The sequence below is a fragment of the Podarcis vaucheri genome (genome assembly GCF_965113315.1).
Source record: "Podarcis vaucheri genome assembly, chromosome: 2".
Classification (NCBI taxonomy): Eukaryota; Metazoa; Chordata; class Lepidosauria; order Squamata; family Lacertidae; genus Podarcis; species Podarcis vaucheri.
Window position 1 is genome coordinate 97521909 of NC_138760.1, and position 144179 is coordinate 97666087.

Genomic DNA, 144179 nt, shown 5'->3' on the forward strand with positions numbered 1-144179 from the left:
AAGGCTGTTAGGGAGAAACCCTTTAGGGGCTCCCTGAATGACTCTTCTTCCTCACTGTCAGGTAAAGAAGATAAACGTGGAAAGTACAGTACAAGCAAGTCTAAGAGCCTTGATACTAGCCTTGCTAGACCTCCGGGTTATTCTAGTATTAGATAAAGTTCACGACAAAGGCGTAGATAACTAATTTTGTCTGGGAATTTTAAACACAACCTATAGATCTATGGGTCTGTGTACTCCTAATGCACTGTTCTAGAGCTGACGTTCTGTGTCCTGATGTCTCATTTTTGCTATCATTGCACAGATATGCTATAAAAACTGCCAGTTATGCTTTTCGCTTTTTAATTTATTTGCCTTATGTGAAATGTTAACATTTCTCTTGGGCTGATGTTGAATATTATCTTGTTATCAGCCCTTCATGCAAGACTAAATAAATAAATAAAGTGCTTGCCTGCCTTCTCCCCCACTCCCATAGCAGCTCTGATGGATTTGTTTCTTTGTTTAGTGATGAATGTGGTACATTATGTCAGACTGCTGAAGGTGATCTACAAGATATAGTATTTGATTTCCAAATTCTTTAGCTGATTAGACCCAACTGAAGAAAGTGAAGTACTGTAAGTTATGGATAGATAGTGCCTTATAGCTCCATGCTAATTTTGGCAAAACTGTAATACATATTTTTAATAGTACGGTTTAACAAAATTAGCAAGTTACAAGTTAAGCTATTAGGAAGTAGTAGCTTGTAAAAGACATCCGCCAAAGGGATGTTTTTGGAATGTTGGAAATGCAATGAAACTGAAGGTACATTCTTTCACCTTTGGTGGACATGCCCAAAGACTAAGGCATTCTGGGAGATGATCTATAATGAAATGAAAAAGGTATTTAAATATACCTTTTTGAAGAAACCAGAGGCCTTTCTCCTGGGCATGGTCGGCCAATTGGTGCCAAAGAAGGATAGAACTTTTTTCAGCAAGAACATCAGCAAGAATACTTATCACAAAGCACTGGAAGACACAAGATCTACCCACCAGGGAAGAATGGCAGATGAAGCTGAAGGACTACATGGAACTGGCGGAAATGACTGGTAGAATCCGAGACCAGGGAGAAGAGTCGGTGGAAGAAGATTGGAAAAAAATTAAAGTATATTTACAAAAATATAGTAAAATTAATGAATGTTAGAAGGATGCAGGAATGAAGCTACATGGTTTTAGCAGAAATGTTATAAAGAATTAAGTAAAAATGGAGTGTTAATGGGCCAAAGTGTAAAATTTAAGGTCAGACTGGTTAAGGTAAATTATAGAACAAAAATTGAGTAAGATGGAAAGGATTTGCTGAAATAGCTAAATTGAATTAGAATACAAAAAAGGGAGGTGTGAGGAGGTCAATGAAACAAGTAAATGAAAGACAAAGAAATGGAAATACTGGATGTGTTTTTAAATGTTTTTGTTTTTAAATGTTTTTGGTTTTTTTCTATTGTTGTGCTGTATTGTTTTTTCTTCTGCTTTTTATTTTTTTATGTATTGTAACTTTTTATTGTCTCTTTGTTTTCTCTTTTTTTGTAATTGTTAAACTTTTAATAAATATTATTAAAAAAAAGTTTTTGGAATGAAACCAGATGTTATGCTTGGCAGCGTAGTTTGCTTGTATACTGTACTATATGTTTAATACTATCACAGAAAAGGAAAAGCTTATTAAAACACATTCATTTTAACAGATTTTAATATTGCATTTTTAAATTATTACAACCTACCATGGGATCTCACAATGAAGGGTAGGTAAGAAATCTAATAATAATACCAGTAGTGAATGTTGGATGGGGTAGTGGCATCCAGCTGGCCTCCCCACAGCGTAGTCGCTGCTACTTATGGGGAGGGAGGGTGGGAGGAGCAACAGGGAGAACAGTGCTGTGCAAACACACTGGCAGGAGTGCCAGGAAGTCATAGAACCATAGAATTGTAGAGCTGGAGGAGTTTCCGGAGGGTCATCTAGTCCAATCCCCTGCAATGCAGGAATCTCAACTAAACCATCCATGACAGATGGCCATCCAACTTCCGCTTAAAAACCTCCAAGGAAAGAGAGTGCACTACCTTCCGAGGGAGTTTGTTCCACTGTCAAACAGCTTTTACCATCATTACTTTTCCCATGACATTTGATTGGAATTTCCATTCTTATAACTTGAAGCCATTGCTTTGGGTCCTCCCCCTCTCCCCGCAAGAGCATCTGTTACATCTTCTATGTAACAGCTCTTAATATATTTGAAGATAGCTATTGTATCTTCTCTCAGTCTCCTCTTTTCCAGGCCAAGCTCCTTCAACTGTTCCTTGCAAGGTTTGGTTTCCAGATCCTTTATCATCTTACCCTCCTTTGCACAAGTTCCAGCTTGTCAATATACGTCTTAAATTGTGGCTCCCAGTACTCCAGGTGGGGTCTGACCAAAGCAGAATAGAATGGGACTGTGACTTTCGAATCCCCGCGGCGGGGTGCGCTCCCGCTGCTCGGTCCCAGCGCCTGCCCACCTAGCAGTTCGAAAGCACCCCCGGGGGCAAGTAGATAAATAGGTACCGCTTACCAGCGGGAAGGTAAACGGCGTTTCCGTGTGCGGCTCTGGCTCGCCAGAGCAGCGTTGTCACGCTGGCCACGTGACCCGGAAGTGTCTCCGGACAGCGCTGGCCCCTGGCCAATAGATGTGAGATGGGCGCACAAACCCCAGAGTCTGTCAAGACTGGCCCGTTTGGGCAGGGGTACCTTTACCTTTACCTTTATTGTATCTTCTCTCAGTCTCCTCTTTTCCAGGCCAAGCTCCTTCAACTGTTCCTTGCAAGGTTTGGTTTCCAGATCCTTTATCATCTTACCCTCCTTTGCACAAGTTCCAGCTTGTCAATATACGTCTTAAATTGTGGCTCCCAGTACTCCAGGTGGGGTCTGACCAAAGCAGAATAGAATGGGACTGTGACTTTCCTTGATCTGAATACTAGACTTCTATTGATGCAGCCTGGAATAGCATTCACTTTTTTTGCTGCTGCATCACACTGTTGGCTCATGTTAAATTTGTGGTTAATAATAATAATAATAATTTATTTATACCCTGCCCATCTGGCTGAGTCTCCCCAGCCACTCTGGGCGGCTCCCAATCAAGTGTTAAAAACAATACAGCATTAAATATTAAAAACTTCCCTAAACAGGGCTGCCTTCAGATGTCTTTTAAAGATAGGATAGCTGTTAATTTCCTTCACATCTGATGGGAGGGTGTTCCACAGGGTGGGCACCACTACTGAGAAGGCCCTCTGTCTGGTTCCCTGTAACCTCACTTCTCGCAATGAGGGATCCGCCAAAAGGCCCTTGGCGTTGGATCTCAGTGTCTGGGCTGAACGATGGGGGTGGAAATGCTCCTTCAGGTATACAGGACCGAGGCTGTTTAGGGCTTTAAAGGGCAGCACTAAGACCTCTGGATCCTTTTCACAAGTATAACTCTGTCCCTCATCTTATATTTGTGCACCAGGTTCTTCCTGCTTAAGTACAGAACCTTACATTTGTCCATTTGAAAGTCATGTTGTTAGTTTTTGCCCCGTTCTCCCATCTGTGAAGGTAATCTTGAATCCCAGTTCTGTCTTCTGCGGCATTAGCTACCCCTCCCAGTTTAGTGTCATCTGCAAATTTGATGAGCATTCTCTCAATTTCCTCATCCAAGTCATTTATAATGGCTTGAACAAGAATGGGCCAAGGACAGAACCCCGTGGCACCCCACTTGTCACTGTTTACCAGGACAATGAGGAACCATTAGTGACCACTCTAAGGTGAAGTAAACATTGCTACTCCACTGTCACCTAGTAGAAAATGGATAATTTGCAACTCATTAAAATTCTGGTTACAATAGCAAGCTTTTCAGCTTCACAAACTGATTTAGGGCATTGCTACAGTATACAATTCACGAACACTCTCTTTTTAAAACCTTTTAAGAGTGAAATTGATAAGCTAGTGATTGTCTATCTGATCATTTTCAGCACTCTACTGAGGGTATAGGATCAGGACTGCGGAACCGTAAGGTTTCTTTATGTTTTGTTCCCTCCCCCCAAAAAAGGGAAGTATACCGTTCCTTGCACCTGTTACACCAATACAGTGGTAAATGTACCATTGCTGGACACGTCTGCTGCTAATATGGTGGTAGCTTGTTAAAAATATTTTGTTGCTTGTTAAAAATATTTGTTCGTACACAGCTTCCGCTTTCTGTAATCACATTCATCTCTATGTTTGTCATCAGCTTTTGTAGGTAATGGCCATTTTAATCATCTCCTTTATCCATCCCTATAGTTCTCATTTTTACATCTGTGCAAAGCAGAAGTTCAATTTCTTCCAGTCCAAAGGCCTCTAGCACTGCAGTATCAGCAAAACAAAAAGAAACCATAATAAACCTCCCAACCTCTCTTGCTGTCTAAACACTTGACCAAGAGATGGCAGTAAAACCATGTTCGTTACAAGAAACTGATTAACTTCCTGGATGGTTCACAACCACCTTCTTTGACTGCTTCATTCTTGGCATGGCTCTTCCAAGATCAAGTTAGTTATGTTTTGCCAACATTCTTTTGCACTATTTTGCCTGTTGTCACAAAATTATGGCTTCTTTTCTTTTCCCACACCTTACCATTTCTTAGCTCATTTGCCTCCTCTTCCTTATTATTTGTTTCTCTTTTGTTCTACTAATGAAAATCTGAAATACCCTGCTGTTTCATTTGATCCAAGGCGTATCAGAACACCACAGAACATACACGCAGATAAATAAATACAATAAATTGTTTAATGACTTTTTCTGTCTATGAGTTGGAATGCTTTGTTCTTTTAATTTAGAGAAAAGGGTGTTTTGGATAATGAAAAGTTAAATTGATTTTGGACTGGAAGTGGGAAGGAAAACTGCACGCAACAGGAAGCGAAGTGTTCCTCACATTTTTAAAGTTTTTGTGTTTCGATTTTGGCAATGGATGTGTAGGTATAATCAGTGCATGAATTCAAAAACTTCTCATGTGGCATGGCTTAATTTCTAATTAAGAGGCATGCAGCCAATCTTGTCTGCAAATCATACTTGGACCTCTTTTCCCCTGCCTATAGATGTGAAGAAAATAATTGATATTTTTAATGAGGAGACAATGGCACACTGCATGTGCTGTTGTTGCTGTTGTTGTCATTTATTAACTTAATTTTTTTCAGATTAACAACTTTACTTAAAAAATGCAAACTTAAAAAACGAGACACAAAATACCAGGTTTTTTGGGAAAATAATTGATATTTTTAATGAGGAGACAATGGCACACTGCATGTGCTGTTGTTGCTGTTGTTGTCATTTATTAACTTAATTTTTTTCAGATTAACAACTTTACTTAAAAAATGCAAACTTAAAAAACGAGACACAAAATACCAGGTTTTTTGGGGGTTTTTTTGTTTGTTTACCAGGCATATTATTAATTTTTATCCTGCCTTTTTCTAGACTGGGACTCAATGTGTCTTACAACAAATTGTAACAAAGATAAAATGCAAAATGCAAAAACATAAAATATTAAAGAAAAAGTAATTAAACTGAAAAAGAATTAAAATATAAAAAGATCTATTAAAGTACAGATAATAAAAACAGCACAGCACTATAAAAGTGTACACAAAGATAAAAATGATGAAAATTGACTGTGTTGTTAAGCAGATAATGAGTTAATCTGTTTTAGATTAATACTTCTTCATTTTCCTGTCCTGGAGAACGAGACATTGCTCACCAGGTGTTCTGGTCTTAAAATTCCTCAGTCACATCATTTTAATTAACTGATGAATCCAGTTCTTGTTCAACATACAAAATTATGAACGAGGGAAGAAGAAAGGCTGGAAATCAACAGGATGGAAAAAATAAGGACGAGAAATAAGTAAAGAGGTAGAAAGCTAACAAAAGAACCACAAGAGTGATCAAGAAGTGCAGAAGATTTTTCCTGCAGGGAAGACAACCCACACCAAGCTGACTAGAGGCAGGGTGGATCTGGAGGGCTGAGGGCAGGATGGGTCCTCCTCCTTGCTTGTGTGCCACAAAAGCAGCCCCTTACCCCCACAGAGCTCTCTTCACAAAAGAGGTGGCGAACAGAGCTTGGACAGGGACAGAGCTATGAAACAAAAATAGACATAGGCAGAAGGAAAAGGCTGGAATGGATCTGCTGCATTTGCCTGTCTCTGGAAGAGACCTGGAAGCTGATCTGAAATATGATCTGCCTTTAAGCTACTTTGAAACATGAGTTGCTATGTTTTTCTAAGGTTTCCTTACACATAAATAGTCAATTAGTTACTTCTGTGTTTTATTTTCTTTTGAAAACAATGTTCCATTTCTGAATCTCTGTTCTGATTATCAAATAAATGTACTTAATCGGACTCTTGAGACTCTGGAGAGTCCCATGGACTGCAAGAAGATCAAACCTATCCATTCTTAAGAAATCAGCCCTGAGTGCTCACTGGAAGGACGGATCCTGAAGCTGAGGCTCCAATACTTTGGCCACCTCATGAGAAGAGAAGACTCCCTGGAAAAGACCCTGATGTTGGGAAAGATGGAGGGCACAAGGAGAAGGGGACGACAGAGGACGAGATGGTTGGACAGCGTTCTCGAAGCTACAAACATGAGTCTGACCAAACTGCGGGAGGCAGTGGAAGACAGGAGTGCCTGGCGTGCTCTGGTCCATGGGGTCATGAAGAGTCAGACACGACTAAACAACAATCGGACTCTGGAGGTGTCCCAGTTGTTTGTCTAGGCTGAATTGGCTCCCCACCACTACCTCTTGGTGCTCCTACCAGCGTGGTTTCACAGATTTTTGAAGCAAGCCCTGAAAAAAAAGAAAAAAAGAGCCTTGTTCTCCTTTAAAAGTGTAAGCTGTCAGCCTGAACTGTCTGCGCATTTGGGCAGAGAGTTAAAATCACAGATGGTGACTACTTTACCTCAAGGGTGGAGGCTGCTTGGACCTATTTGTCCTATATGGATTTAAAAACTCTTCACTGAGGTTTGCGTATGCATGAATCACTACTCTTACTGTGCCTCCTTTCAATTGAAGATATTACCTCTTTCTACAAAAAATGGGGGAAAAATATTCAAAGGCTCCCTTAACAGCTAGACAGCTTCTTGACACTCACTTTGTGGTGACCTTCAATATAGACTTTAAAATTAACCATTACCCTTGCACTGTCTTCCCTCTGTTCCTCTAAAAATGGGCCTTGGGACCTGGCCTAGGGAACTTTGAGGCAAAGTATAGTCATAACAAATGGATCTGTCAAGCAGCAGTTTGCATTTATGAATACACTCACAAATGCAAACTTAAAAGAAGACATCATGAAATGCCACAGACAACTCAATAAGTATGTTTTTAGGTTATTGTCAAATTTATTTTATTTTCTGAATATTTTAAATAGTTATTTTTAATTGTTTATACTGATAATTTTCTTGTTTTATTCTCTTTGTAAATCACAATCAAGTGGTGTATAAGTTTTATGCAGTTTTTAAAAAACCCACAAATTTATTTTGGGGTCAAATGAACCACATTGGGCTTTCAGGAAAGTATCTGATGTCCCTACGATGATTGTTGAGAACATTTTCTACAACACATTTGATAATATGCAGGAGGTTTGAATGTGTTAATTACAGCTAGTTGGATTTCTGAGTTGGGGCCCATACTAGGCAATATGGTATTATAGTATTTAACATGCTCACTGCTCTTAAAACCTGGAGCTGGAGTTTGTGGCCTCCAAAACAATGTTTGCAGTTTCCTGCAGTCTCCAAAACAAACTGTGCCTCATTATGCCTTGCCTTCCTGAACATGCTCCTTTGATGTTCATCATTATAGGTCTGCCCCAATGTCAGTGACATCAACAAACATATTTGCAGCTTCTCTCATTTCATGAATGCATTTATTAGCAACTTTTATTAATAGCCACACATACATTATCATATTTTCTCTCCCTTCCATTTTTTATCTTTTTCTTTTTTGAAGTCATTTCTTATGTTTCCATCCTGGTGTTCCTCCAGGGACCTTGCAGTGGCACAGCTAAGTTTATTTCACTTTATCTTTGTAACTAAGCACACTAAGGGATGGCAATCCATCCCATACGTGCACACGGCTTTCGGATTGCTTAGTGTGGCAGATAAATAGGAGGGCATGGACATTACTGTGTGGCTTGGGGACTTGATGTGTGAAGCCAGACAGACATGGCTCTGATTCAGTAGCTGCCCATGTTCCCCTCCGGACACCAACATCACTGCAGCTTACTCGGACAGGGCAAGGCAGTGGTGATGTTCAGGCTGCACCACACACTGGTGGAGATAATCTGGCTGGGCATCCTCAACCATGCCTCTGCTCTATCCTGCCATAGCCCCATCCCAGTAAGTGGCAGCCCCAGCACTGTCAGAAGGCCAGCTCTGTAGCCCTGCCATAGAGCTGCTTCTGGCCTGATTCATGGAATTTCTTGCATCCCAAGAAACGGGGGGAGGGATTGAATTTTTTTCACCCTTTTGTACACCCCCTTGGAATTTTCTGACAAACGGCAGCTATTCTTTTAAATAAATGAAAAATAGAGAAGTGGGCTGCTCCAGCTACGAAGCTCTTGTCTAGCATATCACATATTCATGACTGAGGGAAGGTACATCCACCTTCTCCTCTTTCAGGTAAGGAGAATTGATGAATGTGTGGACCAGCCAATTGACTTGCCCAATGTCACTCAGGCTGCAATCCTATATACACCTACCCAGCAGTAAATCCCATTGAACTCAGGGATTGCTTTTGAGTAGAAACGAGGAAGATTACAGTGTTAAGTGAACTTCATGAGTCACTGGGAGTTAGGACATGTCATCTATCTATCTCTATCTATCTATCTATCTATCTATCATCTATCTATCTATCTATCTATCTATCATCTATCTATCATCTATCTATCTATCTATCATCTATCTATCTATCTATCTATCTATCTATCTATCTATCTATCTATCATCTATCTATCTATCTATCTATCTATCTATCTATATCTATCTATCTATCTCTATCTATCTATCTATCTATCTATCTATCTATCTATCATCTATCTATCTATCTATCATCTATCTATCTATCATCTATCTATCATCTATCTATCTATCTATCTATCTATCTATCTATCATCTATCTATCTATCTATCTATCATCTATCTATCTATCTATCTATCTATCTATCTATCTATCTATCATCTATCTATCTATCTCTATCTCCAAACAGAACATTAGCCTCTGCACTGCACTGGCTTCCTGACAGAGCAGAAATTTGTAAATATGCCAAAAGGTCTCTCCTCAGCCGAATGCTATTACCTTGACATGTGTCAACAACAAGGTCAGGATGTACTTAGTTTATAAGATATAATGCTAAAAAAATAACACATGATCATGAAAAAGAATTGAACAAGCATTTCTAGGCTAAGGAAGCTATGTCTGCTGTAGAGAATTTCCAGATTTTTATTGGCCAGGTAAGCATCAAATAGGGATGCGGGTGGCACTGTGGTCTAAATCACTGAGCCTCTTGGGCTTGCCGATCAGAAGGTCGGTGGTTCGAATCCCCACAACGGGGTGAGCTCCCGTTGCTCGGTCCCAGTTCCTGCCAACCTAGCAGTTCAAAAGCACGCCAAAAAAAGTGCAAGTAGATAAATAGGTACTACTTCGGCGGGAAGGTAAACAGCGTTTCCATGTGCTGCTCTGGTTTTGACAGAAGCGGCTTAGCCATGCTGGCCACATGACCTGGAAAAAACTGTGTGTGGACAAATGTCGGCTCCCTCGACCAGTAAAGTGAGATGAACACTGAAACCCCAGAGTCGTTTGCGACTGGACTTAACTGTCAGGGTCCCTTTACCTTTAAGCATCAAATAGGACTAAGCATCAGATTAAAATGGACCTCTTATTTAGATTGATTAGCAGCTGCTTACTGGTGGTGTTTTGGCAGTTATTGCTGTTGCTTGAAGACTTTCATATTCACTTTTACATTTAGATTCAGCATGTTTCTTTGTTACAATATTTATCAAGCAATAGGTCTGCCTTCTTCACAAAACGTAATTGGTGCTTGTTGCACTCACACCGTGAGATCTGCTTCGTTTTCAAGGTTCTGGAAAATATGGATGCTTATTCCTTCTGGAAAACTAATAAACATCATTATACATAACTAGAAGCCATTGCATCCTATTAAATTCAACTCAAACATAATATAAACCAATTTTCCAGCCTAGTGGGTCAGAGTGGAGTCACTCTCCTTTGGGTACACAGATATTCATAAGGTAATTGCCACAAAACACAGCTATACATGGAGTGAGTATTCCAGGATACTAGGAATTGTGGTCAGACCACAAATCTGTGGCTAGCATTTTATCCAGTTTTCTCCTCCCGCTGCTTTGTGTACCATTTACTGGTTATGTTCCTTATTTTCTCACTAGTTACAAGATGATCAGCTGCTGCAAATGGGTGTGGAAATGTAGGACAGGGACAAGTGCAGAGTAGCTGGTTTTATTTTCTTGAGCACAAATCCTAGAAAATGCTCCTGTTTTCCTCAAGTCTTGGACTTGAGTTTTCTGGCCAGGCAGTGAGTTCATTGTCACAGTCAAACCTTTGTTTCTATGGTCACATCCGCATCATACTGTAGTTTGTTGAGAGTGCTGGGAACTGTAACACTATGAGGTAAACTAAAGTTTCCAGGAGGCTTTGGGTGAAGCCATGACTGTTAAAGTGGTATAAACATGCTAACGGTGCGAGCAAAGTCCCTTTTTATGGATGACAATTATTGCCCTGCTTGATCATGACAGTTTCTGTTTCCTTCTTAGCCTATGGATTGTCATTATTATTTGTCATTGTTGCAGTTTATTTTTAATAGTGCTGTTGTGACATTCTGGGCAGTGTGTGCTGCAGAACCAGCCAAAATGTGTGAGTAGCTTCGCTTGAGTTGAGGGCCAATTGGCTGCTGGATAATTTTTGATTTAGAGGCATGGAATGTGCAACTGTAGATGACCTCTGTTTCCACAGAATGATTTGTTTGACTACACAAAAAAAAATTGAAGTAGAGTCCATTGGCTGCAATTATCACACCAAGGGAATACTTCACAAACTTGTTCTCAGAAAGCTCTATCAGTATAACAGGCCCTTAATATAATATTGGTATTTCCCACTGCAAAAGCCTATGATGCCTTTAATAACCATGAAGAGGGAAAAGAGCATGAACACAGGACAGATAAAAGATAATGACATCTCCATCTCTGTTACAAAGGTGAGGCCAGGACATTTGGATTGAATTGGGGACTTTGACGCAGAGCAGTAAGCCAAACAAGGATAGCAGTGTGCTCATAAACCACCCCCACCCTTTCATCTTTTTGTTAGAATAGAGACTGGTCTTTTATTCTGTAAGGATAGTACCACGTCTAGGTGTCTATGTGCCTGATGTGACTGCAATACTAGAGAATATTGTTAATCCCTAATCTCCACCAAGCAGTAGCAAAATTCAAGGGGGTTCCATAGTTGTGTTTCCATTGGGAAAATCAAGGCACAGGGGAGGCTAGCGTAGTTAAGACATATGGTTTATTGTACACATATTTACACCTGGAGTCTTCAATGGAGGGGGTGCAGCAAATCATATCCCTCAACCAATTTGACTGGGACATCCCAGAACTGCACAAGCCATCCCAGCTTTTGCTGGGATCCTGGAATGTCCCAGTTTTTGGTCCTGCGCTCTTGCATGAGTCAGCTGGCTCCCATGAGAGTGTGGGACCCAAAGACACTCATGTGCATGAGTGTGTGGGTGTGTTGTGGGTGGAGGGGGCTGGCGAGAGACTGTTGGGGTGGAGAAGTGAAGTGGTGAAGTGGTGGCAGCAGTGCACAAAGGCGGGGCCCATCAGTGGGATGGGGGGGGAGTGGTGAGCGCTGAGGGAAGGAGGGGGCTTGGGTGAGGGGAGGCGGAGCCTCTGTTGAGGTGTCCTGTGTGAAGGGGGGGCATCACTGAGGGGGGGATGTATCTGTGGAAGGAGCAGGGAGGCATTGGGAGAAGGCATGATTTCAAGTGTGTTGAATTCAGGGTAAGGTCCTGAATTTCATCAGCAAGATGTTGGAGGGTATGGAACATTATACCCAAAAGTGTCTCTTACTAGAGACAAACAGGTCCAGTTGGGGTGTGTGTGTGTGTGTGTGTGCTGGGCACCTTTTAAAGTTAAATAAAGGAGAGACTTTAAAGTGATTTGCTTCCCTCCTTATGCTTTGTGGACAACAGTTTCCCTGTGAAAATGGGATGTGCAGTGTAGGTGCCCCTAGGAAAGTAACCTATCCAATTTCAGAAGAACAGGGCAGGAGCTAGGGAGATGTGGTGATTTTTTTTTTAACATCTTCAGGCCACAAATGGCATCATAAAGTGAGTGCCAAGCTTATTTGACAAAAGTGGATGTGTGGTCATGTGACAAAGGCAGAAGGCTTTGAATGCCTAGCATTTTCCAAACAAGCACTGCTAACAGAACCAGGAAAGAGCACGGAACAAACAAGAACAAGAGGACATGAACTCAGCACCCCCTTTTCCCAAAGCACTGGTAAAATCATCTCCTTTGTTTAGAAGCTGGATCTATCAGTCACAAAACAGGTCTCCCTCCCTGGAATGTTGTACTCATATGTTGAGTTGTGGAGAAATGTTTTCCCTGCCTGCCTGCAAACAACAACATCTGAAGAAGTTCAGAGGTCTCCACTTTGTTTGGGGGAGGTTCAGATAGATCTCACTTGGACAGCCTTGACTGTGTCAGAAGTGGCTCAGCTTTCATTCTTCATCCAGGATTCATCTGCATCTTATTCACGCCCCTAATAGTGAATGCATGTTGAGCTTCGAATGGCCACTTGGGTAATGGACCATAATGGATGTGCACAGAGAAAAAGGGCAACACTTCCAAGGGCAGGGGAAGTAAATTTCAATTCTGATTGTAGCTAACATAAAGAGGAAGTGCAATGATTGCAGAGTGCTAGGAGTCACCCCTATTGAAGCATCTTTTATTTCTGTAGACAGTAAATTGTGTGGCTGACTTTCATTGTTTGGCTTTGAACTGAGATGAAACCAATTTATTGTCTCTGTGTAGGTGTCTCCTTGTTATCTCAGAGTGTTTTGCTGTTGTGCTCTCTCTCTCTCTCTCTCTCTCTCTCTCTCTCTCTCTCTCTCAGCTCCTCCTTCTTTCTCTCTGAATGTTCATTGTTCATTCTCTGGTCTTTACCATTTGCTTTCTCTCTGAGTGTGTGTTTCACCATTGCACTCTCTCACCTCTCATTGGTAGCTTGGTGTATTCTAGAGTTTTCTCTTTCCCCACACTTCCATCTTTCCCCAGTACTACTCTGTATGGTATGGACTTTACCAGTCTTGGCAATTTGATATCCGCTTTATTGTGGTGGTCTGGAACCAAGCCCGCAATATCTCCAAGGTATGCCTGTAGTATAAACGGGGTTTTCTCTCTGAGTGATGAAGAATTTGGGATAGGGTAGGCGGGCGATCTGGGTAGACTGCTGAACTTACGCCAAGTGCTCAGTTTCTCTCTAAAAAAGGCTAGAATGACAAACCACCCACTCCTAAGCATTTTTGCTCTTCAGTGAGTCCACTGAGTCCAGCAGGGCTTACTCCAAACTAAGAATGCATAGCATTGCAGTAGTGAAGCTTGCAGAATATGCAGTTTTACTCAGAAGTAGGCAGTAGGAAAAAATAGTATTGAAAAGTTTATTAAAGATTTACATGTTATTGCCCCTTCTCCACTTCAGTGTTGCTCTTGACCTGCAATAGAATATGACAGGGCTTGAAAAATGAATAGGGACTGAGTTGTAAGTGGCAAGCACAATATGTGCCTGCATAATGTGTTACTGCTCTTTACACGGCAGGGGAGTTAATCTTAACTTAACAAATTCCCTGCTTTTTTTGGTACGTGAATTAATCTGTGCCTTAACTCTTCTCTTAAACTGATTCTTTTAAGAAAACAAACTTCAGAATTGCACTGGCATTTGAACAGCACAGCATTTTTCAGCAGTATCAAGCCAGAGGTTTATCTGTTCATGTGAGTAGGCTGGTTATATGGCTATTACAGAGCTGCTATGAGGCTTCTTTTATCTTTGTCAGTCTTTTGCTATATATCTTGCATCCAAATTGTAAAAGAAATGAAAATAAATCCTCAGAGGGGTTCTGAAGTACAACTAACACCATGCAGAGAAGGTGAAAGGCAGCATTTCGATGGTTAAATATTCCATTGTCCTGTTTTATAGTTTAATGAGTTGAAAAACCCAAATACCTTATTGGTGTTTTTCCCTCTTGGACAAATACTTTGATTACTCATTTGCTTTGTCTTTCCAACTGCTTACCTTATCATTGTATTTCACAAAATCCTGCTTATGGAGCTTGCAATTAGTGATTCTTTTTATCTATTTCGCCAGAGTCTTCTGAGAAAGGGCTACAAATTTGTTGTTTCAGCCATAGTCATCAAACTTTATTTTCTAGATGAGAAATGTAGTCCCGTGGTCCTCTATGCTAAAGTAGCTTTTAAGGATTTTTGACAAGCTCTGCAAGATGATAATAGTTCCCAGTTAAATTCTTCTTCAGCAACATCTGGAGGGTCAACCGTTCCCCACACCTGGCCTAGACCATCATCTAATGCTGTGTTTCCCAAACTTGGGTCTCCAGTTGTTTTTGGACTACAACTCCCATCATCCTTAGCTAGTAGGACCAGTGGTCAGGGATGATGGGAATTGTAGTTCAAAAACAGCTGGCGACCCAAGTTTGGGAAACAGTGACCTAATACCTGCTTCAGCAGTTGATGCAAGTTCTTAGAGTGGTTGAGAAGCAACAGCTACACTAGTGTTACAAAACAATGCCAGTGCAAATTTTTAGTACTGGGACATAAGCTATAGGTTTTGTTTACTCTGATACTTATGCTAAGAATATAATAAAAGGCCCTAATATTTGATTATCAGAAGCAACCCAACTCATACAGACTGCAAAGGGAAAGAAAACAACTGACTCTGGAGTCAATTTATTTTCCTTGAAGGCTGATTTGTTTACCTTAAACTTTCTTTAGTCACAAGTTAATTTTTGGCTGTTACATTTATGGTAGATATCCACACAGATCCTGTTCTTAGGAATGGCTCTTTAAACCCTAGCTGCTCTGCAAGCTTACATTTGGCAGACTCTAGCTTTGAGGTCATCCTATGCTCACGTAGGAGTGCTTAAATTAGGTCTGGTTTGTGTTTTTAAAATGGCTTGTTTCTTAGGCTAGGCTACAGAAAATCCATCCCAAAGTCTTTGGCAGTTAAGATGTTGCTTAGCCCAACTAATACACACTGATGGGTGAATTCATTCATACCCTAACATTTTTCCAAAGCCGATAAAAGGTACCACAATACACATGAAAGTTGAAGGACTGATAGCAGCTGGTAAGACAGACACATTCCTGTCCACCATTTTGTTATTTTCCATGCCTGGTTTCTAAGCAACAGTCCCTGTGCTCCCTCCACAAGGAAAATTAACAGAAGGGCCCATATGCTATTGTGGTTGTGATGTGAACAAACAAGAGACAAATTTGTGATGATGAAGCATGTTGTCAATTCTATCTGGCAAAGATAGGTAGTACCAAAATGAAGCCCAGATCAGAGACAGTAGCCAAACTAAAGAGAGAGAGAGAGAAAAGAATTTTCCAAATCCTACACTTGATGGCTGTCCTTGTAGAAGCTGTGGAACGCTATGATGACACTCATTTTACATACCCATGAAAAAGAGGACATGTCCTGGAAAAGGAGGCAACTCTATAGATGAGACCTGCCATTGAAATGTATTAACTTTTGTGCACCAAGTTAAGTGGTGAAATGCCAAATGCAAACTCATGACTTGCATTGTTCCTGCGCTTTTCACTTCTATACATTAGCAAGTGAAACTCTTCATGGCATGGAAATAAGCACAATCACCTGCTCATTTGTGAAGCTCTAGCTGCTGCCTAAGGAGGAGAAGCTGCAGAATCCTCTAATGTGATATATAGCAATGCTCTTCTCCTGTTTTTATACGCTAAACTGAATTATAAATTATGCAGCTAATATGATATGGTTGCACTTTATCCAATGCACATGGCCCCAGATCATGCAGCTAATTTTTTCTAGATAAAATCCAGCTGCATTATCTGGGCCTATATGCACTGGATTTCACATGCTTATGTTCCAGCATGAATGTATATTTATAGCAGAGGTGGGCTATAAAATATACACTCTGCTTCCCAGTCTTCACCATGTTTAGGGGGACGATCAATTTGTCCAGTAGAGCTAGCTTGTATACAGAAGATGCTGAGATATTACTACTAGCCCTTTAAATCTTTATTCCTGAAGTTCTTAGGGATATGGATTTACATGGGAACAGGTTTGACTATGAGCAGGGGCAGCCCACCTGAGGCAAAACAGAAAGGAGCTTCCCTTACTTGGGTTGTGCGGTGCTGTGAAGCGGCAGTGGCAGGTTCCGGCAAGATCTCTTTGAGGATCACCAGAGCATCTTCCCAAAGGCGTGCTGGTGATTTCCTCCAGGGACATGCAGAGTGAAGCATCTTCGCCCCGCATGTCCCTTGTACAAGGTAAGGTGGCTGGTGGTGGCTGGGGGATGGACTGGGGGGGGGCTGCCTGGACTGTGGGTGGGGAGCATTGTGTGTGTGATGTCATACATGTGCAACGGGGGCCCTCAATGCCGGGCACAACTCGGCACGCCTGATGTCTGATGATTTCCTATCACTGGCAGCTTAATGCTCTTTTCCACTCTAAATAAATCTATGTAGTCTTTATTCCCTAAACAAGTAATTTTACTAGATTTGAAATAAGTCATTTTTTAAATGAACCGCTAAGAGTAATCACACACAATATGAAAATCAAGTCATAATTCAAGTTCATGATCGTTGCTACACCCAACAGGAAAATATTGCAATGCTGCCTATATTTTAAAGTCACATTATACATGCAATGCAGTTTTTGTAAGGTTCTTCAGGACTTATGAATACATTATTTGGCATGTTCCATGGCTTTATCACATAAATGCTGACCTCTGAGTGTCATGTTAGGCAGTGTAATCCTCAAAGCGTTTGAGCTGGCAAAAATCCTACTGAAGTTCCTGGGAACTTTTTTTCAATATAAGATGCTTTGAAGGTGACTCATTTCAGCGGGTTCCTAGGCACTCATCATCTTTTGAAAGTCTGTTTAAGCCAATCTCCAAGTACATCAGAGGCTTACTTAGAAAAGTAATTCATCTCCATATTCAAAACCATATTGTGCATGGTTGAAAACAGCATTTTAGAAGGAATTCTCCAAAATTGTTTCAAGTGAAACTTCACAAGAGCTCATTTCACTTTGAGAAAAATGCATAAGGAACCAGCAAATCAAGCTTGCGTTGAACAGAATGTTTTAGATAAGGAGAACCCCCTTTAAAATTGCCTGAATGTGGGAAAATGTGCCACAGGAATCAATCAGTTTCTCTTCATCTGAATTATTTTCTGCAATTTTGAAGACCATAGATTAACAAAGACTTGAATGGTTTTGGTTTGTGTGTGTGTGCTAAAAACAGAGAAAGGAAAGCAAGCAGGCATCTGGTTCATTGGGGGAGGGGGCACATTTTATTGCAGTAATTTCCTGTGGTGATTTTCATATGATTTTCATGTGAATTATTGAACCATTATGTGCCATGAAAAACTATAATTTGAGATTACAAAAAGATTTGGCACTGATTTTTCTAAATGTGGAGGAATTTTGCTTAAAACGTTTTTAAGAATTTCAAGGATATTTGATGAGGCGGTTCCTTTGCTGCTGTTGTTTGTATATCTCTAGTTTTAACCAAAAGGTAATGGAAATATTGAGATTTAAGATGCCTTTTCTGTAACAACCAGTCTATTAGGCATTTTAGTATGCAAGCTGGCTCTCTGCTCATAGAGCAAGATTATTCCAAGTATACTCTCTTTCAAATGTGCCATCTCCCATTGACATGATTGAACATAATGACATCCCCTGTGATATAATCGGTAGACCAAGACTCCTTGATGCAACGATAAGGATGCTATTATGATTTAGCATTTCATTGACCCTCAGAATGAGGATTCCTCTAACATTTATGCCTATTATTGCCCATTGAATCAATGCTCTCCAGATGGGATGCAGAGAGACCCTGCCAGGCACTATTAACATTCCCTTTGAATTTATTTTTCTCATTCAACTGATGCACACATTTCCTTTATGGAAAGTTGCTCGAACAACTGATGAGATGTGGATTTTGCAAGTGCATGTTTAAATTGTGTTGACATCATTTTAAAATAATTATACTGGTGGCTTTTTAAAGGCCATTAAGGATGCTCACATCGTCTCTGAATTATCCTTAAGGACTAGGACAACAAAACAACACACTGTGTCCTAGCTAACCTATACCTTTAATATCCTTAATTCAAATAATAATTATTGTAGTCTTCATACACGTATTATAGATTTTTCAATAATGTCCGCATACTTTTTTTTTTTTTTTGCAGAGTGACCTGGCACCACACATACTGATGAGGCCATACCTTTCCAATTGGTTTCTGGAATGAAATGTGCCCTTTCATTTATAATATTCTACAGATATAACTAGGAAGGACAAAATGGACCATGGCTGATCTAACGACGCACTAGACAGTGGATTTGAAACTGTGCATCCAGCATACATCTATCCACTGAAGTCTGCATGTAACAGAGACTCCTTCCCCCAATCCCTGCCTGTCCCTACTCTTCGTTACTGCTGGTGGTAGATGCTGTAGCACCTGTCCAACCCATAAAGACAGTGGCTCTGACTTGAGAGTAAAGAAGAAATCTTTATTGTGGCAGGGAAGAGATATAGGCTCAGCAGCAAGTAATGAGTCACAGAAACTGCTATGGTCAAGCTAGATGACAGGAAAGACAAGACTAGCCACTCTAGAAGCAGTGGCCCAAGTTTAAGGAGTCAAGGAGGTCAGACCTGCATGGAAGTAAAGGAGTCGTCCCAATGAGGTAGCATCCCCTCCCACCATCTTTTTAAACGAGTGCAAGGAGCACTCACTTGTGAGACTCTTGTACCTTGTGAGGACATTCACTGCATTGGAGAGAATGCATCTGCTCCTAATGATAGGAGTGCCACAGGCTACTGGACCACCCCTTCTGTGCCTCCCCTTCTGAATCCCCTTTCTTCCCATGGTGGGCTGCTCCCCATTCTGTTGCTATGCTCCTGTCCCTGGGCAGGAAGAAGGGAGATGAGAGCCCTCCTTCCCTGGCCAGGGCAGCCTGATTCAAGAAGGGCGAAGCACCTGTTTGCTTCAGTCTCTATTCCTCAGTATCATCCCACCCCACAAACCTCCTGCTCCTCTCCTTGTCAGTCTCAGCCTGCCTGCCACTTATCTCCTTAATCCAATGGTACCTCAGAACTCAGGATAGTAGCAAGCACAGAACAAGTATCAGTCATGTAATTCACATAGTAGGAATCATGGTATGTCAGTACACACATTTTTGGGTGGCTATTTGCCCATGCTTCCAGTTTATGGTGCATCTACAATGAGTTGAGCATTTGTGAAGCTGCCATTCTTATCTGCTTCTAGGCTGAATAAGAGGAGAATGATCTCACTGAAATGATAAACCTGTGTCTGGGGTATAGACAGTCCTATCATTAGGCTACATGAGACAGCTGCCTCAGGGAGCATATGCTGGGGGACAAGGAGTGGGCTGAGCTGTGTGTGCCACAAGGCCTGCCCTGCATCCACTAAGCTAGCCTGCTGCCTTCAGGTGCAGCAGATGACAATGGTCTGTCACCAGTGCTGAGCTGCTGGTCAGACTCTTTGGTGGCCAGTGGCAATCTGTCAAGCTCTGCACATTTATGTGCATAGGACGGTCCTTACAAGGCCTCAAAGAATCTCTCTCTCTCTCTCTCTCTCTCTCTCATCTATCTATCATCATTATCTATCATCATCTATCATCATCTGTCATCCTATCTATCTATCTATCATCTATCTATCTATCTATCATCTATCTATCTATCATCTATCTATCTATCATCTATCTATCTATCATCTATCTATCATCTATCATCTATCATCTATCATCTATCTATCTATCTATCTATCTATCTATCTATCATCTATCATCTATCTATCTCTATCATCTGTCTCTCTCTCTCTCTCTCTCTCTCTCTCTCTCTCTCTCTCTGTGTGTGTGTGTGTGTGTGTATATGACAGAAAGATCTGAGAAATAAGTTGTAAGACTTCAGCCTGTAAAAGCTCCTTCTCTACCAGCAGACTCATTAGTTGAACCCTGCCCTGTATCTTCAGTTCACACAAAGGATCTCAGGATAACCAGTGATGTGAAAGACCTTTGCCTGGAGAGCTACTGCCAGTCACAGCAGACAGTACTGAGTTGGATGGACAAATAGTCTGACCTGGTACAAAGCAGCTTCTTATTTCATACATTCTTTTATTACATTTATATCCTGCCATTCTGCCAGGAGCAGCATCCATGGTGTGTACCTCACCATTTCATCCTTGAAACGACTCTCTGAGGTAGGCTGAGACAAAAGGTCACCCAGTAAGTTGCATGGCTGAATGGGAATTTGAATTTGGCTCCCCGAAGTCCTAGTTCAGCACTCTAACCACTAGTCCTCAAATTCTTACTGCCATAATAAGTCTGTTACTTACTGTGCAATCCTGTGCACTTGGGTGCAAGTGGTTGGCCCAAGGCTTCATAGCTTGGTGGGAATTTGATCCTGAACTGCTAACCACTATACCCCCTTGTGTTTCAATAGAAAGAGAGTATTGCTGTTTTGTGCATGATCTCCTGAAACTTGAGTTACTACATGTGGAAAATCCTCCTTTAAATATGCGCATGCATGGAAGAACTTCTTCTACTGATAATGCTTTGCAGCATACATTTTAGTTCCTAGAGAGCTGAAATAGCCAGCAGCTCAGCACGACAAATTTAAGTTCTGCCGCATAGCAAGGGGGTGAAGAGAATTGTGCTAAGCTAGCACTGTTCTCTCCCTGCTTCTCTGTGACAGCCGACAGCTGCTTGTGCCTCTGCGAATTTGCACACCATCGTCTTGAGTGCTTTCCTCCGCACCGATGCTTGTGGAAGAAGGTGACAGAAGAACGAAGTGACAGATGTTATTAAAAGCAGTGGCAGAGCATGACTGTGAGAGGACAGTGAAAACCCACACTGACACTAGCACTGAATGGCGAGATTACACAGAAGAGAAAGGAATATGCTGTGTACCTGTGAAAAGAGATTTCTAAGCTCAAAAGGGATATACTTTTGTCCAGAGAGTCACTGGAAGGGAAACTCTTCCATTGCTTGCCACACAGAGCATCTCCTGTGCTACAAATCTGAAGGTAGTTTGTGTTCTAGATGATAACGTCACCCAAGCCTGATAAGGGAGAAATAGGAAGGATGCAGAAGAATTTGGCAACCTGAAGAAATCTCCAGGAGCACAATCTGTTGTGTTTTCCCTTGGAGAGGCTGTGCATTTTTAATGGGTGTTATGTACTGAGTTGAATAGGATCCAAAATGCAGCAGTCTGATTGGTCCTAGAACAATAGGATCAAAAATGCAGCAGTCTGATTGGTCCTAGAACAATAGGATTCAGAATTCAGCAGTCAGATTGGTCCTAGAACAATGCAGCAGTATGATTGGTCTGCAGGAGCCACCCAATCCAGCTCCAGATGGAAGTGAATCCACAACCTGATTGGCCTACAGGAGTATTCTGGATTTAGCCAATCACGTGCAGCCCATTGTGTAAATAATGTATATAAAGCAGATACTTCGGGGGAACTTTCATTCCTCCTCCCACTATGAGCTGAAGAAAGAGCATGAAATCCACTGTCGAATCCGAGTATATTTCAATGGGCAAAAGGAATTATTTTCTTTTCCTAAACACACCAGAACCACCCTTCTGATCTTTTATTGGGTACAACTGCACAAGGATTTGGGAGGATAATGCATTAATCAGAGGTCTTTTAGAGCACATCCTGTCTCTCTCTCTCTCTCTCTCTCTCTCTCTCTCTCTCTCTCTCTCTCACTGAATCTTGGAAACATTTCAGTTCTTTAGACTTAACATGCGGTCAGTACATATTCTGCCCTCTATTTCCAGTTGCTAAGCTGTGACTGCCATTGTTAATGTAGCCAATAGGTCATTGCACACACATGAGAGGGGAGGTATCAACAGACCTGAGGAAACTTAAGAGAGGGGGAGAAGATGCCAAGAACAATTCAGTAAGGACTGATTGAACTCAATGGCCATGGAATATTGGCCGACTGCGAGGAACAAAATGGGAGGGGAGGGGAGCATCCTAAGCAGTAGCTTTCCACACTGCAACATTTTCTGGTAGCTCTATAGTGCTCCTGTGAAGCAGTGGTTCTCAAACGTTTTTCTTGGGGCCACACTTTCAGAATAAAAAATATTGCTTGTGCCACATTGAATTTTTTATTGATAAGAAATACATTGGAAAACAGAAAGAAACAACTCCTAGCAGTGTTTGATTTATATCATAGAACACTATAGTATGATTATGGGACAGCCAGAAAGCACAAAACAATGCAGCTACATAAGAGCCAGAATCATTTCCCCCACACTTGATGCTCTTGCTCTCATATTGAAAATATCCATATTCTGCCCCCCAAGAAAATAAAAAAATGAAACCATACTATACTATACCATACCATACTACACTGAAATGTTTAAATGCTTCTTTGATTGTCCTCAAATCTTCCTGCCATGCTTGCCACCCTCTCCTGCCACACCCTTTGAGAACCACTGCTTTCAAAGTCATATTGGGTTTTTCTGATTGGCACAGAGCGATTTGCTTTAGGTAAGTCAAAGGAGGCATAGTTCTAAGTCGCCATTTCTCTCTTCACATTACTCTTATCCCCCTACTCTTCAACTTGGCTTTCACACCAATCATTGCCACTTAAAAAGACAACTTTTAAAATGTTGGTGTTCAAAGGCCCTGTGCTGGGACAAGTACAGATGAAAGGTAAAGAAGTTTTAGAGGCAAAAGTTTTATGGATGATCCATGTGCATATTTATTTAACAAACAGTTACAGAAGCACTTTGGGGCACACTCCAAACATTCAAAAGCAAGCAGCAGGACAGAACACAGCTTGACGTCCAATGCTAACATCTTGTTGCCTGATTTAGTCCTCTTAGTAGTCATACCGATGATATGGACCTCTTTGCTGGTCATCATTGAGGAGGACACTAGTTCCAGGTGAACTTTTCCAAAGTTCCAATTTCTGAAATACAGTCCACGCATGTCTTTGGACCCAACAGCACAAGAAAGCAATGGAAAACATATACATAGGCAATTAACCCTTCAGCAATTAAGGACATATTTGACTGTGCCCTGGTTTGCATGCAATGCTAAACCAAATCTTGGTTTGGCACGAATGAGGGAACACTCAGGTTCCTGGAGCAAAGATTGCAGTGGTGGCACTCCTTCAGTCCTGCTGCCGTGGCACTACCCAAGGCTAAGCCATGCTTTGATTTGTATTACATGCAAACTGTGTCCTGCATGTGCCAACTCAGAGGCAAAAATATAGTCATCTCCAAACTCTGCCCCCCCCCGCTGCTAACTTTATCTGAACTGAGCCAAGCTGTTCAATGCATACAATAATTTTCCCACAGGAAAATCATTTGGTCTGCAACATTACCACCAGTGCTTGCTCAGTCTAGAGTCTTGTCTATACTGGTGGCTCTTGAAGGGATCAAAATTGATGTGTCCCACCTATGAGAAGAGTGGAACAGGGAATCTGAACATCCCACATGACACAGGAGGTGGTCCTTGATACTTCCAGCCATTAAGCTATTTATGTAAAGATGCATCTATCCAGCAAAAAGGAGAAGGCTTCACAACAAATTGTTACTGTCACGGGAAATGGGGTTGCTTGTGTGTAAACCTCCAGCTGTTCCAAACTGCTTAGAAGTTGGTGGTGTCTCCCTGACTGAGCAGCCTAGGTGGTGCTGCTGCTCAGTCGCTGGACGAATCCTTGAGTGGGTGTTTCCTAAATTTCCTCCAACATAAAAGCTCCTTGACTGACACCCTTCGCCTCGCCTCTCTGCGTGTAACCCTTCTGCGCAGAGTAGGCGTGCCCAGAGGTGCCCCTCCACTCTCTTCACTACCTTCAGTCCCAGAGTCTCAGAGCCTATCCTCCGAGATGCTTCCTCCCTCTTCCTTCTTCCTGGTGTCACCGGGACATTCTTCCCCAGATGACCTTCTCTCTCTACCCTTACTCGTTCCTTCTTCCGCAGAATCGGGAAGCACCTCCTCTCCCCTCTGCTCCGATGTCAGTTCCCTGACAGTTACCATTCTCCCTGATGCACTGGCAATGTGAAGTAGGGCTGGGACTCTCTCTTCTACATGATGTGGGGCTGCCCAGTAATAAGACCTTTCTGGAATGAGAGGTCAGCAAAGATTCTGCCCCCAAGTAGTGATAAGGCTGTATTTTAGTTATGATCAGTCCTTTCTGTAGAACTTCTAGAATGCTGAAAATGAGAAGAGAACAGCTGGAAAATATGAAAGATTGTCCCCCTAACTCCAACAGCTGATCACACAAGATGAAACGCATAGCCAGGAGGACTTTTGTTAGCCGGCTGTCAGCATCCTAGCTATTAGTATAGCAAGTGCAGTGGAGCTGCCCCTTCTTCAATTTCATTTAAGACAGCCATATAGTTAACAGAATTTAATAACAGTAATACTAGCAATAGCAATTTAATAATCATCATTCTTAGTAATAGCTCTTCAGAGCTGAGAGCTCATTCTGCAGAATTGTGGTTTACGGTCTGCTTAAACCACCATGATAAAAGGGGGTTAAAAATGAATGAAAAAGAATGGGCTTGGGAAATGAACTGGGCTAATGGGGCAGGTGGTGTCTTGAGAGCCAGTGTGGACTTAGTCTTAAGCACAGGTGGTCAAGCTGAAGCCCAGAAGAGAAATGTGGTCTGCAACTTCATTTTATGCAGCCCATTCTTCCATCCCATCAGAGTTCTTTCTTTCCCGTTTCTGCCTTATGTTTCCTTGCTTTTTTAAAATGATCCCTTTCTGTGTAGTTTCAGAAGAATTGGAAGGAATACCTAACCCCCTCCCCCTGCAAACCCTGGTTGTAATGTTTTGGGAATAGAAAGGAAGGAATTGCTATCCAAAATAGTCACTGTACATCAATACAGTCTAGTATATATCTGTTATACTAGACAAATATAGGACTGGGAATTCTAATGGGAGCTGGCCATCATGTAAACCGAAACAGAGCAGTTTATACTCCAGAGCAGTTAATCCAGAGATCTTTGGTCTTTGGTTCCATGCAACAGATGATATCCCCTGCCCCCCAAGAGGAATCCAACCCTTGATAGAAAAAGTTGTCTTCATCTAGATCCTTGCTCAGCTGTGAAAAGCTCCATATATGCTTCCAGGTATACTATTTAGTATGGGATAACCAGCCTCATATAACCAACATGTTTAAGTCTAATTAATGCATGAAGGGGTTAACACCACAGAGTAAGCTGTCCTGTCAGGCTTAGCTAGGTCACTTCCCCTCACCCAGAGAGGATGGTAATCAAGCCTGTTGTTCACCCCTCATAGAAGTTCAGCATGTGAGGAGGTCTGAGCTGGTAGCTGCCACTCTTTAGTTTCTACACCAATGATTTAGGAACTTTCATCACTGTAACTAAGCCAAGTTTTACTGTCTGTGCAACTTTTCTGACTGATGTTTAACTCACCAAACGTGTGGTCATTTTCTATGTTGGAGGAAGAGGGAGGTAAGTTTTTTGGGTGTGTTTTTTTGAAACGGCACTAACAGCCTATATTTCCAAGCTTTACTTTCCTGCATATTTTGCGATTTAAAAGTTTAAAAGCTGGGCTTCTCTCACCAAAGAGTACTTGCCCCAAACTTGGATCTTGGTATCCAGGAATTCTCCTTTTATAGACCCTTATTTTTCCTTGAAGCCAACATTTAGTCAATGAAGCGGGGGGAGAGAATGAAGCAGTGATGTCCAAGGGGTGTTTATGTGTGCCAGAATGTCTCTGACTGGGTTAAAATATATGCAACGTCACCCAAGCTAATTCATGTTTGGTGAAACAATCAAGAATGAACTCACCACTCAATATCTTCTCAATTCATACCTCCAGGAGGCTTTGCCCCCATTTGATACTATTTGCATTTTTAAAAATCCTGTGTGCTGTAGTATAGTTTAGTCCCTGGATAGGTCACTAGTGATGGATTTGTTAACATGACATACCTTTCAATGGGCTTTGTGCTTAGTTGCAACACTTCCCATTCTACAAGGGGGCATCTCACCTGTCAGCCACATATAATTGTTTCTAGGTAACATCTGCTGGAAGTGCTCTGGTATGTCTTCTGGCTAAGCATTAGACTGGCTTGGGGAATGAGAATTTTAGTATGGCTAAGCCCTTCTGTGATACAGTGACCCCAAGAAGTTAAGAGTTCTTAGAAGCTCTGTTATCTCTCTTTCTCAATGTTGTTGTGCTAAGCTGGATATGATTAGTTTTCAGAGACTCAGGATTTCTCAGGTGGCAGATATCCCAGCCTTCTGACAGACAATGTAAAGCGATTCTCTTTTTAGTCTATGCAAGCCTCTTGACAGTGCTGGGATACCCAAAGATAGAGTGCCATTGGCAATGCATCATTCTTGTTTCCCCTGTGCCTTCCTACTGTTTTCATCAGCTGTGCAATGTAGTTTTCTTCCTCTAGATGATTAGTATCCCACTGTTTCTTCTGTTAATTGTTGAGTTCAGTTAGACTTTTTAAAAATAATCCTGATGAGGATTCATATTTTGTTTTCTGAAACTATTGAGGTCCTTAAAGAGCTATTCTGTTAATGACAGACTAAATAACTTTGCCTGCTCATAGGAAATGTTGGAAATACTGTAATATTACAAAATACTTGTCTGTTACACTGTAATGTGCAAGTTAAAAGGCAACCTCCCAATACTCAGGGGAGAAAAGATGTCCTAATTCCAAACATGTTTATGTTTCTGCAGTTCAGAATTCTACTCCATTTCTCCAGCCAATCTCAACTTGGACCATACAAATAATAGTAATCCCCGGCCCCCGGCCCCCATAACCTGGACTTGAATATCCAGGTTCTGGGTCAAACTAGGCACATTGTTATTTGCAAGAATGCAGTATATGTGCACCCTTTTTTTGTAATGAGAACAGCAGCTGCAGAGGAGTCTCAGCTGCTTCAGAATGTTTGTGTTGATGTGGAGAGTTTAACTCTTTCTCTCTGTGTCATGTTCTGGTCCCAATGAAAAATGGGCTCTCCAAAGTTAATGGCATCAATGATGGCTTTCTTTGAAATCCAAATAGCAGCTTCCTAGGGGTGATTTTTGTCAGGACAGTGGCAGACATAGAAAGAGTTAATCTGTCCTGCAAGAGCACTGCAGCCATTTTGCCATTTTGTCCTGCAAGACATTGCAGCCTGTGATCTCACCCCCAAAAGCATGACTTGCAGGGAGTGCAGCCCCAGAAAATGGCACCCTGGTTATTCATTGTGACTTGTCGGAAGGCATGCTTTTCTTTGGTTTTGAAAGATCAGTGCTATAGATATTTGGATGTCCAGGATGACCAGCTTGTTTTCTCAATTCTGACATGTCAGATTGTGCACTTCCTATCACATGTAGTTTCTTCATCCAGGTAGACTAAAAGGGTTCGTCAACAATGATCCTGAGCGTTTGCAGAGTGATTTTCTTTTGCAAAAGGGAAAAATGCATATCTGTCTTGATATGCCCTGCAACCCAGGATCATATGTATCAATAAGCTCAATTTGGGGGGCAAATATTTCTGCATGGAAGAAAACTTTGGTCAAGAGACTCTTGCGCATGACGTAAGTAGCCCAGAATGTCTGTCCTGAGGGCAGAAATGTTTATCTGTCTGGAGTGTGTGAGAAGCAGAAATGCTAACAAGGCCTTAATTGAGCTAAGACAACGCACCAGTGTGAAAATGATAAATTTGTTGCTGCATATGGCTAACACTGCTGGTACCTTCATTAGACTCCCTATATTCCAATAAGGCTTGAGATCACATTAACCCCCCCAAACACTGGAAAACTTTTTTTTGCAGGTGTTGAATTTGTGGCCTTTCATTTATCCATACAGAACCAATAGTAGTGTATACGCATGTGTGTGTGTGTGTGTGTGTGTGTGTGTGTGTGTGTGTGTGTTAAGAAAGGAGTCAATCAGTGAACAGGAAAAGGTTTGTGGGATGTTGGAGAAGAGAGAGTAGTGGCTCCATTTTTTTCTATACAAGCAGCTTTAGCTATTGTTGTTCTAATGTTTCTTCTCTGGAATACACACACAGAATAAACTTTGCTTTTAGATTGCATTCTTGCTGCTTGGAATAATTTTACGCTTGGTTAAGTTTTTTCCCCTGTGTTGAGTTTTCAACATCCTTTTTGTACAGCTCTTGAGTTTTCTATTTTTAAACATTTGATTTTAGTTTCTTTTCATGGATTAATCATCTGCCTGTATTTCCTGCATCCCATATCCTGGACACCAGACTGATCATTTGCAGCTTTTCTCTTGCTGATGCTTCAGATTTGGAAGAATTCATATGAATGCACAAAGCTTCTTTATGCTGAGTCTGTTAGAATTCCTGCTCCATGATTGCAGTCATGGGATTTTTGTCTATCACATGACGGTGTATGTTTGACTCCACAGAGTGGGAAGTGACGGAGACAGGATGTTTGTGTTACTGTGTTCCGTGAAGTGAGACTATTGTCCTTTGTTCTTTTTTCTCTTTGCTGTCTGATGCTAGAGAGAGAGGGAGCCATGTTGCAGTGCTCCGTGTATGTTTATATGTAAATAAAGTAGATTAGCCAAAATGCTGAGTTGCTGAGGTCTGTTACGCAAGGTCTGTTATGCTGCTGAGGTCTGTTACACTGCGAAGACTCTACAGATCCCTAAGTGTGCCAGAATCTGTTGGTATCGGTTGCTGTGATGTTTGGGCAGAAGAAAGCTTTTGAAGCTGCCGAACGAATGGCCAGGAGGGAGAGAACATGCCAGTTGGGCATGTGTCTCTACCAGGGTCCTACTCGAGTGTATGACGAGCTCCTGACAGAGTCTACCTAGCCCAGTATTGTCAGTGCTGATTGGCGTTTGCATTTCCAAGGTCTCACCCCCCGCCCCCCGCTTGCTGCATATGATTCTTAGTTGGCAGGGGTAGCACTGCTTACCTGACCTCCTGTCACCTCCACTGTTGTGGCATACCAGGAATGTGAGTTGGTAGTGAAGTCGGTGCAGTTCAAATGCACCAGTGGAGCTAATCTGGCACTCCAGTCTCACTCCTCCTCCTGCTGGTACACCACAGCGATGGTGGTAACAGGAGGTCAGGTAAGGAGCGCCGCCTCTCCCATCAAAACTGTAAGCTAGAGGTGCCAGATGTTGGTGTTCTGCTAAACGTTTAACATACAGATATTGTTAATAATCATCACAAGAGAAGCTTGCATACATCTGATGAATTTCCTATATGTTCAGATCAGTGGGACCTGCTATAAAATGTTGAAGTGGTATGATATCCTCTTCATGATTTCAGCCAAGCCATTTCTTCCCCATCCACAATCAGTTTTATGCTCCCCAATTGTCAACACCCTGAGTTTTCACTGGGCTGTTTTGGATCTCATCTTGCAAGTCTGAACATCAGAAACCGAGGGAATATGACATCATAATTTCCCCCAAATTCTTCTTAATATTGACTTTTCGAGATACAGGATTCCATGTTCCTAAAATTACTTTGCCTCATGAGAAATGTTTAAGTTTGGGACTTTTGTCCTGGTTGAACCTTTGGTCCAAATGAGATGGAAGTGTTGCCCAGAGTTTTCAGAGAAAGTATTCTGAATTTCCTTTGCTGTTTCCCTCTTCTCTCTGTCAGCAATCACTTGAGCTCTTATTGTGTTACCACAGGCAGGACTTGTCTTTGCTGTATGTGATACCCATTTTATTAGTGGATTCTTTTGCCAGCAAAAGACTTGAATCGTATCTGGACATCTAAGCCAAATAACCTCATTCCATTCTTATAGGAACACTCAAAACAACTTGTTTCACTGCAGCAAATTTCTTGCAAGCTTTACATTTGAATTTACTGGTTCTCGCAGTTCATTATGGCTTCCCTCCTTCACCTTGACATGATGCATGATAGCCTTTGTGTAAGGGGCTTAATGCCCAACTCAACGCTGAACGTCAAACAATCAGTCAATCAACTAGCTTGTGAGTCTGGTGGTGTTTAATGGCTTCTTTCAGGCTGGATGCCTGAAAAAAAGACAGAGCACCACATCAATGAATAATACCCAACATTGATCTTTTTTAAATGACAAACTATATATTTGGTGTCATCAACAATCTGTATAGAAGCGATCCAACTTGATTAAACTTGAGAAAGACCTGACCAGCAAATGTCTTTTCTTCTTCTTAAAAGAAGGATTAGAAGATATTCAATTCCGAACGCTACACTGAAAATACACAAAGAGCCAGACATTCACAGCTAATATGCCCCTCTAGGTTGCTCGCTAACATAATTTTTATCTTTTATTAATATGTACAATTTATAGATGTGTAGTACTGAGTCTGCAAAATTCTGATTCAGAATCACATATATGCTGGATAACAAAAGCAACTGGAATTTCCTTTTTAGCTGCTCCCCTGTTTTCGTATTAATTTGTGTTTTAGTCATTCATTTATGAAGCCATGGAAGCTGGATAAGTAGGTTTTAAAAAATCAGAATTTACAATATTCCAGTAACAAACACCCAGTGGTCTGTATTTCTGGCAGTGCAAGGTGAAAAACAGTATGAAGGAATCTGTGATGCATTCCACTTTCTGCACTCCATTAGACTGTCAGTGCGGAGATTCCTCTTAATGATTAAGTCACTAACCTCTAGAAAATCAATGCTACCTTACAATCTGCTCTCTAACCTCTTGGTACCAAGAACTAGAGTAGTTTGGTTGCCCAGTGTGCTAATGCATTATTTATAGGTCATTGCCTAGCAGAGAAGAAGGGGGGGGGGGAGAGGGAGAGTCCTGCCAGTGCAAAAGGGGTTAAACATTTTCTTGCCCAGATGAATACAGTAGTCATTAATTGCATAGAAGTCACCAAGGTCACACTTCTCCTTGCATGTCAATGCTAATTTCCAATAGACTCAGCCAGCCTTGTCTTGGACTGTGGGGAATTTAAGAGAGAGGCAGATACATGCTGGTTATAGAACAAAGGCACCTATATACAGACGCTGCTTTGGGTCTCGGTCTCTCTCTCTCTCTCTCTCTCTCTCTCTCTCTCTCTCTCTGTGTGTGTGTGTGTGTGTGTGATGATGTGGGGAGGAACTTAAGGAACCAAAAAGCACTGGCTTCAAATGCTGAAAGACACAATGCAGTCAAAAGAAGGGTGTTGCAGCTCAGATCAAATCAGAATTGCCAGGCATTCAGAGTTACCTTTTCACTCCCAGTATGGCTGTCAAACAAGGCTAAATTAAAGTTGATAGGGGCACCGAGGCAGCAATATTTTTGAGGGTCCCCTGGAGTACAGAGATACACAGAGGAATGCTCACTCCAGTTAAAGGAACCTTATTTTGCCTCCTTTCACTTCCTCTCCGCTGTCAACAGAATGAGCACAGGTGTACTTAACTCTGTTGTAAAGAACACTCTCTTTAAAGAAAGAGAGCAACTCGGATGCTCCAGGAATAGCACAGAAAATTGGAGAGGAGGGCAAGGCAGAGCGTTCTACTTGGACTTAGGTGAACGGCATTCAAACCTCAGCTTGACCATGGCTCTGCTGTGTGTGGTGACCTCTCCAACTGCAGCTCCCTGCCTGCAAAATGGACGCCATCACCATCGTAGTCGAAAACAGACCCTCCAGGATGTTGTTACTATTACTATCAGATTGTTACTTTTAATGTTTGATGTTTTATTATGCTCTTATATGTGTTGAAAGCCACCCAGAGTGACTGTGGCAACCCAGCCAGATAAATGGGGTATAAATAAAAAATTGTTGTTGTTGTTGAACTCCCATCAGCCTCAGCAATCAGTGGTCAGGGATGGGAGAATTTGTAGTCCAGAGATATCTGAAAGCACACAGGATTCCTCTCCCCAAAGTAAAACTTAGTTAAAACGATGGATTTGGCTCACATTGAATTTGGTGATGGCCACCGACTTAGATGGCTTTAAAAGGGGGTGGTACAAATTCTTGGGGGATAAAGCTATCCCTGACTAGTTGTTATAAGTGCCTCTGAATAACATGTTGCATAGGACAGTTAGGAGAAGACTATCTGCACCCTACTTCTGTAGGCATTGGGTTGGATGCTCATAGCCTCCAACATTTCTCCGATGAAAATAGGGACACCCCATTTTACTATTTATACCCCACTCTGAGCAGTTCCCAACAGGTATAAAAATAAAACATCAAACATTAAAAAACCTCCCTATACTGGATTGCCTTCAGATGGCTCAGGGATTGGATAACTCCATACCCCCCAACATTTCTCCCATGAAAACAGGGACATCCTAAGGAAAAGTGGGACATTCCGGGATCAAATCAGAAACTGGGATGGCGTCTCTAAATCAGGGACGCCCCTGGAAAATAGGGACACTTGGAGGGTCTGGGATGTTTGGCCAGATAGGCATTTGGCCTGCTTAAGCAGGACTCATATTATATTACAGTATTAAGAAAAAAAACCTCAGTCTAGAGGTCATCATTTATGCTTGCAGGCACCCCCAAAATTTCAGACACAGAGCAAAGCTTTTGATTTTCCCCACAACTTTTGAATATCAGTCCCCTGTGTTGCACTGCAAGCCACTTTTGCAATTTCATTGGGTTTTCAAAGCAGTGTTTGTTTGTTTTTACTGATAGAGGCAACAGTTAGGGAAGAGAGTCAAGGACCTCATGAGGTACACAGAATGAAGTTCACAGTATTCTAAGTAACAGCAAAATGCAATGAATTATGGATGTTCTTCTGTATGGTTAATTTGCCCCTGATTAGGGAGATGTTTTGATTTGTCTAAGCTATAAACAAACTATGACATTTGGTTGGATGCCTTTTAAATGATTATTTGATTTATCCAACTAAAGGTTCAAACTCCACAACCCAGGAGAGAATTTCATCTTTCTATAGATATTTTAAAACAAGGCTTTATGGGGTGAAATCCTGATGGATTTTCTTTTAGGGTTTGTGCCAGCCCCTGCTGCCACAGAGGAAGGCAATTATTTGCTGCCATTATGGTAGATATACCAGCAGAGCACCCCATGTGGTTTTCCTTGTACATTTACCAGGACTGTGCACGGCTCCCAAGCTTTGCCTTGTATCTCTTTCTCTGTTTCCATGTGCATGCATGTGTGCGCGCGCACGCACACACGTTTTGAAATCCAGTCACTATGTGCTTTCTCTGCTTCAATCTGTGTTTCAGTTTCTGAGCTGATCTGTGTAAAATGAAGCTCTGTGATCTCCAGTTACTACAACATGGAACCTAAAAATGTCTATAACTTCCCTCCTTTTTGGCCAAAATAGATGAACTTTACAGGAGGAGGAGCCCTCCCAGAATGGATTAAGCTTGTCAAATTGCAGACAAATAGGTCTAGTGGCTTTTTTTGTGTGAGAGTGATTTCTCCATACTCCCTTATAAGCAGAGTGGATGCGAGGGTTTCTTTCTTTCTTACCTTAAAATAATTAAGAGTTGACTGAGTGGTGTGCATTCTTGCCTTGTGCATTTTTTAAATGGTGGATTCACTCTTTCTTATGGTTGTTTGTGCCCTCTGACAGGCTTTACAGACCTCTTAATATGCCTTTACATGCCTCCTAATCAAGGCTTTTTTTCCCAGCCGGAACTCAGTTCTGGCACCTCTCAGGTAGGTGCCATTGCCATTATAAGAGAACAAGGGAGGCATTCATGGTGAATTCTGGAACCACTTTTTCTAGAAAAATAGCACTGCTCCTAATACATGTTTACATGTCTATAATCAACTTAACAATGTGAGGATGTGTAAAATGCTGCCTGCAGAGTTCTGAAGAGCCCCAGGTTGGTTTGTTGCTCTGCTTTAACAAAAAAAACATACAATTAAAAAAAGAACTTAAGTGAACAAATAGCAGTTCGTATTTCAGTGATGGATATTGATCTCATCCACTATTGGAAAAGCTCTCTAAAATGATATATATTCTTGGCCTGGTTTGGACATACGCATCTCAGCTAAATCAGCAAAGTTATGAACTAGCCTTTTGGCACCATGTACTGCCCTTTCCCTTCTCCTTTCTTGGCTCACCATAATCAACAAATGGAAAGATCTAGAAAGCCATTGCAATTTGTGCTACAAAGTACAGCCACAATTGTGCTACAAAGTACAGCCACAATGTATAGCCACAATTAAGCAGGTAATTTGCCAAGCTAAACTACCAATTTAAACATTAGAAGCCTTTAATTCACCATAGTTTCATTTGAACCAGGAAACCATAGCTTCCCACTATGTTTCAACCAGGAAACTATGGTTACTAGGTTTGGAGCAAAATGAAGCTTATTCTGCACCTGGTAACCACAGTTTTCCAAACTGAGTATATAGAAAAAGTATAGTTAATGGAAGACTTCCAGGCTCATTGTAGCATGGTATCTCACTTCATATCTCAGCTTTTTTATGCCTCCCCAACCCTGCCCACATCAACAGTTCTATACATAATGCCTGCTGGAATTATGGCTTTCTAGAGTGGCGCTCACAAAAATCCCCTCATGTGTTGAAAACGTATATGAGGAGCTTATAGATAATTCTAGCTATACCCTGGAACAACCAGTGGTAGGGAGAATCCTTCTTGGTCCAATATTTTCCAGTGCATGGAAGACCCTTGTGTGTGTTTGGCTGCTTCACATGGCTCTTGAACATGCAGGAGATAAAGCTGGTCTTCGTGTCTTTGTTGGAGGCAGGACTGACTGGTTTGATTCCACACGTTTTTGTGGGGGCTTATGTGAACTCCCATTTAGACAGTCATAATCCCAGTAGACAGTTCACATAGAAATCTGATGCGTGGGTGGGTGTTTCTCAAGAGACATACAGTACAACCCTGAGTAAAGTGACAAAAAAGGATTTAATTTTAGATAGATTTCTAACATTGAATGGAGTTGATACACATTGCTGAAACATTGCTCAGCTGTTTATTGTATCGACTTTAATCCACCATGCATTTCCCCCCAGAAATGGTCCCAATATTGAGAAGCAGGCAATATCATGGGATCAAAAAAAATGCTGCCTAACACTCCTGTTTAATATTTATTTCGGAGGGGGGCAGAATACAGGATCCAACTAACCCCGCACGCTAGTGGAAGTCACTGCAAAGGTTCTCGCTGTGCAAAGGGGCTTTCTCCTCCTGCACCTTTCCTAAAGCCACCCCAGAGGGTCAGGAGAAACTCCTAGAAAAGCATGCAAGAGGGGAGGGATTGTGTCATCTGACAAGCTGAAATGCTTTGTGCTGACAGAACAATCAGAAGCGTGTGGTGTGGAATTCCTCCCCCAGCCCCTTTCTCCCAATGCAAATCTTCTTCATTTGAACAAAAAGCCTGGTACTGCCTGAATGCTATTAGTAGCTGCAAGGTCTCCACTGGTACACAGTAAAATGTGCTGTCTCAGCATGAAATGCTGGCGTTTAAGGGCCTTGTGTTCAACTGCATGCACATCTACAAAAAGGGGCAGATGGTGCAGGATACTGGAGGAAAGATGGCTGTGCTGCTAAGCAACCAATTATGCTGGCATGATTTATTCTTATGACAAGATTCCACACAAAGCAATTAAGCAGTGTCAGTGTTGCACACTGTACACCTCAGGGGGATGTGATTATTCATGCAGTCATTCATTTCGTAGCTGGTGGGAGCAGGCAAACTTCGGAGGCAAAGATGCTCCAAAATACCACTACAACTACTAATAAAAAGTGATACAGAGAATTTGTAGGTAAGTAGTACAGTGGTACCTCGGGTTGCAAACACCTCAGGTTACAAACACTTCAGGTTACAGACTCCGCTAACGTGGAAGTAGTACCTCAGGTTAAGAACTTTACCTCAGGATGAGAACAGAAATTGCGTGGCGGCAGCGGCGCGGTGGCAGCAGCAGCAGTGGGAGGCCCCATTAGCTAAAGTCGTACCTCAGGTTAAGAATGGTTTCAGGTTAAGAATGGACCTCTGGAACAAATTCAATTCATAACCAGAGGTACCACTGTACTGTCTGAGGTTGAAAGAGGAAGGGCCCTAAGTATTAACTCCTGGTATTAACATACAAGGCAGGGTGTATAACCAAGATGTCATTGGTACCCCAAACTCAACATATCACAACTGCCGTTATGAAGTTGTATGTATACCGCATTCCAGCCTTCTAATTCCACCGTATAGTGTCACCACAGTTATCCATTGGTTATCCCCATTTATTTCTTGTTCGTTCATTCATTCATTCCATTTATTTCCATTGGTTATCCCCATTTATTTCATTAATCGGAAGCAGTTTCAAAACCTGCTGCCTGTGACTAGACAGGGGGAAGCTGGAGAGAATCTGTCAATCCATAAATCATTCACCTTTGCTGGGGAAAGAACCTTCTTCTCCAGTGTGCTTCCATTCAGTATTATCCAAGTACAATGTCATCCCATTAAAACTAGAGCAACCACCCTAAGGCATACATACAGTCTTGCCCGCTATTGCTGCAACAAGATTGAACTGGGGATGACGACACCCATTTACCCAAGCAAGAGCCTCTACAGCTCGAGTTCCAACTGGGTCTTAGTAGCTCATTATGGAACAGGAGCAGCAGGTACCTATCACGTTGGTTGTATTATGAAGACCTTTGCCGATGAATTTTGAAGTATAAGCTGTGAAAATGCACAGACTTTGGAAAAGGCTAAGCTTAACACACACACACACACACACACACACACACACACACACACACTACTCAGAAGTTTGACAATGCCTTAGTCTAGACATGGATGAAATATGCTTAACAGTAGAAAAAGTCTTACTAACTGCTCTCCTCACCTCATTAAACCACCTCCTCCCACACACCACTTTTGTGCTCTTATAATTCCAGTTGGCATCGTCTGCTCAACTGAGACATTCACATTCAAAACTGTCACTAAGACTCACAGGGGAATGTTTTTTTCAGGGTTTCTGTCTTGTTGGAAGATGCTGAAAAACCTGCAGCAAGGAGAGCCTCAGCCAGGGTTTGCCAACCTGGTGGCCTCCAGACATTTTGGACTGCAACTCCTCTCAGCCCCAGCCAGCACAGCCATAGGAGTTGCAGCTCAAAGCATCTGTGGGCACCAGGTTTGTGAAGGCTAGCCTAGGAGTGCAAACCTGGAATTGTATAATTTATACAATATTGTAAAATACAATGCTGGGGAAGCAGATACATTTCCTCAACTGCTTAAACATGTGACTTTAATAATTTCTTGTTGTAAAAAAGCATATCATTAACCGTTGTTCTTTTCTTTATCGGCTATTGTGACATCATTCCCCCCCTTCTGCTTTCAACATCCTTGCCCTGCCCTAGAGGGATCCCAGGCAGTCAGGGATCAACTGGGCTATGTAGCTAATTGGACTCGGTTGCATGCTGCTATCACTGAGGCTGAATTAATGCCATTCTGAATGGGTCTCATGGATGATACTGGACAGTAAGTGACTACATTGGGGTGGCAGCATGATGTCAACAAACATTTGGCTGCAGACAGACATATCTGATGGTGAATGAAACATATTGAAGGAGAGGGCAATATTTCCTAACTGGAGAAACAGTTCATCTTTTTGAAGGAATCACCGAAAAATTGCCAAAAGGACTGCTCTTTTTGACACTGATAAAATGTTTGATGAAGTCATATTCTTTTTCTCCCCTGCCCTTGACTTCAGTTGCAGGGCCACAAAGTTTGAGGAGTATCCAATTCTAGTTGGCTGAAACTGCTTCCATGATGTCTAGTTACTGAAAGTCTGCAAAATGTGAAAAGAAATACTTTGCTTCTAAGGACCAGAAGTGCTTAGAGTTTTGCAAGCTATGGTGGGCAGAATATGCAGGCACCCTGCATATTCTATGCAGTAAAACAGCATTTGCCAGCCTTAATATAATGGAATATAAACCATGCATGTTTATGTTCTACTTAGAGATAAAGATTTAACTTCAGGCCAACATCACCCACAGTAAACCCACAGTAAACGTTACTTTATTGGTGTACCTAGAACCTGAATACCCTGCCTGATATTGCACATTCCTGACCCCCATCTATACACTTTGAGATTTTGTGTGCTCAGGGTTTTGCCTGTCGAGGGCTAGTGAAACAGAACCTGGGTATCCACAAATATGAAAGCCTTTATTTGCCCTTCATGGCAATCTCTATTCATTACAAAGACTCTGGATGGGGAAAGTCATGGATGCCAACAACTGATTTTTTAAAGTGTCTTTGCTCTAAAGTGTCTAAGCAAAATATCCAAACACAACCAATGAATTTCATGGGGTTGATGTAATATAAATCAAATCAGGTTGTATTTTAACATCACTGGGAATTCTCTGCATATCAGAGAAATAGCCCACAAGGTCAATACATGCTGAGCAGAGCATGCCTTTAATGATCAAACAACCATAGAATTCAAAACCAGTATCTGAAAGAAGCTGTGGTCATCTCTGCCTCTCCCTCTCCTCATTTTACAGCTCATTCCCATCTGCCCCACTCTAGAAATGTTCCTTGATAGAAAAGCTTGTTTTTCAGCAGAACTTAGCTAAGCAAGCAGGAGAGGCAGAAGTAGGGCTGCTGGCAACCTCTGTGGTAACTGTGTGGCTTTAAAAAGGAATGAGAAGAATTCCTAGAGGATAAGGCTATCAACAGCTACTTGTCGTGATGGCAAGAAACTGCTGCCAAGATTCAGAGGCAGCAAACCTCTAGATACCAGAAGCTGGGGACTGAGAGAGAAAGAGAGAGCTATTGCCTTAATCTCCTGCTTGTGGGCTTCCAATAGTCATCTGATTGGCCACTCTGTGAAACAGGAGGCTGGTTGGTCTGGGCCCACAGGTTATAAGGCTAGGGTTACTGGCCCTGCACGTGATGCTCTAGCCGAAGGCACACACACAAAAACAGCAACCCTATATTCTCCACCCCTGGTTTTCAAAACATCTTTAATTGACTTTAGACAGATTTCCTGATGGTGGTGAATATTTTCCAGCAACTGGTATTTGAAAGCATTACTGCTTCCCACCATGGTAGCTATGGTTTTCTGCTACGGGGTAGCATGATCAGCTTAGAGTTATGTCACTTCCCTTAATAAGCTCCCGTTCTTCTGTGCATCTATACATGGACGCTCCTTGTGTGTCTGACCACTGATCTGTTTCTCTGTACGACTGTTTCCATGAAGGCTGAGCTCTAATAAGCTAGGAAACTACCATGGAGGAAAGCCAACCAATTCTACATTTTTAGTGAAACAGTCAGCATTTCAGCCTTAAGGATAATTAAGCTAATTTATCCCCAATATAATTGACGTAGAATACATTCTGAAATTCTCCGTTAATTCCCCTCTGCACATTTATTTGAGCAAATACGTTGCATAAACTTCTTCCTGGCTAGTGGCCTTATTCTAATAAGACACATTCCCATTAGCCACAATAGGCTGTGTCCAAAGACACCATTCTGCTTGTGTGACAGAACTCCTCCCTCTTTTCTCTTCTCTGTTATTAGGAGTGTGCTGAGTTCCAACCCATCATTTCCTTCAAGCAGGGCAGACCATTACCCATCCCACCTCAATTTTCATTTTTCTTTTTGCTAACCCCCTAAGATTTTCATTTGGGGAGGGGGTGGAATTTCTGCAGATGTTCCCCAGACATGGTGATACTTTATTCTTGTTTCTCTAAGGCCACATTTTGACTCCATTTCTGACTGCACCCCTCCCCACTGATCTCGCTGTTAGATGGAACCATTTCATCCTTGGTCCCCTAATCTGATTGACTGAAAAGAGGTGGAGTAGATAAAGCCCTTAACAACTTGGGACCAGCTGGCCTACGGAATCACCTTACCCTCCATGTGCTCACTTGACTGCTTTGATTGGCGGAACTGGCACTATCACAGGTGAGATGGAATACCTGATCCGCATTTGTAAGAACTTGATTGCTTAGTGTGGCAGTGCCTATACTTCGAAACACCCTGCCTATTGAGATCAAGCAGTGCACTCTTTTCGCTACCTGCTAAAAACATCAAACAAATTCTGTTCTCATATCCCTTACATGTCAGCTAATTTGCTTACTCTATAGACAATATTTGATATTACCACGTTGTCTTAACACATTTCAGCAAATCCAAAATCCTGAAGAAGAGAGGGTGGGTGGGAAGAGGCAGGAGAGAAACTTAAAAGCGGGTCCTAAACCATGATTGCTTAAATATCCTTCATTTTTATATGCACTCTAAGTGGCTTATATTTCACCTCAACTTCACTCTCCTAGCACAAAGCAAAGAGATTTTCTAGCACAGTATGCAGCAGTTTACACTTAGGTGGAAAAGGCTATTAGCCAGCCCCTGCTGAGCTATTGTGTGCAATGGGCAAGCTGAAAAGAACCATGGCTTGCTCTTCAGGCTTTTCATTCCTGGATTTTGGGAAATTATTTTTCAAGAAATATTTTTTTATTAGGTGAGGAAGAAAATAATAGGATTGAGCTGTAGGATGACTTGTCTGTTGAAAAACCAGGGGGAGAGATTCAGATCCTGCTTTACATGAAGGCCAGGCCCATATATTAAACCAATTATCCCTTAGTCGTGTCTTAGTGATTAATGGGATGAACTCCGCACTGCCCATTATCTTACTCACTAGGCTGCACTGGTCAAAGGAATAATGCTACTGGCAGCGAGAGGAAGAAGTGTTTCAGTTCAGCTTCAATTCCTTTTCAAGATTCCCAATTATTTCATTTCTGTGTAACCAGCAAAAGCTCCTGGAGTCCTTTGACAGGTTGTGGCTCAGCAGCAAAGGGATTGGTGCATAAAAAGAAAGAAGGTTGGTGAGGTGTGATGAGAAGGGTCCCACAAACATGCCCATACTATTTATGAACACATCTATTTAGCCGACCCTTCATTGGTCAGGATCTCAGGGTGGCGTACAACAGCTAAAACAGGCTTCTGGTTCCTGTCTTGCCATGGTGATGGCTCTTTCAACATCAGAGAGAGGCACAGGCTGAAAAAGGGGATGGAAGGGGTTAAACTATCCTCTATAAACCTCTTGGGAGGTACAACGGTTTGTCCCCACATGGATCAGCACAGGGACGGATGCTATGCACTTCGCCTGATGCGAAACCCCCCAAATGATGCGGAGGTTCTCCTTATAATTGGGTTTTAATTGGCATTAAGAATAGGCATGCACCAGAGGAGACGGACATTATAACTGGGAACAATCAGCTCATGGAACTGAGGTTTGAAATTGGGAGAAGATTCTATCCTGTGCTGGAGGTGGATGGAGGAGAGTAGGGGCTCTCTGCTATATTTTATGGAAGTTTTTGAATTTATGATTTGGCAATCCTCTCCTAATAGTGAATTTTAAGATATACGTACAAAGTGAGGGTGGTTTGATGTACAATGTAACATTGAGATTCAAGAGATGTATTTCAAGCATGAGGCTTGAAAGGAGTAAGGGAGAGCCTTGTTGTTTTGTTTGGAAGGATGTTGCTGGGCATACCACCCCTAAAAAAGACTGAAAGAGATCATGGAGATGGTTGAGATATAGCCAACATAAATGCAATGGTAGCAGCCAAAGGAAAAGTGCCGTGACGGCTTTTTGGATGCTGGAAGAGGAAAGGCACTGCCTTTTTCCTCCCTTCCCAGCCAGAGGAAGAAATGGCAAATCTCTGGAACTTGTTGATTCTGCCAGTGGAAGGGAGGGATCTGCTGTTGTTGATTTGGAGCTGTCTGAGTATTATGGGAAGGAGATGAGCTGGAGAAATAAGTTGCAGCTCCGCCCCAACAAGGCTGGAATACAACAACAGTGCGAGTAAGGAGATAGCCCCAAACGCCGCAGGAAAGAGGAAAACATCAGAGGGACATATAAGGCCAAGAGACTAACAACTGACTTTTGGATGTGGCGCATGCAGGATTAAAAGGAAAAGCTTTGGTTCCTCACCACAAGCCTTTTTTCTTTCTTTTTTAAAAAAGTTAAATAATATAATAACACAAATAGAAATCATTAAGAATACAGCTGTTAATTATGTGATAATTTTGAAAAATGGAATGTAATAGAAATAAATAAGTATAGGAAATGCAGTAATATTAGATTAAAAAGAGGCATCAAGAATGGTACGCGGGAAGCCTCTTAACAAAATTGTATTAATTTGGAACTAATTTGTGTAATTGGGTTTATATTGGAAAATCAATAGAAATGATTGGCAAACAAATACAGCTAAAACAATAGATGCTATGAAACCACATAAACATCAAACAAAACATTAAAAAAACCTAGTGTTGCAACAGGCGAACCACTTCAGTACATTTGATCTTGAACCACATCTAGCACTCACAAAGGCACAAAGGAAGAGATGCATCTTAAGGCTTTGTTGAAAACTCATTAGTGGGGAGGCCAACTGAATCTCCTGAGGGAGAGTGTTCCAGAGGTGGGGTGCCACCACAGAGAAGGCACTGCACTGCATCACATGACAAAAGGCCTTTCCCTTTTGACAGGAACACCAGCAGAGCCCCTCCTTCAACAGATCTTAAAGCTCAGAATAGTAGGTTCAGAGAGAGGCACTTATTCAGGCATTAGGGCTCCCAAATCATTTAGGGTTTTATAGGTTAATATCAAAACTTTGTATCGGCCCCATTAACATATGAACAGCCAGTGCAACTTGAGCCGAATTGGTTTAATATGATTTTGGATAGTCATATCATACAGCACTGGCGGCTGCATTCCACACTAGCTGCGATGACAGACCATCTTCAAGGAGAAACCCATATAAAGCACATTACAGTAATCTAATTTTGAGGTCACAAGAGGGTGGATCACTGTTGGAAAGATATCCTGGCCCAGGAGCAGCTGCAGCAATCATGCCAGTCAGAGTTGGAAATCGAGACTACTTGCCAATGACATGTCTAGACCTATAGGGATTGAATCCAGAAATACTTTGAAGCAACAGATCTGTTTTCAGGGACAGTGAGACTCCACTGTCTTCAGGCTCCCCAGTTTCCTAACACAGGCCACCCAAGAGCAGTGCATCTATTTTGTTGGGATTCACCTTTAGTTTTTAGCCATCATCTGTTTCTGCCTTCAGGTGCTGGTTTAGCATCTGCATAGTCTCACCTGAGTCAGATCGTATGGAAAGGTACAGCTGGATGTTAGGATTCCATGTCCCAAATAACTTAACATTATGGGAGACTCCTGGCAACTGCTAAATACAGTAGCACCATATCATTTCCTCTTGTCTCTCCCAGAAAAGTGATATTGTTACACAGACAACTTCCCTGTCCTTCTCCATTTCCTTGGCTGATGCTCACGGAGTGGGAAAACTCAAAAGGTGAGGATGTCATTTCATACATTTTGTATTGCAAAATGTTACTACGAGAGAAGGAGGAATGACATAAGGCTGCTGCAGTGGTTTACGCTTTTGGTCCTTGAGAGCTGGCAGCCACCCTATATTGTAATTCTTATTAAATTTTCAGAGTGCCATAACTCATGCAGCCAAAACGACAGCAGCCAGGGGTGTATTGGACTCAGAGGAATCCTGAGTTTTGCAGAAGTACAATTTCTAATAATAATAATAATAATAATAATCCAAAGGAAGGGAGAAACCCCCAAAACTGCTCAGTGAGACCTGAGCTTGCTCAGTGCCCAAATGAGGTTAACTGATTGACATGAAAATAACCAGATGGGAAGGGGAATGGAGAAAGAGGCATAGAGATATAGAGACCCATCTTTTGGTCTGGATAGACCCCTAGTTATCACTGAGAAGCTTTTTGAAAAATATCCTTAGGGAAGAAAGTGAGATCTGTTCCTGGAAATCAATGGTGAAATCCAAGGGTTTAATACAGTGGTACCTCGGGTTACATACGCTTCAGGTTACATACACTTCAGGTTACAGACTCCGCTAACCCAAAAATAGTGCTTCAGGTTAAGAACTTTGCTTCAGGATGACAACAGAAATCGTGCTCTGGCGGCGCGGCAGCAGCAGGAGGCCCCATTAGCTAAAGTGGTGCTTTAGGTTAAGAACAGTTTCAGGTTAAGTACAGACTTCCGGAACGAATTACATACTTAACCCGAGGTACCACTGTCTATCTGGGCACCAATGTGTTCACCCTTAAACAGACCAATGAGGACTGAGCGAGGTTACTGAGTATGGAATGCTGACTGACGTGTTGAGAAGAAAACTTGGGGTGTGGGAAGAGAATGAAACTGAATAGTCGTAATATTTCCTCAGTTCATCCAATTATGACCCCCTGGATCTTAAATTAAGGCTGGAGCTTTAATTGCTAACTTCTTTTCATTATCTATAAGATCTGTTGCTTTACAGATTACTTTTGCTATATTTTAAAATTAGAATGTTTACACTTCAAAGCTTATTTCATTCCCTTGCATTCAAGTTTTAGAAATGATTTAGGTTAGACTCTTACTTTCAACCTCTACATTCCCCCGTTAGGGTGATCTTCCTCACAAATCCAGAGTTCTCCACTCCCTCTTTTATTTCCTGACCCTTTTAAAAACAGCCTCAATGGATGCTCAAACAGCCATGGTTTAAAACATCCACGAAAAGAGATCACACAGCTTTTTTCAACAGCTGCTCCTTAGAATTAGAATATTTACTCCCAATATGCAATTAGGCAGTCCTGTAGTAAGCAAAGGCTTGTTTCAACAGTTACAGAGGTATATTATAGAAAGGAAGCGAGATTTAAAAACAAAAAAGGCTAGTTCATTGCACTGTTGTTTGAATGGGATTGTTATATTGCATATTTTAATTGTGGATGTTTATATTTTAATTGGATTGTTTAATATTTTAATATTTAAATGGGATTGTTTTATTGTGTGTTTTAATTATGGATGCCTATATGTCAATGCTTGTGCAATTGGTTTTTTTTTTATCTTCACAAACACTTATAAGTTTATTTTGGCATTAAGTGGTATAAAATTAAATAAATAATAGGGGCAACAAAATTCCTCCTCTCCCAGGCCTGTGGCTAATTAAACAATCTATGGCCTTTTAAACTGTGTGTGTGTTTTTGTGGGGATATTGTTTCTGTTTACTATGTCACATATTTGTGTGTGTGTTTGTAAATAGCCCTGTGATCCTTGGATGAAGGGCTGTATAATAATAATAATAATAATAATAATAATAATAATAATAACAATAATAATAATAATAATAATTCTTATATGCCAAACTCCCAACAGGCTTTGGGTAGCAGAACAGTAGTTTGTTTAGGGGCTTTCATCAAGCATTGACCCAGCAGCACATGTGATTTAAGTACTGGAACAAGAGGGCACAATAAAACATTGGAACCTGAACCCTGGATATTACAGTAAGGGCTGTAGAATGAAACTCCGTTTATTTCTTTTCCTTCCCCCTGAGACTATCCTTTAGATGCCTGAAAACTGCTATTGTGTTCTCTGTTCTTCCATAAACTCTGCATGATTACCTCTTGCAACTCAAATCATCTGCTTTGTTTATTTCCTTTGGATTCCCTCCAGTTTTTGAATACCCATAAACTGTGATGACCGAGACTCCCGCATGCCACTTGAGCTAAGCCCTCCTGTATCAAGTGCCAAGGAGAGTAGTAGCTTGTCTCTCACTGTGAAAAATTAATCAGGAATCGGCACCCCACTACCCCAGACAAGAATGCCACACTGTTAATACAGGCTCAGATTGTTATCTGTATACTTTCCATAGGCTTCTGCTCAGTGCAGGCAAAGCCATTTTCTATTTACACATTTCGTTTCCTTCTCCAGGATTTAATTGCTTTATATTTGTCTTGGGTGAACTTCATTTTATAAAGTGCTTCAATTTTAAAAATTAAATATTGTCCTCTGTGGTGACTGAAGCAGCACCCCAGTTACATATTGCCTAAAGATTAGGTCATAAGTGACAATATGAAACATCTAGACTAGGATGTGACCTCTGTGGAATATTCTTTGCTTATTTTACAGTGTTTTAATCTAGTGGAAATAGTTTTCTGGAGCGGTAGGAAGAGGAATGGAAAGAAACTCTCTCGAGGGTCAGGAGTGTGGGTGGGTAGCAGCGAGTCGCATCTAACTGTAGTAGAAAATAGTAGCATGGCTTGCTTTGAAACAGAATCGAGTTAATGGAGAATAGATCTATTAATGGCTGTTTGCCATGATGCCAAGATGGAACCTCCAGATTCAGAGGTTATATGCATGTTGTTCATGAATAGCAGAGGGAGAAGACTGTTGCCTTCATGTCCAGTTTGCGTGTTTTGCAGGAGCATCTAGCTGGCTGTTGTTGGGAACTGTATTTCATCGTCCCTGAGGAGGGTGGGCTGTCTGGGAGAAGACAAGGGGTGGGAGGAGCTATCCACAGATGATCCTGTGGACTGGGTCAGGTCATACTGAGGTCTGGAGCTGACAGAGGCAGCCCCCCAGCTCAGTCTCTCATCTGTTCTCAAAGTGTCACTCATGCCTCCTTTGTCACTAAGGAAAAGGTGATACTAGCTCTGGAGGGAGCAGAGGAGTCGGGCTTAGCGTTCCTAGAGCTGTCCCAGTTTGCTTGCCCAGTCCTGTTTGCTGCACTAAGTTGTGTTCACTCCATTCACATATAACAGGATCACAGTCTTAGTTTCTCTAATCTTGCCTAGCACCTGTTGTGCATATTTACCCTTGTCACTTTTTTTTACTCTGAGCAATAAATATTTTTATATATCTATTACCCAAGTCTGAGTCCTTCATACACTGAAAGCCAGGGCACTGTATTAAGGAGGAAACAACTACAGTGGTACCTTGGGTTACATACGCTTCAGGTTACATACGCTTCAGGTTACAGACTCTGCTAACCCAGAAATAGTACCTTGGGCTAAGAACTTTGCTTCAGGATGAGAACAGAAATTATGCTCCGGTGGCGCGGCAGCAGCAGGAGGCCCCATTAGCTAAAGTGGTGCTTCAGGTTAAGAACAGTTTCAGGTTAAGAACAGACCTCTGGAACGAATTAAGTACTTAACCCGAGGCACCACTGTATTTGATGTAATACAAAAATTATTTTTGAGACTGCTAATACGAGTGTACTTGAATCAGGATGTCTGAAGCAATTATTCTTCTTATTGCTGTAAACATCTTGTTCTTAACATTTATTTCACAGCTGTACTTAATCCTACAGACCATATCTGGGCAACCCATGGTCCATAGGCTCCATGCCCTCGGTGGCTTTCATGCAGCCCAAGAGGGTGCTTAAGCTATCTAATCCCTCCCACCCATAGATTTTGCTGCCTCCATTAGCCCTGTCCTATCCATGTAAATCAGGCGTGGGGAACGTTAGGCCCTCCAGATGTCACTGAATTACAATTCTCATCAGCCCTGGCCATTGTCCATGCTTGCAGGGGGTGATGAGAGTTGTAGTTTGGCAACATCTGGAGGGCTAACGGTTCCTCACCAGGTGTTTTGAAGCATGTTCCCTTCAGACTGACAAGCAGGCTGTTTGACAGGCTAGATGTGAGGGGGAGATCCTCCCTGCATTCCATCCTAGACATGTAAATGGTGCTCACCAGTAACAAATCAACGCTCTCAGTGCTGATCCTTATGTAGCCAAAATAACACCATTCATACACAAGTGGGAGGTATTAGCAGGTTTTATATTCCCCCCCAAAAAAGATATTTATTAAAGTTTTTTTAAAATATAACAATGAAAAAAATAAAAAAATAAAAAGAAACAAAATACAAAATAAAAACAGTTAAAAAACAAATAATTTTCCATACCATATCTTCCTTACGCTTATTTCCCCAGACCTTCTCAAACCTCCCTTCTTTGTATTCCACTTCAATTTGTTAGTTCAGCAAATCCTTACCATTAAGCTTTTACCCATTTATAAACCTTTTTTTTTCGTATCTCCTAAAGCATTACAGCTGGAAACCCCTTAGTTTCTATCCAACATCCTTCTAACATTCATTAATTTTACAATATTTCTGTAAATAGTCTTTAAATTTCTTCCAGTCTTCTTTCACCAACTCTTCTCCCTGGTCTCGGATTCTGCCAGTCATTTCTGCCAATTCCATGTAGTCGATCACCTTCATCTGCCATTCTTCCAGAGTGGGTAAATCTTGTGTCTGTATTAGCAGGTTTTATAAGGCAGGAAGAACTCCAATTTTTGCAAAAGTACAAAAAGAAATTTCATTAAAAAGGGGTGGGGGTGGGCATACTAAGGACTGAGCATACTAAGCAGTAAGAATGGAAGGGCGCATCCTTGCCACAGACAGTAATACTCTGCACTGTAACATTTTGTCACAGATCCCCCTCGTACTAACTGTAATCTATTCATTATTATATAACCTATTGTTATATAATAACACTTTCCATCAATGCCCCATAACGACATTGTTTTCCCATTTGCTTTTCAGCGCATAACCCCTGATGGTGAACCCTTTGAGAATTGAGAGTTCCAAGTTATGAACACATTGTTTTCTGGGAAAATGCTGTACTGCAGGACAGAAGAATCAAGAGTTTACAAACTGCTGATTGAAGTGAACTGGTGATACCTCATACTGGTAAGATCTATTGCTCTGTGCTACCTGCAGGCTTAAAGCAGGAGCTTCTGTATCAGCAACCTTTCAAGGTTACTTATGCAACTATATAGATCACTCTCTTTTAAAAAAAAATCTATAAAAATACAAAAAAAAAATGGGGGGACAGAACTTGAAGACCTTGTTCTATTGTTCTTCATTATTCTATGTCTGAGTGTCGTTTCTATTATAAGTCAGGGGAATGGTTGGATAATGATGAATAAGGCAAAGCTTCTTTGCTAACTTTGATGTTATAAAGAACTGAACTGTGATTTTGGAAGCCTATTCTGTTTAGGTAGAAAAAGCAACATGATTGGGAGAGATGGCTGTCTCCTTTAACAGAGAGCTTTACCATACAAAATAAACATATCTTATAATTCAGAGTTTCAAGGCTTTCATTTTGTAACATGAACTATGATGAATTATTTTTACGGATGTAAGGCTTTTTTTTATCCTTATCCTTTTGAAAGCCTTTTGCTGAAAAGCATCACTGAGTAACAAAAATGAGAGCATTACCACTCAGACCATAGTAAAAGCATCATTAAAATGTAAGAACCAAGGTACACTGTTTTTAAAACTTGCCTCATTACATGTGCAATTAGGGAATTAAAAAAAAGGCAATTTTTCTGCTGCGGCTTCTAATTACAGCTTTAAGTTTAATTAGGGTACCAAAAAAAATCTGCAGAATAAACCAAAAGCTTTATAAGCAGTGTCATCAGTTAATTTGGTGACAGTATTATTATTGCTTGAAGTCATGCATTTAGTTTTTGCTACAATATAGGATATACTTCAGCAACCACCTTACACTTATGCATGAAACATGCTTCTGGAAATATTAAGATGTGACTAATTTTCACAAAATATTTGATGGTAAAATTCCTAGGTATCTCACTAATCTTCCCAGAAGCCAAGGCCTGAAACCCCCCCCCCCCCGTGTGTGTTTAGAAAGGAGGGGAAAGGCAGAGGTAGTGGTACCCTTTAGGAGGCTTTGCAAGGTCCATTTCCTTGCCGCATGCTTAACCTCACACATATGTCACAGATTGCAGGTCATTTGTGGTCTGAAAGCTGAGCTGACCTCTACATATGCCGTGCAGACACCCTCTCAGCAGTCTTGCTGGGAAACGCTGAGCAGTGGCATTATTTTTCTGCCAACAGCTAGGTATGCCCCTGGTTGGGTTCTCATTTACACCAGCCTCGTGGCCAATGGTTAAGGATGATGGGATTTGTAGTCTAATTCTGGAAGGCACCAGATTGGGGGAGGATGAATTACGCCATACACCTGATGAAGCAGGACATTTTCCATTTGGCTTAAGGACAAATTTAGGAGTTGGAGCTGTTGCATAGATGCCACATTGAGGACTACCACTCTGTCACCATAATGTCTACACATCTGTAGGTAAACGTATTATTGCAAAGACCCCACAGTCTCTTGTGTAAGGAATCTTCCCCTATGTTGCGTACAAGACACTTGGTTCATGTGGGAACCAATGACACTGCAAGCAATAGCCTCCAGAAGATCAAAAGAGACTATGAGGGTCTCGGCAGGAAATTGAAGCAACTAAATGCACAAATTGTCATCTCGTCTGTCCTCCCAGTTGAACGACGTGGCCCAGGGAGAGAGGGGAAAATAGTGGAAGTGAACAGCTGGCTTCGCAAATGGTGTAAACAGGAACGGTTTGGATTCTTAGATCACGGACTGCAGTTTCTTGAAGATGGACTTCTGGCAAGTGATGGGCTGCACCTCACAACGGTTGGGAGAAATGTTTTTGCCAAAAATCTCAGAAACCTCATCAGGAGGGCTTTAAACTGACTAATGTGGGGGAGGGAGACAGTGCTCCTGAAGGTAGGAGTCTATCAATTAATGAAGATGATCATCCAAATGTCATAGACCAAATGGAGCAAACATCACGCGGACCTAGTGGTGGGAGGAAAAAATCCTTAAATAAGAGACACGGGGGAATGATTAATGGACTTCAATGTCTCTACACTAATGCGCAAAGCATGGGAAATAAACAAGATGAGCTTGAGCTCTTGGTACAGCAAACTAAATATGACATAATAGGCATCACTGAAACCTGGTGGGATAAGTCCCACGATTGGAATGTAATAATGGGGGGATACAATCTATTTCAGAGAAACAGACCAGACAAGAAAGGAGGAGGAGTGGCGTTATATGTCAGGGATGTGTATACCTGTGAAGAGATCCAAGATTTAGATCCTCAAAGCCAAAGTGAGAGCATTTGGATCAAAATTAAGGGAGAGAAGAATAACAGAGACCTCATTGTGGGAGTTTACTATAGATCCCCAAGCCAAACGGAGGACATAGATGATGCCTTCCTGGAACAGATGGCCAAGCATGCAAAAGGAAGGGAGATAGTAGTAATGGGGGACTTCAATTACCCAGATATTTGTTGGACGTCAAACTCAGCCAAGAGCATAAGGTCAAACAGATTCCTCACTGGCCTTGCAGACAACTTCATTGTCCAGAAAGTGGGAGAAGCAACAAGAGGAACAGCCATTTTAGATCTGGTCCTAACCAATGTTGATGACCTGGTTAGTGGGGTAGAAGTGGAAGGATCATTAGGCGCGAGTGATCATGCTCTTCTGAAGTTTACTATACAGCGGAAAGGAGCAGCCAAGCATACTAGGACTCAATTTCTTGACTTTAAGAAAGCCGACTTCATAAAACTTAGGGAAGTGCTGGGTGAGATCCCATGGACAACAATACTAAAAGGAAAGGGAGTTCATGATGGCTGGGAGTTTGTTAAGAGGGAGATACTAAAAGCACAACGTCAGGCAATACCAATGAGACGGAAACATGGAAGGTGCCTAAAGAAGCCAGGGTGGCTATCTAAAGAACTTTTAACTGAATTAAGATTAAAAAAGGATGTGTACAAAAAATGGAAAAGGGGGGAAACCACCAAAGAGGAATTCAAACAAATAGCCAGCACGTGTAGACACAAAGTCAGAAAAGCTAAAGCACAGAATGAACTCAGGCTTGCTAGAGAGGTTAAAAGCAACAAAAAAGGCTTTTATGGGTATGTTCGTAGCAAAAGGAAGAACAAAGAAACAGTGGGGTCACTCAGAGGAGAAGATGGTGAAATGCAAACAGGGGACACAGAAAGGGCTGAACTACTCAATGCCTTCTTTGCCTCAGTCTTCTCCGATAAAGAAAACAATGCCCGACCTGAAGAATTTGGAGCAAATGATTCAGCAAAGGAAACACAGCCCAGAATAACTAAGGAGATAGTACAAGAATATTTGGCTAGTTTAGATGTATTCAAGTCTCCAGGGCCAGATGAACTGCATCCAAGAGTATTAAAAGAACTGGCAGATGTGATCTCAGAACCACTGGCAGTCATCTTTGAGAATTCCTGGAGAACAGGCGAAGTCCCGGCAGACTGGAGGAGGGCAAATGTTGTCCCTATTTTCAAAAAGGGGAAAAGAGAGGACCCAAATAATTACCGCCCAGTCAGTCTGACATCAATAGCAGGGAAGATTCTGGAGCAGATCATTAAGCAAACAGTCTGTGAGCACCTAGAAAGGAATGCTGTGATCACCAATAGTCAGCATGGATTTCTGAAAAATAAGTCATGTCAGACTAACCTGATCTCGTTTTTTGACAGAATTACAAGCCTGGTAGATGAAGGGAACGCAGTGGATGTAGCCTACCTTGATTTCAGCAAGGCATTTGACAAGGTGCCCCATGATATTCTTGTAAAGAAGCTGGTAAAATGCGGTCTTGACTATGCTACCACTCAGTGGATTTGTAACTGGCTGACTGACCGAACCCAAAGGGTGCTCATCAATGGTTCCTCTTCATCCTGGAGAAGAGTGACTAGTGGGGTGCCACAGGGTTCTGTCTTGGGCCCGGTCTTATTCAACATCTTTATCAACGACTTGGATGATGGACTCAAGGGCATCCTGATCAAATTTGCAGATGACACCAAACTGGGAGGGGTGGCTAACACCCCAGAGGACAGGATCACACTTCAAAACGACCTTGACAGATTAGAGAACTGGGCAAAAATAAACAAGATGAATTTTAACAGGGAGAAATGTAAAGTATTGCACTTGGGCAAAAAAAATGAGAGGCACAAATACAAGATGGGGGACACCTGGCTTGAGAGCAGTACATGTGAAAAGGATCTAGGAGTCTTGGTTGACCACAAACTTGACATGAGCCAACAGTGTGACGCGGCAGCTAAAAAAGCCAATGCAATTCTGGGCTGCATCAATAGGAGTATAGCATCTAGATCAAGGGAAGTAATAGTGCCACTGTATTCTGCTCTGGTCAGACCACACCTGGAGTACTGTGTCCAGTTCTGGGCACCACAATTCAAGAAGGACACTGACAAACTGGAACGTGTCCAGAGGAGGGCAACCAAAATGGTCAAAGGCCTGGAAACGATGCCTTATGAGGAACGGCTAAGGGAGCTGGGCATGTTTAGCCTGGAGAAGAGGAGGTTAAGGGGTGATATGATAGCCATGTTCAAATATATAAAAGGATGTCACATGGAGGAGGGAGAAAGGTTGTTTTCTACTGCTCCAGAGAAGCGGACACGGAGCAATGGATCCAAACTACAAGAAAGAAGATTCCACCTAAACATTAGGAAGAACTTCCTGACAGTAAGAGCTGTTCGACAGTGGAATTTGCTGCCAAGGAGTGTGGTGGAGTCTCCTACTTTGGAGGTCTTTAAGCAGAGGCTTGACAACCATATGTCAGGAGTGCTCTGATGGTGTTTCCTGCTTGGCAGGGGGTTGGACTCGATGGCCCTTGTGGTCTCTTCCAACTCTATGATTCTATGATTCTATGACACCTTGAATTCTGAACTTCTGAAAGGGAGTGTGAAACGAAGCATGATCCTATTAGTGTCTGAAAAGAATAGACTTTCTCTCAGAGTCAACTATTTAACATGCCTGTATTTCAATTTCCACCTTTTAATAACCCTAAGCAATTTACCTTGACTTTGCTACTGCCTATAAAATAATGAAACTAGAAGTTGATGCTCTCCTTTCAGTGGCTCCAAAACTGGAGAACAGAACTGACAAATTACAAGTTGAATCAATCAAGTTGTGCAGCGCTGCATTAACAAAGGATCAACGTATAACAATTTGGTCTGTTAAGAGCAGACTGTACTTACGACTAATGCACATTTTGCAAGCCATTGTGGAATCTATTAAATGACAAAATATATCTCCTCCATGGTCACCATGCAGTATATCTGTACATTTGAATAGTATCCAGGACAGTACATCAATGGAGGATTATATGATATATGAATTCCAGAAAATGTTGTATTGCTCATCTTGTTTCAATCAATGCAGCACTTTGCAGACAAACAGGTGCTTATCTGTAAAATATATTGGTGAGAGATTAATATTTTATGAGACAACATTAGTATGCTGGACCTGAAAGCATTATTATGCCATAAATAGCGAAATAAATAGAAGTATAGAACCTGACGTAGCATAAGGATGAAAACTTTATTCTTCATTTACCCGTGGAATGGCTACAAGATATGCCCTTTGCCCAGATGAAGGTCATTGTTAAACGCCTGCATACTGGAAGTTAAACTTTTAAAGTCTTTTAGAAAAAAAAGTAGTTTCTGGTGCACTGTTTCAAGTACACTGAAAAAGAACTATGGATGAAATTCAACATAGCGCTAAGTGGGGGACAAGGTTTACTTGCGCAATGGGACGTTCAGCCCTTTCCTCTCTCCACACCCTCCAAAAAAACATTTAGCAGATGGCTGTGGGGAGTCTCATTTTATTTTAATTTTCAAAAGGGTTGAAATATTGCGACTTTTAATTATAAATTTTAAAATTATATTGTACATAGTTTTAGGAAACACTAGTGACCCCTCCTCAAAGCTTCATACAGCGCCCTGAGGGGAAGCACACCACTGGGTGATAAACCCTGCTGATTGCATTGAAGCTGCCCGTGATTGAGTTTTGTCATGAGACTCTGAATATTCTCCTCATTTGAGAGAAAACCACTTGCTCTTATACCATGGTCTTTGCAATAGGCTTGATAATTCTCATGAACTCTGACCTTGATAATTGCTCCCAGGCCACATTGCTGTGATGCTGGCATTCATCTTGTGGCGATGGATGTGTGTGATGAAGTACCTGATAAGAATGTGTTGATTTTTCCCACTTACTTGCCAAATCTGGCCTAGGGAAAGACAGTTACTGAAGCCAGGACACAAAGAGAGCAAGCGCAAGAGCGTAAAATGTTCATAAAACATGGACGGCCACTGCACTGTCTCTGGTTAACTGTGGAAGTGGCAGCGTCTCAACAGCAATACAGTGGAACCTTGGTTCTCGAACGGCTTAGTTGACGAACAAAACGGCTCCTGAATGACAAAAACCTGGATGTAAGTGTTCCGGTTTGCAAACGTTTTTGGAAGCTGGACCCATGCGGCTTCCACTTGAGTGCAGGAAGCTCCTGCAGCCAATTGGAAGCTGCACCTTGGTTTTTGAATGGTTTCGGTAGTCGAATGGACTTTCAGAATGGATTAAGTTTGAGAACCAAGGTTCCACTGTATTAAAGAACTCATTTATGTGATTTTTAAAAAGAGAAAAACAACTATCCATAGATTAGAATAGGAACATCAGAAGAGCCCACTACACCAAGCCAATGTCCCATCTAGTCCAGCGTCCTTTTCAACCAGATACCTGTGGGAAGTCTGCAAGCAGAGCAAAAGAGCAATTGGTATTCAGAAGGATACTGTCTTTGATTATAGAAGCAGGCCGCAGCCTTAATCTTGGCTAGCAGCAACTTATAGCTTTATCCTCCATGATTTTGTCCAATGCTCTTTCAAAGCCATCTGAGCTGGTGGCTATCACGGCTTCTGGTGGGGGAGCAAGTTCTCCGGATAATGTTCACCTATGATAGTACATGCTTTCGCCTACAGATAAATGTTTAGGGAATAGGTCATATAGAAATTGTCCGCCACTACTTTGGTCTGTTCTGTCAGTGAAATAATTTAGGCACACACTGTCTGAAGGAATATGCAGACCTATTTATTGTCCTGTTAAAAAGGTAAAGGTACCCCTGCCCGTACGGGCCAGTCTTGACAGACTCTAGGGTTGTGCGCTCATCTCACTCCAGAGGCCGGGAGCCAGCGCTGTCCGCAGACACTTCCGGGTCACGTGGCCAGCGTGACGAAGCTGCTCTGGCGAACCGGCACCAGAGCAGCACATGGAAACGCCATTTACCTTCCCACTATAAAGCGGTACCTATCTATCTACTTGCACTTAAGGGTGCTTTCGAACTGCTAGGTGTGCAGGAGCTGGGACCGAACGACGCCACCCGCGTCCCTGTCCTGTTAGTTCAGTTGTCCTGTTAGTTCAGGTTTTTTCCATTAGTAATCAAAAGGAAAGTATCAAATTATATATATATATATATATATATATGCAGGTTTTGGTGTCTTCGGGTGTCTTCCCGTGTAAGAGTCGGGGTGTCTGTGCGACGTTTCGACGAGGTCTCACTCGTCATCTTCAGGCTGGTGCTTTCGGCTTCTTGTTACTGGAACAGAGCAGAATCTGGTGTTTGAGTTCCTATAAATACTGTTGAGGGGTGTGGTGTATAGCCTCCAACGTTCTGGGCAGAGAGGATGCTGCACCCCCCTGCAATCCCTACACAGATCTGGCTGGCACAAGGCACAAAACCACAGCTCGCCCCTATACACGAAGCCAAGCCAGAGCACAACTAAATGCAGCACAGCCATCTTCTCAGAAAAACTCTTCACAAGCTCAAGAGGTCAAGACACAAAAGCTTTAGCAACTAATCTACACTTAATGACCCACCCAGTGGTATTCAGAATATCACTCATGAAATCACTCAAGATATCCCTCAAGTAATTAAGGAACAAAAGAAGAAGAGGCACACTAATCTAGGAACTTCCTCTCTGCCCAGAACGTTGGAGGCTATACACCACACCCCTCAACAGTATTTATAGGAACTCAAACACCAGATTCTGCTCTGTTCCAGTAACAAGAAGCCGAAAGCACCAGCCTGAAGATGACGAGTGAGACCTCGTCGAAACGTCGCACAGACACCCCGACTCTTACACGGGAAGACACCCGAAGACACCAAAACCTGCATTCCTGTACCCGTGAAAATCTACGAAAGCATATATATATATATATATATATATATGTGTGTGTGTGTGTGTGTGTGTGTGTGTGTGTGTGTGTATTGGTATTTATATATCTGTAGGGCACAGCTAGCATGATATGCTGTTCCATAATTTTAAAACACTGGCTTTCTTTGCATTCTTCTGGCAGGAATTTGTGAGGCAACCCCCCCCACCTCCAGCCAATGCCATCTGCGAGGACAAATCAATATATGTGTGTGACCATCTTGAATCTTAAATGAAAGATGGTCCCTCATATATCGATTTGTTCTGGCAGATGGCATTGGCTGCTGCTTTTATTTCATTTTAGCTTTGTAAAATTTTAATACTTCTCTTCTGTGGTGAAAACATATCAGTGCGTCTCCCTTAATAGTCTGCATCAAGGATTTTCAGTCTTAGTGCTGAAATCTTCGCGGAGATTTTTTTTCTGGGCTGTGTTGCCCCTTTCATTTTCCAGGCTTTCAGAAAGAAAATATGCTACAGGAGACCCACCCCCATTAGAGCAGTGATTCTCTAGTCATGCACTATGCTAGCTATATAAAGGTATTCACTGGGATGCGAAGAAACTGTCTGTTCCCCGTTTTTCAACTCTTGAGTTCAGTTTACTTCATTTCTGCACAAAAATGCATACAAAAAAGCCTCTCCAGACTGATGCACACAAACATTTGCATGCTTTTTGTGTGCATTTCTCATAAGAAACTCATTTCTGTGTTGAATTCTGCCATCTGAACACATATTTTTTTCTCTAATATAATGCACACAATGGTTTGAACAAAGACATTGGATTCTTATCCCATTATACATGACTAAGCCATTTCTCACCTTCTCACCCCTTGCCTTTTCCTGTAAGACCTATTACAGTCGTTAAGAGTCGTCAACAGGCTCATCTCAGCTATCTGCCAATCTCCCTTTCCCACCACCCTTCTGAGTAATACCCCTCCCCACCTTCTCACTATATAGAAGGATCTGGTAACTTCTGTTTCAGTGTATCTGAAGAAGTGTGTATGCACACGAAAGCTCATACCAAGAACTAACTTAGTTGGTCTTTAAGGTGCTACTGGAAGGAATATTTTTATTTTGAATGCACACAATGTCATTTTAGTGATATATACATGTTTGTTCACAGAAGGCATTTTTTAATTGGATAACCACACCACAGAATTTGAAGAAGTGTGTTTCAGTTTGGGTATTGCTTCAGTAACTACAGTTTCCTCATATTTATTTTCCCCATTACATATGCTGCGCAGATGGCCAATAGATCAGCGGGAGCTGACAGAAGTGGCATTCTGAGGAAGGACCTTATGGGGAAGGGCTGAAGCTCAGTGGTAGAGCATCTGTTTTGCATGCAGAAGACTGAGAGGAGATATGATAGGCACCGTCAAATATCTTAAGGGCTGTCACACAGAAGATGGAACAAGCTTGTTTTCTCCTGTTCTGGAGGCAGGACCTGAACCAACGGCTTCAAGTTACAAGAAAGGAGATTCCAACTAAACATCAGGAAGAACTTTCTGACAGTAAGAGCTGTTCGACAGTGGAACGGACTCCCTTGGGAGGTTGTGGAGGTTTTTAAGCAGAGGTTGGACGGCCATCTGTCATGTAGACTTTAGTTGAAATTCCTGCATTGCAGGGGGTTGGCCTTTGTGACCCTTGGGGTCCTTTCCAGTTCTATGATTCTACAATTCTATGCTCCTAAATTATTTTACTCCACATGCCACCTGTTCTATCAGCTAAAAATAGCAGAATGGTGGACTTTATTATGGGATGACTTGGGGTGGGGGTGGGAAAGGAAGGAGGGTGTCGTTTATACTACAAACCATCCCTTTCCACAGCAGATCTCTATTCATCACCAAGGATCACAGAAGGTGGCACACCAGCTAGCGTCTCCTGAATGTGTGTGTGCAAATATTTGCTTTGCTTCTTCCAGGAAATTACAATCAAACAGAACTCATAGTGTTCTCTACATCTGTTTGACTACTTTCAAGTCAAAAGAAATAGATCAAATTTGATGATACTTTAGGCTTTTCCATTTAGGTGTCAAACCTGGAAATGTTACGACTGCGGCAAAGATGGTCCTATAGAAGATTAACATACAGAAATCCTGATTTTTATCCTCAATTTCATTATGCAATGTAGACAGAAGCCTTCATTCAGCTTCTGATGTCCTCCACAGTTACATGTGACTACCGATGCCAGAATGTGTATGTGGAAGAGCATCCGACTGCGCATCAAAATGCACATTTGATTGAAAGCAATGATTGTGAATTGATGATACCTGCATCTGGAAGAGTGAGGCAGTTACCTCAGGAAGCAGATGCTGAAAGGAGTGGTGATGAGGGGTTGGCAGATGCACTGGCAGAGGAACGGGAGTGAGGAGGGAGCGGACCGCCCCTGGCACCACTATTCTGGTAGGGTGCCACGCCCCCAGAATGCACAACACGGCCCTGTGGGCGCCCCCGCCTGTTCTTCACCCCTGGTAGCGGAGCATGCAGCTTTGCCACTGGACAGATGGACTGTGTGTGTGTGCCACAGGGCCTGTCCTGCACCTCCTAAGGTACCTTGCTACCCTCAGGTACCATGGAAGATGCTGTCCTTTACATCACTGTTTAAGTTAGATTCAACTGCCAGTACAGCTTTTGTACATGGAACAGAAAGAGAACCATCTTATCCATGTCAGCAATCAAAATGCCTAGAGATTCCCTGATTAGATGTGCACCTCATTGAGCTCCACAATTCCTGATGTCAGCTTAAGCATCACCGTAACAAAGGGCACTGATTTGAATATAATGTCCATCCATCCATATATATGTATGTGTGTGTCCATAATTACTAGACATTAAATAGAAATACCATAGTATAATGAACTAAAGTGAGGAAGGCGCCAAATGACTTGTGTATCAGTACAGTCTGCTGACCAGGTGGTGTTACCTGTTGCTGTCAGCTATAAGGCTCCTTCTTTCCCTTTTTATTTTTCCTTATCTTTGGGCGCATAGAAAAGACACCTTCAAATAAGTGATTTTTCCTTTGCCAGCTATTCAAAACAGAGGTCTTGTGTAAAGCAGAACACATGGCGCCCACCCACCAAAAAATACAGTGAAATATAGCTGCTCTCTGAAAGTAGGATACAATTGTAATATATTAGCTGCTTTTTTTTGTATCTACAGGAAAAACTGAAATTTTAGAGCAGAATTCCTAAAAGTGCAATAGGATTTTTTTATTCTTTTTTTTTAAAAAAAAAAGAAGTGTTTATATATTCATTCCACACCAATCCTTCAAACCCCACTCCACCCCCACCCATATGGTCCTTTTCACTTTATCATCACAACAAGCCTGTGATGTAAATCAGGTTGAAAAGATTGACCCAACTGTTTCACATTAAGTGAAAATCATAGCTTAGCATGGACTTGAAACCAGATCTCTTCAATCTTAAATTAGGCATTCTGTCAATTACATGACATCGTATTGGTTCTTTATGTTGTAAAGCCAGGGCCGATCAGGTTCTTTCTTAACACCTGCTGACCCTCGTTAATATTAGTTTCTGGTTGGGTCTACTGACTGTCCTCTTTGATATTTGCTTCCTATCTCCAGTTCCTGTGGAGAGTTTCCTGCTGTGATTGAAAATTTCCCAGACCATTCAGACAATTTTGTTAGGTGCCCACATAGTTCAGGATGTTAGTGGAAAGTGTATGGATAGCATAATGCAGGCATGGCCAAACTTGGCCCTCCAGATGTTTTGGGACTACAACTCCCATCATCCCTAGCTAACAGGACCAGTGGTCAGGGATGATGGGAATTGTAGTCCCAAAACATCTGGAGGGCTGAGTTTGGCCATGCCTGGCATAATGTCATGTTTATCCCTCAACCATTTGAGATACTGATTACACAGCATTTGTCAAATGGTTTTGCTTCCACCTTTGTTTGACCTGGGGATCTACAAAATATTGCTCATGTAGTAATGAGACCTGGGCATATACTGTTATATTCTTTGTCTTCTCTAGTTACTCTTCTTCTCTTCCTCCATAGTGCACTTTTTAAGATCAGTTTTCCAGCCAAACTCTCCGCTCCTGTCATGTTATGCCCATTTAAACACAACCCTCATATTCTTATCGACCTGATCTTCCAAGTACTCAGCTGAGTCAGGCGCCTTTGATGTTTACATGGGTTTGATGATCAGGAAGGAAGTAGACTCTGGGGAGTGATAATGGGCTAAGGAGTTTTGTTCCAGTTCCTAATCTCCATTTATTCTTTAACAAGGAACTAAACATTGTAGTCCCATGCCAGCTATGGTTTCCCTCCCTACAAGTCAGGATGAGGCCTCTTTCTGAAACAGTCTGTGACATCATCATTGGTCATCATCATTGATCAGAGTTTGTAGGGCAGCAGTTTTCTTGTGTGTGTGTGTTTCTTTCTGGCTGATTAGCTGTTTTCCCTGTGTAAAGGTCAGAGGGGGCAGGGTTTCTGTTGAGGCAGAGGATTAGCTGTGGGAGGAGCTTATCAGAGTTTGTAGGGCAGCAGTTGAAGAAGGAGCAAAAAGGGTTTTCTTGTGTGTGTGTGTTTCTTTCTGGCTGATTAGCTGTTTTCCCTGTGTAAAGGTCAGAGGGGGCAGGGTTTCTGTTGAGGCAGGGGATTTGCTGTGGGAGGAGCTTATCAGAGTTTGTAGGGCAGCAGTTGAAGAAGGAGCAAAAAGGGTTTTCTTGTGTGTGTGTGTTTCTTTCTGGCTGATTAGCTGTTTTCCCTGTGTAAAGGTCAGAGGGGGCAGGGTTTCTGTTGAGGCAGGGGATTAGCTGTGGGAGGAGCTTATCAGAGTTTGTAGGGCAGCAGTTGAAGAAGGAGCAAAAAGGGTTTTCTTGTGTGTGTGTGTTTCTTTCTGGCTGATTAGCTGTTTTCCCTGTGTAAAGGTCAGAGGGGGCAGGGTTAGCTGTGGGAGGAGCTTATCAGAGTTCGTAGGGCAGCAGTTGAAGAAGGAGCAAAAAGGGTTTTCTTGTGTGTGTGTGTTTCTTTCTGGCTGATTAGCTGTTTTCCCTGTGTAAAGGTCAGAGGGGGCAGGGTTTCTGTTGAGGCAGGGGATTAGCTGTGGGAGGAGCTTATCAGAGTTTGTAGGGCAGCAGTTGAAGAAGGAGCAAAAAGGGTTTTCTTGTGTGTGTGTGTTTCTTTCTGGCTGATTAGCTGTTTTCCCTGTGTAAAGGTCAGAGGGGGCAGGGTTTCTGTTGAGGCAGGGGATTAGCTGTGGGAGGAGCTTATCAGAGTTTGTAGGGCAGCAGTTGAAGAAGGAGCAAAAAGGGGTTTTCTTGTGTGTGTGTGTGTGTTTCTTTCTGGCTGATTAGCTGTTTTCCCTGTGTAAAGGTCAGAGGGGGCAGGGTTTCTGTTGAGGCAGGGGATTAGCTGTGGGAGGAGCTTATCAGAGTTTGTAGGGCAGCAGTTGAAGAAGGAGCAAAAAGGGTTTTCTTGTGTGTGTGTGTTTCTTTCTGGCTGATTAGCTGTTTTCCCTGTGTAAAGGTCAGAGGGGGCAGGGTTTCTGTTGAGGCAGGGGATTAGCTGTGGGAGGAGCTTATCAGAGTTTGTAGGGCAGCAGTTGAAGAAGGAGCAAAAAGGGTTTTCTTTTGTGTGTGTGTTTCTTTCTGGCTGATTAGCTGTTTTCCCTGTGTAAAGGTCAGAGGGGGCAGGGTTTCTGTTGAGGCAGGGGATTAGCTGTGGGAGGAGCTTATCAGAGTTTGTAGGGCAGCAGTTGAAGAAGGAGCAAAAAGGGTTTTCTTGTGTGTGTGTGTTTCTTTCTGGCTGATTAGCTGTTTTCCCTGTGTAAAGGTCAGAGGGGGCAGGGTTTCTGTTGAGGCAGGGGATTAGCTGTGGGAGGAGCTTATCAGAGTTTGTAGGGCAGCAGTTGAAGAAGGAGCAAAAAGGGTTTTCTTGTGTGTGTGTGTTTCTTTCTGGCTGATTAGCTGTTTTCCCTGTGTAAAGGTCAGAGGGGGCAGGGTTTCTGTTGAGGCAGGGGATTAGCTGTGGGAGGAGCTTATCAGAGTTCGTAGGGCAGCAGTTGAAGAAGGAGCAAAAAGGGTTTTCTTGTGTGTGTGTGTTTCTTTCTGGCTGATTAGCTGTTTTCCCTGTGTAAAGGTCAGAGGGGGCAGGGTTTCTGTTGAGGCAGGGGATTAGCTGTGGGAGGAGCTTATCAGAGTTCGTAGGGCAGCAGTTGAAGAAGGAGCAAAAAGGGTTTTCTTGTGTGTGTGTGTTTCTTTCTGGCTGATTAGCTGTTTTCCCTGTGTAAAGGTCAGAGGGGGCAGGGTTTCTGTTGAGGCAGGGGATTAGCTGTGGGAGGAGCTTATCAGAGTTCGTAGGGCAGCAGTTGAAGAAGGAGCAAAAAGGGTTTTCTTGTGTGTGTGTGTTTCTTTCTGGCTGATTAGCTGTTTTCCCTGTGTAAAGGTCAGAGGGGGCAGGGTTTCTGTTGAGGCAGGGGATTAGCTGTGGGAGGAGCTTATCAGAGTTTGTAGGGCAGCAGTTGAAGAAGGAGCAAAAAGGGTTTTCTTGTGTGTGTGTGTTTCTTTCTGGCTGATTAGCTGTTTTCCCTGTGTAAAGGTCAGAGGGGGCAGGGTTTCTGTTGAGGCAGGGGATTAGCTGTGGGAGGAGCTTATCAGAGTTCGTAGGGCAGCAGTTGAAGAAGGAGCAAAAAGGGGTTTTCTTGTGTGTGTGTGTTTCTTTCTGGCTGATTAGCTGTTTTCCCTGTGTAAAGGTCAGAGGGGGCAGGGTTTCTGTTGAGGCAGGGGATTAGCTGTGGGAGGAGCTTATCAGAGTTTGTAGGGCAGCAGTTGAAGAAGGAGCAAAAAGGGTTTTCTTGTGTGTGTGTGTTTCTTTCTGGCTGATTAGCTGTTTTCCCTGTGTAAAGGTCAGAGGGGGCAGGGTTAGCTGTGGGAGGAGCTTATCAGAGTTCGTAGGGCAGCAGTTGAAGAAGGAGCAAAAAGGGTTTTCTTGTGTGTGTGTGTTTCTTTCTGGCTGATTAGCTGTTTTCCCTGTGTAAAGGTCAGAGGGGGCAGGGTTTCTGTTGAGGCAGGGGATTAGCTGTGGGAGGAGCTTATCAGAGTTTGTAGGGCAGCAGTTGAAGAAGGAGCAAAAAGGGTTTTCTTGTGTGTGTGTGTTTCTTTCTGGCTGATTAGCTGTTTTCCCTGTGTAAAGGTCAGAGGGGGCAGGGTTTCTGTTGAGGCAGGGGATTAGCTGTGGGAGGAGCTTATCAGAGTTTGTAGGGCAGCAGTTGAAGAAGGAGCAAAAAGGGTTTTCTTGTGTGTGTGTGTTTCTTTCTGGCTGATTAGCTGTTTTCCCTGTGTAAAGGTCAGAGGGGGCAGGGTTTCTGTTGAGGCAGGGGATTAGCTGTGGGAGGAGCTTATCAGAGTTTGTAGGGCAGCAGTTGAAGAAGGAGCAAAAAGGGTTTTCTTGTGTGTGTGTGTTTCTTTCTGGCTGATTAGCTGTTTTCCCTGTGTAAAGGTCAGAGGGGGCAGGGTTTCTGTTGAGGCAGGGGATTAGCTGTGGGAGGAGCTTATCAGAGTTTGTAGGGCAGCAGTTGAAGAAGGAGCAAAAAGGGTTTTCTTGTGTGTGTGTGTTTCTTTCTGGCTGATTAGCTGTTTTCCCTGTGTAAAGGTCAGAGGGGGCAGGGTTTCTGTTGAGGCAGGGGATTAGCTGTGGGAGGAGCTTATCAGAGTTTGTAGGGCAGCAGTTGAAGAAGGAGCAAAAAGGGTTTTCTTGTGTGTGTGTGTTTCTTTCTGGCTGATTAGCTGTTTTCCCTGTGTAAAGGTCAGAGGGGGCAGGGTTTCTGTTGAGGCAGGGGATTAGCTGTGGGAGGAGCTTATCAGAGTTTGTAGGGCAGCAGTTGAAGAAGGAGCAAAAAGGGTTTTCTTGTGTGTGTGTGTTTCTTTCTGGCTGATTAGCTGTTTTCCCTGTGTAAAGGTCAGAGGGGGCAGGGTTTCTGTTGAGGCAGGGGATTAGCTGTGGGAGGAGCTTATCAGAGTTTGTAGGGCAGCAGTTGAAGAAGGAGCAAAAAGGGTTTTCTTGTGTGTGTGTGTTTCTTTCTGGCTGATTAGCTGTTTTCCCTGTGTAAAGGTCAGAGGGGGCAGGGTTTCTGTTGAGGCAGGGGATTAGCTGTGGGAGGAGCTTATCAGAGTTTGTAGGGCAGCAGTTGAAGAAGGAGCAAAAAGGGTTTTCTTGTGTGTGTGTGTTTCTTTCTGGCTGATTAGCTGTTTTCCCTGTGTAAAGGTCAGAGGGGGCAGGGTTTCTGTTGAGGCAGGGGATTAGCTGTGGGAGGAGCTTATCAGAGTTCGTAGGGCAGCAGTTGAAGAAGGAGCAAAAAGGGTTTTCTTGTGTGTGTGTGTTTCTTTCTGGCTGATTAGCTGTTTTCCCTGTGTAAAGGTCAGAGGGGGCAGGGTTTCTGTTGAGGCAGGGGATTAGCTGTGGGAGGAGCTTATCAGAGTTCGTAGGGCAGCAGTTGAAGAAGGAGCAAAAAGGGTTTTCTTGTGTGTGTGTGTTTCTTTCTGGCTGATTAGCTGTTTTCCCTGTGTAAAGGTCAGAGGGGGCAGGGTTTCTGTTGAGGCAGGGGATTAGCTGTGGGAGGAGCTTATCAGAGTTCGTAGGGCAGCAGTTGAAGAAGGAGCAAAAAGGGTTTTCTTGTGTGTGTGTGTTTCTTTCTGGCTGATTAGCTGTTTTCCCTGTGTAAAGGTCAGAGGGGGCAGGGTTTCTGTTGAGGCAGGGGATTAGCTGTGGGAGGAGCTTATCAGAGTTCGTAGGGCAGCAGTTGAAGAAGGAGCAAAAAGGGTTTTCTTGTGTGTGTGTGTTTCTTTCTGGCTGATTAGCTGTTTTCCCTGTGTAAAGGTCAGAGGGGGCAGGGTTTCTGTTGAGGCAGGGGATTAGCTGTGGGAGGAGCTTATCAGAGTTCGTAGGGCAGCAGTTGAAGAAGGAGCAAAAAGGGTTTTCTTGTGTGTGTGTGTTTCTTTCTGGCTGATTAGCTGTTTTCCCTGTGTAAAGGTCAGAGGGGGCAGGGTTTCTGTTGAGGCAGGGGATTAGCTGTGGGAGGAGCTTATCAGAGTTCGTAGGGCAGCAGTTGAAGAAGGAGCAAAAAGGGTTTTCTTGTGTGTGTGTGTTTCTTTCTGGCTGATTAGCTGTTTTCCCTGTGTAAAGGTCAGAGGGGGCAGGGTTTCTGTTGAGGCAGGGGATTAGCTGTGGGAGGAGCTTATCAGAGTTTGTAGGGCAGCAGTTGAAGAAGGAGCAAAAAGGGTTTTCTTGTGTGTGTGTGTTTCTTTCTGGCTGATTAGCTGTTTTCCCTGTGTAAAGGTCAGAGGGGGCAGGGTTTCTGTTGAGGCAGGGGATTAGCTGTGGGAGGAGCTTATCAGAGTTTGTAGGGCAGCAGTTGAAGAAGGAGCAAAAAGGGTTTTCTTGTGTGTGTGTGTTTCTTTCTGGCTGATTAGCTGTTTTCCCTGTGTAAAGGTCAGAGGGGGCAGGGTTTCTGTTGAGGCAGGGGATTAGCTGTGGGAGGAGCTTATCAGAGTTTGTAGGGCAGCAGTTGAAGAAGGAGCAAAAAGGGTTTTCTTGTGTGTGTGTGTTTCTTTCTGGCTGATTAGCTGTTTTCCCTGTGTAAAGGTCAGAGGGGGCAGGGTTTCTGTTGAGGCAGGGGATTAGCTGTGGGAGGAGCTTATCAGAGTTCGTAGGGCAGCAGTTGAAGAAGGAGCAAAAAGGGTTTTCTTGTGTGTGTGTGTTTCTTTCTGGCTGATTAGCTGTTTTCCCTGTGTAAAGGTCAGAGGGGGCAGGGTTTCTGTTGAGGCAGGGGATTAGCTGTGGGAGGAGCTTATCAGAGTTCGTAGGGCAGCAGTTGAAGAAGGAGCAAAAAGGGTTTTCTTGTGTGTGTGTGTTTCTTTCTGGCTGATTAGCTGTTTTCCCTGTGTAAAGGTCAGAGGGGGCAGGGTTTCTGTTGAGGCAGGGGATTAGCTGTGGGAGGAGCTTATCAGAGTTCGTAGGGCAGCAGTTGAAGAAGGAGCAAAAAGGGTTTTCTTGTGTGTGTGTGTTTCTTTCTGGCTGATTAGCTGTTTTCCCTGTGTAAAGGTCAGAGGGGGCAGGGTTTCTGTTGAGGCAGGGGATTAGCTGTGGGAGGAGCTTATCAGAGTTCGTAGGGCAGCAGTTGAAGAAGGAGCAAAAAGGGTTTTCTTGTGTGTGTGTGTTTCTTTCTGGCTGATTAGCTGTTTTCCCTGTGTAAAGGTCAGAGGGGGCAGGGTTTCTGTTGAGGCAGGGGATTAGCTGTGGGAGGAGCTTATCAGAGTTCGTAGGGCAGCAGTTGAAGAAGGAGCAAAAAGGGTTTTCTTGTGTGTGTGTGTTTCTTTCTGGCTGATTAGCTGTTTTCCCTGTGTAAAGGTCAGAGGGGGCAGGGTTTCTGTTGAGGCAGGGGATTAGCTGTGGGAGGAGCTTATCAGAGTTTGTAGGGCAGCAGTTGAAGAAGGAGCAAAAAGGGTTTTCTTGTGTGTGTGTGTTTCTTTCTGGCTGATTAGCTGTTTTCCCTGTGTAAAGGTCAGAGGGGGCAGGGTTTCTGTTGAGGCAGGGGATTAGCTGTGGGAGGAGCTTATCAGAGTTTGTAGGGCAGCAGTTGAAGAAGGAGCAAAAAGGGTTTTCTTGTGTGTGTGTGTTTCTTTCTGGCTGATTAGCTGTTTTCCCTGTGTAAAGGTCAGAGGGGGCAGGGTTTCTGTTGAGGCAGGGGATTAGCTGTGGGAGGAGCTTATCAGAGTTTGTAGGGCAGCAGTTGAAGAAGGAGCAAAAAGGGTTTTCTTGTGTGTGTGTGTTTCTTTCTGGCTGATTAGCTGTTTTCCCTGTGTAAAGGTCAGAGGGGGCAGGGTTTCTGTTGAGGCAGGGGATTAGCTGTGGGAGGAGCTTATCAGAGTTTGTAGGGCAGCAGTTGAAGAAGGAGCAAAAAGGGTTTTCTTGTGTGTGTGTGTTTCTTTCTGGCTGATTAGCTGTTTTCCCTGTGTAAAGGTCAGAGGGGGCAGGGTTTCTGTTGAGGCAGGGGATTAGCTGTGGGAGGAGCTTATCAGAGTTTGTAGGGCAGCAGTTGAAGAAGGAGCAAAAAGGGTTTTCTTGTGTGTGTGTGTGTTTCTTTCTGGCTGATTAGCTGTTTTCCCTGTGTAAAGGTCAGAGGGGGCAGGGTTTCTGTTGAGGCAGGGGATTAGCTGTGGGAGGAGCTTATCAGAGTTTGTAGGGCAGCAGTTGAAGAAGGAGCAAAAAGGGTTTTCTTGTGTGTGTGTGTTTCTTTCTGGCTGATTAGCTGTTTTCCCTGTGTAAAGGTCAGAGGGGGCAGGGTTTCTGTTGAGGCAGGGGATTAGCTGTGGGAGGAGCTTATCAGAGTTCGTAGGGCAGCAGTTGAAGAAGGAGCAAAAAGGGTTTTCTTGTGTGTGTGTGTTTCTTTCTGGCTGATTAGCTGTTTTCCCTGTGTAAAGGTCAGAGGGGGCAGGGTTTCTGTTGAGGCAGGGGATTAGCTGTGGGAGGAGCTTATCAGAGTTTGTAGGGCAGCAGTTGAAGAAGGAGCAAAAAGGGTTTTCTTGTGTGTGTGTGTTTCTTTCTGGCTGATTAGCTGTTTTCCCTGTGTAAAGGTCAGAGGGGGCAGGGTTTCTGTTGAGGCAGGGGATTAGCTGTGGGAGGAGCTTATCAGAGTTCGTAGGGCAGCGGCGCGCGCAGTTATACCCATCTTTTAGATTTAGGGGAGCTAATCTCAAATGTTTGTTGGGGGAGACCTAGGTTTTTTTTTGTGGGGGAAGTTATTTGTCCTGTCTTCAAGCTTTTTATGATGGAGGACCTCTGTAGCCACCCCCAACAACACGATCTCATGATGGAAGGGGAGGAACAGCTGCAGTCGCCTGCGATTCCTGCGCAATGTTTGCCATCTTGCCAAAGGTTGCAGGCAGCTTTACCTGCAGCAATTGCATGTTGATTGCCCTTTTAAAAGACAAAGTCCAGCAACTGGAGGAACGTGTAGCTACGCTCCAAAGAATTAGAGAGCTGGAGCTCTTCTTGGAAGCAACAGAGCACACCGTCCCCACCAAGGAGGAGACAGGGGACTCCCCTGAGAAGGAGTCTAGTTCACCAACACAGGAGCCAGATATATGGAGAAACGTGACTCAAAGAAGTAGGAGGCCCAGGGTTCACTCTGATTGTTTAGAAATACACAATCGCTTTGAGGTCCTCTCCCCTAGCATGGAAGACGAAGAGCAGACTCCATTTGAGGATCTCTCCCTCATTACAGTCGATCAGGTATATGAAGACGAGCAGCAAAGTCAGTCCTCAGGGAATGTGCAGGTGACCTTGGAACGGACAGCTCACGGAAGAACCCCGACCAAACCCAAGAGGAGGCGTGTAGTGGTGATAGGGGATTCCCTACTGAGGGGAACAGAAGCAGTGATCTGTGGGCCTGACAAGATGTCTCGGGAAGTGTGCTGTCTCCCCGGGGCTAAGATCCAAGATGTAACTGAACGACTGCAAGGAATCATAAAACCCACTGACGAATACCCCTTCCTCTTGGTTCATGTGGGAACCAATGACACTGCAAGCAATAGCCTCCAGAAGATCAAAAGAGACTACGAGGCTCTCGGCAGGAAATTGAAGCAACTAAATGCACAAATTGTCATCTCGTCTGTCCTCCCAGATGAACGACGTGGCCCAGGGAGAGAGGGGAAAATAGTGGAAGTGAACAGCTGGCTTCGCAAATGGTGTAAACAGGAACGGTTTGGATTCTTAGATCACGGACTGCAGTTTCTTGAAGATGGACTTCTGGCAAGTGATGGGCTGCACCTCACAACGGTTGGGAGAAATGTTTTTGCCAAAAATCTCAGAAACCTCATCAGGAGGGCTTTAAACTGACTAATGTGGGGGAGGGAGACAGTGCTCCTGAAGGTAGGAGTCTATCAATTAATGAAGATGATCATCCAAATGTCATAAACCAAATGGAGCAAACAGCACGCGGACCTAGTGGTGGGAGGAAAAAATCCTTAAATAAGAGACACGGGGGAATGATTAATGGACTTCAATGTCTCTACACTAATGCGCAAAGCATGGGAAATAAACAAGATGAGCTTGAGCTCTTGGTACAGCAAACTAAATATGACATAATAGGCATCACTGAAACCTGGTGGGATAAGTCCCACGATTGGAATGTAATAATGGGGGGATACAATCTATTTCAGAGAAACAGACCAGACAAGAAAGGAGGAGGAGTGGCGTTATATGTCAGGGATGTGTATACCTGTGAAGAGATCCAAGATTTAGAACCTCAAAGCCAAAGTGAGAGCATTTGGGTCAAAATTAAGGGAGAGAAGAATAACAGAGACCTCATTGTGGGAGTTTACTATAGATCCCCAAGCCAAACGGAGGACATAGATGATGCCTTCCTGGAACAGATGGCCAAGCATGCAAAAGGAAGGGAGATAGTAGTAATGGGGGACTTCAATTACCCGGATATTTGTTGGACGTCAAACTCAGCCAAGAGCATAAGGTCAAACAGATTCCTCACTGGCCTTGCAGACAACTTCATTGTCCAGAAAGTGGGAGAAGCAACAAGAGGAACAGCCATTTTAGATCTGGTCCTAACCAATGTTGATGACCTGGTTAGTGGGGTAGATGTGGAAGGATCATTAGGCGCGAGTGATCATGCTCTTCTGAAGTTTACTATACAGCGGAAAGGAACAGCCAAGCATACTAGGACTCAATTTCTTGACTTTAAGAAAGCCGACTTCATAAAACTTAGGGAAGTGCTGGGTGAGATCCCATGGACAGCAATACTAAAAGGTAAGGGAGTTCATGATGGCTGGGAGTTTGTTAAGAGGGAGATAGTAAAAGCACAACGACAGGCAATACCAATGAGACAGAAACGTGGAAGGTGCCTAAAGAAGCCAGGGTGGCTATCTAAAGAACTTTTAACTGAATTAACATTAAAAAAGGATGTGTACAAAAAATGGAAAAGGGGGGAAACCACCAAAGAGGAATTCAAACAAATAGCCAGCACGTGTAGACACAAAGTCAGAAAAGCTAAAGCACAGAATGAACTCAGGCTTGCTAGAGAGGTTAAAAGCAACAAAAAAGGCTTTTATGGGTATGTTCGTAGCAAAAGGAAGAACAAAGAAACAGTGGGGTCACTCAGAGGAGAAGATGGTGAAATGCAAACAGGGGACACAGAAAGGGCTGAACTCCTCAATGCCTTCTTTGCCTCAGTCTTCTCCGATAAAGAAAACAGTGCCCGACCTGAAGAATTTGGAGCAAATGATTCAGCAAAGGAAACACAGCCCAGAATAACTAAGGAGATAGTACAAGAATATTTGGCTAGTTTAGATGTATTCAAGTCTCCAGGGCCAGATGAACTGCATCCAAGAGTATTAAAAGAACTGGCAGATGTGATCTCAGAACCACTGGCAGTCATCTTTGAGAATTCCTGGAGAACAGGCGAAGTCCCGGCAGACTGGAGGAGGGCAAATGTTGTCCCTATTTTCAAAAAGGGGAAAAGAGAGGACCCAAATAATTACCGCCCAGTCAGTCTGACATCAATAGCAGGGAAGATTCTGGAGCAGATCATTAAGCAAACAGTCTGTGAGCACCTAGAAAGGAATGCTGTGATCACCAATAGTCAGCATGGATTTCTGAAAAATAAGTCATGTCAGACTAACCTGATCTCGTTTTTTGACAGAATTACAAGCCTGGTAGATGAAGGGAACGCAGTGGATGTAGCCTACCTTGATTTCAGCAAGGCATTTGACAAGGTGCCCCATGATATTCTTGTAAAGAAGCTGGTAAAATGCGGTCTTGACTATGCTACCACTCAGTGGATTTGTAACTGGCTGACTGACCGAACCCAAAGGGTGCTCATCAATGGTTCCTCTTCATCCTGGAGAAGAGTGACTAGTGGGGTGCCACAGGGTTCTGTCTTGGGCCCGGTCTTATTCAACATCTTTATCAACGACTTGGATGATGGACTCAAGGGCATCCTGATCAAATTTGCAGATGACACCAAACTGGGAGGGGTGGCTAACACCCCAGAGGACAGGATCACACTTCAAAACGACCTTGACAGATTAGAGAACTGGGCCAAAACAAACAAGATGAATTTTAACAGGGAGAAATGTAAAGTATTGCACTTGGGCAAAAAAAATGAGAGGCACAAATACAAGATGGGTGACACCTGGCTTGAGAGCAGTACATGTGAAAAGGATCTAGGAGTCTTGGTTGACCACAAACTTGACATGAGCCAACAGTGTGACGCGGCAGCTAAAAAAGCCAATTCAATTCTGGGCTGCATCAATAGGAGTATAGCATCTAGATCAAGGGAACTAATAGTGCCACTGTATTCTGCTCTGGTCAGACCACACCTGGAGTACTGTGTCCAGTTCTGGGCACCACAATTCAAGAAGGACACTGACAAACTGGAACGTGTCCAGAGGAGGGCAACCAAAATGGTCAAAGGCCTGGAAACGATGCCTTATGAGGAACGGCTAAGGGAGCTGGGCATGTTTAGCCTGGAGAAGAGGAGGTTAAGGGGTGATATGATAGCCATGTTCAAATATATAAAAGGATGTCACATAGAGGAGGGAGAAAGGTTGTTTTCTGCTGCTCCAGAGAAGCGGACACGGAGCAATGGATCCAAACTACAAGAAAGAAGATTCCACCTAAACATTCGGAAGAACTTCCTGACAGTAAGAGCTGTTCGACAGTGGAATTTACTGCCAAGGAGTGTGGTGGAGTCTCCTACTTTGGAGGTCTTTAAGCAGAGGCTTGACAACCATATGTCAGGAGTGCTCTGATGGTGTTTCCTGCTTGGCAGGGGGTTGGACTCGATGGCCCTTGTGGTCTCTTCCAACTCTATGATTCTATGATTCTATGATTCTATGATTCTATGGTCATTTGCAACATAGCAGAGCTGAGATGTAGCCCTTGAACATATAGGACCTGGCATCTAGAAGGTCCAAACTTTATTTTTTATTACCACGTTACTACAATTAAGAAACAATCTTCTCTTTCTTGTACCCCCCAGATCAGTTATCAGCAAAGGCTATCTAAATGTACAGAAAAGACTGGTGCACAGCTGCTGACTTTCATAGGTGTTTCAGAACACAGCTCTGGCATATTTCCCAATGGTGGATCATTTGGGGGGCAGTCTGTTTCAGTTCTCATGGTCCCTCCATGATTATTATGTAAAGAATGTTGGCATTGCACTTTTTATTTAAAAGGTGTAGAGCAGATCCCTGCAAATCACTAAACACCCCTGTTGCCCCATTACTAGTACATTAGCTTGACTTTATGCTTGAAAAATCAATAGTGTTTTCTGAAGTGCTGTCCATATTTTGATCTATAATATGTAGCATCTAAAAACACCCTGTTTAGACTACATTTCTATATCTGTGAGGAGCTCTGTCTTCTGAGAGCTGCTTCACACATGCAAATTTATGTTGCCTGCAGTGCAGTACAAAGTCATATCTTATATGTATGACTGAACCATCACGAGTCGGCTTTTCTATCACCTTAGGTCAACTCAAGCATAAGACTTTCCCATGCAGACAGTTCATCCATTTACTGAGTTAACAAGCATTGAGTAATCAGGTGATGGGAAATAAGTGATGCCAATCTGTGGGTTCATGGCTTGTGTCCTTCATGGTCTGTGAGTTTTATAGCTGTTTCCGGAGGTTTCCAATTATCCAGTTGTGCATATATTCCAAATGACTTTCCAAAATAGACACAGTAGATTCTGGCCCCAGAAAGCCTTGCCCACCCTACATCCTGGAAGCTTTTGCATGGGAAAACTGTTGCTTTAGAGTTTGCCCATGCAAATATACTGCTGCTTCCTATACGGAATCTCTACCTTCCAAAGTCCTTGCACCAGCAAAATATTTAGGCAACATTTTCTAGTCTTTAATGCCCAGGAAGCAAAACCCCATCAGCAAATCATGCTAGCTAGGACTATTTCTTCATAATTGTCACCGCTATGTGGTTAAGAGTCACTTGGATGCTGCAAAAATAAATACAAACCATGGGTAATGTCTAAGGGTCTGAGATTCAGCCAAGTTTTTTGGCTTCTGCAAAATAAGCCAGAGAGTGTGTAACCAAGGCAGGTTCTCTCATAAAAGGTGGGATAAAATGTGTTTCGATCTCAAGCAGGGCTGAAAACCTGCATGTTCCGAGCATTTCTTTATTAGGCTCTTTCACGAGTCCCAAGGCACCTATGTAGCCATCAATGAGAATCCAAAACAAACCAGGTTACCAGCCCCTCTGCTTTTTAAAACTGGAAACATTTCAAGTAGCAGTGGCTCCACCATAAGGCAGAGTCAGGCAGCTCTTGAAACGTAGTTAGAAGTTGAGGACTTGTAACGTAGACTTGTGACAGCAGCCGTGAAATTAAAAGACGCCTGCTTCTTGAGAGAAAAGCAATGACAAACCTAGACAGCATCTTAAAAAGCAGAGACATCACCTTGCCAAGAAAGGTCCATATAGTTAAAGCTATGGTTTTCCCAGTAGTGATGTATGGAAGTGAGAGCTGGACCATAAGGAAGGCTGATCGCCGAAGAATTGATGCTTTTGAATTATGGGGCTGGAGGAGACTCTTGAGAGTCCCATGGACTGCAAGAAGCTCAAACATGTCTATTCTTAAGGAAATCAACCCTGAGTGCTCACTGGAAGGACAGATCGTGAAGCTGAGGCTCCAATACTTTGGCCACCTCATGAGAAGAGAAGACTCCCTGGAAAGACCCTGATGTTGGGAAAGATTGAGGGCACAAGAAGAAGGGGATGACAGAGGACAAGATGGTTGGAGAGTGTTCTCGAAGCTACAAGCATGAGTTTGACCAAACTGCGGGAGGCAGTGGAAGACAGAAGTGCCTGGCGTGCTCTGATCCATGGGGTCACGAAGAGTCGGACACGACTAAACAACTAAACAACAACAACAAAATGTAGAATAGTAGCTTCAGTTGCATAGATCCCATGTGCTTATTCTAGTGAACGGTCAACTCTGGGACTTAGGGTCATCACTCTTCCACTAACAGCTTCAAAGTCCAGTGAAGCCAGACCTAACCACAAGATAAGGTACCATGCTATATGAAGATTGCCCAAATAACATCCATTAATGGCATGTTTCTTAACAGCTGTGATTTCCTGGCATTTTGGAGCTGTGGGTGAACATGAAAATCGCTTATAGCAACATCTTCAGCCCCAAGGTTAATTGAATAAAATTTTGCATGGTGTGGAGAAAGAGACATTTATCTTCATCTTGCCTACTATTAGGACTCAGAGTCATGGTTGGAAGGAGATTCAGGGCAAGTGAAAGAAAGCAATTCCTCATACAAAACAATTAATTTATGAAATTCACGGGCACATAATGTTTAAAACTTAGAGGGCTTTAAAGAGGGAATGGACAAATTCATGTAGAACAGGGCCATTATTATTAATATTATTATTATCATTGTACATCTGACTGGGTTGCCCCAGCCACTCTGGGTGGCTTTTAAGGAGTATAAAAACACAGTAAGACAAACATCAAACATTAAAAACTTGCCTATAGAGGGCTGCCTTCAGATGTCTTTGGAAAGTCATATAATTCTTTATTTCTTTGACATCTGATGGGAGGGCATTCCACAGGGCAGGTGCCACTACCAAGAAGGCCCTCTGCCTGGTTCCCTATAATTTCACTTTCGGTCCAGACTGAACGATGGGAGTGGAGACACTATTTCAGGTATACAGGGCCGAAGCCATTTAGGCTTTAAAAGTCAGCACCAACACTTTGAATTGTGCTAGGAACCGTACTGGGAGCCAATGTAGATCCTTTAGGATCAGTGTTATATGGTCCTGTCAGCCACTCCAATCACCAATTTGGCGGCCCCATTCTGTATTACCTGTAGTTTCTGAGTCACCTTCAAAGGTAGCCCTATGTAGAGGGCATTGCAGTAGTCCCAGTGGGAGATAATCTGAGCAATGGCTGTTACCCAGGATGCCTAAATGACATTGAACCACCCTGTTCAGAGACACGAGGCTGCTGGAGGAGGTTATTGCTTTTGTGTCCTCATTGCAGAATTCTGGAGGTATCTGATTTGCCACTATGCGGTGCAGCATGCTGGATTAGATGGGCTTCTAGTTTGAACTAGCAGGGTTTTTCTTTTGTCATTTTTATTTATTTATAAGAATATTTATAAATCACCAACTCAGAGAAAACTATCATGGCATTGTACACAAATGATAATTAAAATTGATGGCATCTCTTTTTTCCTTTCTAACATACTCTCCTCAATGCATATAATTTACCTAAATAAGCACCCCTACATTTGCCTACATAAAGCTATGCTTTAATGGGATTGCAGATATGCTTTGCTACACTCAGGACACAGACTGGGCTGGGTCCTTTGCCATTAAACTGTATTTTTTTATATAGTGAACATGAGCAAGATATTCCACACACAGGAAATGAATAAATACCCTATTTATTACCATTTCACCCCCCACAACTGCAAGACAACAACAACAACAACAATGAATTTACTCAGTAAAAAGAAAGGATCCCTCCAGTTTAGCAAAGAACAAGTCTGTTAGCAAATCAACAGGCAAGGCTTGTTTAAAAGCAAAGACAATTATAAAGGACTTGGTAGTACTTCAGTTCAGCACAATATTTTTACTGCTTCCTGTACAAGGTGGGACATATATTTTCTGTTCCAATATAATGCATTTTTTATGTACCTATTAGCCTAAAAAGTTGGTCTTGATCCTATAATCCAAAGTGCCTTAACACGCAGGTGCTACTGGAAACATCAGCTCAACAATGCTACAGGAGGGACAATAAGAATCTAGTGACTGCTGGGAATTGAATGATGCACAAGAAGAATCACTGCCAGGCAGGCTCCATTCATTTCAAGGGTGCACACCTTGAAACAAGTGGTTGAAACACCTTGGGACACCTATTTAAACAAGTGAAAGTTGTGCAGCAATGCTCAGTGGTTGTTCTCCACTACGGCATTCAAAGGTGCCATTTCTTCCAAAGTGCTTGCCTACACAGTAACCTCAGTGGCATCCTTCCTTTCAGTTATTCTGCTTTGTGTTTGGGAAGATAAAGCACTGTGAAATTCATGCTTTATAGGCTGTCATTTCCATACGATTTTTCTTCATCCATTTTTTACCTGATCCCTTTTGTATACTAGGTCCCTGTGAACACATTTCTTACTGGGATGCATATTTTGCCCAATTGTAATGGGCTTTCCGCCCTTCCATTTTTAAATTTTTATTTTAGAGCACTTTTTAAAATGTCATAAATAAATAAAAAGTACAACTTGATAAGCATGTAGCCGTTTGTTCCTCGTTTTGCTGTGCTGCTATTGCTCATAGTTCACATTACACCTAGTAATTTTGGATTCCTTTCTTTCTACTGCCACTGACATTGTAAGCAGCACAGGACTCTTCCTTATTCTGAGTCAGAATATTGATCCATCTAACGTTGTATTGCCCTCACTACGTGAAATCTGTTTTCGAGGAATCCAGACAGGGTTCTTTCCCAGTCCTTTGTGGGGAAGCCAGAGACTGAACCTTGAGTTTTCTGTGCTCTTCCATTGAGCTACAGACCCTGCCCCTGACAGCTTAACTTCTTGTCTGTTAGGTCCTCTCTCCTTTTATTTGCTTTAATGCTGATCCTTAGACAAAGAAGTATAGGAACCTTATTTCAGGATGAGCTAGACACCCTTAACCTTGTGGTGGATGAGGAAGTGGTGGATGAGGAACTGGAACCTGGATTGTGGTTTTGACCCCAAACTGTAATGCTCAGATCATTACGGAATGTAGGCAAAGGAAGGGTTAAAAGTGCATCAAAGGTAATGCATGGCCAGATGAACTAAGATGTTGACACACCCCAGGAGGATGCCAGGAAGTGTCTGTGGGCTGGACAACCCCCTGTCCCCAGGGTTGACACCCTGGACAATCTAAGACCTCCTGTGAGACCCATTGCTGCCCATCCCAGCCTGCTAGGTCTCTCTCCAGGATAATCAGACTCCAACTCATGAAGCTCTGACTAGCTCCTCCAAGATATCTCCATGGGGCTCATGGAAAGCACCAGCAAAAATGTTTATCATTAGCAGAGGTAGCTAACATGGGTACCTTCCAGATATTGTTGGACTACAACTCCCATTGCCCCCAACCTGTACTTTAACAATGTCTAGAAGGTACTACGGGATGCGGGTGGCGCTGTGGGTTAAACCACAGAGCCTAGGACTTGCCGATCAGAAGGTTGGTGGTTCGAATCCCCGCGACGGGGTGAGCTCCTGTTCCTCGGTCCCTGCTCCTGCCAACCTAGCAGTTCAAAAGCACGTCAAAGTGCAAGTAGATAAATAGGTACTGCTCCAGCGGGAAGGTAAACGGCATTTCCGTGCACTGTTCTGGTTCGCCAGAAGCAGCTTAGTCATGCTGGCCACATGACCCGGAAGCTGTACGCCAGCTCCCTCGGCCAATAAAGCGAGATGAGCGCCGCAACCCCAGAATCGGTCACGACTGGACCTAATGGTCAGGGGTCCCTTTACCTTTACTTCAGAAGGTACTACAATGGCTACTGCTGTCATTACCAAACTGCAACTTGGATATTGGTATTCTGTCCGTCTCCTGAGACAGTGGGAAAGTACCCACATGTTGGTTTCATTTCATTCCCACATTCTGATTTGGGGGAGCCTGTGAATGTACCATAACAGGTGTTTTTCGGTCAAACCCTAATTTGGAACTAACAAACTTGTTTTTCCTGTGCTGGTCTATTCTGTATCAAGTTCAGTAGAGACTTTCAATTAGCTGTTAAGTTCTCTTCCAGTTCAGTAAAAATGAAAGATTTATTTCAGTTTTTCATTCAGGTTCTGTTTGATTCCACAGTTTAAAAGCATGTGGAACCCAACCGCTTACAACCTTTCTTCATTTATCTTTTAAACAGGATACAAAATGTAGTCTCAATTTCTTTTTATTGCCACATAAATGTTTTAATTTTAAAAAATCAGTCCCTTCATCACTAATTTTCTTCCTTTTAAGAAAAAATATCCACGAACAAAAAGCAATCAGTAATTGCCGGTGGCAGCTGATCTGTCTGGCAATTATCAGTGAAGTATAAAATACAATTTGACTTCTCATTAAGATTATTTCATTTCGTCCACCAAAGATTTTGACCTTCCAATTTAGCATTAAAAGACATTTATTACATAAGTATTAAATGTGCACTAATCTAATAGTTGCTCTTTTGCACCAGCTTTCTAATGTCATATACCTTGGAGTCTCTCGCAAGATAGACTGGGTGGGGATGTAGGGAGGGGAAGGCCAGGTCCAGGGAACCTTGCAAAGGACAATTTCATTTATGTCATTCCCTGGCCAGATGCAAAAGGCCTGCTCAGATCTGGACCTATAAGTGAAATGGCAATGATTTCTTTGACATTTCTTTCATTATTATGTTCAGAACCAAGAACCAGGACTCAGAGAGGCTCACAAAAATTAAAGCAAATGCAGAAAAAACACACATAGCTAAATATATATAGAAAAGGTTATTGTTAAAAATAATAAAATTATCAGTGGAATTAAAACAATATTTAAAATACGTATTAAAATGAGGATACAGTTTTCATCTTGCGAAGCAAGCCCATAGGGAAATTCGTCTAGCGAAGCAACGCAAAAACGGAAAACCCTTTCGTCTAGTGAGTTTTCCATCTTGCGAGGCATTCGTTTTGCGGGGCACCACTGTATCCCCTCTAAAATATATCTTTAGGGGGCAACCTTTTCTCTGGTAGCAAATAGGTCATGTTATTTTGGTTAGGAATTGTAAGGCAACGTGAGGAAGACCATCAGTGTAAAGAAGGACACAAAAGCACTGCACATTACAGACTCTCTTGTACTTTTTTTTTTTTTTTTGCAATTTATCACTCAGTGGTGCCAAAATGGTGAAAGCCAGGTCACGATGTAGATCACAAATAAGTTGAACTCAAGAATACAACTCAGCATAGTCAGCAGGGTGGGCTTTTGTCCTTTTGGCCAGGCCTCAAACAGAATATACTTAATGCGTTTCAGAAACGTGAAGTGGGAATTACTAAATTATCAATAGCAAAACCATACATCAGCTATTACAAGTTAGAAAATGCAGATTGCTAATTATGCATATTACAAATTAGCTAAATTTTGTTGCAGTTCCTCAAGGGTGTGAATATGATTTCAGAGATACGCATCAAAACAAATGAATATTTAAGAGTGGATAAATTTCAATATATTTATTGGGTTTAGGTTCATTTGATTTATTTCATTTTAGCTTTTGAAAACTTTTATTTTACCTTAGCATCCCAAATAGTTTATCTATTTTTTCTTCGCAGTACATGGTATAGTTTGAAAGAGTGTCTTGGCTATGTGGATAGACTGTAAGAACATCAGCTGCTATCTTCCCTGAGCTTTGGTCCAGATGGAAGTTGTTTCAAAAACTTCTGGAGGCAGAGCTGGCCCGCCCATGACTCCTTCTACTGCTGGTGGAATGCCCCACCTTACCAGGAGTGTTCTGCTGTGCTGCTTGGCTGCTCATCTTCTCTGCCCTTGGGGCAGGGAAGACGGGCATCAAAGCCTTGCAGAATGCTCCAAGAGGGGTGTTCTGGCATGCAGTGAAACTGGGAGTGTGGGAGAGGGGGGTACAGTAAGGTTACCAGATTTTTTTCAAAGAATCCGAGGACACTTTTTTTAAAAAAAAGTCATTTTTTAAAAAAAGAGTTGTTGTTTTTTAAAAAAATAAGAAGTACTGTAATATCTTCTCTTTTGTGGTCTCCTCTGTCACGCGGCCTTCCTCTGGGCCCCAACTTGCTCTCTTGGAGTGCTAGCCGCCATGGAGTAGGCTCAGGTCGGGCCTGGGCTCAACCACGTGTCCTTGCCCTCCCAGTGCTCTCCTACCTCTCCTCCTCAGTGGCGTAGCAAGGTTGGGGCTCCCCTCTCTTTTCTCCTTCCTCTTTCTCTCTCTTCCTTCTCCTCCTCTCCTCCTTCTCCCTGCATTAGCCCCGGAGCGCCGCTGGGCAGTTGGCTGGGTGCCCGGCTGCTCTCGCTCCCAGCTCGATTTGGGTCGTGGGGGGCAGCGGTTCCCCCAGTTGACGCGGCGGGCGTCTCTGGTTCCCCCTTGGCAGTGGCGGCAGCAGCGGTCTCAGCAGCCCGAGCCAGCCTGGTAGCGCAGTTGGCTCTGGCTGGCTTCAGGAGCTGCTGGCTGCCGTGGCATCCACCATTTTGCCTTGCCGGAAGTCCCCATATGATGTGTCTTGTGCCGTTGAACCAATCATGCAACATTCATTCCCTACTAAGAAATCTACAACACTTAAAATATAAATGAACATTATATAAATGAAAACATTAAATGAAATCCGGGGACATTCCAGGGACGGATTTTGTCTGGGGACAGATTTGTGAATCCGGGGAATATCCCCGGGAAATGGGGACGTCTGGTACAGGGAGTGGCACATTTCCATTTCACCTCAGGTGGTGAAATGGGATGGACAGCCCCTTTCTGGAGGACCACAGTTTCAATCACCCCTGCCTTATAGAACTAGTGAGCACATTTCCAGCAGGTCTGAGTAAGCAGAGGAAACAGTTTCGAAGTACAGAAAACAGATGTAGCTTTTTTTTTTTTTGTAGATGCAAAATGCAAATCTTCTTAAAATGTCGATTTTACAAAAGAAATCATCCAACTCGATGTTTGCTTGGTTGAATACATAACTTTTCCACAGTATGGAAATGATGGGGAAATGACCATTGGCTATATCCAATGGCTTGGATTATTATTATTGGGGAGGGGAGGCAAGGTGTAATGTTATAACAACTTGCGAAAACCAGAAATAATAGGAGATTGGATGGGCAGTCAGCCTGACAAATGTAGTGAGCATCCCATTTTTTGTCATTTAAATGTGACAAGTGACCATTAAAGTTTGCTTTTTCTTGCTGAACAACATTTTACTTGATTGGTTTAAAGATACTCAGCACTTTCTTGGACAAGATACACTTTTTAAAATGGTCTTCCTTTAGGCTATTTGCAAAGACACACAAAAACACATTGGATTAATTATCTTGAAACTGGATAACTCTCCAAAACTTAGGAACATCCGTACTTTTTTTTTTTTAACCTATTGTGCTTCTGATTAGTGGTGTATCAGAAAGATGCTTTGAAAGATGAATCTTTGAACCAGAGCATTTTGCATAAAGCATTTTATACTGCTGCCTGTGGATCTGTTGCAGATGCCTCTAATTTAAGAGCAGACCTCCTTGGTATTTACTGAGACAATTTATATACCACTTACATTTAAAACATCACAAATAAAAATCGAATACTGTACCAAAACATCCCCACATTATAGAACGCTATAATAGGCGGCTAAACTAAACAGCCTCTAAAACATCAGCATAAAACACTACAGATGAAAATCAGTTACCAAAATACATAATACTGATCCCACTTTCGAAAAAAATAACTAAGCAACAGAAAAATAAAGTCATTCTTTTCGACCCACCATATGTCTAATCAATCATACAATTAAACAAACCAATCAAATTAAATTTCCAGCCTCTTATACAATAAATGCAGCTTAATCTAACTACAGGAAAAAATACATTTCACTCAGTTCCACTCAAATGCACTCCTTACATAATCATCACCTCCACAACAATCAAACAAGTAAAGACTATTAACCAATGGGCTCAAATTTCACTCTTCTTGCACACTCTCTAATCACATTGCCCATACTCTGCAACCACTCTCACAACTCAGTCAATGATCCACTCGCTTGCTTGCCCCATGAAACTCAGACAAACTGGACAAATACTGATACAATGCACATTAGTGGGTGCCACAGAACAGGCTCCCCCCCTGCTCTTCCTGTTTACTCTGCACATCCCCCTAAATCTGCTCTGGAGGATTGGGGGACCCCATTACCAATGAGATTTGGGGGGGGGCATGTGGGGAGAGGAAGTGCTGTTGCACAGGCAGATATCCTCTTGGTAATGGGCCAGCTTCATTAGTTTTACCTTATAAAAATGTTTCTGGGCTGATCTCTTTAACTTCACTTTAACAATAGCAGTGCACAGCTGTTGGATAAAAGCAGCAATGCAAAAGCCAGCTGCAGGTGGCTGGAATGCAAAACAGGATGTTGTTGTCTGGAACTGTACTGTTGGGGAAAAGGGGGAGTCTATTCTCTGTACTGAGCACTGGATGTTAGCTCAGAGTGTCATCTGACCTGTGCTGGAAGTACAGGGGTGGAGCAGTGTGACTCTACTGCCGGAGTCTGAAGGGTGCAGTCACGTTTTCTATGTACTGCTGAATGACAGGAATAAAACATGTAAATAGGACTCCTGTCTGTCTCATTTCCCCTCCCTGGGGGAATGCAGGGAGGGAGAAGGAGGAGGGTGTGTTCTTCTCACGTCTGAGGAGGATCGCCGATTTACGACCTTGCCTGCCGGGAGACGCAGACGGGAAGGTCAACAAGTATCTCAGTCGGTTGCCTGGGGGAGGCCAGTTACCTCTGACTGCGAGCTGAGATACTGACAACAGCAATCAGGCTCCCCAGTCAGCATCAAATTATAGAATCACAGAATCATAGAGCTGGAAGGGACCCAAGAGTCATCTAGTCCAACCCCCTGCAATGCAAGGATCTCAGCCAAAGCATCCATGGCAGATGGCCATCCAACCTCTGCTTTAAAACCTCCAAGGAAGGAGAGCCCACTAGCTCCCAAGGAAGACTATTTCAGTGTCAAACAGCTCTTACTGTCAGAAAGTTTCTCTGTATTTTATTCAGAATCTCCTTTCTTGTAACTTGAAGCCATTGGTTCAACTCCTGTGCTCTAGAGCAGGAGACAACAAGCTTGTTACCCTCTTCCATGTGACAGCCCTTGACAGATTTGAAGATGGCAATCTTATCTCCTCTCAGTCCCCTCTTTTCCAGGCTAAACACGACTCTGAGTATATTTCACGTACCCAGCTGCTTCAAGCGCTCCTCATAAGGCTTGGTTTCTAGACCCTGACATGAAGGCCCAACTAAAAGCCCCCAGAAGTATGGAAAGCTCAAGAAAAAAGCTTGTACTCCATTCGTAAGAATTTCACTGAAATTTTCTCTTCCTTCTTGCAATTTCTGAAAGCAGCTTCTTGTCTCATTAATCGATGGAGAATGGCAAAAAATGCAGGATAGGTTTTCAGCACAACACTCCTGTCAGGAGAGGCAGACATTCAACCCACTGAGCATCTGATTATCACTAGAATAAGGGTCATTTAATTTAGTCTTTTGAATTGATTTGGCTCTGCTGCATCAACATTCAGTGGACATTTTAAATATTTTTAAAAGGAGTTTGCAGAGCAATTGCTTAACCTATCAATTTCCTTTGTTAAAGGTTTACCCAGAAGCCACTGCAGAAAGGATGCTGCATAAATCTCTCATATATATTAATAGTGACTTCTCAGGTACTATGTGTCCAGTGCACTCCCTCCTCCAGATTATTTCTCTAATGGAAAGGGGTATGTGAGAGAGATTTTCTTATATTTACAGGTTTGTCAAATGCAGTAATCCATTATTGTTGGTAATTGCTGGAGTAATCTCAACTCATTGGTTTCCAACAAAGCCTCCCAGATTGACATCTCAACAAATTGGAAGTTAAGTGTAGTATAAAAGCTATTAACAAAACCTGACTGCCTTGTATGGCAGCATTAGATTAATGGTTAGAATGATCTAGCCGCCTGTTTCTACCTTCTGTAAAAACAAGAACTGCTTCTTCCGAAAAATAAAACAATCATAATATCTCCTCTATGTAAGGGTTTTCAGATCTGGGCTGTTCAGCTGGGCCTTTTCAGTTGTGGAAAAAGATGACTGAAAGGGACACAATTGAGGTTACCTGTTATTCAGGATCACCCAACAATTTTAGTTGATTGAATGAGGAGAGGACAAAAGGAGGCAATTCAACTTCTCACATGTTTACCAAAGGTGTGAGGCCGTAGGGTGAGAGCAATCATACTTACTGGCCACCCTCCAATTCCAAACATGCCTGACAGTTGCATGTTCCTCACATATGAGAAGAGGGCCTATGTGCATTCAGAGGTATGAACACCCTCTTCCTTCACATGAACAGAAAGCCTGGACAGACCTCTCTGATGACAGAAGGGACGTATTGGTGCCCTGTCCTTGTTGGGCTCAGACAGCAGCAACATTCAAGGCCACCTCTTCATTGGCTGGTGGGACTTTCTTGGAAAGCAGACATTGACTCTGGCAGAGACTGCTCTGTTTTGCAGTGATGAAGAACCCCCCCCCAGGTCTGCTTGCTTTCACTGCACTGATATTATGGGGGCTCCCCCAAACTTTTTTCTTTTCAACAGTTGTGTGTTAAGTCATACTGCTGCCATTGCTTTGTTGTTTGAAGATCCTGTAGAGCTGAAGGAGGTTACATTTTCATGATGAACTTTCCGTAGCTGCTGGGCAATAATTGTTTGCTATAATCTCAGTTGGAGGGTCTGCAAACAAAGAAGTTCATAGAACATACTTTAGTGAGGGTCAGTGTCATGTTCAAGAAATCCTGCAGTATTTGGCTGCAATGGGCTTTTCATCTAAATCAGGGCAACTGTCTCACAGCGGAGATACAAACCACTTTTCATTTCATTATGTTGCTGGTTTGAGGTAATCATTGTGTATTTCCAACATGTGCATAAATAGGCATGCAGTTCCAGCGCTGACAGGCAAGCCTGGGGACTGAAGCCAGAGCTATTAGACGTGGCGGAAGTAAGTGGTGTCTCTTCCTATTCACATCTGAAGTCTTCTTTAATGCTTCAGATTTATTTTATTGGCTACCATATTCTATTACAGTTTTGTTGCCGATGACTTCTTTGTCAGTGACTGAGGACATTTTCAGAACTGAAATTCTAAGTGTAAGCGTGTAGGAACACGAACTATAGATATTTGCTTGGTGGGTTTTGCACCACCCCTCAACCATCAGTTTCCAGGGCGGTTTGCAAATTGCACAGTGGAACCTAACAATGCATAAAAGTAACAAAACAACAGTTACAGATGAGTTTTTGAAACACCTGGGAGAAACCTGGAGCTGCAATGGTAGCAGATGAACCTCCTCGAGGAGAGTTTTTCAAAGGACAGTGTGATAGCCAAGAGTGCCCCGTTTGCCAGTTGCCACCCATCTCACCTCAGACAGCAAGGGCACTTGGAGGGGGGGAACAGCAGGTCTCTGCAGTGTACAGGCAGGTGATGTGGGAGCCACTAATCTATGAAAGTTTCCTCAGGACAAATTTATGAGCTGTTTTCATCTAGGGTCTAGTTCATATGCATTTTCCTGAGAAAAGTACCCCTCCCCACATGGCCCATTTGCCTCTGGGGGAAGGCATTCTTTCTGGTGGTGCCTTGTCTATGGATTGCCTTCCTCAAGAAGTAGGTCTGGCACAGGCACTGCCTGCACTTTTATCCTTCAGGCACCAGGTAAAGACTCATTTGTGAGCCTGGGGGTGTGCTTGTTGCTAATGTTTATATGTGGAAGTGAATTCTTCTCTGAAGTTGTTATTATTATCTGCACTTTTTGTAAATTGATTTATGGTTTGATTGTTTAGGGAGCAATCATAACCAGGATGAGTGGGTTAGGATCCAGCAGATATCTGGCTGGGCCAGGAGACTCCCAGTGCATCTGGGCTATGCCAGCTGAATACGCTCGTCCTTAGTTCAGCTAGAGTTATATTTACATATCTCTGCATCCCAGCTCAGTGGGTTGAGCTGAGCCTGACAGATCTCAATCCAGCAAAAGAAAGGCCTGAAAAGGAGGAATTTTGGAGGTGTGGTTGGAGTGGATGCTAGAGAGGAGGGACTTAGGCTGGATCCTAAACCCATTCAATTTAGGCTAGATCCTAAACCCATTCAACTTGGTGATCTGACTTGACAACCCAGTGTAAATTAAGCTGGAATAAGGATAGCATAACTCAAACACTATTTTAGGGCTCATTCACACGTCCACTTGTTCTGTGTTTTCTTCTGCTTGTCCCGGGAGGTTTTTCATTCTCTTTACCACTTTCCTCAGGAAAACCTGCTGTTTACCGCTGAATTGGAACAAACTTTAATCTGCAGAAAACCCAGTGGACATTTGTTATGATTCAGCAGTAAACAGTAGGTTTTCCTGGGGGGAAGCACAGGGCAAATGAAAAACTGATTGGACTCTTGCCTAGAAAGCATGGGGCAAGCGGAAGTGTGGATGAACCCTAAGGCTGGCTCAGCCAGAAGTAGCCCCACTGCTTAATGGGGTTTGGATCTGGTGTAACTTTATGCCAGCTTAATTTACATGGGCTTGCTTTATGACAGCTTCTTGTGTATAGGATTGTTTCCTGAATGCTTTAGAAATTTGGGGGATTGTAATTTTTATTGTACCCCACCCTGAGATTTCTCATGAAGGTCAAGCTATGAAGGTCAAGCTATGAAGGTCAATTCTATGTCCTTTTAGATGTGTTTGTGGGAGGGGAGTTATGGGTTTTTGTTGTTGTTTTTACTATGTATTTGTGTTTCCATTTTGTATTTTTATGCTGTGAACCACCCTGAAACCTTCAGATGAAGGGCATTATACAAATTTAATAAATAAAAATAAAAAGCTACAAATGTGTTTCATAAATGCACAAACAGAAGAACAGATAGCATACGAAGGCCAGCTCCATTTAATATGCAACAGAATATACTACTGTTCTTTACATTTGCATTCCTAAATCTGTGGTGATTGACATAAGTTGTAGCTTAATGCACTTCTCAAGACGGATCTTCTTTGCCATCTCATCTGTAGTTTCATATTTGGTAATGGAATGCAATATTTGACATGGAGGGTGTGAAATTTAGTTGATACCATCCTTCGCAAAGTATAAGAAGACATTAAATCAAATGTCTGTTGGCTCAGGCAGGAGTGTAAGTTGCAAGAGACATTAACAACCTTTTTCTCTTGAGGGAAAGTTTGCCTGCTTAGTCCAAAGGAATTCCCCACTTGCCATGCTGAAGTTGTGCCCACCCCATTCCTATATAACTATGGTAGATTAGCAGCCAAACCCAACAAATGCATAGTCTTCCTAGTTAGCATGAGAAGGGGCTATGTCCACAGAGCTTTATTGCTGATGGGCACGTACTCAGACCATAGAAATACAGTTAGTAGAAGGGGCTCTGTGTGATGTCATTTCTCTTCCTCCCATGGACAGGAAGGAACATATAGTACTTCCTGTTGCTCTCTCCTCTCTCTGTCTTCCTGTGACCAGCCATGAGGGCAGACCTAGGCCAGGCTTAGGCAAACTCAGCCCTCCAGATGTTTTGGGACTACAACTCCCATCATCCCTAGCTAACAGGACCATGCCTGAAGCTGATTATACTGTAAATATAAATACTTAGCCTGCATAGTTTTTACTGCTGCCATTGTTGTAAACCAATGCAAGATTAGAAGTAAATTATATTTTAAGACTTCCCAAGTTGTTGCCAGCGTCTTTGTTAAGTGGGTTAAGAAGGGGGAAGCCAGCTTCCTTCGTTTGCTGGACTTGCTCAAAACAAAGCTTTACAGGCTAATTCCTATGCTTTTAATTTTGCTGCCAAGGACGGGATTTGAAACTCTGTTCAAACCACACATGTGGGCACCTGGAGGGATAAATTGCAATTAATATATCCTTTCCTGACTGTTAAAACCCATCTCACAGAAACAGGACCCATGCCATTTGTTGGATAAATGTCTTAATTTGCTTAGCTTATGTACCATGCTGATTTAAACATTAGCAATTCTGACAGAAAATGCAATGTGAGTTCTTCATCCTCCAATGTGAGCAAGGGCAACACAGGTAGAATCGGCCTGTTGGGATCCTACCTGTTAAGTTGTGGTGAACATATCAGACGACACAGTGATTCTTCAAAGCAGCTCTTGTTTATTCACAGGCCAGAACAGAACTGAACTGAAGGGTTCAGTCAGCCTGCTTATATAGAGCTCCAGTACAACGTTACTGTAACAACTTTCTAAAACTATCCAATCACTGAATGTCACTTTTGATCCCTTATTTGCATAACTATCTACAGTATCCCCCTGCTGGCCCAGGGTGAGAACTTCAGTACATAACACTACCAGCCCCTTGCGTAAACTTTTTGCAATCATAAGATTCTGTGGAAACTCTCTGCAAGACTGAGAACCCTGCAAGATCTCCACTGCAGAAGTTTACTAAGGCTCTGAGAATTCTTGCAGCCTAGGGGTGGGGCTATCTGGCTCTCCTGCACAGACCCAACTATACCCCCTTTTGCGTCTTATGGCAATAATGCCTGGAGTGGGCATCTCACTCTAGTCTCTTTGTGCTGCTTAAAGCTTTCTATCTCTGAGATAACGGGACTCTGCCGGAATGTATGATAATAGTGTAACATTTTCCCCTGGCTGTCACCAGCGAGTGATTAACTTGTGCACTTGCTATGCTTAAAGGAAACAGGGCATACAGAAATAATGGAAGGGTTCTTTAATGGCCACGGCCATCCCATAAATATTTCAGTGATGAAAAATAATTCCCATGATGTTTAGATTAAGGTCTTTTCGGAGCCAGAAGAAATGATGGGTTTACTTCTGCATCCCCATCAAAGTATAAACTCCAGGTGACCATTTGCTCATCACTTCAATATTGATTGCTCCAAATAACAGTCAGAGAAAATGAAACCTGATCCTTCCTGAATATAAGCACCAAGTTAAGTTTTTCAGGAAGGAAGCTCCCACTGGATTTTGCTTCTGGTATTGAGTGCTGCCAGAAAGCCACGAGGCTTTAGAAAATCTGAAATGTAGATCAAAAACAATAGCACTATGCATCTTGAAGTCAGGAGCAGGTATTTTGTTGCGTCATCATCTTCTTGAACTTGCGTAAAAATCTCCCGTCATTCAAAATTAATCAATGCAGTGGCATTTGTGAATAATTCAAGCATTTTTCTGGAATAAAATTTAAAAATAAAGCAAGACACACTGGAGAGCTTTAGAAAGTGGGAAAAGGGCAAGCAAGAGAGCTGCCATTAAGAAACTAATGGTGTTTTAATAGGCAGAATTTTTGTATTTTTCTGACTGATTTTCACTTGTAATTTTTTTTATGTTTAAGAGAATGCTTTGTTTTATTGCTCATTATCCTGCATTAAATATAGATCTGTATTATATTTTGCATTAGATTTTCGTTTGAAACGTTTTATTTTAATATTATGTAATGTTACATTTGATGTTTTAAGGTATGTTGTAAACTGCCTATGATCTATTTTTTAAATAATTACTGCATTTTCACAATACCGTAGAATTGTGTTTAACAGAATACAGTGGTACCTCTGGTTGCGGATGGGATCCATCCCAGAGCTGCGGTTGGATCCCGAGGTTTCCACAACCAGAGGGACCGATTCTGTGCACGCGGGTGGGGTGGTAGAGTGCTTCTGCGCATGTGCACATGGCAAAAATCCAGAAATATACTTCCGGGTTTGCCGCTTACATATCCCAAGTTTATACATAAGCGGAGGTATGACTGTAATAATAATAATAATTAATAAATACATAAATTATTATTATTATTATTGTTATTATTATTATTATTATTATTATTATTATTATTATTATTATTATTATTTATACCCCGCCCATCTGGCTGGGTTTCCCCAGCCACTCTGGGCGGCTCCCAACATAATATTTAAAAAAGAATCAAACATTAAAAACTTACCTAAACAGGGCTGCCTTCAGATGTTTTCTAACTTTGAGCAGAATATTTAAATCAGTTCACTTTCCAAAAATAAGTAAACAAATAAATGGTATAATGCAACATCTATTCTATTCTATTATAAAACAGAAATGTAAGTTATATCTACATACAAGACTCGCTAAGCAAGAAGATGAAAAAGTACTCTTAAGCGAAGCCCACAGTTCTTCAGTTCTTCCAAATTTGTAGATAAGGATGCTGAAAAATATTCTGAAAAAATCACTGCTAAGCCTGGGTAGAGATTAATATTGTGGGTAACATATGCTCCAAAAAGAATCCACATAGAAGCCAATGAAGAGCCAGACATGAGCACCTGTTCTTCCTAAACATCCATCGCTATAGCTGTCTCCTCTCACTTGAGCTTTTGTTACTGCATTTATCATGAAAAAAGCTAGAGTAGAAAACACTCCACAAGTATGGAATGTGTGGTTCATTTGCTCTGGCTTGTGGTTAACTACTGTTGCATCTATCATTATCCACCAACCTGTAAAAAAAACCAGAATCCCAGCTACCACAGAAGCAACTCACATTCAGGCCATCGGAAATTGTCTAAGAAATCTGCCATTTCTCAAGTTCAGCCTCTCTCTTTTACATGTGTTATTTACATTATATTTTCATAAATCTCTCAAGTCCTGGAAGACTCCCCACTCTGCTCCGTTCGGGGCCATTACCCGGCTTGCTCTGCCAGCCAGAGGTGTGAGGAGACTCCTCATTATGCCAGCTGTAGTTTAAATCCCATCCATTGTGGTTTCTGGTATTCAAGTTGAAGATTAAAAATCCACATTCAAACCCTTTAGGACACTCCCTCCCCCAAAAGGGTTGGGGACTGGGAAAGAGAATAATAGAAAAGTTTAAAAGCATGAACAGCTTCATAATTCCATGGTACGTTATGTGTTTTATCTAATGCTGCTCTTCCACTCCTTTGGGGGTCCCTCTGAGCATCTTTTGTGGGTTCATGGGGGGAAGAGAGAGAAATGGCAGCTCTCTGTCCATATAAAATTAAGTGTGGTGTGCTCGTTTAACACTGCAAATAGAAATGGAATCAGGATGGAGCAGATGTAGAAAAGAAGACTTGTGAACATGAGACAGAACAGAAATAGACTGATCAATCCATCTCTAAGAGTGAACTATCAAGATCTTTAAAATAATATGCATGGTTACGATAGACACCATTTCTTACGGGGAATGTTTCTGTTATGGTAAAGTAGCTTGCTGGACCAAGCAGAATTTTTCACGGAAGACATAGCACCTGGAAGAGATATTGGGTAAGTCAGGTATGTTCTGAGATAGCACTTGACAGGGTGGAACATTTCATCACTTGCATGCCAATGAGGTTAAATTGCCAACTTTGGGCTGCTCATTTGTATCTGTCTAAAGATGGGCTTTAATCAATTTAACGCAAGGAAAATTTAATTCAAAAGATTTCTTTTCTTTTCTTTTTTGCTTATCCTGATCTAATTTGCACAGCCTGTGCCAAGGTCTGGCATTAGATATCATTGTTTCCCTATCCCATTGTAGTTAAAATGCTGTGTCTTAAGCTAATGGAATGTGGCTAAAAGAAGGAGAGTTAATTTTCCCATGTGAAACAACTATTTCTACCAGAAACATCACAAGCATAAACATCTATATCACATTGCACCAGACACCATCATTTTCATCGGAGGTCCCACAACTGACAACCTTCATTGGAACTTAATATCCTCATGAGTAAATGTTTAAATGTGATGAAGGACCACCACTCCAGATTGCAGACTTTTATGGGGGGGGGGGGAAGAGAGAGAGGTATATTTTGCAGCATGCCATTGATGGAATAATAGTACATTAGTGGTGGATTTATGCTGGACTAGTCACACATCCTTTCACTTTATCAGTTCTGTGATACTTCCCTGATGTTGTCAAATTATTGCTGTCTTGGACGAGTTGTAGTCTGGCTATGCCAAGAATCAGCCAGCTCAGCTGGAGATTCACTCACTCATCCAAACCCAAATGGATCTTGGATTTGGATCACTCCCTAGAACATCAGCAACTTGGAAAAAAAGATCATTAACTAAATGTTCTCACCAGTGCCCACCACCCAGAATCAGCTTCTGAGGGTGAGATGACCCTGCAAAACAAGGTGGAAGGTAGCATAGAGGGTTGCAGAAAGAAGGGGAAATATCCTCTTACATTAGTGGACATCACCACTGGATCAAAAGCACAAAGATTTGAATATCAAAAAATAAATAAGCAATTTGGTTGCGTTAATTAGCTCTAATAAGTTTTATTTATCTGCCAGTTGTGAATAAAAAGTTGCAGGTTTGGATCAAGCTAAATGCATATATTATAGAAGAAATATTATTAAAACAACCCAGCACAAACAAACTCACAAAATTCGCTCTGCACATTAATTTTGGCAACTGCTTTATTGCCTCTCTTTCCACAATTCTCCACTAAAAGCTTCCCATATACTTTAAACAAACACTCCTTTTTATTGGCTCCAATTATAAGGCATAGTGGCCACTTGGTGCACTTAAGGACCATTTTGGTCCATGCGCTCTATCAAGTGAGCACTTTATAGGCATCTTATCTACAGTGCCAGCACCTACACCTCATTAGCGATGTGGAGGGCCTTTTCCATCAATGGACACTTTCTTGGCAGGCCCCATTACATATCTCTGGTGTAAGATTATCACAGTCTGATGCCGGCAGATTTTTAAATGACTCTTTCCTGCTATTGCCGGAACAATCAAGGCCGATTCATTTGTAAGCGGGAAAAATATCAGGATGCAAATTATTACAAGAATAAATGAGAGGGATCCATTTGCTGAGATACTGGCAATACTGATTGTGATGGACTCCTCTCACAGCTTGCATGGTTCTGCTGTGTGAGGAATCTGCCAATCCTCCCTGCGTACGGAAGCCACATTTGGACTATGAGCAAGCAACACTCCTGGTGCTTGGAGCCTCGGCTAAACCGGAAATAGCAGCATAAAAAAAGCTTCCTATAAAACTCTGTTTTCTTTCTTTTAGTAACATTGGGGTTGCTGAAAAGTCGTGAATGCGTCAGTGCTTAGTATCCCTCGCCCAGCAAGGCAGCTGTACACAGAGGGCTGATTCATAAAAGCACCAGCCACTGCTGCTTTTTGTTAAAAAGGATCTGATGGATGCCTGCTATGTCAATGGAACAGAGTATTTTCTGTGAAGTAGGAAGAGAATGACTTTGACTTGTTCTATTCTGCAGCTGCACAGAGCAGAGCAGAGGCCCTGGTCCTGATGCTAGGGAGATGATGAATCTGGGGTGGTGAGGTGAGGGACCTCAATGCACCTTTTTCTCACCCCTCACCTTTGCTACCCACTTCACCCCTTCATGTTTGTTTGGCAAAGGACAAAGGGTGAGTTTGCTCAATAGGTTACTAAAATTCACCCTTTTGCTCCTGAATAGCGATGGAGGAGGAAACTGTTGTGAACAGATTAATACACAGGATTTGGCAGTGCTGACCCAATCAAACTCTGCCTGCCCCTTGCATTGAGGGCCCACTTATGCCTGAGTCATCATACATTGTCAGGTTTTATTGTTGTTTAAAGTGGTGACTAATTCTACACACACACACACACACACACACACACACACACACAATATTTGGGAAAGTGTTTGTCTGTCAATCTGTTCTCCATAGGTTTGGTCACCTCTCATGGGCTATCATGGGCAAACTCAGCACAAGCGTTCCCGAGCTGGTGGCAGCAGTCGCTGTCACTGTTTGGATGCCAGTGCCATTTTGAATCAAGACAGTGGCCTGAAACATGACTGTGGCATGACTTTGCCCCCTTTCTGGCATAGGTTCCACCACCTCTCGAGATATTGTCCCAAAACTCAGCATGAAGGTTCCCAAGGTGGGGGCAGTGAACTTCATTACTGCTTGGATTCTGCACATCATTTTGAACCAAGATGGTGGACCGAAATATGACTTTGGTGTGACTACTTTGGCACAGGTTCGGCTGCCTCTCGAGTTATCATTTACTTGACTGCAAACTATATCAAGCACAAGGGTCTTCACTTTTGAGTAAGCATGTATAGGCTTCCACTGTGAGGCTGCAATCTCATCCACAGTTACTTGGGCTTAAGGCCTATTGAACAGAGATGAACTTCCTTAAGTTATGAGTGAACATGCACAGACTTTAAGATGATACATTCCTTAAAACAGGGATGGGGGACCTGTAGCCCTACAAAGGTTGTGTGACTGCAACTCCCATTGTTCCTAACCAATTAGTCAGGTTGACTGGGATTGATGCGAGTTATAATTCAACATCTGGACTGCCACAGATTCCCCATCACTGCTATAAAAGTCATATAAAAATGCTTGCTGCTTTTATATCCAGACATAATTTTTCAAAGATGCAGAGAAGGGCCATTGCTATGTGGAAAAACACTTCTTTTGCACGCAAAAGTCTCCAGGTTATATTTTCCCCATCTCTAGAGAGAGTTGGGGAAACTGCCATCCGTGTAGTCAGTACTGAGCTAGATGTACCAATAGTCCGACTCTGTAAAACAGTCTGACTCACAGCAGGTTCCTTTGTTCCTAATGTTATTCCTACCCTTAATGATGTTTTATTTCAGCGACTACAGTTTTGGGACTCTCAGTGGGAACAGGAGGCAATTAGTTCATCCAGACCTTTAGGACCCATCTCCCAAAAAGTAAAAAGCAAAGTTAAATTCAGTGCAAAATTAAGTATCTCCCTGGAGAGATCATTAACACCTACCAATTAATTGAGACAGTCACTAAACATTTAGTACCTAATGGGCTATATCTAGTAAGAATGGATAGAATTGGATGAGGAAAATAACATAGAAATTCAGCTAATACACCTCATTTTCAATATGCATTCTAAGAACACAAGAAGAGCCTGTGCCTCAGGCCAGTGGTCCATCTAATCCAATGTCCCATCTATGCCAACATCTTGTTCTCACAGTGGCGAACCCTGATGCCTACAGAAAACTCAAAAGCAGGACTTCCGATAGTGGAGGTAGTACGTAACCAAGGTGACTAGCAGCTGTTGATAGCCTTCTCCTTCATGAGAAGAATCACTTTCAGGCACTCATTCTACATAAATGTTTACCCACTAGATGGAATGACCTTTGGGAGACAGTTCTGGGAAAGGAAGAGCAAAATGGCAGTTAGCCACAGCCAGTCTGATGAAGTCTTGCCTCTCCCTAATCTACAGCCATGTGATAACATTATATCATTGTTCCACCTGACAGATGTCCCCTCCAAACAGAAATGGCACTATTGGGTCCTTTGAGTGAAGTGTAAGTAAAACCCCTGAGAGAAATTGGACATTTCTCCAGTTGTGAGTTTCAAGGAGAATTCCTCTTCCTCACAGGATAAGGTGCCAGAGTTTTCTGGTTTATTATATTTATAATCATAATTATTAAATGAATTTATAGATTGTTTCATGACATAAAGCCATCAAAGAGATGTACAAGATAAAACAGAATAAAATAAATACACATAAACTCTAAAAACAATAAAACCATCCACACAAATGCTAAAATCAACAAAACTTCATTTGATATAAAATTGATCTTCCATAAACAACAGGGGCTACACCTCAGGGAAAGTCTGAGGGTTATACCTGGGTCCCACTTCAGTACTGAAAATCAGTAGAGGATTCCTCACATTTTGCCTCATGTTCATTGCAGCTGTTTTCATTATCCAGGAGGGCCTCTTGCTTTGGTTACATTTTGGAGGTGGTTTGGGCAAAATGCCCTTCAAAAATGAAGGAAGCGGTAGATATTGCATGGTTAAAGGTAATACTTACATAATTGTAAGAATTGAGCTGCCCCATAAATGACTCAGAGCACGCACCCCACTTTGGTGAGGAACAAATGGTTTTATGGGGTTTGGAGGAGAGAGGCGGAGATACAGACAGACAGACAGACAGACAGAGATTAAAGCTTGTTTTTTATGTCACATATAGAGTGAATAACACATTTTTCACTGGAAGGGATCTTGAACATCTGAAAGGCAGTGTCTTAAGTTAAAAGAATTGAGGTCTCTCTCTTCTCTGTGGCAACCATTTACAGTGAGTGAGATTTTGTGGAATACAGCAATACAAAATCATTTCACCCATCACTGGAAGTGCAATCATCTTGGCGTTGGGATGGGGTTGTGTGTTAATGGAGTATGGCAGCCATTTGACAGAAACTGAAGGAGGGAAGGCGGGGAAAGGGTGATCATTTGAAATGAAATGATTAGAAAGTTTGTATTGGAAAAGAGCAATTATACAGAGCGGGATTTGATGAGGGCAACTATTGTAACACTCCTTTGCTTTTAATTAATAGCTTGCTACTTAATGACCAGAAATAGCCATGACTCAAGCTTTCATCTGAAATATATTCCTGTCCTGCAGATCTGGCTTTGAGAGTTGTTAGACACCGAAATAATAAACTCTCGCCGGTTTTGTTCCTCAGTCTACAAAGCACAGTTGGTATGTGGGGAGTAGCAGCCAGCAGGGTTAGTAATCCTTAGACTTCTCCTTTGCAGGGCATGGAACTAATTGAAGAGCTGTTGATGACATTTTGCTGTTATTGTTTCAGTGAAAAGAACAAAGACAGCATTGAGCTCTCACTGATGTGCAAGCAGGCTGTTATCAAGGCTTCACCCCAGACCCTCACAGCAACACCAGCCACACTCTGCTTGTTGCCAATAAGCAGCGCAGACTAATAGGATAATGGCTTTTCTTCCCCATTAGTGTTTTGTACTGTCAACTCTGTGAACTATGACAGTGAAAAGGCAAATTGCAGTGTTACCGTGATGTAGGAAGAGATCGGAAATGAAACAGCAATTACTATCAGAAATCTAAAGCCCCCTTCATGGAATTACTGGGGTGTGAGGCTACACTGCTGACTTGGCCCCTGATATTCATGCACTGAGCATGGGTGTCTGCATGGATGTCTGTATATTTCCAGTAGAGCTGGAATCCTGTGTGATAAGCATTCCAACATCGGGGAAAGCCTATGTTTTCACCCTGCAGACATCCATAATCAGCGCATGGACATTGAGGGTGTATGTGCAAGAGAGGAAGCCATGGAAACACAAGAGATTGCATCCACTTTCTGGAAGTCACGTGAATAATAATAAATTTTGTTTATACCCTGCCCTCCCCAGCCAAAACCGGGCTCAGAGCAGCTAACATCAAATATATAACATATTACCATAAAATCAAGCAATCAGTTCAAATACATGAAGGTCGCTTTAAGCATATGTGAAGGGGTTGCATCCACATTTTGAATATTGCATCCTAGTTTTGAGGTCAGATCTAGCGACCAAATTCAATGGAAGCTTCACCAGCTACATTTCAGCACACCAGGCTGCTGTTCCAGGGCCAGTGAAACACCCGGCACCCTTGTTAACGAGGGAGACAATTCATTTCCCACAGTTGTATCTAGCTCTTCAAAGAAAATATCCCATTCTGAACGAAGAAGGAATAATAACTGAGAGAAAGACTGGTGTCAGAATCTCCTCCTTTAGGTTCCCTAGGATCCTCAGAACCCCAGGCAGTCCTTTAACTCCAGAGATTGCCTGGTGGAAACCTCAACCCTAGGGCTTGGAAATACATTTTTCATCACAGGATCCCTTTTCTATTTTTATTTCCAAGGTGTGGGGTTCTCCTTCCTGTTCCTCGTCTAATTGCCTATAGTGTTGTGATTCTCTTCACGTGCCAATGTTATTCTGCAATGTTCCCTTACTGCAGTGTTCCCTTACTGACTTAATCTCTTTCCTCCAATTCTAATTGCAGCCCATCCAGGTTTTTTTCTGCCTTTCTTGTCCTGTCCCTTTCCTTCTTCCGGTTTCTGTTCATTCCATTGTTAAATTTCCTGGGGACTCTCCAACACCCCCATCCCCACACACCTTGTCTTTTATGTAGCCACTCTCATCTTGTTAATGTTTTACAGCTGTTGCCATCCAGCTGCCCCCCTCCCCCTTTTTTCACTGTCCTGCTGGCCTCCTCCTACTGGGTGGGGCAGAACTGCTGCCATTTTGAAAAAGCTCAATTGAGACTTCCGTCCCACTCTGTGCATTGATTTTGGACACATTTTAACATTTTTAATTTGTACAACGTGTCACAGGGAAGGGCACCCTAGAGTTAAAGACTGAAATCAAAAACTGATCTTGTGGAAAGGAGAAGCATTTGAAATCCTTCCAGAAGATCCCACGAGTTTGTCTGATTTGTCGTTGCTGCTGACAGAGGATGAATCCCCCCCCCCATATTGAAGGGCAAAGGGTATGGGATGTGGAACCATCCACATATTTTTATTTGCCCAAAATGACAAAGCTGGAAGAAAGACAAAAGAAAAGGCCACAGAGTGTTATGAAAGGAAGGAAGCCCAAGAAATTAAAAGTGACAATGAGATATAATACAGGTGTCATTTTTATAGAATAAAGTAAGTGTGTGTGTGTGTGTGTGTGCGCGTGCACGTGTGTGTATTCTTCCTATTTATTTTTTTTAAAGTATATTATTTCCATTTTTGGTACTGTAAATTATTGCTCCTAAAGATGGAATCTATTCAGCTAGGCACTAGACTAATAATGTGTTCCTGGGTATAATCTCTTCCCTCTTCTCCATGTTCTGAAATCCCCCCCCCCCCCACATCCAAGTAAAATTTGAAATGGTTCTCTTGAAAGGGAGACCTGGGCAGCTAAGGGCAATTTGCCGTAATAGCATCACATGCTAAGGGGAGAGCCTTTCTGCTTGAAATAGTCAAGGATAAAGTAGTTAGGGATTTACAGATTTCCCTGTTATCAATAGTGGGTGCCACCCATGATGATTAAGGGGGGGGCACCTGTAGCTCAGGATTAGAGTGTCGCGTATTCCACGTGGCGTTTTCAGCGAAACACTAAGAGTTCCAGGTTTTTCAGTGCAGTCCTTTTTAATGTGAGCTATATACAGGCATTTACAAAAGAAACAGTCCATACAGAGTACTTACAAACGAATACTCTCCACCACAGCACCACCACCACACTACAGCACAACCACCACACCCCCTGTTAAACAGGCTTTCCTTTTTAAAACAGGTGATAGCCAATTACACTAATCACACTCCTGCTGAGTCACTCTGACCCAGCAGAGTATTGCATTATCCTGTTGAAGCCTGCAGACTTATCCAGTATCCTGCAAATCCCAACATAGAGCACAAGCATTGCCTGCAGAGGTTTCCAGGGTCAGCCCTTGACTTCCCCAGCTGGAAGGCTCTCAGCCAGAAAATTATGTGAGAGACTTTGCTGGGCTCAGATGTTTCTAGGCTCACAAATAGAAAAATCGTCTTCTAGTGCTCAGAATTTTAGGCTTCCCATAAGCATCTGGTTCTCCACTGTGACAACAGGATGCTGGATTAGCTGGTCCATTGGCCTGATCCAGCAGGGCTCATCTTATGTCCTTGTGTTCTTAGTATGACCTTGTGAAAGGCAACATTCTATGTTCCAGAAGGTGGTGTGAATAGTGCCCAGAATGTCTAGACGTACGATAACTTGCACATATATACAAAAGTGAAGGCCTCCTGTATTATCTCCAAGACCTTCTGCTCACTACCTTTAAAAGTTTGAACTTATTCAATATTTAGTTTACAAATATTGCTTCCTAGCGGCTTCAAAATACCTCAGTCATTCTGAGCTTCTGACTTCTAGATTAAGGCAGCAACCTGTACACACTTATCTGGGAATAATTCCCATTGAATTTAATGGGGCTAACTTTCGAATAGGCAAGTACAGGATGACACTGTTCATCTTGCAATCTTCTGTACATTTACCTGGGAGTAAATCCCACTGAGCAGAGTGTATAGGATTGCACCATTAGTGATTTCCCATTAGTGTCTAAGCCCAATAGTGGTACTTCTTTTAATCTGCTGTGAATCAGTGGCTTCTTCTTCTTCTTTTGCCTGTCTTGACAAATACAATTTAGATTATGCCACAAGAGGTTCCTCTTTGTTTTTAGCAGTTAGCATATATTTCAGAGAGGGATCCAATGAGGAGACAGATGCTAACGTAATGGGCACTCAGTGTGAATGACAGTTTCAGATCAACAGATCATTATTTTTCACAGCAAGCCAAAACAACATTACAAAACCTCAGTGCCATCCACTTCAGTTTTTGGTAGCTTTGCCTTTCAATGCTGCAGTAAGGGAACATTTCTACTGCTCTGCTTGTTCTTTGTTGGTAGGATGAAATAAGCTCATTATAGCCAAGTGCTGTTAGTCTGGAAGAATTAAAAAAAGCCAGCGTTGTGTAGTGAACTCGTACTCTGGTGAACTGGGTTCGCTTCCCCGCTCCTCCACATGCAGCTGCTGGGTGACCTTGGGCCAGTCACACTTCTCTGAAGTCTCTCATCCCCACTCACCTCACAGAATGTTTGTTGTGGGGGAGGAAGCGAAAGGAGATTGTGAACCGCTTTGAGAATCCTTAAGGGAAGTTAAAAGCGGGATATCAAGTCCAAACTCCCCTCCTCCTCCTCCTCCTCCTCTTCTTCTTCAAAAGAATAAGGTGTAAACACAACATACCTTATGTCCAGCATGCAAGTATCAAGCAAGGGGAAGGGGAAGTGACAAACCTCATTGGATCTGTTTCCATTTCAGGTATACCAGGCCTGTACAACCTGCGAGCCATCTAGCCCATCAGAACCTACAGGTTTGTTATGTGGCAAATCCATTAATTGTCTGGTGCAACTTAATATAATCAACACAGCCAAACCCATAACAATATTTATATCTAGAGAGCAAGCTGAAATAGAGACAGGATTTAACTGTGCAAGAAGTTACCCACTTAGGAACAAGTCAGATTACTAGTCCATTTTGTTCACTATTGTCTGACTGGCAGCAACACGCAAAGGTTTCAGGCCCTACCTGGAGATACCATGGACAGCTTTCAGTTAAATATTCCATGTTCAGTCTCAACAACATAGAGTGCAGTGTACTGATTTGTGTCATTAACATCTTCTAGCTTGGTAAACAGAAGAGCAAGGGTGGAATTGGGGAACCCTTTTTTCCCCTTTTCTTTTAGCCCAAGCTCATTGCTTTCTGGGCAACATTCTAAGGGCCACATGTCCATGACAGCCAAATGATAGTCAGCTTTCCAAATCACATGGTTCCACAATTCCACCTCCAAATTCACACAGGTCAGACAAATCTTCTGCTAAAACCTTCTATCTTAACTGATTTTAATGGGTTATTATTGACGTTATTGGTCTTATGCAAGCTGTTCTGGGGTCCCTGTCATGTGAACTCAAAACACTTCAAATAATTTTATAATTTAAAAAATCGGATACAATTTGAGTAGTCCCCTCTACTTCTGTGATCATAGTTGGAACAAACATTGCAAACCAATTGATGCCAAATGATGTATTGTCTTGAGAGTATTTGTTTGCCTGGTTTGGCCTACCATCTCAGGCAACGGTATCCTGAAGTTTGGTTTATAAATGCTGGTTTGAACTAGCCAACATTTTTTTTTTGGTCTGTTTGCTTATTTGATTGTTACATTTCGGGACATTAAATAGCCACAAAGTTTTCTGCACCAAATTCTTCTGCTTGTTTATAAATATGCATGGTAAAGATTCAGAACATGTCCATGAATTGCTACCCCTCTTTAAATTTTCTTTTTCCTTTACTTTTTTTCAAGTAGCTCCAGTTCATATGCTGCTGTGTTTCCAGCAGTTTAAACTTGATTTCAAAACACTACCAGAGGAACAAAGCCTCAGGAATATGTTATAACAAAGGGCTGGAGGGAAAAAAGCCACAATCTATTAAGAAAGAAAACGCTGTCTGTGTTTGTTCCCTGTATAAATCACTGCACATATGCCCTTAAAAGATGTGAAAATCTTGGACCTATATATTAAAAAGGAGAGAAATAAAAGAGCACACTTTTGAATGACCTCAATTGCCAGCAAAGAGTACATTAACAATCAAGCCTATGTTATCCAGTCCATTTGATCTGGATATTTAGAATAAAAAGCAGAAAATTGCAGGTTGTGTTCATTTGATAGCTGGCATAAACATACAGAAAGCCCCTCCCTCAAAAAACCCAGCTTGAGAAGAAGCTGCTCTATTGAAAAATGGTGAATTTATTTCCTTATTTGTTGTTTAGTTGTTTAATCGTGTCCAACTCTTCGTGAGCCCATGGACCTGAGCACACCAGGCACTCCTGTCTTCCACTGCCTCCCGCAGTTTGGTCAAACTCATGTTGGTAGCTTCGAGAACACTGTCCAACCATCTCATCCTCTGTCGTCTCCTTCTCCTTGTGCCCTCAATCTTTCCCAACATCAGCGTCTTTTCCAGGGAGTCTTCTCTTCTCATGAGGTGGCCAGAGTATTGGAGTCTCAGCTTCAGGATCTGTCCTTCCAGCAGGCACCCAGGGCTGCTTTCCTTAAGAATGGATAGGTTTGATCTTCTTGCAGTCCATAGGACTCTCAAGAGTCTCCTCCAGCACCATAATTCAAAATCAATTCTTTGGCGATCAGCCCTCTTTATGGTCCAGCTCTCACTTCCATACATCACTACTGGGAAAACCATTCCTACTTTAGCTGAAATCATTCTGATCTCTGGAACATAACAAACAGAACAGAATTGCAGTTTGCAATTTTCAGTTATTTGCAAAATGGTTTGATTTGATGTACAAGGTAGAAGCCCAGGATGTGGCACCAGAAAAGAATGGCTTCTTTTCAGTGTTTACAACCCTTTCAGAGTATAGACAGCTTTATCATTCTTCTCTGTCATCTATACAGCCCTGTAACATCAAGCCACTATTTATGTTTCACAGATGGACAATTGAGATAGGGAGAGAAAGACACATCTATCGTTACCCAGAAAGCCTGTGGCTGAGCTGAAAACTGAGCTTAGGCTTTATACAGCCAAAAGCAACACTGAAAACTCCAGCCAATTCACAGTGCCCCTGGTACACTAACACTTGATTTAGGATTGCTTTGGTATATGTGGAGTATAAGCAATGAAACCAGCCTTAGGTGTATGGAATAAAAGAATTTCTCTCTGTTTGCAAGATCACAGACCATATTCTAGAATTCAATTTCTGTTTTACTTGGTGCACCTTTTTGAAGGGACCATAAGTAATCAGCGTATTGGTCTGGGTTGATTCGCAGGACATCATTATGTTGAAAGGTTATTCAGTACAGAGGATTATTTGTGATATTATCAACTGAAGCTGAGCTTATCCTGAGAACTGACACTTTTGAAGGTGGGAAAACATGTTGAGAAAGAAGGAAAAGGATAGACATTTGATCTTGTCTGAGAGAAAGTCATCAGAGTTTCAAGAAGGAAACATTTATAAAGTCCATGTTCTGAAATGGACAAATCAGTGATTCTCACCACCCTCACCCTCACCTGCACAACACATTTGTCCTGTATTTGGCCTGTTCATGTGACCAAACTGAATCTGTGTGGGGAAAAGTGGAATTACATTGGCATGAGGCTCGGGACATGAGGCAATCTGGGGACACATCTGGGAGGAGCGGCAGATCCGGGCACATGAGGAGAGCACTGTTCACTGCCTCTGAGGTGGGTGCAGGGACACCATCTTCTGTTTTGCCTCAAGCAACAAAACATCCTGGGCTGGCCCTGGCCTTATCATAATCTCCATAGCCTAATTGGCTCTCCTACTTGAAGCCTACACAACCACCATGTGCACATACTGTAGGCTATGTGCAGAAAAACCCATGAACAAGAAGAGGACAGCGGTATGTCTTGCTGCTGTCACCCTCTACCCCAGGCATTGACTATCCTCTGCATAGCTGCATGAAAAGTACTATTTTAAAAACCTAGAGACCCTCCAAGTGTTCCTATTTTCCAGAGACGTCCCTGATTTAGAGAAGCCATCCTAGTTTCTGATTCGATCCCGGAATGTCCCACTTTTCCTTAGGATGGCCCTATTTTCATTTGAGAAATGTTGGAGGATATGGAGTTATCCGACCCCTGAGCCATCTGAAGGCAATCCTGTCTAGGGAAGTTTTTTCTAATGTTTAATGTTGTATTGTGTTTTTATATATGTTGGAAACTGTGCAGAGTGGCTGGGGCAACCCAGTAAGATGAGTGGGGTATAAATATAATAATTATCATTATGGAATAGTACGTTCCTGTCAGGGCTGCCACCCAGTCCCAGCTCACATAGGACCAAGTCCGCCAGCGTTCACTTTATAAGAGTCTTTATTAAGTTACAGGTTTCATTTCTGAACTGCAGCGTGCAGCTCTACACCTTCTGCCCTAGGTCGGCGAAGACCCGTCTGAGTCCCCGCCTCTTGCACACCAGCTTAATACCCTAGCCTTGCTCCACCTCCTTCGCCTCTCCCTACGTCTCTGGGTCCTTCTGCCCCCCTGGGCCTCCTCCCTTCTACTCTCCTCTGACGCTGACCCCCCTGATCCTTCTGCCTCCTTGCGGCGGGCTTTAGGACCTGGCTCACTCTCCGGGCTGCTTACTGCTCCAGCTTCCGCTGCATTTGAACTTGGCGCGCGCGCCCAACTCTCTACTTTCCTCTTAACCGTTGCCTCGCTCTCTGAGGAGGGCGTGACCACCCCTGACTCGTGCCCTCCCTCCTGCTGACAGCCTCCGGAACCCGATGCCTGGCTACCTTCCTCCCTGCTGCTCTCAGTCTTGATCGTGGGTCCCGACTTCCAGCTGCTGCCGCCCTCAGTTATGAGCGTGGGTCCCGACTTCCAGCTGCTACTCTCTGAATCTCCTCTGTTCCCTTCCTCCTGGGGTGTCCCCCCTGATCCCCCCCTTGCTCTGCTCACTGGGGCTCCCTTTTGGGAGTCCTCTGACTCACTGCTTAGGCTTGGAGATCTCGGGTCGTCATCATCACTCATTTTCCCTTCGGATTCCTCCCCCTCGCTCTCTGCTTCCTCCCTTCTCTGCGTCTCTGCTCCTGAACCCCTGACATCCATCCCCCCCTCGAAGCCCCCCCTTCCCCCCTCCCCGCTTTCAGGTGTGGGTGCTGGGTGCTCCATCATCACGGGAGGGAATGCCGGATACAGTTCGCTCCCTGTGGTTGGCCGCCAACTGAAGACCTCCGAGTCTTCCTCCTCGCGGTCGCCGACGTTGACCTGTTCCGCTTCCATCTCTGTACCGCCGTGCTCGAACCCAAGGTCCTCCCCGAACACGTCCATGTCAGTCTCTGCGTCGGTCGCTCGACCTGGCATCTCCAGCCACTTCCGGCGCCATTGCTCCTCCGGTCGATCGTCCCACCAATACGAGGTGTCTGACGCCGAACCCGCCGGCGATCCTTCTGGGGAACGGGTGCTCAGTGCGGGTTCCCCGTCCGAGTCGAATCCATGGAACGTGCTGGAAGAAAGTGTGGGCGTGAACAGCCAGTCGTCGAAGAAGCTCGCTGGCATGGGTCTGTGTGGGAAAAGGGCATGAAACTCGTCCTTGAGCAGGGGTTCCTCCAAAGCGTAGTCTGGCACCCAGCTATTGGCGCTGGCCCGGGTGCCCTCTCTGGCTAGGAGGTATTCGACTCCCTCTTCCCCCCATCTGGAGTCCAAAATCTCCGTGACCTCGTTGATGGGGCCTTGCTGCGTCACCCCTCGCGTCTCCGTCCGCTCCCGGAACGGACTCGGTGCCGTCCCTGGCTCCTGGAATCTGTGAGGTGCCTTGTAGGGAGTGAGCACCGACCTGTGGAACACCGGATGCATTCTGGAACCCTCCGGCAGCGCCAGTCGGAAGGCTACCGGGTTGATCTGTGCTTCGACTTGGTACGGACCAATTTGCTTGTGCCCCAACTTCTTCTTGGCTAGTGACCTGGTCGGCACTGCGTGGGCTGCCAACCAGACCCAGTCTCCCACTTGGATCTCTTCGCCAACCCGCCTGTGCTTGTCAGCTTGCACCTTGTAGGCGTGCTTAGCTAGCTCCAGCTGCCGTCGGAGTTGATCGTGTACCGCCTGCAACTCTGACGCGAACGCGTCCGCCGTCTGTGGTTCTCCGTCCCCCACTCTCTCCCGTCCCGGGAAGGTTCTGGGATTCCTCCCATTGTTGGCGAAGAACGGCGTCACCCCTGTGGACACGTGCTTCGTGTTGTTGTAAGCGAACTCGGCGAGCGGCAGGTAATCCACCCAGGTCGCAGGTTGTTGATTGGCATAGCATCTCAGGTACTGCTGCATGATGGCATTGACCCTCTCTGCTTGCCCGTTGGTCTGCGGGTGTCTTGCTGATGCCAGATCGACCTTGACATTTAGAAAACTCATCAGCTTCTGCCAGAAATTCGAGACGAACTGGCGCCCGCGGTCGGACAGGATAGACCGCGGCAGACCATGCACTTTGAACACGTGATCTATGAACAGTTTGGCGGTTTGTTCCGCCGTGGCCACCTTCGCACACGGAATGAAATGTGCCATCTTGGTGAACAAGTCCACCACCACTAGTACAGCTGTCTTGCCTCTCGAGCTGGGTAGATCCGTAACAAAGTCCAGGGCCACTCTCTCCCACGGTTCAAACGGCGTTTGCAGCGGTTCCAGCAGTCCCGCCGGTGGTTTGTGCACCGGTTTGGCCCTCTGGCAGGTGTCGCACCTCGCAACGTAGTCCGCGACTTCCCCTCTCAGTCTGGGCCACCAAAAGTCCCTTGCGACTAATTCCACCGTTTTTTCCGTGCCAAAGTGCCCGGCCGTGGGTGCGTCGTGCAGCTGCTGCAGTACCCTGGCGCGAAGTTCGTCTCCCGGCACGTAGATGGCCCCTTTACGTAAGAGCAAGCCGTCTCGTATCTGGAACTCGTCGCCCTTCGCCGTGCCCTTGTGCACCTCTGCCATCTTCGCCTGCGCGAAGGAGTCGTCCTGCAACGCCCGCCGCACCGCATCCAGGTCTACTGTGGCTGAAGCGCACGCCCACGCTGTTGGCGCGAAGATGTGCATGGCTGCCGCTGGCGTCGCCTCTTCGAGGTATTGCGGTTTGCGGGACAGTGCATCCGCCATGACGTTGGTGTCGCCTGGGACGTACTCTATTCGGAAATTGAAGTCAGCAAAGAACTCCGCCCAACGTATCTGCCTCTGGTTCAGGAACTGAGCCGTGCGCCAGTGCTCCAGATTCTTGTGATCCGTGCAGACCTGCACCGTGTGCTTGGCGCCGATCAGGAAGTGCCTCCACGCCTTGAAAGCTGCATGAATGGCCAGCAACTCCCTGTCCCAGATGGTGTAGTTCTGCTCCGACTTGCTGAGCTTTCTGGAGTAGAACGCTCCCGGCCTCCAGACCCCCTGTGGGTCCCTTTGCAGCAGGACAGCTCCCACTGCTCTATCGGACGCGTCTGTCTCTACCCGCATCGGTCTGCTGGGGTCGATATGCAGCAGTTGCTCTTCCGACGCGAAGAGACGCTTGAGTGCCTGAAAGGACTGCTCCGCCTGCTCCGTCCAGATGAATTTCTTTTTCTTGGAGCTTAGCGTGTCCGTAATGGCCGCCGTCTGCATCGCGAACCCCTTGATAAACTTGCGATAGAAGTTGGCGAAGCCGACAAACCGCTGGACCTCCTTCCGGTTGCGCGGGCTCTTCCAATCCAACACCGCACGAACCTTGGCGCTGTCCATGGCTAGCCCCTTGTCCGACAACTTGTAACCCAAGAAATCCACCTCCGTCGTGTCGAACTGGCACTTCTCCAGTTTGGCGTACAGTCTATGCTGCTGCAGCCTCTTCAGCACCTCCCGAACATCTTGGTCATGGGCTTGCTGCGATTCGGAGAATATCAGGATGTCATCCAGAAAGCAGACGCACTTCTTGTAAAGGAGTCCCGCCAACACATGATGCATGAAAGCTTGGAAACAGTGAGAACCGTTTTGCAATCCAAACGGCATCACTCTGTATTCGTAGGTGCCCAGAGGCGTGAACATGGCTGTCTTCCACTCATCGCCCTCCCTCATGCGGATGAGATTGTACGCACCTCGCAGGTCCAACTTGGTGAACACGCGTCCCTTGCGCACCGTCGCTAGTAGGTCGTCAATCCTGGGCATGGGGAAATCAGAAGGCTTGGTCATCTTGTTTAAGAGGCGAAAATCCACCACCAGTCTTTTTTGGGGCGTGTCTTTCTTCTTCACGAAGAAAACAGGACTGCCCCCTACTGCCCTGGACTCCCGGATGAAACCGCGCTGCAAATTGTGATCTATGAACTGTTTGAGTTCCTGTAATTCGTCCTCAGACATGGAATACAGCTTCCCTTTCGGCAGCGTCGCCCCTGGTAGGAGGTCAATCTTGCAGTCATATTGCCTGTGCGGTGGTAGCTTGTCAGCCTCTTTCTCGCAGAAGACCTCCAGAAAGTCTGCGTATTTGTGGGGGACTGCTTGCAACGTTCCCAACTGCAGTTGTGATTCCTCCTCCTCTCCCTCCTGTCTGGGCAGGATGCAGTGTTCTGCGCAATAAGAGGAGCCGAAGATCAGCTGTCTCTGGTACCAAGCCAGTGTCGGACTGTGCCTGTCCAGCCAACTCATGCCCAACACAATGGGCGTGTCCGACAGTTGGGTGACATTAAAACTGATGACTTCCCTGTGGTTGCCAAGGCGCATCACCATCGGTGGCGTCTGCTTCACCACCTGCCCCCCTAGCAACTCTCTGCCATCCACTGTGACGACTTGCAGGGGCAGAGTGGCAGGCAGTAGCTGTATAGCGTGCTGCTCCACAAAATCCTGCGCTATAAAGTCTGCGTTGCTTCCAGAATCCACGGAAAGCGGCACTTCGATAGTGACGCCATCGGGTAGCTGGAGAGATGCTGTGAGCTGCACTACTGGTTTGGGTGGGAGGGGGTCCGTGGGTTGCAAGATCGCTGGGGACTGCTTCACTGATGCGTCTGGCTGGGCCCCAGTGCCTCTGTCTCCAGCCAGACATCGTCGTTTCCCTGCTGTGGTTCTCCTTGCTGCGTTGCTGCAGTCACCATTGCTGAGGCTGCAGTGTGCTTGTGGAGCCTCCGGGGACACTCTTTCGCCAAATGGCCTGGATCCTCGCAGATGTAACACTTCCTGTTCCCTCTAGGAGGCTTCGCTTTCACTGCTGTCGGTGCTTGGGCTCTGGCTGCTGACTGAGCCCTTGCCCCTCCAACCTCCATCGGTTCCCCTCCCCCTCCTGGCGGAGGTGTGGATTGCGCACGCGCTGCTTCTCTTGGAACGAAAGAGAAACTTCTCGCTGCTTCGCGCCCTCCACGTCCTTCATCTCTGCACCATGGACGTTCTTCCAGCCTCACCCCCACAGTCAGCGCCCTTTGGACCACCTCCTGCGTGCTTCGGGGCCTCTCCCCCCTTGCAATTTCATCCTTGACCGCAGAGCTTAGACCCTCCCAGAACAGGTCTCTGACAGGGGGCGAATCCCGGTCCCACTCTAAGGCACTGACCAGCGCAAAAAAGCGGGCGTGGTACTGCCGGACGCTTGCCCTCCCTTGTTTTAGTCCATGAATCTCCCGTCGGGCAAGATCCACATCAATAGTAGACAAAAAACACGCATCCATCGCTTTGATAAAGGCATCTGCATTCTGAAGCGCCGGATCTTTATCCCTCCACAAATTGCGTAGCCACGCTTTAGCATCCCCATGCAAATGGGATAGTATGAACCCCACTTTCTCTTCCTCATCTCTAAAGTCTTTTGCCAGCAGTTGCAGTGCGCACATTACGTCTGCCCGAAAATTGGGGTACTGTTGTAAATTCCCATCGAAGTGAGCCACAAGCCCTCCTGCTCTCCGTGCCAACCCAACCCCCTCCGGTCTGGGTCCTGGCTGCCCGTGTTTAACCCATGCTTCAAACCTGGCGTGGAGATCTCTGTAGGCGGCTGCCGCATCCTCCTCCCTCTTCTTGGATGCCAGTACCTCCGCGTTCAATTGGGTAACTGCCTGTTGCAGCGCTGCAACTTTCTCTGCTTCCGTCATCTCTGCTAACCGTCGTGAGCTTGCTCCCAAACACCGATCCCCTCCTCCAGCTGCCTCTCTCTCCGCTGCGAGGTATCAGGTGTCCGAAGCTTTTGAGAGACGGGTCTTACTGTCAGGGCTGCCACCCAGTCCCAGCTCACATAGGACCAAGTCCGCCAGCGTTCACTTTATAAGAGTCTTTATTAAGTTACAGGTTTCATTTCTGAACTGCAGCGTGCAGCTCTACACCTTCTGCCCTAGGTCGGCGAAGACCCGTCTGAGTCCCCGCCTCTTGCACACCAGCTTAATACCCTAGCCTTGCTCCACCTCCTTCGCCTCTCCCTACGTCTCTGGGTCCTTCTGCCCCCCTGGGCCTCCTCCCTTCTACTCTCCTCTGACGCTGACCCCCCTGATCCTTCTGCCTCCTTGCGGCGGGCTTTAGGACCTGGCTCACTCTCCGGGCTGCTTACTGCTCCAGCTTCCGCTGCATTTGAACTTGGCGCGCGCGCCCAACTCTCTACTTTCCTCTTAACCGTTGCCTCGCTCTCTGAGGAGGGCGTGACCACCCCTGACTCGTGCCCTCCCTCCTGCTGACAGCCTCCGGAACCCGATGCCTGGCTACCTTCCTCCCTGCTGCTCTCAGTCTTGATCGTGGGTCCCGACTTCCAGCTGCTGCCGCCCTCAGTTATGAGCGTGGGTCCCGACTTCCAGCTGCTACTCTCTGAATCTCCTCTGTTCCCTTCCTCCTGGGGTGTCCCCCCTGATCCCCCCCTTGCTCTGCTCACTGGGGCTCCCTTTTGGGAGTCCTCCGACTCACTGCTTAGGCTTGGAGATCTCGGGTCGTCATCATCACTCATTTTCCCTTCGGATTCCTCCCCCTCGCTCTCTGCTTCCTCCCTTCTCTGCGTCTCTGCTCCTGAACCCCTGACAGTTCCTATTTTCATTGGAGAAATGTTGGAGGGTATGAATGCATCTGTTATTAATATAGTGAGATGTTTGCAAATAAATCCTAAAGTAAAGATGCAGTTAAGCAGTGGATAATTGTCACTCCTACCCTCCATTCCTAGCTAGGTTTGCCACAGCTTTGTAATCCTTGGTTCCTGCATCCTTCTACTCTTGGACCTGTGGGATCTTTTCACCTGCTGTGTCATCTGGCCTTTACCACAGCAGGTTCCTTCTTCTCTCTTCCCTTCAGACTTACGTGGCTGGAACATAACCCTGTGCTCCCTCTCCAGATGACAAGAACGGGAGTGGAGACATGGCTTAGAGATGCCCAAACGTCTGCATAATCAGCATACTTTTTATTTTCTCCTTTTGTTTGCATATGCCTGTGCTCCTCTGAGTCTTGAACTTTCACTTGTTGCCTTTCCAGACAGTAGCAATTAAAATAGGGTCGCCCAATTTGTTTTGGGGGTAGGCTACTTATGGGAGCATGCTGCAGGATTTGTTTAATTTAGAGTTCATTTACTTGTTCAGGAGGGTTGATTAATGGTTGTTAACCTGAATCAACATGCTTCATTTAGATCAATTAAAGCACCTCCCTCCTCCTCTCTGCCGCTCAGTCTTTCAGGCTGTAACCATGCCGCTGTGTGCTTGCAGTAAGATCTGAAATCTGTTTTCCTCAAGGTGTGCTTGACATCTTTACTTACCTAGAACAAAATAAGCGAGCTTCCATCCAAAAGCCCTTCTCAGCGTAGCTCAGACTTATGAGTTATGATGCATGCTGCAGTCAAGCTGAAAAAGTACTGCACCTATATATTGCTCCGCCATATTTACCCTGTTACAAAGGTCACTGAAAGAGGAAGAGCATTACATTAAATAATGTTTGAGGACCTTTCGAGAGAAAGTACAGTTGTCATATCGGTAATAGTGTCATCCTGCCTTTGCCTCTGGGACAAAGAAGAAATGGCTTCATTTCCACCCCCCAGAGAGAGTCTACACTGTCAGTACAATCCACCTATGGATTGATTCCCTTGCTGGATGAGATGGGAATTGGGATGCACATATGAGATGCGGAGATCCAGCAGAGTAACAAGGTCACCAATGTCCTGATGGACATCTGGAGTTATTTAGCGTGATTTCTACCCTGGGAAGGTAGAAAATCTTCATGTGTTGCAGTGTGGGTGGAGAATAGACTTCCCTGTTGAGTCTCATGGGCACCATGGATCAGAACCTCTATGACATTGCTCAGATATGGTCAGGATCATCTCTCCCTGAATAACAGTGAACAAATATCATCACCTCATCTGATTTACTGTGTAGGCTTTGACTCCACCATATCTTATCGGAGTTAGTAATAATTGATCAAATTCTGGGATATCTTTGCAAGACTGATATTTGCCCAAAAATGGAAAGAAGAGGAAGTCCTGACAAGAGAAGAATGGCTACATGAGTTAATGGACTATGCAGAAATGGCAAAACTTACCGGAAGAATAAGAAATCAAGACAACAAACTTTTTATAAAGGAATGAAAATGGTTTATTGAATATTTACAAATAAATTGCAAATAAATTAAGACATTAGCAGGATTACTGTAAAAACTTGCAGTTTCTAAAACATACATGAAACCAGATGAGTAAAAGAATAAGTTGAGACAATTTGGAATATGCAGGGGATGGTGAAAATAAATTTGAGCCACAGAAAGAGGGGGAGGGAAGTCGAGGTTTGAAATGTTGACTTATTGCTGAAATGTATATTTGTTATAAATAAAATTTTTAAAAAATGGGATATCTTGTACCATATGCACACAGGTTTTTTCCACATCATTGGAACCACATGCAAATATCTCAAACTTTTCCTCTGCTCTGCTTCTGAGGCAGGAAAGAGTCACCCCTATCCTCACCACTTGAGAAGAGATGAAGTGGACCTTATAGTGATAGTCGTCACGTGAATAAACAATTTAGAAGTGGTCAGATGCACTATTTTTAATGAGTACTCCTTTACCCTCTCACTAGAACAGAGCAGGTATTTAAGTGCTTTGAGGTTTCATGAAACTGACACAAATATTTTCAGGTTTGTATCACGTAATTGCTCTGACTCATAATTGCCTGAAACTTTGGCATTTAATCTTCCTAGTTCTCTCTCTCTCTCTCTCTCTCTCTCTCTCTCTCTCTCTCTCTCATTCTCATTCTTTCTTATTAAGGTATTCCTTTCTTAAGGAATCTTTTGAGAAGGGAAGCAAAGAGAAGACAAAAGAAAGTCTGCCTGAAGAACATTGCAAGAAAAGTGTGGTACCATGATTAATGACCTGCTACAGAGCTGACAGAGTGTAATATTGGAGTGTGAAGTGTTTCTTTCTTGTTTTCTACGGAATAGGCAAGTTTTGCCATTGAAACATGTGGCAGTTACTGCAGTCATCAAAAAATGTTTGTTATGCTGAAGGTCAGATGCCTTGTCTGGCTAATAGGATGCAAAACCTTTCAGTTTGCAGAATGATGGCCCTGTACGGAGACCCTCAAGTGATGAAAGAACATTTCCCAGTAGCATTCCTCTGGGGCAAGTTTGTTTTGAGTACACCAGCTAACAGTAACACTTTGGGATGTAGGTCATTGATTTAAAGGGTGATCTTCTATAGTTAGCTAAAAGAGATATTTTTTTCCCCTAGGGAACTTCACTGGAGAAATAAATAGAATAGGATATATGCATTGCAAACAGTTGGCTTCTCTGCAAGCTATGGATGAGAAGCAAAACAAGTATTGCAGAACTGGAACACTTTATTGGATAAAAACAGCACTGACTGTAAAGTCTGTATTGCAGATATTCATATTGAGCAGTTTGAAGCGACTGGATGCATGAAAGCCGAGTCCTTTGGGAAATGAAGGATTGTCCAGAACCATTAGATATTATCCAAACTTTTACTTGCAGAACTTTCTTTTTAAAAAACAAAAACAAAACACAGAACAAAAGCATCAAATATACTTCCAAGATAACTATACAAAGTCTTGCGCTGTCCAGCACAGGCTTAGCATTTTAGAAATAAAATAAACTTATAACCAGGGCGTACAAACCTCTCTCTCTCTCTCTCTCTCTCTCTCTCTCTCTCTCTCTCTCTCTCTCTCCATTGCCTGCATTCTAGTCTGTATCTTACCTTAGACTGTTTAACAGGAGAGCTTCATTTACACCCTCACTCTCAGAGAGTTTTAGGACAAAGGAACCAGCCACCACCCTCTCAAAATGGTGAATTTGCAATTCAATACTTCTCACATGATCCAAAAGCTATTCACTCACACGTTCAGTGCTAAAGCACAACAATCAACAATCAATTACTAACTAGGAGAGAGCTCTTCTTGCTTTTCTAAAGCTTCAATGGAATATTCCAGTTAAACCCTTCCACCAATACACAGACATTCCCATTTCGGTGTCAATGAAATTAATTATACTTAACAGTCTCAACATACCAATGAGGTCCTGGATTTGCAATTTTTGGCGGAGATGAGTCCCTTTGCATGTTTGCAGTCATACAAGAGGAAGTGTGGATGAGCCCTAAGATTCCACTGAGTATTTATATTGTGGATGAGGATCCTTTAAAATATTATCTCTGTGTCAGTGCTGCAACCACAAAACATTCAATACATTGGAGACTGTACTGGTAAGTTCTAAGCACTTTATGTAAGTGCTTCTCTAGATTAATGTACAAGGCAAAGTGGAAGAAAACTTCACTGCTTTCTAGCTTTCTGGCAGTAGGGAAACTATTGCTTTGGCCTTCAACCTCAATTAGTTTGCTTCTGAACTATCCAAATGGCCTTGCAGAGCTTTTTAGCACCCAGTCATCTTGCAATTAATAGCACTGACTTTTTGTCACCTCTACTCATGATCACATCCAAATCTCTTTTGTTGATGGATTTAAGGTGATAACAAATTTGTCAAGAATCTTCTTTAGAGAGGCAGGAAAGAAATCACAATGACCTCGTATGAAACAGTTTTCAGTTCTAATCATCTGGACAGAAAATGCAAGAAAGCCACCACAAATTCACATAATAGTTAAGAACTGTTTATTATGTAAATAATATGTAACTCCTTAATATGTAAATAATATAGTATTCATTTCCTTCTCCACACACAGAGAGAGCTGAGTCATAAGTTTTTCCATTTTACAGAAGGGAGCATTGCCATAATTATCTCCAGGGGTTATGTCATGGCCTCAGCAAAATGTCTACCTCATATCACTTGCTGGCTAATGAACCAAATTTAACTACCTTGTGGTATCAGTTTTAACTGCCCCTTAATGCTGCTTCTGTGTTTTTTTAAGCACAATACTTTTCACTTGTGATGAGCAATGCTGTCAAATCTTTTAATGGTGTTTGAATTGCAAATAAGACCTAGGTAAAGTAAAAAAGGGAACAGACTGTGCAATCAATTTTGCGTTTAAGGGAGATTGGGGCATGCTTTTGGCTTTTCCCCAAAGGCACCAACAGGATCGACTTCCACATGAATGTGGTTAAGTTTCAGCTGTAAAGAAATATTAAGGTCTAGCATTTCTAACATTACTGCCTCTGCTTTTTTATACTTAGGGTGGTCATGTGTCCTAATTCGTTCAGGGCAGTCTACTGTTTGAAGGACTATCAGTGCACAGTCCTCCATCTGAAAGGCTGTCCAGTCCGTGTTTGGTGTTAAAATAAAATTAACGAACAATGAATTAATTTATTAAAACATTTCTATGTCCTCTCTCAGCCTAGGACTCCTGAGGCAATGAGCAACTTTCAAAAACAAAGAATGTGGCAATGTCCTAAAACTTTTCAAATAAACAAAATAATAAATCAATCAATAGACTCAGAGTCCAATCTTATCCACACTTACTGGCGAATGAATCCAATGGAACATAATGAGATGAGAGAAAGATCAGCTGCAGCTGACCATGGGATATCGGCAGATTCAGAGAGTCAATGTGGTTAAGAGCGGTGGACTCGTAATCTGGGGAACTGGGTTTGCGTCTCCGCTCCTCCACATGCAGCTGCTGGGTGACCTTGGGCTAGTCACACTTCTTTGAGGTTTCTCAGCCCCACTCACCTCACAGAGTGTTTGTTGTGAGGGAGGGAGGGAAAGGAGAATGTTAGCCGCTTTGAGACTCCTTCGGGTAGTGATAAAGCGGGATATCAAATCCAAACTCTCCTCCTCCTCCTCCTCCTCCTCCTCCTCCTCCTCCTCCTTCTTCTTCTTCATAGGGAGCACATATGAGAGCCAGGATCTCAGGTCTCGGATGAAAACTTCTTTTTGATTTAGGCATGGAATGTTAAAAGTGTGGGAGAATTTCTGATTTAGAGTTATTTTGTATTAAATATTTCTTCTTTTTTAACGTTAATTCTGTTGAAACTTGCAAACGAAATATTAGCAGAAAAAGAAGCAGTGCAACTTTGTGGACATTTGCCCATTTTTGAATAAAAAAGGATATGAAAACATGTGTCCAAATGTGCAGAAGGTTATCTTTGCTTCACAGGATTCAGATGATGCCATTTCCATCTGCTCTCATCTCTGGCTCTCGGCCCAATCAATAACCCAGTTTTGCACACATACTGTATACTGCCAAGAAAGCAACACCCTCCCCACCCCCACCCCCCTCACAGATTTAGAGATCAGGCTGTCTTTTATTGCTGATGCTCAAGTCAGATGCTCTTCAAGCACACTGGAATCTTCTAAGAGGGAAGTACCACTAAAATATTTATTTGAAGTATTTTTTTTAAAAAATAATACAATATGGCCTCTGACCCTTTTTATAATATAATATGTTGTTTATTGGTGAATAATCTCCCAGTATTGAAATGGTGGGAAGGTAAGTGAGGGGTACTATTTGCTATTTGCAAATCAGTTGTTCTAAATGTTGATAAAACGAAACAGAGTGTATTCTATTTGTAAGGCAGCACAAATCTATGAGGGCCTGCTCAAAAGTAAGTCCCATTGAGTTCAATGGACCAGGACATAGGCGCAAAAATGCATGACATAGTAACAAATAGAAACAACACACCTGCCCGGTTTAAAAGGCCATAAAGTGGTACCTCCGTTATGAACTTAATTCATTCCGGAGGTCCGTTTGTAACTGGAAACCACTCGTAACATGAGGCCCGCTTTCGCTAATGGCGGCTCCCACTGCCACTGTGCCGCTGTAGCGCGACTTCCACTCGCATCCGGGGGCAAAATTCGCAACAAGGGGCATCTACTTCCGGGTTAGCGGAGTGTATAACCCAAAGCGTTTGTAAGGGGGACGGTATGTAACACGAGGTACCACTGTAGATTATTTAATCATCCCAGGAGAAGATGAATGTTTTGCCTGGTGCCTAAAGATATATAATGAAGGTAACAGATGATCTTCTCTGAGAGGAACATTCCATAAGGGGGGAGCTATTGCAGGATATTTCGGGTTATTGCATTCTGAAAATCAGTATGTGGTGCAGGGATGTCATAATCTGTAATGTCCCTGTGTCCATTCCACCCAAATAATTCTCTGGGGAGTTGTGGATTCTCTGGAACACTAGGATGGCATTGAGCTATGGAGAGAAGGGGGAATCGGCAAAAATCTGCCATATCCAAGCTTCTTCCATGAATAAAAGAGGACCAACATATTACAGGATTCTATATATTTAGTATATATTTCAAATACATTTATTTTTTAATTTTTAATTTTCAGTTATATACATTTCAGTAGCTTTACAATCATTCTAACATTTCAAAACTCGACTTTCTACTCTTTCTGTGGTTCTTTAAATTTGTTTTTTTACATTTCCTGCACATTCTAAATTAACAACTCATTCTTTTATTCATCTACTTTAAATATATACTCTTATGAAACTGCAGGTTATTACAATAATCCTGCCAATGTCCTTACTTGTTTACAGTTTGTTTGTAAATATTCAATAAACCATTTCCATTCTTTCATTAAAAGTTTGTTATCTTGATTTCTTATTCAAATATGTTTAGAATTATTACAAAACTTCTACCAAACTGAGGTGTTATTAGAAATCTCATAACTTTGTATTGTGCAAATGTTGATTTTTGAGATGAGAAACTGATTCATCTTGCTGTGATAGCTCACAGTGCAACCTATACAAGCCAGCTCAGAATTTAGCTTCATTGCATTGAATGGGACTTTCTCTCAGATAAGTGAAATGAAAAGGATCTAGGAGTCTTGGTTGACCACAAACTTGACATGAGTCAACAGTGTGACGCGGCAGCTAAAAAAGCCAATGCAATTCTGGGCTACATCAATAGGAGTATAGCATCTAGATCAAGGGAAGTAATAGTGCCACTGTATTCTGCTCTGGTCAGACCTCACCTGGAGTACTGTGTCCAGTTCTGGGCACCACAGTTCAAGAAGACACTGACAAACTGGAACGTGTCCAGAGGAGGGCAACCAAAATGGTCAAAGGCCTGGAAACGATGCCTTATGAGGAACGGCTAAGGGAGCTGGGCATGTTTAGCCTGGAGAAGAGGAGGTTAAGGGGTGATATGATAGCCATGTTCAAATATATAAAAGGATGTCACATAGAGGAGGGAGAAAGGTTGTTTTCTGCTGCGCCAGAGAAGCTGACACGGAGCAATGGATCCAAACTACAAGAAAGAAGATTCCACCTAAACATTAGGAAGAACTTCCTGACAGTAAGAGCTGTTCGACAGTGGAATTTGCTGCCAAGGAGTGTGGTGGAGTCTCCTACTTTGGAGGTCTTTAAGCAGAGGCTTGACAACCATATGTCAGGAGTGCTCTGATGGTGTTTCCTGCTTGGCAGGGGGTTGGACTCGATGGCCCTTGTGGTCTCTTCCAACTCTATGATTCTATGTTTCTATGATTCTATGATTCTAAGTGTGTGTAGGGATGTGTCCTAAGTGGGTGCTGGTGTGGCAGAAGGATTTGAGAGTTTTCCATATGCTGGTTAAATGTAGAGAAAATACTAAAAGTTAAATGTTAAATTCTGCTTCAGTTTATTTCTGTAGCTAAGTGGGCTGAACACCATATGGTGATGGGACACTGTCCAATGGCTGCCGGTTGTACATCTGCGCTGAAAGATTTGGATCGCAGATGAAATGTCCATATGCAGTTGGAAGGAAGGGGATAGGAACACAATGTAAATTGCAGTTTTGAAAAATAGGTTGATAATCTGGCTTCCTGATTTAAGTTTATTTCAGCCTGTAGGCATCTTCTAGAAAGACTTTAAATGCATTGGCATTCCACCAGTAATAAAACATCGGGGTAAACTTTTTGGGGATGCATAGAAGATACTTTTAAAAAACTGAGAATATTATTTATGAATATTTCATGATTTTTTTAAAAAAGGAATTATTGCCCCCTTCTATTGTCACTGTTTTGTAAAATTTTGTAATCTTACAGCTTGAGCAATATCTTGAAATTTTGTTTTTAATCAGAAGTTTGCAGGCTGGTTTTATCCTCAGCACAGAAGACAGGACTTTTCACTGGTGGCCCTTGAGGAACTCCTTCTCAGAAAACTTCAAATGGCTCCCTTATTTGAGGTTTTTAATGGGTGCTAAAGCTCTTTTATTTAAATCTTATTCTGCCTTACATTCAGGGGAGATCTGCTTTGTTTAGGTAGATATCCAAATACCTAGAAGTTGTGTGACATATGGGAATGTCACAGAATTCTACTCAATAGCAGAGTAAAAACTTAAACATGTTGCAGAATTCCCCCAAAATGGGCCAGAGGCAGTTATATTTCATCCAGCGGAGCTTTACTGCTACTGAAGGCGCATGAGCAGAATGGTCACAAATCTAATACATTCAGGATTGGCACTGCCCATAAGAAATCCAGTTGCCACAGACTTAACTTAAATTTACAATAAGTCGAAATCTTAACACCAAGCATACTATGTACAGAAAACCACACCAGAAGGAAAAGAGATAGAAAGAGAAAATGAAGCCCAGGCTCCTTCTGGCCTATATTTATAGTCAGCATGACATTGACTAAAAGAGATAACAGAACCAATTTAAGCCAGCTGTACTCGGCTTCTCTGAAGGCATAACCCAAATATCATGAACCTTCCGTTTGTTTGTTTCACACACACACAGAAGCTTCCAGAACCCTCTTGAATTAAGTAGAATAGGAAAGATCTCTACACATCATATCAATACTTTCTGCACTCAGAAATGCAAACTGACAGAGAGCAGGGCTTGTATCATCCTGCACTTATTCTATTTCTTGGTGAGGCAAGACCTTTCAAAGAAAGCATTTTGATTGATAATGACTGTTTCTCAGGATACAAAGCTTTTTGAGAACTCCTTTGATAAACCCCTTCACTCTGAGTAGTGTTAAGAAAGTGCTCGGAACAGCAGTTAAGCTGCAGTTCCAAAGGGGAATGGGAAAAAAACATGGAAACATCAATATCTAATAGCTCATCTATAATGAATGTCCATAAATGGGCCATCTTATGGTTAGTTCAGGTTTTTTTCTTTTCTTCAGCAGCATTAATATGATACAGTATAGACAGACAGACAGACAGATAGATAGGCTTAGCAAACACTCATAATTAAGTCAGTATTTTAAAAATAGAATTTTTGATTCACGTGGAATAGCATTAATTTCGTATTCTTCCCTAACAAGGCTTAGAGAAGAAATGAATCATTTATTCATGCAAAACTAACTCACATGAATCATTTATTTATCCAGGTCTGGTAATTTTGCACAATATAGTGCTGAGACAAAGTGATGGTGGTGGTTTGCTAATGTTTTCATCAGCATTGGAAGCTGCTTCCCTTTACAATGAATTTTTTTCCTGGAATTGCTATGAAAGGACTAAAAAAAGGTCCACCTCTTCAGGGTCATTGCCCTTACTCTGAATAGGCTTCATTTGCCTTAACTGGCATTAGCACATAGCAAAAAAATAAATGATTAGCTATGTAACATTTGAATGAAGAATTGATGCTTTTGAATTATGGGGCTGGAGGAGACTCTTGAGAGTCCCATGGACTGCAAGAAGATAAAACATGTCTATTCTTAAGGAAATCAGCCCTGAGTGCTCACTGGAAGGACAGATCCTGAAGCTGAGGCTCCAATACTTTGGCCACCTCATGAGAAGAGAAGACTCCCTGGAAAAGACCCTGATGTTGGGAAAGATGGAGGGCACAAGGAGAAGGGGATGACAGAGGATGAGATGGTTGGACAGTGTTCTCGAAGCTACAAACATGAGTCTGACCAAACTGCGGGAGGCAGTGGAAGACAGGAGTGCCTGGCGTGCTCTGGTCCATGGGGTCACGAAGAGTCAGACACAACTAAACGGCAACAAATGTAACATCAGAAGCGAAGAGGAAAGGGACCCCCAGGCAGCACAGCTTTCAGATATTTTCAGGATGATATCATCTCACACAGTGTCTGTGCTCAGGGTGATAAACATGGGTATGGGGCAGTATGTTTTATCCTTGCGACCCTGTGAAGCAGACTAGGCTTAGACAGTGACTGGCTCAAGGTCACTTGGAAAATTATATGACTGTGAACCAGAGGACCAGCTTGTGAGGGTGATAACACTGCGAGTGACATAATGCGTGTTGCGATGTCCTGACATTGGACGTGTGATGTCAAGAACTTTGGAGAAGTTGAGGACAGAGCCAAATGCAGTGGCCATGCGGCTTCTATGACTTGCAGCTCCTCCACCTCCTCCTCCTGGGACCACCACTGATGGGAGGCTGCTTCCATCTGTTAACAGAAACAGAAGTGTTAAGCCAGGGGTCAGCAACCTTTTTCAGCCATGGGCCGGTCCACCGTCCCTCAGACCACGTGGTGGACCGGACTATTTGGGTTTTTTTGGGTGGGGAGGACATGAACGAATTCCTATGCCCCACAAATAACCCAGAGATACATTTTAAATAAAAGGACACATTCTACTCATGTAAAAACACGCTGATTCCCGGACTGTCCGCGGGCCGGATTGAGAAGGCAATTGTGTCACATCCGGCCCCCGGGCCTTAGGTTGCCTACTCCTGTGTTAAGATTATCTGTCTGGCAGTAAGTCTCATGGATCCTTTGAAATTTAGTTCCTTATAATCCATATAAACCTTTTAAAAATGGTAATAAACAGAAGGATATTTGTGTACATTAGTGGTCATTTTCCTGCGTTAGAAGGCTGGAAATCTTAACTTCAAAAGCATAGCTATTTTAAAGATTGCGGCAATCTTTATAAAAATAAAATGAAAGCATTTCTGAAAAGCTCAGAAGTGAATGGAACCTATTTTTCTTTTTAATAAAAACCACAATTATTTCTGAAAGCAATGCAAGATGCTTTTATCTAGGCAAGCATTTTGTCGTCAGGAATAAGCAGGAGGTTGTCTTAGCAAAAGGCTGTATCAACATATATTGCCTGAGGCTGCAAAGCTGCATGTGCTTACCTGTGGTTGGGAGACCCTCCTGAGACCTGCTGGGACTCCTCATCAGCTGTCCAAGGATGGTTTATATGACTGTAGCCCCAGGGTATGGTCTGAAGGCACATGAGGCCACCAGTTTGCTTATGCTAAGCCTGTCTGGGTGTGGTTACTGCAACTTTTCGTCTGTGCCCTTAAATCTGTTTTGGGTGTTTTGCCAACCTACTGCAGCAGTTTCAGGGAAAGCATGAGGGGTGTATGGGGAGAGAAAGCGTGTGGGAGTTTCATTGTGCAGGTGGAAAATATTGTGCTGATGAAATGAGGAAGTTGCATACCACCCAAGGAATCATATATGGAAATGGGTGGCTTCCCATTTGGATCCTTGCATATACAGCCTCTGGATGGTTCAAGGCTGGTTCTGTCCAAGGTGATTAATCTATGGTGGCTGACTCCCAGCCACAGATAATCTCTTGTCTCTACTGTGCCTAATGAGTGGTGTACGCTCACTTGTGAAACAATTTTTGGTGAGCCCTGAAAGTGCTGTGGCCAGACAAGCAAGAGGTTCTTTTAGGACTTAATAATTTTAGGACTTGCAAAATCATATCGAAAAATCAGAACTCCTATTAGAATAAACAAGTTCCGTTTCAAATACTGAAATATCAAATAAGATGGATAACAATGTGTAATAGAAAAAGAAGTATGAAATTAGGCTAAAGGTGTGTGAAAGAAAGTAATAGAAGTGGAAAGAAATTGTAATTGAGTAGATTGGAAGTCAAACACAAAGGTGGGGTGAGGGGTGGTGGATGGTGACGGGGAAAGGAATTATTTGTGGGATAGAGTGTAAGTATGTTTGAACACTTTTAAGGATTGTATGAAATATATGTTTGTATGTTTGTATATGTGTATTAATGATAAACTATTTTAACAATAACAACTTATTTTTTAAAAAAAGAAAAAAGGACTTAATTAATAATAATAATAATAATAATAATAATAATAATAATAATTAATAATAATAATTCAGTTGTCAATGCTGTTTCCTCTGATGAGTATTTGAGGATAGAAGTAACTAACTAAATAATTACCTAATTATCTAAACAGAAAATTATGCCTAATTCACAAACCGACGTGGCTATAAATTTCTTCACATAGAGGAATGCGATGACTTACAATTGCACCCCTGAGTGTAAAAAAATATGACAAGGACCAGCCTAGAGGGTTCTAGCTCTGAGGCTCCCTATAGTGCCCTTAAATCAAAATGGATCCAATATTAGCTGGGGGATCTGCCTGCACGACTGTCATAAAACAGAGATTCTCCAGAGATCCCAGTGAAAGTCTGAAAGGTCAAATCTGCACGGCAGTTCGGCATCAGAGCAGTATATTCTAACTTAAACAAAAGAATCTTAACAATTGCCATCAGATAATTTTAACTAGGCTGAAAAAGCAATTATAGATTACAAAGGTGCTCCATTTGCCTCTACAGCCAAGGACTTGTCAACATTCCAAAGACTATTATAAGCCTGTGTTTTAAAGGACTGATACAGCTTTAAATTAAAATAAAAGCATTAGTGACTAAGAGGGTTCCTGGCAGGTGAGATTAAAGATGAGTACAAGTTGTTCTTCTTTCCCTCTCCAATATTAAAGAAGAAGAAGAATTTTGGGATTGGGTGGATGGGGGTGTTGGGAAGGAAACAGAGGGCTGGGTCTAAAGAACCATGGAACCAGTTTTATAAACACTTTTGTTTTTCTCTCTCTGACAGCAATGTCTTCATGCTGCATGGAAGACCTCATCTGAAACCATTTGCAATATGGAGCCAAAGAAAAAAAGAAAGGGAACATTTCAATGGATTAACTCAATTTGAAGTAGCTCTTTGTATCCCAGCCAAACCCTTTATATGAGAATAAAAGAGATGCTAAACTTACTTTTGATGTTTGGCCCAGTCCTATGCATCTTTAGGAAACATTGCATTATGCATATATATCCACCCAGAAGGGATGGTTTGGAAAAGAGATCTATACTTAATGGACTTCAGAAACATCATGGTGGCATGTTTGTAAACAGTGGTTTACAAACGTAATCTGTTCCGGAAGTCCGTTCTTAAACCAAAGCGTTCTTAAACCAAGGCGTGCTTTCCCATAGCAGCAGGGGACTCAGTTTACAAATGGAACACACTCAACAGGAAGCGGAACATGTTCTGCTTCCAAGGCAAAGTTCACAAACCAAACACCTACTTCTGGGTTTGCAACGTTCTTAATCCAAGTTGTTCATAAACTAAGCTGTTCTTAAACCAAGGTACCACTGTACTGAACAACTATCAGGACCATAGAGTCCTTATAGTATAGCTAAGTATCCCAAAAATACAATATATGGGAAATTATTTGGCTCTGGAGTGGGGATGGGGAATCTGTGGCCCTCCAGATATTGCTGAGCCTTAAGAACCTCACTATTTTTTATGATCTCTATCTCTTCCCAGTTTCTGTATAGTAACCCTCATTTAACACTTGGGAAAGTGACTTGCCCTGCAGAGCAGAGGACAACAACTATCTGTAGAGGAGCTCTGTGTCACAGTGGGATGGGAGCATGAATGACTAGAGAAGCAAGTTCCCCAGGGTCTCTCTCAAACTCGAGAGTCTCATGGAAGCTACTCCCCGCCATCCTTTATGCCCAAGAGGCTGACAGAAGGAACCAGAGAACAAAACCTTAAATTATGTTGCCAGGTGGGAGCTGATTGGCACTTCCTTTGGGGAGCATGAGCTTCAAGGCTCTCTGATATAACTTTTGTAAGTAGATTTGAGACTTAGGCTGCTTAATGAGGTTGCTGTGGGGAACGAATACTGCACAGAGTTATAAAACTTGGGATCAAATTCGGAAGCATCCAAGAAGGCCTGTACAAAGGTGTGCACAAAGGGTCCCCTGTGTCCTTGGCAAGCAGCAGCAGTAGCATCCCCATAAGGACCTGTATCAGCCCAACCCCCTAAAAAATAAATAAATCATTTTACAGCAGTAGTCAGGTTAGAAATTACTACATTTTACATGACCCAAGCACTTGAAGCATCTGGAGTGAGAGTAGGGCAAGGAGGAAGGGTTGCAGTGTGAGGACGAGAAGCTTTTCCCATATTCAGTGGTGTGGGGGAAGGGTGCAGGGGCACAAAATTGTTAATTTCAATACCTGGTGCTGCCTCATTACAGCTGTGCACTTCCGATGCTGGGCTCTGTTCAAATCGGCTTCTCCATGCAAACCAGGAAGTTACCTCTCTGGACAATGGAATGACTCTTCTTATCTCGGCAGCTGCAATCTCTTGGGTGATGCAGATGCCATTAGGCATAGGCATGCCTGCTCTATCCATTTCCCTCCCTCCCCGCAACCCTGTGAAGCCCTGGGTGCTGGCAACCCATGCTACGCCACTGCCCGCATTTGATCTCACCATGAAAAGAGCGGTGCTGTGTGACACACATATGCATCATACACTCCATAGCCTGATCAGTGAATTTTGGCCCCCACCTTGGGCCTGAGTTTTGCCAATCCCTAGGTATGCCTGGGGCTGTCCTGTGAATGGTGGCTGGTATCTATTAGTACTGGTATGGCATTAGTACTAGGTGCAGCCAGAGCCAATGACACACATAGCCAACTAAATCTATTTTTCTCCCCATCTTGCTCTCCACTAAGTTCTACTAGTTCAACACTGAGACTAAGGTGCAGGGCTGGATTAACCATTAAGCAAAACAAGCACAGGTTTAGGGCATCAAGGGAAGTCAGGCACCACAGAAATATCCCATTGCTGGATTTACCATGGACCATATAGTGCAGATGAACAAAAACAAACATTATTTATACAAAAAGAAGCATTACTTTCCTTCTTACTGTGGGTTTCGTTTCATTTTGGAAAAAAAGCTTTTATTTTATGGTTTATTTTTGTTTATATTCTGAATTAGATATATGGGGCACCAAAAAAATTTAAGCGCTTAGGGCCTCTAAAGGTCTTCATCTGGCCGTGCTAAGGAAGAAGAAGTTAACTGCCAGTGCCACTCTCTGGGCTCATTGTAAGTAAGAAGGCAGGCAGGTGGGGACTGCTGAGGGCAGAGAGACTGGTGGGGCAATGCCCCATTTGTCCTACTGGACCCTCCACTGACTGTGATTCTCCCTGGTCTGGAGATATTGCAGGATCCAACATAAGGATGAACAGCTTTTGTCAGGGAAAGAGTAGAAAAAAAGAGAAGATGCTTTATCTTTCTTTGGACACCAAACTTCTGGGCCCAGCCTTTTATTTACTGGACCCTGCAGAAGTAATGCAAACATTTCCACATTCTTTTGATTGTTAATTTGACTAGTAACAGAAACACTCCAAAGCTTATTAGCTCTCCACAAGGCCTCGTTTCAAGGGTAATTAAACAATTCATTATTCCTTTTAATGTTCTTATCTTCTGTCATAATTTACTTCAACTAAAATATATATCCCATCTATATGAATGGAACAGGAAGCCGGAATCAGAAGCATGATGTACGGCATTTAAAGGCAGGGGAAATATAAGAAGGGTGACCAACTCACTTTAAGTCCCTGAATAAAAAACTAATTTATCCACTAATTTTATTGATGTAATTTAATTCAGAGCACAACTGTTTCAAGGAAGACCATTGGTTACGTTTGAGCTGATATACACCCCATCGTCCAGAGTTCTGTGCCAAAGACATATCCACAGAATTAAATAATTCTGGGCCCAGGAATTTGTTATGAGTAAGGGGAGCCAATGTGATACCTCCAGGTTTGCTGGACAGCAACTCCTATCCCCATGGCTATTGACCATGCTGGCTGGGACTGATTGGAGTTGGAAGTGCAACAACATCTGGAAAGGACCATCAGTGGCTTACCTCTGGTTTTGTGCATCAGAACTTCATGGAGCTCACAGTCCTTCCATGTGAAAGCTACTCCTTGTTACCCTGGACTGTTCCCTCTGCCCACCATTTCTGCATTTAGCATGGTGTGGGGGGGGGGATCCTTTCACTGCTGCTATTGTTAAGTAGTTATGAGTCAAACATCCTTGCCAACCTACCACAAATCTCACAGGCTGCAACAAACTAGAAATCACAGGGGACAATTCTGCTGTTTGTAGTATAGCAGAATATGCACAGCTCAGCCCATAAAGAACTGTTTCAACCAGAAACATCACATTTCTTCTACGTATTTTTACAGCTCCTCAAAAAGCCGTCTTTCCTTTCAACTCTTGGCATGTTCCATTTTTTCACTCCAGGAAAAGGAGGTTAAAGACTTGTTGATCTGAAGATGGCAATGCTGCTGGCAGCACAGAGGGCAGGCCCTGAAAGACAAGTGCCAAACTCTTAATTATAAAGTAGTTTTGTTGTCTCCAAAACTCTGTGTAAAATGGCTTTCTTTCATTTCCCCCTTGATTGGGATTTTATCCCAGAGAAATAGAAGTTCATCAGAACAACCTTTTGACTGGGCCTTCCGAGACCTAGAATGGAAGGGCTTCAATCTAACCTAATGTGCTTGTCAATAGGAAACCCTCTACAATGGCTGCACTTGATGCATTGGAGTGGAGGAATTGTTCCCCTGGAAGGACTCTGGGGAAATCCACTGTGCTGAGCCAAGAGTCGCTAGTCCAGTTAAGCTGACACAGCAGTGATTGCTCACAGCCACCTAGAGCTTGAGAGTCAAGCTGGTGGTTCTTTATTTTAAATTTACTCGGTTGTGATTTTCCTTCCCCCACTGCTGAAAAGGTGTCCTGCCTAATGGGTGACTCGGTGAGATCAATCACTGTGACCCCAAGGAAAGGAGACACAGAAGAAGGGAGCTTGGTCTGAAAGAGACCTTGAAGAGCTTCTGTCCCTATCCACTACCTTTCCTGCTAGGTACATTTCATTAGATTGCCCCATTATTCTCATTAAATAAATGGCGTCATTGGCTGGAGGTGAGATAAGAAACTGAATGCCCATGGAGCGCTTTTCATCTTGACCCAGACAATGAGATGCTGAACTTCTTAGGCTCCTTCCACCCTCATTTTTCAGACTTGAAATAATTCTCAGGAGCCAGCTCACCATTCTGCAAACTGAGTGATTATGAACACAAACTCTTAAATAGGCATAGTCATGCATGCCAGAAGTGCAAATCCCATTGCTTCAAAAACAAAAGAAGTGTGCCTGATACCATTCACTAGGGAACAATGCCCTCATGTTTTGCTTGTGGGCTTTCCATGGGCATTTTTATTGCCTACTGTAGGGAAAGACCACATATCGTAACTTTGACAGTGGTGGCAGAGGCCAAGGGAGATCACCTTGTGTGGCCGGCTAGCATCAGGACTGGCCTAGGCTGGCTGCAAGGATTGCCCACCAATGAATTAAAATTAAAATGGGCTACTCAGAGACCCAGAAGAGAGGGGACCTGACAGGGACAGTTCTCAATCTGGTCTGGTTGTGGGGCATAAAAGTTGGCTGTGCTGCTATCCAGCAGTGTCCAAAATGGTTGTCCTCCACCCCACCCCCCCACCCTGTATTTTGTGATTCTGCCCAGTGGAAAATAGACAGTACATACATGCTGGGGAAACTTTCAGTGACTGTAAAGGGAAAGGGACCCCTGACCATCGTGACTGACTCTGGGGTTGCGGCGCTCATCTCGCTTTACTGGCCATGGGAGCCGGCGTACAGCTTCCAGGTCATGTGGCCAGCATGACTAAGCCGCTTCTGGTGAATCAGAGCAGCTCATGGAAACGCCATTCACCTTCCCTCTGGAGCTGTACCTATTTATCTACTTGCACTTTGACGTGTTTTCGAACTGCTAGGTTGGCAGGAGCAGGGACTGAGCAACGGGAGCTCACCCCGTCACAGGGATTCAAACCGCTGACCTTCTGATTGGCAAGTCCTAGGCTCTGTGGTTTAACCCACAGCGCCACCCGCATACTGTATTTGAGGCCAAAAAACAATCTACCTGAATATTGGGCCGTTTGGAGTTTTTTTGCCTCCCTCATAGCAATTATCACAACTTTGGAGGGAAAAGGCATTGGATTGGAACCTTAGTCAAGCTAGCAGGATGGGTAGCCCATCCCCAAAATTCCAGGGTGAACTCAGGGTACCCAGGTAAGGAGGTCCAAGGGTAGGAATTCTGCCCAAAAGCCTAGATGGGAGCTGAATGTCATCCTAGTGGGATTTCCTTGTCAGAACAGCATCAGTGAAGGATATCCTCTCACCAGGACAGACCCTGATGGAGATATCAGTCAGCAACCAGGTTGGCTGATTCAGAATACACACCCAGTGCCTCTGCCAAATCTGATCTACATCTGTGATCAATAAAGTTGTGGCCATTTTGATCCCAAGGGGGTGGCACGTCTTTCTTACAGTATTCATGCTGTTAATTCACACCCCCTCGGCCTGCTTCCTTGTGGCCTGCAAGAGGATGCTGGGCTAGGCAGGCATTTGGTCTGATCTAGCACAATAATAACATAGCTACAGCTTTTGTGTGGCAGCAGTAAAGAAGCGTGAAAAATGTTGATGATTTGCATGCTTTGTTCTTAATCCCTGTTTTGTTGTTACACCCCACACTTACAAAAGGATTGTGTGTAGAATTGTGCTGCAAAGCTGGCGCTGCTATTATATAAACCTCCTCCTCTCTTCCTAGAAATCACATTAAGAATTCATTTTAAAAAAACAACAACTTTGAAGCCTTTGCATGTAAGCGTAGTAGAACATGGTATGACCATTTCAAGTGCAAAATGGATTGTGGGAAGTGAGGATAGTGGTGTGTAGCAACAATCTTGTCTTGCTAAAGTAAAACAAGAAAAGCTTGTTGATGCTAGCTGAGCTCTCCATATCTCGTCTTAAGCAATATTCGCATTCTTCAATAAGAAATTGCTCTTATTTATCTAGTGCTGTGCTTAATGGTTCACATACAATCCTGGAAAACCATCTGTGTATGTTTCACAACAATGAACTTGATTTGCTTGTTTATTTAATGTTAAGAAACACACACAGCTGAATCTTTACCTCTGTCTTCCATAGTTAGGCAACCTTTATCTATAGAATGCTGAATAGCAGATTTCTATACATCTATCTAGTCTGATATCAGTCCTGTTAAGTTTAATGGTAATCTCACAGGTAACTGTGTATGCGATTGCAACCTACTGATACTTTTTACACCCACCCACCCTAGATTACTTCCCTAGAGGAAGTTATGCCTTTTGCCAAAGTAGCTCTCACCTTCCAGAGGTGTCTCTAGCTATCATTTAGTAATTGTGGACTATTTCTTTATGATTAACTTACTAAATCAATCCCCACCGGTCCCTCTCCAACTTTTTCCTGCCCTGTTCTTCAGGCCTTCATGAACCTACCATTTATAGTAGCATAGTTGCTGGGATTTTTATAGTTGTTGTTGTTTTTTTGGCTTGCTGCCAAATGATAATATCAGTATTCAGCAAGTATTCCAGAATAATGTACTGAAAAGAAAACTTTTTCTTCCATCACAATTTCTTTTTTTGTGAAAGATCCTGAATAGATCCTCAATATTATTATCAAGTCTTGGGGGGGGGGGGTACTTGCCTGGAGGCAGAGTCTGTATGCAAGGTTCAGTCCAGTCCTAAGGTCAGGAGTATCTCCGTTTATGTAGTCAGATGGTCTGGGGGTCAAGAAACCTGAGAGTCCAAGGTCATGAAAAACAAGAAGCAGCAAGGTCTGGCCAGGAACGACAAATGTTGTTTCCAGCAAAGCCACTTCCGAGCTTGGGTGGAGGTGGGGTTGTGGGCCCACCCCCTCCCACACCCGCGGGGGCTGGCCTTTAGCCCCCGTGAGATTGAGGGAATCAGCGGGCATGCCTGCGACCCTGCCTGCCAATCGGTGGGCTGGGGAGGCGTGGCCTATCCCATTTAAGGCCAGGTATGCCCAGGGACAGCCCTCTTTGCCCCGTTCGGTAAAGGACTCTGGGGGGCGTTGCTTTGTCCGAAACCTAGGGAGGTGAGGGCCTCTGGCACGCCCCCGAGCAGTGACACCGGTGGGATCCTAGTTGGCATACTTCAACAGGACTCCCACGGCTGGTGAATAACCCTTCCCGGTCTCCATGCCGGGTAGTTGATAGGAGCCAATGCCTAAGGCTAATACCTTCTAATCCCTGTAATCAATAAAGTTGTGGCCTTTTATGCCCATTAACCTTAAATAATGTGTCCGGTGTTTTCATTTCACATGGGGGGAGGGGACTTGCCACGCAACTGACTGAGGCTGGAAATCCTGCTTTAGAAGGCTGGAGCCAGCTGATTCACTTCAGAAACTATAAGGCTGATCAACAGCAAGTGGAGTCATTCTACCTTCTGCTCCTTCGGGCTGCTGTTCAGCAGGTAAAGTGATTCCTGGCCCAAGACAACAGGTTCGAAAGACATATCTTATGTACAACTTCCCTCTGCCTGGTGGGAGCTGTCAGTTCGAGAGCTCAGCTTGGAGAGATGTGGCAGATAGAGATGACGGTACTGACTGACAGCAGTCATTAGCAGCAGACAAAATTTCATCACCATAATGAGGTTTGCCATAGTTCAGGCAGACATATATTGGAGTTCTTTTTCTAAGCTCAATATGAGAATTCTAAAATACTAGGCATTAAATAAATAATAAAAAGCCACAAAATGTCCATACCCAGGTGTATGCTCATAACTCTGAAATGTACTGGCTGGAGGATGTCATGGTTTTTCCAGACTTGTAGGGTATGCTACAGACATGGAAGCACAGCCTGCCTTTTGTGTGGAAAGGAAAACTTCACACTCACTCTCTAATAACAGAAACATGTGTCTAAAGGTGCAGCAATCAGCCAGAAATTTACTCTTAAAAATGTTGGATCAAACAGTAATCATGCCACCATTCCCATGCCCAGCTTGTCTGATGCCCAGGGCAGGAGTCTTGTTAGTATAAATCTATAAACTCAAACAAAAAAAGCAGCCAGACCCTGATGAACCCCACCCACCAGCACTGAGACCTGGGACAAGTGTACCTGGATGCCCACCCCCACTGTAAGTGTTGAAAGGCCTTTAGTGTCCATGACAGAATGGCTGTTCACTGATGTTCCCTCTCATCCTGTTTTCAGCGAGGCATACAATTGCTAGAGTGGGAGTATACAATCCTCCCCATGCTATGTGGAGGAAACTTGCATGTGCTATCCATAAATCAAACCTTTAAAAGGTCCAAGATACTTCCACCCATTTTTCAAATTTCTAAGTACAGCATTCTGCCATGTGAACCACAATAGTCCCTATTTCATGCATAATGTCCTTCTAGCTCGCCTCCCTGACCTTCCACAAATGCTGTTTTTCCTCTTCAAGCTTATGCATTTCTGTAAATGCATCACTGAGATAGGCTAGGGTGCTTCTTTAAATAATAAAAAAGAGCTTACTCTCTTAACAACCACTACAAATGCCCTTAAAATTTTAACTGAGTGCATTTGCACTATCTGTTCGGTTACGACTATTTTACTGTTTAAATACACGATCAATTATGTATAAGGGACTTATGAATTAATCTATATTATCTATCTTAGTCTCATAAATATTGTACATGTTTTTGCAAATGCTGTAATAACAGAGATGCTGACTTTGAAAGGGAAACATCTATGTTCTATGTCATGATACAAATCAGCTTGCTGGACTTTTTCTGCAATATTATTTTGGCAAGTGTGAACATTTTGGCCATTTCACCCCATAATGTAATGATTAAAAATGTATTTCACACAATGGAACTGAGATCAGGCCTTACTAACAGGTGGAGAAGATGTGTTTTATAATAACTACAGAAGCTGTTTGTTTTTTGTTTTTTGTTTTTTGTTTCAGCAGGATCTTTGGAATAGTACCCATTATCCCCAAGAAACTAATTATGTGGCAAAATTAAGGCACTAACAGGTTGGAGCAGAAGTTCAAGAGCTCAGTAAATAGCTATTACTACACTATAGACATCGGTTAAGTTGACATCAGCAAGAAGTTTAAAAATAAATCAAGGGTTGCAGTAAAACACTGAAGGATGGGCACGTTTCACAGCGAAGGAGTAGTTTCTTGACAACCCATTCCATTGCTTGCCTGGAAATAATAACTGTGGAACAAGTTCTTATGATATTCCCAGTTTAATTCTGCAGTTCACTGCCTCTTCACAAGCCTCATTTTAAGTGAATGGTGACTGAGTAGAAGCCACATTTTGTGATTTGCATCCACAGCCTGTTAGGTACATTAACCCAACCTAACCTGGTACCATAGTTTGTTTTCTTGAGTTTTTTCTTGAGTTTTTCATTGTTTTCTTGAATTTTTTCATCTGAGGGTATGGTTTGAGTTTCTGCTTCTATCTTTGTATTTCTTACTTTATTACTTCTATGCATTTTAATACTTTCTACGGCTGTGATCCACCTTGTTGGTGAAAAGTGAGGCCCAAATCCTATTAAAGAAGTAAAAATTAGTTAAGTGAAAGGAGTCTGAAACAACCATTCAAGGCCATTGGCTTTTCTGAAGGCCCCAGTTTAGAATGACCAAATCCCAAAAAACAAAATTCTGGTACCTGATGAGATCTCAGGGTGATGTTCAGAAAACCAAGAGGAAAATTATTACCTAGGCTTGTAAACAGTTAACAGGTAAGTCCAGGAAACCAGGAAAAGAATTTTTTGCAAGACAGCCGGCACTTTTCTTCTCCCAAGCCATGCATGTACTGCAAATGGCCACCGGTTAGAGAGTTTGGGTTTGAACTAGGTTCAAATCCTTGCTTGCCCACACAATGTCCTAGGTGACAGTGCTGGATTACCAAATAGGCAGAGTAGGCAGCAACCTATGGGCCCACACCTTTTAGGGGCCCCACAACAAAAGATCAAAATAATATTGATTTGATATTGAAAGAAAACTACAATCAAGCTTTCTTAGTTCAGTGTTATCCCACTAGAGCACAGGAGCCCTCCCGAAATTTCAACTGCCTATTGGCCTCAACAGGGTTTAATCCAGCACTGCCATGTGACCTTGGACCGTTGCAATCTCTTGTCCTGACTTTCCTCACAGGGCTCTTATGAAGATGTTGCCTTTCTCTGCCTTCCTTGCAATTTCCCCTCAAAACCCACCTTCTTCGTCGGCACAGCCCCTTAAAATATGTGTAACCAAAATATAAAAATGCAGATTCTTCCTTTTAACCCTCACCTTTGAGCTCCCTCTGTTACTGATGATTTTTAAATTGTCAGTGTCTTAAGGCAGGACCCTTCACCATGTACAGTATTCCAACATGTACAGTATTCCAACGCTGCCAAGCAAACAAATAAATACTATTTGAAAGCCTATTTCCTAGGCGGGCAGGTTGGTTCAAAGGCTACTATCGCTAAGTGCTTAGGATAGGAGTTGAATGGCCTAGAAAAACTTTTGTGCAAATACGAATGAATGTCCCCCTATATGTCATCCAGAGCAACTAGCTCTCCTGCAAATCCCTTTCTACCATCTCCCACCTGCTTCTGAGCACAGCTATCTAAAGCCCTTCTGCAAAGCCCTGTGCAAGTACGGGTCATTAGCTGATATTGCTTGCAATCGCAATGAGTTTTTCTCCAGCTCCTGCATTTTCCTCCCAGTATACAAGTTCTATAGTTTTCCAGTGAAAACCTAGGGATCAGTATTAGATTGCTTATTCCCATCTGATGGATTTACAATTGCAGCTTCAATTGGATTTCATGCATTATGGATTCCGCACCATGACTGAAAGCTGCTGTAGGAAAATCCACCCCTTACCATATTTTTTCCCACATCTGTCTCTTTTTATTAAAAATTCAGGCTCAAATAGCATGCATAATTAAACAGAGCATTGCCATCAGCAGCACAAACTAAAATCTTTAGCAAGGATGAACCGTCTAGTTAGCTCCCCATCTTAAGCTTGCTAATCTTGGAATCTACATAGGCAAGTACCAGCCTCAATATAAAAGTTACATGACACACCATCAGTATCTATTTTTATTTTTAAATTTGTTCATTTATTTCCTGAAACTTATACACTGCTTAATTGTGTGTTTTTTTTAAAAAACACACACCCCAAAGCAGTTTACAAAAGATAAAACAGTAAAATCAAGGGAAAAAATCACAGCCGTGCTTTAAAACAGACAAAAGTTAGACTACTGAAACATTTTAAATCTTTTTCTTTATTTCTTAGCTCTGGATATATTAACACTACTTTGCACTATGCCAGATCCAAATTCAGGAGCAAGGCTAATGCTGGCTGAGCCAACCCAAGTATGTGAGAGGGGAAAACAAGCCCTTCAAACAAGTTTGGTCTTTTGCTGGTGTACGTTTTGCTGGGATGCCAACTCATGTCACTGAACTGCACAAAGTTTGCTTCCAAGGTAAGTTCCTCACTTCCCAACAATGTCTCCACCACACCTCCAGAACACCCCTTGTGTGGGCCTTGACTAAGCTGATTTTGCCTGAGCCAATATGAGGGACGTATGCTGGCATTATCTCCGCTGAGCGGGAGATCTGCCAGTTCCTGACTCAGTGATCCAGGAGGATCTTAAGTTTGGATAAGCAATAAATTTATGTCCTGTGGGATTTCTTTCGCATTTTATGGGCAAAACTGCAGGCTTGTTCACATACGCTGAACAGAGTTTTGAGTAGTCTCTACAAATTTACAAGTGTTTGTGTGAAAGAGTGTACAGCTCAGCTATTGTGAACACGGACTGTACACTTGTTGAATGTTACTTGCGAAAAATGATGCGAGTGTACAGCTCCAGCTCAAGTATTTGTGTGCTCATATTGTACACTCATTCAATGTCACCTGGAAACAACTCTCAAAATAAGGTTTGAAAAGTGGTGAGAAGCTCAGATGATAGCTTGACAGTTTTTGTCAGGTTCCCTGAGCTCAGCAGACTTGCCAGGTTCTCCCTCCGTAATCCTTTGGCGTTCATCCATTATCATTCATGGAGCCAAGCCAAAATTAATTAGATGTCTATTACTTTTTACTCTGGGGTCACTGAGTAAAGGGTAATTTTTATTCTGCACTTTAGCTTGGATCTATATGCTACATTAAATAGGATGCCATTGCCAGAAGTGGCATACTGAGCATTTAATCTCTGCCCAGCCACTGCTCCTCGATAACATCAAGGAAAATTTGACTATCTTCTAACATTTCAGTCTAACATGTTTCTCCACCTTCTGCCAGCAGCAGCCAATGACAAGCAGCGGAGAATGTAGGATGTCAGGGCACAGGTAAGTTGTCCTAATTCCTGCCTTCACATCCCAGCCCTCACTTGCTCAGCTGTTCTCAAACACATTTCAGCTTTCATGTGGTAATTTAAATAATCATAGAATCATAGAAGAGACCACAAGGGCCATCGAGTCCAACCCCCTGCCAAGCAGGAAACACCATCAGAGCACTCCTGACATATGGTTGTCAAGCCTCTGCTTAAAGACCTCCAAAGTAGGAGACTCCACCACACTCCTTGGCAGCAAATTCCACTGTCGAACAGCTCTTACTGTCAGGAAGTTCTTCCTAATGTTTAGGTGGAATCTTCTTTCTTGTAGTTTGGATCCATTGCTCCGTGTCCGCTTCTCTGGAGCAGTAGAAAACAACCTTTCTCCCTCCTCTATGTGACATCCTTTTATATATTTGAACATGGCTATCATATCACCCCTTAACCTCCTCTTCTCCAGGCTAAACATGCCCAGCTCCCTTAGCCGTTCCTCATAAGGCATCGTTTCCAGGCCTTTGACCATTTTGGTTGCCCTCTTCTGGACACGTTCCAGTTTGTCAGTGTCCTTCTTGAATTGTGGTGCCCAGAACTGGACACAGTACTCCAGGTGTGGTCTGACCAGAGCAGAATACAGTGGCACTATTACTTCCCTTGATCTAGATGCTATACTCCTATTGATGCAGCCCAGAATTGCATTGGCTTTTTTAGCTGCCGCGTCACACTGTTGGCTCATGTCAAGTTTGTGGTCAACCAAGACTCCTAGATCCTTTTCACATGTACTGCTCTCAAGCCAGGTGTCACCCATCTTGTATTTGTGCCTCTCATTTTTTTTGCCCAAGTGCAATACTTTACATTTCTCCCTGTTAAAATTCATCTTGTTTGTTTTTGCCCAGTTCTCTAATCTGTCAAGGTCGTTTTGAAGTGTGATCCTGTCCTCTGGGGTGTTAGCCACCCCTCCCAGTTTGGTGTCATCTGCAAATTTGATCAGGATGCCCTTGAGTCCATCATCCAAGTCGTTGATAAAGATCTTGAATAAGACCGGGCCCAAGACAGAACCCTGTGGCACCCCACTAGTCACTCTTCTCCAGGATGAAGAGGAACCATTGATGAGCACCCTTTGGGTTCGGTCAGTCAGCCAGTTACAAATCCACTGAGTGGTAGCATAGTCAAGACCGCATTTTACCAGCTTCTTTACAAGAATATCATGGGGCACCTTGTCAAATGCTTTGCTGAAATCAAGGTAGGCTACATCCACTGCGTTCCCTTCATCTACCAGGCTTGTAATTCTGTCAAAAAACGAGATCAGGTTAGTCTGACATGACTTATTTTTCAGAAATCCATGCTGACTATTGGTGATCACAGCATTCCTTTCTAGGTGCTCACAGACTGTTTGCTTAATGATCTGCTCCAGAATCTTCCCTGCTATTGATGTCAGACTGACTGGGCGGTAATTATTTGGGTCCTCTCTTTTCCCCTTTTTGAAAATAGGAACAACATTTGCCCTCCTCCAGTCTGCCGGGACTTCGCCTGTTCTCCAGGAATTCTCAAAGATGACTGCCAGTGGTTCTGAGATCACATCTGCCAGTTCTTTTAATACTCTTGGATGCAGTTCATCTGGCCCTGGAGACTTGAATACATCTAAACTAGCCAAATATTCTTGTACTATCTCCTTAGTTATTCTGGGCTGTGTTTCCTTTGCTGAATCATTTGCTTCAAATTCTTCAGGTCGGGCATTGTCTTCTTTATCGGAGAAGACTGAGGCAAAGAAGGCATTGAGGAGTTCAGCCCTTTCTGTGTCCCCTGTTTGCATTTCACCATCTTCTCCTCTGAGTGACCCCACTGTTTCTTTGTTCTTCCTTTTGCTACGAACATACCCATAAAAGCCTTTTTTGTTGCTTTTAACCTCTCTAGCAAGCCTGAGTTCATTCTGTGCTTTAGCTTTTCTGACTTTGTGTCTACACGTGCTGGCTATTTGTTTGAATTCCTCTTTGGTGGTTTCCCCCCTTTTCCATTTTTTGTACACATCCTTTTTTAATCTTAATTCAGTTAAAAGTTCTTTAGATAGCCACCCTGGCTTCTTTAGGCACCTTCCATGTTTTCGTCTCATTGGTATTGCCTGACGTTGTGCTTTTACTATCTCCGTCTTAACAAACTCCCAGCCATCATGAACTCCCTTTCCTTTTAGTATTGCTGTCCATGGGATCTCACCCAGCACTTCCCTAAGTTTTATGAAGTCGGCTTTCTTAAAGTCAAGAAATTGAGTCCTAGTATGCTTGGCTGCTACTGTCCGCTGTATAGTAAACTTCAGAAGAGCATGATCACTCGCGCCTAATGATCCTTCCACATCTACCCCACTAACCAGGTCATCAACATTGGTTAGGACCAGGTCTAAAATGGCTGTTCCTCTTGTTGCTTCTCCCACTTTCTGGACAATGAAGTTGTCTGCAAGGCCAGTGAGGAATCTGTTTGACCTTATGCTCTTGGCTGAGTTTGACGTCCAACAAATATCCGGGTAATTGAAGTCCCCCATTACTACTATCTCCCTTCCTTTTGCATGCTTGGCCATCTGTTCCAGGAAGGCATCATCTATGTCCTCCGTTTGGCTTGGGGATCTATAGTAAACTCCCACAATGAGGTCTCTGTTATTCTTCTCTCCCTTAATTTTGACCCAAATGCTCTCACTTTGGCTTTGAGGTTCTAAATCTTGGATCTCTTCACAGGTATACACATCCCTGACATATAACGCCACTCCTCCTCCTTTCTTGTCTGGTCTGTTTCTCTGAAATAGATTGTATCCCTCCATTATTACATTCCAATCGTGGGACTTATCCCACCAGGTTTCAGTGATGCCTATTATGTCATATTTAGTTTGCTGTACCAAGAGCTCAAGCTCACCTTGTTTATTTCCCATGCTTTGCGCATTAGTGTACAGACATTGAAGTCCATTAATCATTCCCCCGTGTCTCTTATTTAAGGATTTTTTCCTCCCTCCACTAGGTCCGCGTGCTGTTTGCTCCATTTGGTCTATGACATTTGGATGATCATCTTCATTAATTGATAGACTCCTACCTTCAGGAGCACTGTCTCCCTCCCCCACATTAGTCAGTTTAAAGCCCTCCTGATGAGGTTTCTGAGATTTTTGGCAAAAACATTTCTCCCAACCGTTGTGAGGTGCAGCCCATCACTTGCCAGAAGTCCATCTTCAAGAAACTGCAGTCCGTGATCTAAGAATCCAAACCGTTCCTGTTTACACCATTTGCGAAGCCAGCTGTTCACTTCCACTATTTTCCCCTCTCTCCCTGGGCCACGTCGTTCAACTGGGAGGACAGACGAGATGACAATTTGCGCATTTAGTTGCTTCAATTTCCTGCCGAGAGCCTCGTAGTCTCTTTTGATCTTCTGGAGGCTATTGCTTGCAGTGTCATTGGTTCCCACATGAACCAAGAGGAAGGGGTATTCGTCAGTGGGTTTTATGATTCCTTGCAGTCGTTCAGTTACATCTTGGATCTTAGCCCCGGGGAGACAGCACACTTCCCGAGACATCTTGTCAGGCCCACAGATCACTGTTTCTGTTCCCCTCAGTAGGGAATCCCCTATCACCACTACACGCCTCCTCTTGGGTTTGGTCGGGGTTCTTCCGTGAGCTGTCCGTTCCAAGGTCGCCTGCACATTCCCTGAGGACTGACTTTGCTGCTCGTCTTCATATACCTGATCGACTGTAATGAGGGAGAGATCCTCAAATGGAGTCTGCTCTTCGTCTTCCATGCTAGGGGAGAGGACCTCAAAGCGATTGTGTATTTCTAAACAATCAGAGTGAACCCTGGGCCTCCTACTTCTTTGAGTCACGTTTCTCCATATATCTGGCTCCTGTGTTGGTGAACTAGCCTCCTTCTCAGGGGAGTCCCCTGTCTCCTCCCTGGTGGAGACGGTGTGCTCTGTTGCTTCCAAGAAGAGCTCCAGCTCTCTAATTCTTTGGAGCGTAGCTACACGTTCCTCCAGTTGCTGGACTTTGTCTTTTAAGAGGGCAATCAACATGCAATTGCTGCAGGTAAAGCTGCCTGCAACCTTTGGCAAGATGGCAAACATTGCGCAGGAATCACAGGCGACTGCAGCTGTTCCCTCCCCTTCCATCTTGAGATCGTGTCGTTGGGGGTGGCTACAGAGGTCCTCCATCATAAAAAGCTTGAGGACAGGACAAATAACTTCCCCCCACACACAAAAAAAACCTAGGTCTCCCCCAACAAACGTTTGAGACTAGCTCCCCTAAATCTAAAAGATGGGTATAAGCTGCCCTTCAGACTCTGATAAGCTCCTCCCACAGCTAATCCCCTGCCTCAACAGAAACCCTGCCCCCTCTGACCTTTACACAGGGAAAACAGCTAACCAGCCACAAAGAAACACACACACACAAGAAAACCCTTTTTGCTCCTTCTTCAACTGCTGCCCTTCAGACTCTGATAAGCTCCTCCCACAGCTAATCCCTGCCTCAACAGAAACCCTGCCCCCTCTGAAAATAATTTAAAATAATTTCTCCGATCAGTGCTTTTTTTCTGGGGGTACGCATGGGTATGCATACCGCTAAACATTCTGTGAATCTTTGTACTTCTGTCCATTTACTGTATTAATTTTTCCCAATTTGAACTATAAAATGGTGATTTTCTTGATGATGATGATGATGATGATTTATTTATACTCCTCCTATTTGCCTGGGTTTCCCCAGCCACTCTGGGCAGCTTCCAACAAAGATTAAAAATACATCAAAACATCAGTCATTAGAAACTTCCCTAAACAGGGCTGCCTTCAGATGTCTTCTAAATGTCAAATAGTTGTTTATTTCTTTGACATCTGATGAGAGGGCATTCCACAGTGTCAAAAGGAGTCAAAATGAGAGTGCCCCTAAACATTTTTTAAAGAAAAAAACACTGTCTCACATCCCTTTCAACTAAACATAAGATCTATGGGAACATGAGAACTAACAATGCCAGCACAATTAGTCAAAGGCCTTGTTAAATAATGTTACCTCCCCATGTCAGGATCATAGAAACCATTCTCCTGCATTGCTGAGTACTAAAACACGTAGTTTCTACTAACATGGCATAAGATTGCATTGTACAACCCTAGGCAACACAAAACTATAAGTCATGATTTTTCAGCAGCAGGGGGAATATAAATACTGTTAGAAAAAAAATTTCGCACACAGCGATGACACATTTTTTTCCTTGAGCAAATGTATACCAAAGAAATTCAGCTGTGCAGCACTAACTATAACTCCATAGTAGCTCAGTGGAAATACTTTGCTCTTATCTGATAACATTCAGCCCACTGCTTCTTACAAATATCTGGTGGAGTTTGCCATAAAATATGTAAGGTAAGTTCTAATTATGCTGCTGCTGCAGAACTTTCAAATATGTGGTGACAGAGAGGGTTTCCTGCCGAACAAGATGGCTGCAGTCCAGGATGCTGGACTAGATGGGCCCCTGGCCTGATCCAGAATAACTCTTTTTATGCTTTTATGTGTTTGGAATAATTTGTACTGGGTTGGCAACAGCTCTGGGGTTCTTTGCATTTGCAGGGAATGTTTGTCTGGTAATAACGCAAGTGCCTGCAATGTGTGCTACATTCTAGGAGATGAGTAAAAGCAATTACTTTGTACAAAGGGACCACTCTGCTATAAGAGAAGAGCCTAAAGGAGATTTTTATCGGGTATACTGGAGACTGCATTAATATGTAGCTGGCTGAGGCGGAGTGACCCTTCCTAATGCTTCTTGCATAAAAGATTCGGAATTGATCTTTAAGTGATCCTTTTTCCGCTGTGGTGAATTAACCGTGATGTATAACAATATAATTAAGTTTTGAATGCTTCAGTAATGTGAAGAATGCACATCACTTCATGGCCATTAAGCAATTTTGTAGCTGGTGGCTTGGAAGTTCCAGATAAATTCAACAAGATGGCTTTCTCGGGACCTAAAAGGGTCCTTTTATCAGTCTAGTTCGACAAATGAACACTGACATGCCACAATGAGATTTGCAATGAGGTTCGGGTGACACTAAGACATTCGAGTGAAAGTGAGGTCATGGTCTGTATTTTTTATTTTATTTTTAGCTGATAGGCTAAGGGCTTATCAACACATCCTTTTGTCCTGCTGCTTTCCTCCAGGGAAAACCACTTTTTAGCACTCAGGGCAAATGACAATTTGGGCTTTCTCTGGATGGATGTTTGCTCCAATTTAGCACCAAAGAGTGGGTTTTCCATGAAAAGGACAAGGGGAAAACCCTCAGACCTGTGCTTTCTAAGAACAGGACAAGTGGAAGTGTGAACAAGCCCTAAATCTTCTTGGGCTCTTTGTTTTGGGCGGCCAACAGCTTTTCTCAAAATAATCACTGCTCCAGAGGTTTGTGGTGTGTGCGCCTGTCAAATTTAGAGCTCACTCTGCATAGGATTGGACCATTCGATACTGTTTTTATTTGGCTGCAAAGGTGTGCTCATGTCATACTGAAATTCACTAAGGGTTCCTTTGTCTTCCCCCTCTTGATTAAAGCAGAGAGATGAAGGTAGTATTTTGTCGTCCAAAATCCTAAACTTGGCTTTCTTTAATTTTAGGCACCCATATTTGCTGATTATGATATGTTTTACATTGAAAAAGTTATCAGGGCAACCTTGATTGCACAGCACTCTTTGCACAATAAGCATTTTATCTCAGCTTTTCAAAAACAATCATCATTTTCCCCCACCTCCGCCTGAGCATCTATAAAAATATCTCTTGAGGGAATTTGGGTGAAGGGCAATTTTTAGCAAGCCGTTGCAAAAAAAGGGGAAACAAATTAGCCATTGTTACTGCCCTTTTGCTCCCTAAAGCTTCTTTCTCGCCTACCTGGGATTCAAGGGAGGTTGAAGATGAAGATTAAAATCATCTTCATAATTAATGTAATCAGCAGCTCAGAAGAATAATGTATAGCCTTCCCCCCGATGAAGGCGCTTGTATGACCAACTGAATGGCTGCATTACAAGCCATAAACCTAGTATTTCAATGCAAAAAAACCCCTCTCAAAAAACTAAACAAAACCAACCCCCCAACCCCCGGCGCCTCGTTCATTTCAAGGACGTTCTGGAGAAGTGTTTCCTCACTAAGGGAGTGTTTATAGGCACATTATCCTTTTTTATTTTTTAAAAAATGCAACTATGAATTAACAATGCTGTTATCTCATTACATGGCTTGTTAACATGTAGCAATTACCCCATGAATCCCTTTAGAAAAGTACGCTTGGAAGTTCTGTGAAATATCAAAGATATATAGA

At 43.1% G+C, this 144179-nt stretch overlaps 1 pseudogene across 1 annotated transcript; it reads right to left on the reverse strand.

Moving 5' to 3' along the window:
- Positions 1-30262: 30262 nt before the first annotated feature.
- LOC309527494 (transmembrane protein 50B-like) lies at positions 30263-91255 on the reverse strand (annotated as a pseudogene). The gene is made up of 4 exons: positions 90741-91255; positions 83828-83887; positions 31495-31577; positions 30263-30319 (listed from the first exon to the last, which is right to left on the reverse strand). The product of its transcript is annotated as a transmembrane protein 50B-like (transcript).
- Positions 91256-144179: the final 52924 nt, after the last annotated feature.